At 31.7% G+C, this 105,361-nt stretch overlaps 2 protein-coding genes across 2 annotated transcripts; both read right to left on the reverse strand.

The window, feature by feature from the left end:
• Positions 1–1,379: 1,379 nt before the first annotated feature.
• Positions 1,380–71,569, reverse strand: LOC134716399 (adhesion G protein-coupled receptor A3-like). Its single transcript, XM_063579382.1, has 17 exons — positions 70,797–71,569; positions 68,839–68,910; positions 54,664–54,735; positions 51,876–51,947; positions 49,637–49,708; positions 46,066–46,229; positions 41,942–42,489; positions 41,585–41,722; positions 37,718–37,812; positions 35,597–35,804; positions 15,669–15,855; positions 14,021–14,122; positions 11,768–11,871; positions 10,564–10,691; positions 9,610–9,795; positions 7,184–7,363; positions 1,380–6,659 (listed from the first exon to the last, which is right to left on the reverse strand). The coding sequence occupies exons 1-17, from the start codon at positions 71,030–71,032 to the stop codon at positions 4,385–4,387; spliced, it is 4,839 nt and encodes a 1,612-aa protein (XP_063435452.1). The 5' UTR covers positions 71,033–71,569; the 3' UTR covers positions 1,380–4,384.
• A 17,545-nt stretch (positions 71,570–89,114) lies between these two features.
• LOC134716923 (zinc finger protein Gfi-1b-like) lies at positions 89,115–90,977 on the reverse strand. The gene is made up of 2 exons (XM_063579942.1): positions 90,624–90,977; positions 89,115–90,164 (listed from the first exon to the last, which is right to left on the reverse strand). The coding sequence occupies exons 1-2, from the start codon at positions 90,975–90,977 to the stop codon at positions 89,115–89,117; spliced, it is 1,404 nt and encodes a 467-aa protein (XP_063436012.1).
• Between the last annotated feature and the right edge of the window lie 14,384 nt (positions 90,978–105,361).

Genomic DNA, 105,361 nt, shown 5'->3' on the forward strand with positions numbered 1-105,361 from the left:
CCAAGAAACAACATTATATTTGGTGAGATAATGCCAATAGTTAATATAAAGCTTTTGTTTAATTATTTTGTTGTTTCTCGGCTGCACAGGATGTTTCCACAACGGAAACAAAGTCAGAAATCTGCATAAATTCTGTATTTTTCATCGTTTTTGTAAAAATAGTACATATTATGACGTAATTGTGACGTCATCAGATAAAAATCTTAATGTATTTCATTTATATTTCTTGACCCTATGCATTTCTACACGTTATGTGCCAATTTCAAATAGTTATCAAACATTTCATTTTCTTGGGCCAAAACTAGGGCTTAATGCCCCTACTCCTTTATCTATTTTGTAAAAAAAATCCGTTCTCCATTACTGTATACCCTACAACAAAATTTTGTCTTTTACCTCATTTTGTGCAAGTTATGGTTGTATTTCTGAAATTGTTTAACATCTCACCCCTTTTTGATTGAGATAAGCCATTTCAATTGATATTGTATAGTCATTCTTTCTTTGTTGTGATGGTACGCTCTTTTTTCAAGGTTCGGGTGAAGGTTTGGTACCTATAGCTATCAAAACATTTAATTTTATTTGCACCTGTCCTAAGTCAGGAGCGTTATGTTTTTCTCGTTTTTCTATATAAAATAGACTCTTGGTTTTCCCGTTTGAATGGTTTCACACTAGTCTTTTTGGGGGCTTTTTAAAGCTTGCTGTTGGATGTGTGCCAAGTCTCCATGTTGAATACCTTACTTTGACCTATAATGGTTTACTTTTACAAATTTTAACTTGTATCTATTGAGGTCTCTAGCAATGCAATTTTTCATATATTTTATCCTAAGGGAACTCATCATGTAAAATTTGTTCTTCTATACTGTACTCTTTCAATGACATCTTGGTATAAATCTTGGATAGAATTAAATTGTATAAAAAAAAGAGTATAAAAAATGTACAAGTAGGAGTACATACAAGACTGGACATAGACCTCCAGTATTTCCCTTTCCTTAATTGTGTTGCTGATAAGATTTATCAATTTAATGATTTGAACCGCATTACTATACATGTATAATATTTAAGTTATTTACTTTGACACTTTAACAAAAATGTAAAAATTTAAAAAAAATTGAACCAACTGTTTTGTCAGAAAAATTACACTGGTTATATAGCAATTTGACAAACACCAATTTTGATCATTGGGAAGCTTAATATTCCTTTTACAACACAATGTAATTAAAACGTTTAGCTGACTTTACAGAGTTATCTCCCTGAAGTGTTAGGTACCACCTTAAACTATTTATACATTGTGACTTTGATGGAGAGTTCTCTGATTGGCAATCATACCACATCTTATTAATATTATGAATGTATGAAGGGCATATAATTCTAATACAATGAAATTCACAGGTATAGCACCATTTAATGTACATTTTATCTCTTTACAATTACATCAAATACATGTATGTACAATATATCACTAAAAATTATATCAATGATAACTTAAAATGTAGAAAATCTATTACACATGAGAAATAATACACACATTAGGTTCTTTTTTGCACCAAAGAAAAATAACTTAACATACTGTATACAATGTCAATGGTTTAAGTGAGATATATGTATTGATGAGATCTGAATTAAAGGAAGCAAGCACCTGTTGTAAAAATGTAACTTCTTTGGTTTCCTATGAAAAAGTGAAATAGGAAAGATTGAGGAGAGAAGATAAGAAAGGTATTAAGCAAGTTTTGTCAATTGTTGCCTCTTTCTATTCCTATAAAAAAGATGATTATATCAGCTTTTTACACATGTCATTATAAAGCCCATTTAAAATAAAGAATTATCCCCCCCCCCCCTCCTCTCCCACCGGTAAAGTTATAAATTCACCTGTTTCTCTAGGTTCACAAACTGCCATTATCTTTTGAGATTCAAATTGTTCAATATGCAAAATATGTATTGGGACCACATTTTTTCTCTCTCACTTTAACCTATGTTGATATTTTTTTAAAGACATTTTAAAACTTGACATATTATTGATTTTTTTCATTTTCAAGGAATTCATTAATAACATTTCACCTTAGACATGTTAAGAGTTAAAAATGAAATTTTCCCTATTGTAATTTTGATATCAGTCATGGTTGCACATATATTATCAAACCCATACAGGAAGAAACCATTTATTTTAAGGAAATAATAAAGTGTATATGATATGGCTTTTTCAATATCACACCCTTAACCAACCCAAAACCAATATTTTCCAAAAAGCACAGCTCTTAGGATTATAAGTATCTTGGGTTAATACAGGTTTGATTGAAGAAGATATATAACATTATATTTGTAGTAGATGCAATATAAAAGTATTACTGACATAGAATCATTGGTTTGTAACAATGGAACATATATATCAAAATTTGTCTGTGACTTTAAAAATAAATCCTCATCAACATGACTGAGCTGTGTGGATAGAAATCAACCTTATGCAAGTGCATGTATAAAACTCATGGATTTTGAAACATACGAAATTGAAAAAAAAGATAAGTTTTAATCTGTTTTGTCAGGCTTTTATGACAACTCATTTGACGACAAACACTTTCTTAAAAGAGACCTTGCATAGAGATTTGTTCAACTAGAAATAGGTTTAATGATGCCTTAATATTCATTTGCATAAGATTGATTTCTATTCAACACAGCTCACATATTGTTTTATTATATCGTGAAACATCACTGGTTTACTTAAACTGGTTTCTGAAAAACAGACTTAACACAAATGAACCAAATCTGGCTTGACATGTACAGCTACACATATAAAAAGAAAATAGTTTATATATATTCATGATAATAGTCCAATTCACATTTGCCATTGGGCATAACAAGCTGAAATCTTAAGTTAAAATATCTGTTTGTCATCTTGAAATGTTTGTTACCCATAACACTTGTTTTCTATATGTATATATATTTTGGTATTTTAATTACTATGGCACAAGTCCTGTTGATTATTCTGATGAATACATGATAGTTATACATATAAATTACAATAAAGATATCTAATGTTCATTGATTGTCATAGTTCCTCTACTACATTTACAAAATACAAGTTTAGTTATTTTTCGATATTGAAATCGTTTTTAATCAAAAGTCAGGAGTCCTTGTGGTGTAATCTTGCAGTGAAAACCATTATAGAAGTCAAATTAGTTCAACTATTTTAAATTTGTAGAGAGTCTTATAAAGAAATTTACTAATCCACATGTTTCTTTCATCAGGATCATATTTTAAATTTGTTATATTATCTACAGTGAATTACTTGAATGTAAATATACAGTTGTATCTGTTTCAAATGTTGCTTTTTGTTGAATTTTTTTGCTAGCCATGTCCGACATGTTTGAAGCTACTTTGTAAGTTGTAATATAAAATGGTTCTTAAACAAAGTTTAATTTTCTAAGATCTCGTTACTAAATTCACATCAAGCACCTAAAGTTCTGAGGGGTTTCTGTAAATTAAATGAGAATGAGGTCATTGCTACCTATTTTTAAAAAAAATATCTATTTACATGTTTTTAAAAGTATTTTGAGATAATAATGTTGACATTTTTAATCAAGAAAATGTTTATTTTTTTCATTCATTTAAAAGTAAAATAAAAATTGTTGTGAAATATGACAATCAATGAATTTACAACATGTTGTATAAAATAAATAAATAAAGTTCATAATCACAATAAACAATCACTACTTGTAGTCTTATGGTCAAAATACTGACCAATAAATGGGTTAGAAAATATTACAACCATATAGGATCACAATCAATATATATATTGCTATCATTTTACACAAAACAATGTCATTAAAAATGCATAAAATTTTCATAAAAAGTAAGAATGCTCCAGCATGAAAATAAATAATAAAAAAGTGCATAAAAAAGAAAGGTTAAAAACTTATGTAGTTTGGATAAAAAAAAAGAGAATAAAATTAACTGGTTTTCTTGTCTAATATTGAATAGTTAGTCAATATTTCAACATAAATTTAATGAAAAAAGCAGTATATAGAATGCTTTCAATTCCTTATCAAACCTTTTAATCGTATTTAGAAAAGTTAATATACATGTACAGTATCTTGCATTTTTACCATCTTGAAGAAAAGAACAAAATTTTGAAATTAATAATTAAAAACACTTTTGCAAATGTCTAAGAAACAGTCATGACATTGGACAAGAAATTTTGTAAAAACAGTTTTAAAATGCTATTCATCAAATGTTCAAAACAATTGAAATTGATGTTCATTGCAATAATATTCAGATATTTTAAAACTATTGTGTACCTGTCGGATTGTCTTAGTTTTATGAATTCATTTCTCTGAATTAACATAAAATTTTCATGATCATACAGAAAATTAATTGCTTTTAAAATAGATATATATTACACGCTGGTTTCTTTTTTGGACTTTTTAGACTTTGCCCCCTGTAATACCCATACATCATGCCCATAATAATCATTATCATCAGAACTTGTGGTAGAACTATCATCGTCTTCAATCATGGGACCGTACTCTGCATAACGATTAATACTGTTAGAAGATTTGGTTTGTCTATCTATTAGTCCTTTGGATATAAGTTTCTCCTTCACCCTTTCAGTGTAACTATGATTCACATAAACATAAGGTATTGCTTTATTATTTTTTGATTGATTTTTTTCCTCGTCCCAGTCAAGTGACCTTGGTTTAGGTAAACCTTTGTGCCGAGAATGTCTTTTGTGATGATGATCACGTCTGTGATGTCTCCGATAAGACGAGTGAGAAGCAGGCTCAGAATTATGATCCGAGTCATTTCCACGAAATTTTCTAAATTGTAATTGACTATCAGAGTCTGGTGAATGGATGATACCATTGAGAGGTTTAGTTTCTGTCGGAGATAACAAATCACCATTCGGAGTCTTAGTATGTATTTGTGTCGGAGATTGATAAATTGGAGGTGACACAGATTGGTAACCCTGTGGCGACAGAGATTGATACCCCGGGGGTGACAGAGATTTTTGCTTTGATGTTGGTTCATTAGGAATTCGTTGATGAACCTCCTGTATGAAATTGTCATGGTTACGATGATTACGTGCACTATGATCCGAACCTCCTGATAATGACCTACGAATACTAATTGGGTTCTGAACCTCGGCAATGTTATCATCAATTGCTCCATATTGTTTATAAGTACAATCTCTCGTTATCTTATTATTATTGCAGTTAAGATTATTCCCAGAAGGCATTGTTTTTTGTTCCTCACTCTGACATGACTCAGTTATCTGACTCTGTCCATCGAAGTCCCGCATGCGTTGGACGGATCCATTTCTCTGCATATCTGGCACAGGACTATATGGTTTAACACCCTTGCCTTGTTTGGGTAGTGTATTGTTTTTAGGGTGTACTGGAGTAAATGCACTAGGATGAGATTTAGTTCCTAATGAACATGAACTGGGACATCGATTAGTACTTGTGACTTGTGACTCAGGATATGACGTGACACTACAACACTGACTCCCAGGACCAGGGGAACTGTACCCTATATTTGATCCCACATTAGACCCTCCTACTGGAGGTATCTGATTCCTGTGTAATGGCAATAGTGAAAAGTAGGGAGCCTGATATGGCATGCCATTTGGTGGTTGAATAGGCTGACAATACATTCCTGGAGAAAAATTGATCGGTGATGTTGGTTTACTATTCAAACCATTCTTTGGTTGTATTTGAATTTCAATACTTAGATGTGTGTTTGTATCACTAATATTTCCATTACACATTTTGTTAGGCCTACCGGCCTCAGATCCTGAGAAATAATCAGTAGCACTTCCACTGAAGTTTTTAAACATATCTTTGGTTATTACTTTAGAATGGTGCCTTTTTTCCCAGAAGCGTTTAGCAGCCCCGTTTTGCTTTGGGTTATAAAATACTTGTGGGTTCTCAGGAACACTTGTCACTGATCCATCAGTCACTGAATTAACGGGCACCAAACTGATGAGAGATTTATCCTTGAATGTCTTATCATTCTCTTCCTGAGTGATGTTATAATGATGATTTATAGGGACAGACGATTCACCCGTCCCTTTAGATACACTTCCATTAGGAACATCTAACTGATTAGGCACATGAAAATCCATGTCATATACTAAAGGCTGATCACACAGGAAGAATCGCTTCCAACTAGAGCATGAATCTTTACGAGACAAACAAAAATAGGACAACATAAAAATCCCAAATAGGGCACAAGTAAATGCATATAAATAACTGAATATATCTTCTTGATAAGGAATCCATAATTTAAATGGTTCTGCGACAGCAATGGCACCACAAACCCAGAATAACATATATAACAGAAGTATTCCAACCACAGAATATAATTGGGATTTAGGTAGTTTCTCTTGGTCCATTACACTTGATACTGTTGACTGGGTATCAGACATATCCTTTGTTTGTGCCAGTCTAATTGGTGTTAAAGCTTCAATCTCAGTGGTGATCTCATCTGTATTGTGATTTAATTCTATGTGATGAGTGTCATCAATATCTGTTGTGATCACATTAATTGTTTCTGGTTTGATATCTTGTACAACACATGCTATACGTAAAAAGAACACAACATCGAAAAGCACCAATAAAGCTACTGGACCATAAAAAGCACCCAAACTAGGATCCCATTGTAGGAAACAGCTGCAATGGAAATGAAATATTGTTTATAAGAAATATCATATCAGCTATTCTACATCTTATATAAACATGTTCAGTTTTATAATACTGTAATAATACTCCATGTATTTATGAACTGTCGATATACACAGATACTTTGTAAATAGATTTTTAAGTTAAAAGATTTCATAATTTGAGCCATTAAACTTGAAATACTGAAAAAATAATATCTTTCATTATTTGAGATATTTTTTTTCTTCCCAATTTTAAAGGAAAAAGATAATCACTAAAGGGAGATAATCATTGATAAAACGATATTTAGAATTTTTTAGGTTATTTTTATCTCATCTATATACATATATAGCCTAGTTTTTTTCTTGTTCCATTCATGATGCCAATCATGTGTAGATTTTTCCCATAAAGTTTCAGATGACCGTGTTAACTTGATGCTTATTCCAGTAATTTTAACACCTACCAATGTGATAATTTTTTTTTTGAAAGATGTTATTTCCATGGTTCTAGTTGAATTGACTTGTTTATATACTTACTAATTAGAGTCTGCATAATGATCTAAACTGATAGCGGCTGTAATGCCACATACAATGATGGGTACACCGTAGCCAAGGAGGTAGAAGCGTAACATAGGCTGAGGAGGTAACGGCATGTTAACTGGGTCAGGAGGAGGCGCTGGTGGCTTGTCAGATTTGGTAAACTTCTTTAACAGATTGCTGAAAAATAATGATTAAAACAAAAATACAAAATCTATATGTAAAAGTGATGAAACAAAAATACAAAATCTATATGTAAAAGTGATGATATTATACAAGTACAGCCTTTGTATGAGGTCGATACAAGTCATACAAGGATATATTGACCTCATACAAAGGCTATATTTGTTATATTATCAATTTCCGACCATATTTGTATCAAAATCGTCATTTAGGATTATTGGAATTTTATAGATATTACATTGTCTCCTTGACAGTAACAACATATTTGTTGTTATTTCATTTTTTTTTTTTTTTTTTACATCTTATGTTTTTAAAGATTTTTTGTCAAATAATCGATGACAGATATCATGTGTTATAAAACATTAAACAATATCTTGAAATTCATTACATGACGTCACACAGTATATCGGTTTTTAGATATTCTAAAAATAACTGTGCGATATGCCTTGCTGGTCAATATGCTTTTTGCTATCTGCCGTTTTCTCTCTACCTTCGAAAATATAGTTTAACATGTGACTATCTCTAAACGAATCAAATTTGTTAAAATATACGAATTAATAATATTAACAAATACACTGACTGCAGAATAAGTGTTTTTGATAAATCTAAACTTCTTGATAGCTTTTAACCAGCAAACACATGTTTTGCAAAGTTAGTTTTTGGCAATTCTTTCTATTTCTTTTAATCAAAGGTTTAAAATGATATTTCTCTAAAGTTCTTTATCTAAAATAAAAAAATAAAAACCATAAATATACAGACAGTAAATCACTAATTCATGTTGAATATGACAATCGTTAGTTATTTATTTATGTATAAATATGTATAACACATTTGTAACAGCTATCACATTAAACCAATAACTCCCATATGTATAAATCTTTGATATTCATGTGATAGCTGTTACAAATGTGTTAAGCATTTATAACCCTTTTAGAATATTTGTGGTGAAGTTTATTTTAATGCATTATGATATAAAGGTTGTTATTATCCAAAACATAACATTTTTTTTCATTGGAACAAAATATTCATAATACATGTATGATGGTCCAATACCAAGTTCCAAATTTTGATAAAATGCTTCACTGAGCGCAGCCTGATACAACCGCAGTGGTTGAACCATGAACAGTAAGGGGCAAATTTGGATACAATATTCAAGCTCAACACTCTGAATTTTGATTGTGATCATATTTTGAAAGTTTTCTGACACAAAATAATTGAAATCAAAGATCTTACAAATCTATTGTGCAAGATTTGAAATTTGTTACAAAAAATGAGAACAGTCCGCCTCCCCCCATAATTTTATTAAGAATTTACCCCAAGACTCAATCCCATCCTTCCCTTTGAAGTATTGAACCTTGTAGTACAATTTCAGAGAGATCCATACACTTAAACATAAGTTTTTGTCTGGAAACTGGAAAAATGTTTGTTTTTTGCCTTTTTTTGGCCCCTAATTCCTGCAAGTTTGGAGCAATTATCCCCAAACTCAATCCCAGCCTTCCTTTTGTGATAAGGAATCTTGTGGTACAATGTTGTTTTTTACCCCTCTTTGGCCCTTTATTTCAAAACTGTTGGCCCCGTAACTTGTGGTATTTCAAATAATTGTACATTTGTACAATTTCAGATCAATCAAAATACTTATACACAAGTTATAATCCTGAAACTAGGAAAATGCTTGTTTTTGGCACTTTACAGTTGGGACCATCATCCACAAAGTCAATCTCAACCTTCCTTTTGCGGTATTGAACCTTCTTGAAAAAAATTCATAGAGATACATTCACTTAAACTAATGTTATTGTCCGGAAACCAATGTGTCTTCAGACGACGACATCATACCATTATACGATCCCAAATTTTTGTTTGCGGTCGTACAAAAACAGTATCTTGTGGTTGCAGTGAGAAAAGAAGATTTATCCTTAATCCTGGCATGGTTGTTGGTTTTGAAATCAACTGTTCATATTTCTAAACATCTAAAGGCATGACTGATCAAATGTTTAGATCACCAACATTAACTGACTTTCCTATTGATGATTGCATAATATAATTAATATTTCCAGAAAGGTTTTTATATTATTTGATGGTGATCTATATAAAAATTTCAAATGTTAAAGTAAGATTCGTATAAATATATTAATTGTTAAAGAAGCCAATTCTATAGATTTTGGCTTTCACATATTTTAGCATCAAGCATCACTAAAGATGCATACAATCCATTCCTTTATTTAAATGTTGATGTATATACTTACTAAGCTGTTATAGTCACCCAGAACATGGCACATAGCGTTAAGTAATGTATAAATATTCCAACAATCTGGCAGGCTAGATAATGGTCCATTCTTTTAACACCCATTGTAAAAGTTATAATCAGAAGTAATGAACTAATGCAAATATTAATCACTGAATGCTTCATTTTCTTTGGCACATTTATAAATCTGAAAAAAAAGATAATAATATTATTAAGCATCATTTAAGAATTAATTAATTATTTTTTGTGAAAGGCTAAGATAGAAAACTCAATCATATATGTCATATACAAATTCAACTAATTACACATTATTTTCAAACATAATTTATTTACGAATTGAGTTAACAAGTTTGTTTTTACCTTTTTTCTAGATCACGTTTGATTTTTTTCAATTTCTTTAGTTGCAACTCCAGACAATTACTCAGATAAAATTTATAGAAGCTTGATATGACTATATATTCACCAATTCTTTTACCACCTTTCCCATATCAAACATTTCTGGCTAATATGTGTTTTTTATTAGATTTGTCACAAGCTTTGTTCTTATTTGAGGAACACAATAAGTGCCATATGTGGAGCAGGATTTGTCTACCATTCATAAGCACACAAAATGAATCCAAGTTTTGGTGGGGTTTGTGTTGCTCAGTTTTCTATGTTGTGCCTTGTTTACTATTGTTTGTCTTTTAATCATTTTTCATTTTAAGTCTTGGCATTGACAATTCTTTTTCAACTAGTGAGTTTAAATATATACCCCTATGGTATCTTTGACACTCTTTTGTACTACATTGGTGATTTTTTCAATCACAGTTTTTCCTATGCATTCAAAAAATGTTTTAATGCTGGTTTTTTTAAAATGTTTATTTTTCATCCATGTTTGATTCTTCACCCTTTTCTGTGAATTCAAAGACAGCAGGTAATACCTACCAAAAACATGATATATATGTGCAGTACCTACCTGAAACATGATACATATGTAACAATGACTGCCATTAGACAGAGAATACACACACAGCTTCCAACATATACTGCTGGCTTCATTAAATGTAACATTTTAAGTAAACCCAAATCATCAGCAACGTGTTCCTGAAAGTAAATAATCAACTTTAGTATTGTAATCTACAAAAGGCAGTGATCAAAACAAGATACTATTTATAAAGCTTTATAAATTTACCAGTCAATATATCTTTACTTCAATATTATAAATTTTTTGTACAATGTTATATTCTTGTAGATGAAATTCTGTTTTCAATTTTGATCATCACTTGCTAGTTTGTTTGTTAACCTATATTTATTTGAAATCTAATTAAAGGTATATTGATCCGAGAAGTTATGCATATTTGTGCTGTCAAACATGAAACATATATAGTGCAGTGACATGTTGAGAGTTTTCTGTGACATAAATCAATATAATTATGTTCATGCCGTTGACATTCATTAAAGGATACTATTATATTGTGTTGACTCTTAATTTTACAATATCTGTATATAAGAATTGTGTGATGGCTACTTTTTCTCTGTCCAAGCCAAACTGATATCTTGTTGAAATAAAATAGTATGCAATGAATTCTTTAAGCTGAACTGGATTGGTGAATAATGGATTTCTCTGGTGTAACGCAGTCATGAGTGTCCCAAGTTTATTCTAATCAAAGCACAGACTGAATTGAGTTACAAGATTTTTCATTGTAATCCAAGTATTTGATAGAAATTATCCATGAAAATGTGAGAATTTATAATAACTGTTTGGAACACACTCTATTTATTATGATAGCCAAGTCCATGTGTATCTATCTACCCTGTCAACCTATGGATTTTAGCTATCTGTCTACCCTATGTACTTGTTGATCCTGTTAAACTGATCTTTATTATTACCGCGACACATCAAATGATGACCATAACAAAATTTTAAAAAAAATCAATATGTGTTTCAATAATTCTTACAGAAACTAATTGTTCCCACTTCCTACTTGGATCATTAATTGGACATCAGAAATTGTAAAATTGATAATACATATTCACATTTGTAAACCCCTCTTGCAAAAAAACAAATATAATGATACTCTCATTCTTTCAATAATACGTTACTCTGGAACTCTACAAGTACAAAAATATTCAAAAAGTATGAGAACCCTCCCCCTTTTCTCCCAATATTTAAAACGTACCTCCAGAATTACAAAGCTTGACAGGTGGTAGCAGTGTACAACAGCTGACCCATTGGTAATACTGTGTAGAAGGCACCCGTCTGTATTCCATTCTCCTAAGCCATCTACAGTAATAGTACATGTATAATGTTATGCAAATATATTAATACATAAATATTAAATGGAAATTTTGACATAGAACAAATGCAGCTGTCATTTAAACAAAGGATCTGGAGGGGAAACCTCATTACTTATTGTATATAGGTATTATAACATATCAACACAAATCAACTTGTTCAGAACAAGGCTAAATATACACAGACATTGATTCATTCATAAAAGGTAACTGTCATACTATATTTAAATACTTACAAGGCCGTAACTACCCTTGAGGCAAGTGAGGCAATTGCCTCACTAAAATTTCGACACTGATTATTTTTTTATACAAATATATAAATATAATAGTCATTTGTTGTTCTGTCTCAACCTTAATTTCTATAACTTGTCATCATTCCTTTTAAACTACAATGTATTCTTTCTGGATATAACTCAGCATAGCAACGGGTGATGTTTCTCGATTACATTGACCAAGTAACGATAATCATCATGGATCTCTAGTTATAAATGGGCTATTGCAGAAAAAGGAAAAGCGACACTGAAGGTAAAGAAGGAATAATTCTAGTAGACTTTTTTTGTGAACAGAGTCTGAGTATTGCATATAACTTCATTAGAACAATCAAAAAACGATAAGTAGACTGACAAATCAAGTACTGGTCATCGGAAGGGGACAGTCATGTCTGCGTATTCATTTCTCCGTATCACCAACTTTTGACAAATCAAGAACTGGGCATCGCAAGGGGACAGTCCTGTCTGCGTATTCATTTCACGAACTTTAATCTTTCTCTTTACAGGCGGGTCACAGACAAATAAAATATAAATAATATGAAACATGCATGGATTAGTTTTATCCATGTTTTTTTAACCTTAAAAATTGAAAGAATATCCCATATTCCAATTTAATACTATTGAGGAATGGTAGAAACTTTAACACACGATTTCGTCTTTTCTTATTCGGGACTACGGAATTTCGCTTCTTTATATTCGGGGTTTCGGAATCGGACAACCCCTAACCACTTAATTTATAGATTCTGGAACTAAAATACCACCAACTATTTCCAGATATACTTGAAAATTACGGACCTACTTGTAAACGTCAAAAACTCCATTCCAATTTCCCCTGTACCCATATCAGATTTATTACTATATAGATCGATAGAATCATTATACTTGTATCTTATCTCATTCTATTCCTAGTTTGTCTATTCTTTGTCAGCATAAAAGCGAGTTTAATGTTTTGTAACTGCGATTGTATGATGGTGCTTACAGGAAATCGTAATTCCCTTTTGCAAACAATACTGTTACTACAGATGCTGCTACGGAATTGCTGATGGAGAAGGAATTGGAAGAAAACATTTGTCATTGTGTTGATGATAATGTGCTACCTTTAGAAACACAGACTGCCCTGAAATGACTGAAAACTTGGAAAAGAGCATACATGAGTGGAGAGATTGTGCGGTCTTGTCATGCTCCATGCAATAAGGATATCAGCAGACCAAATTATAATTCTGAAACAATATGACTGAACCGCCGTAGAAAAATTTGGCAAACTCTACTGAATCGATGTTTGTTCTATGTTCTGGCAGCAGACTCAAATCAGTGATATTTGGATGATTATCTTACATATAAATTTAAATAAAGTTGTTAAAACTTTGGTGTTAGTAAAAGTCTTAAAATGTGAAAAATTTATATAAAAAGAGTCAAAATTCAAAACATTAACAAACTCTCTAAAAATGCCTAGAATGCAGGATTTTGCACCATTCATTTCATACCCTCAAAAAAAAATTTTCGCCTCGCTTCGCTCGGCTCAATTATTTTGCCTCACTAAAATAAGATGCCTAGTTACGGCCTTGACTTATTAAGGAAACTTGTATTAGTTGAATTAGAGCAAATCGCTTTTAATTTCAATTATTGGTTTTTTAAAAGTATAAATTTTAGAAGTATATCGCCATCTATTCTATTTTTTCTATAGGTTTGTATGCCTGCATGCATTCTTAAGCACAATCATAAAGTCAAATATTAATCCATGAAAAAACAAATGATACCACATTGCACTTAATATCACTTTGACTTATGTATTTTTTGCAGGTCAAACAGGTAAAAGAAAGATTTCATGGTTATCTTCATTGACTATGATAAGTAAACTATTAATTTTACCATTAGCCTCAAAGTTCCAGTAAGCTGAATATAACTGTTTTGACTTGGCTCTGATCTTAAAGGTCAGCACAATAGGTTCTGTCAAGTTGTAGATGGGGGTGGCTATAAATATAAAATGGTGAAGATAAAAATATGAATACGACAGAGAATAACAGGAAAGGTATTCAGATCTCTAATATAATTGATATACAGTTTAGGGGGAGGGTTGGGATCCCGCTAACATGTTTAAATTGCCACATTATTTATGTATGTGCCTGTCCCAAGTCAGGAGCCTGTAATTCAGAGGTCGTTTGTTTAGGTGTTACCTATTTGTTTTTCGTTCATTTTTTTACATAAATAAGGTCGTTAGTTTTCTCGTTTGAATTGTTTTACATTGTCTTATTGGGGCCTTTTATAGCCCATAGTATGGGCTTTGCTGATTGTTGAAGACCGTACGGTGACCCATAGTTGTTTTAAATGTCTGTGTCAATTTGGTCTTTTGTGTATAGTTGTTTCATTGGCAATTATACCACATCTTCTTTTTTATATTTATTTGTTATTCAATATTTAAATAAAACACCAGTATCCTCTTATAAATATAACATTTGTTTTATTGCTGAATTATGTAAAAACCTAACCATGTCAGTAAGAAATGTCTGCCCCTGCCTGAAGTCTTATCACAAGAAGTCAATGAACTAGCAAAAAAAAGCAAACTCTATCTTTAACTGATCATTATATATTAATGTACCAAAAAACATTTCCAGATCTGCAGGCATTACAAAGAGAAAAGTACAGACAAGTACTATTTCATAAAATTTTCAATGTTCAAAGGCTGTACCGGTAATTCTGTGAAAAATCAGTTAACCTTAACCAATCAAACTCTCCACTTGTAATTCATTGTTAATAAAAGTAATATTTAGCCATACGTCAGGTCAACTGTTCAATTTCAGAAAAAGTAAAGTGTGCATTGCATAAAAAATAGTTCATGTCAAGTTATAAAACGTATATACAGGCTAAAAACAAAGAAACAATGTCATTGAACTTGGGACTAAAACTTTAGCTACTTCAAAACAGGGGCAAATATAAAAAAAAAGATTTGGTTGATTGCCAATGAGACAAATGTCCACAAGAGACCAAAATGACACGGACATTTAAAACAACTATAGGTCACTGTACGGCCTTCAACATTGAGCAAAGCCCATATCGCATAGTCAGTACAAAATATAAGTACAGTGTCAGTTGTTTTGTTAAAACTAAACCGTAAAAAGTAATTTAAGAGGCATTAAACAGAAGCAAGTATAAATGTTATATATCATCATCATCTCTAAATTATAAAGACAACTTGTTACTCATAAAAAATGTCAAAACTTTAATGGATCTTGTCATAATGAAAGACATAAATCAAAACTAGAATGAATGTTGGTGGTCACATAGATATATATAGTTTTAAAAAGTTCTATAAATAAGGAATTATTTTAATCTGGAATAATATCATGGTTATTACACTAAAGTTAAGTTAGTTTTCATCAAACATTTCTGATCAATTTTTCAAAATCAGAATTATTCCCGATTCAAACAATTCCTTGCTTTTGGTGCAATGTAATATGACATCAAATATAGGTTCTGGTATCATAATCATAGTATAACCCTTAAAGAAGTAGCTACTCACAGATATTAACAGTCAGTACTGGTGACACAGCAGTCAGAACTTTCCCCTGCAATAAAGGATCCTTTGGAGAGACGGTAATGGGAAACAATGAAGGCTCCTTGTAAGCCACAAAGTGGAAGGTAACAGAATCATCTAATGCTATGTCGGTGTTGTTCCTTATTAATGATTTTGGCAAGTAGACAAACCCCTGAAAAAAAGAAAAGGCATATGTTGTTACTGACTGGTTTACCAAAGGTTTGATTGATCTGATTGAGTTACCCACAGCTCTTTACTGACTGATTAATCTAAAGCTTGTAACTAAATAAGCAACTTAAGGTTAATAACTGAATGAGCAACTACAGGTTAGTAACCAAATGAGTAACTTAGGTTTAAATAACTAAATGTGTAACTTAAGGTAAGTAACTGAATGTGTAACTTATAGTAAGTACCTGAACGAGTTACTCATGGTAAGTATCTAAATGAGTTACTCATGGTAAGTAACTAAATGAGTTACTCATGGTAAGTAACTAAATGAGTTACTCATGGTAAGTAACTGAGTATGTTACTCATGGTAAGTAACTGAGTATGTTACTCAGGGTAAGGAACTGAATGAGTTACTCATGGTAAGGAACTGAATAAGTTACTCATGGTAAGTATCTGAATGGGTTTCTCATGGTAAGGAACTGAATGAGTTACTCATGGTATGGAACTGAATAAGTTACTCATGGTAAGTATCTGAATGGGTTTCTCATGGTAAGGAACTGAATGAGTTACTCATGGTATGGAACTGAATGAGTTACTCAGGGTAAGCATCTGAATGGGTTTCTCATGGTAAGGAACTGAATGAGTTACTCATGGTAAGTATCTGAATGAGTTACTCATGATATGTAACTAAATGAGTTACTCATTGTAAGTAACTGAATGAGTTACTCATTGTAAGTGACTGAATAAGTTACTCATGGTAAGTAACTGAATGAGCAACCTACAAAGTTGTAACTAACAGAGAAGCATACGGTTTATAATTGAACCATCCAACAAATTAATTAGGCAAGACATTTAGTTGATTGACATCACAGTTACTGAGTGCACTTTTATCCAATCTTTCTCTCTCTCTTTTTACAAAATATAGTTTTGATCAATCTATTCACAATGAAAAGATGTACATTATGTTTTTTACTTATTTGCTCTGACAAGGCACTTCTCACTGGACAGAGGCCAACAAATCACAGAAAACTACATTAATTTACATAGAGTAGTTTTGTCATAAAACTTTTAACATGCTTCAATTTTAAATAAGCAAAGTTCTATAATCTTAAAAGTTATCTTATCTGGTAAATAAACTACAATTGACAAATGGAAAAGATAAAGAAACTTAAACAATAACTCAATTAAATGTTGGCAGAAAACTCTCATTGCTGTAGAAATCTTGACAGATTTTTGTATTTCTTGTACGAATGTTATAAATCTGTGTTTATTTTGTTAGATAAAATCAACTGTGTAATGAATTACTGATGTAACATAACTGATTCCAAATTATCAACATTTCCTTCCTACTTAACAATGCATTAGATATTTCATTTCTCACGATTAAAATTCATTATACTTTCAAGAGGAAAGATTATATTTATAATAAATATTTTCAGACTTGTACCTAAAACAGATTCTTCAAAAGACTTCTTTAGACACATGTAAAACTTTTAATAATAGATGAGCCTGTATCCTTTTCAAACCAATTGTGATAAAAAATTCTAGGCAAAAATTAACCCAACCCCTTCCTATCCAAATAATACCCGTTTTAGATCTAGGCAGACAAACAGGTTGGTATTCTAAACACAATTATTGTGCAGCAGATCACTTAAACGTCAGACATTTTTCTATTTTATTATAAATTGCCACTTAAATTCAACTTTAGGCTTCAAAGTCAAACTTATGATTTTAATCAAGCTTGCATTGACTTTATGTAAATAACAAAATTCACAATTTTAATCAATTAAAGGTAGAAAGAGAAATGATTTGACCAACTTACTTCAATGATATGATCCTACCAGTAGGACACCTCAAAGGTAAAGATGACAAAAACTAACTGCTATCAATATTAGATGCAAAGATATGCATGTTAGATTGTGATCATCATGTCATGTTGACTTAAACGATTTGAACAATGGGCTTATTGGTGATTATGTTTGTTCAACCTCAAAATTGTAATGTTAATTTCCAATCTCCTTCCTGACTCTTTGATGTTCACCATCTATACTGGGACGATTTTGATTAGAGAGAAGAAAATAGGTTAACAACTGAATATTTAAAATAATATTTTTGAGATATTATCTTACCTTTAGGTCGAGGAAGACTTATATTTAAATATAATTTTTAAATTTTCCTCACTAAAGCATCCATTTCACTATTTTCAAAATTTGTTATTTTTATGAGTAAGATAACAAAACTTTGCTCTTCTGTATTGTATATCATTCATACCATCAGGCAATTAATTAATCTTCTAATGAGATGACTATCCAAATAGTCCAATTCTGGATTAACCTGAATAATGTCAGTCGTTATATTCAGCTGATTTCCGTCTAATCTCCGATTGCTAGCCCTCAATAGGCCAATATAAGGCTGCTAGAGGGCGCAGAATTATTTGAGTTAATTCTGGATGTAAGTAGATATAGGAAGATGTGGTGTGAGTGTAAGTGCCTTTTTATAGCTTACTTTGCAGCATGGGTTTTGCTCATAGTTGAAGGCTGTAGTTACCTATCCTGTGGTCCATAGATAGTAATCATTCGCAATCATACCACATTTCTTTATTTATAAGTCAACAACAACATGATTGTTCTTTCCAAGCATCCTTCACTTACTGCAGAAGATGATTATAAATTAACTCAATGATCAAAATATAAAACAACCCTTGGAACACTATATTATTCTTTCAATAGTATGTTCCTGTACAAACTAAGTAAAGCAGTTAAACTGTAAAAATAAAAAAATAAAACAATTTGAATAACCTTTAATATCAAACCTTACTACAACTTCACAATTTTGGTTTGAACAGCCTAACAATATTTAAGATTAAGATATCACTTTCCAATTTCCCCCTCGTTATATCATTAAGTGGTAAATGATCTATACCATTCATAGGAAGACATGCAAAATTAACCATGTTTGAATGGATCATTACTGACATTGTAAGCAGATAAGATCTGGTGGTTACAAATACAACTAAATTAAAATGGTTGGTACCCGTACACCAGTACTGCAGCATGGTACTACTAACTACCAATTCACAATAAATCCTTGTATAAAAATTGACACCAAATTCTCTATGGGAACATTCTTTTTATTAGATTTGATTTTTGACTTAGCCTACAAGGTTATAAATTATTTCTATAGTTCAAGGATTAAGAGGTTCATAGGACACTGAAATATGATGTCATTTAAATAGTCATAGCTAAATTTCTTTTCATCAAATGACATGTATATAATTTATTTTCTTATAATACTGTGTGGGTCCCTTGTGACATTGAACTGATGTCCAGTTGCAGATATTACATGTACACACAACATATATTGAAATCATCAATTTTTTGGGGTGTATATATTAAGTCCCTCTTTGGGATTACTACTGTTCAGGACTACTCAGTGTATAAATTAAAAGGATGTGCATAAACATAAGAAAGTTTATAGTAAAAGGGGCTAAAAGTTCTTTTAAATGTTAGTTAATTTAAAGACCCAGATCATGAAAGAAAGAAAATTGGCTGAGTTTTGACTAACACTGGAAACAATGTGCCCATGATGAGGTATGAAATTTACTCTTGAAAAAATGCATCTAAGGAAAAGGGTACTTCATAACCGATACAAGTTAATTGTGTCTGTGAAGTTAATTTCTAGCTGACAATAATAATATAATTAACAGTGGCGGATCCAGAACTTTTCCTAAGGGGGGGGCCCGCTGACTGACCTAAGAGGGGGCCCGCTCCAGTCATGCTTCAATGATTCCCTATATAATCAACAAAATTTTTCCCACGAAAGGGGGGGCCCGGGCCCCCTGGATCCGCCCAATGTAATACACGTATAATATTGCAGAGTAAAAATCAACTTTTAAACTCAAAATTTATAATTTTATCATGAATGTTATTTTAAACGCTAATGGTCATCAAGGTAAAAATACATTCCAGAAATAGAATTATAATGCTTTTCATCGCAGGTAATAATGTGTATTATTTAAGTGTGAGATCATATGATCCCTGAGGCTTCCAAGGTGACATGATTGTTTATAGTTATGTCAATGAAATTTAACTCCCAGTTATTATTCTGAACTGTAAATAATAATCATATTGTTTAATGTTGCAGAAAAAGGACCTTAAGAAAAGAAAGAATGTCACAATTCAAAAAGATGTACACCTTTAAGTTTCCAAAACAACCAAGGTGTACTCACAATCAACACTATTTTTTTTTTTAAATTTCTACTCAGCAAGAAGTTCAAAGTTGCATACTTAGTTGAAATTTTCAAGAGTGTGTAAGAATAGACACACATAATTCAAAGGTTCATATCAACAAATGTATTCAAAGGTGTATTTTTAGTCACCATCACTCAAGAAATTCAAAAGTGCACCCTCTGTCAGTAACTTAAAATGAGGCTGTTTGAGGTGTACAATTGGTTGATAACTTTGAACCAAAGAGTAGTCTCAGCACTTTATCATGCATAGATATACAAACCCTGTCAGCCACACTAATACCAACCATTGCATATGAGTACAGTTAGAGACCACCAAATTCAATGTTGTATGCAGATGAGCACTCTGACACATAAACATACAAAGGAATACAGTAAGTAAACAAGAATTTAAAAGGTGTTCATTCAGCAAACAAGACAAGTAGCATCCAACCACAAAGAAGTTTGAAGTTGCACACACAACTAAACATACAAGTTGCATCCTAGCCATCAAGACTGTTAAGGAGTTAGCCGAGTTAGCTCATTCATTGAGTCATTTAAAGGTGAAAACTAATTCAAATTGGAACTGCAGTATGACTTAGATGTAAACAATAGTAGTAAGGGACAAAGTGTGAAGGTGTACATTCAGTAACACAGATTTAAATGCTTTGGCTTGGCAACCAAGTTGTAGATGTAAGTATACCCTTAGTCACCTAGATTTTTTTAGGTGTCTACTTATCTACTAGGAACTTTAAAGTCATAAATAGGAAATAAGAAGCTTAGATATCCCAAAGAATTCAATAAAAGTGAACACTAAGTCACCATGCAGATCAATAGTATAAAGTCTTTTGAGAATAAGCTCAGTATACAAGAAGTTTAAAGGTGTCACAGACTACAACTGAATATCTACCAGTAGTATACTCATCTACATGGTATTTCCTACAGACTTGTATCTAATTCATGCAATCCTGTTGTTACGTAATACAGAGCTTGATCTCATACCAGTTGTCAACTGAATATCTACCAGTAGTATACACATCTACATGGTATTTCCTACAGACTTGTATCTAATTCAAGCAATCCTGTTGTTACGTAATACAGAGCTTGTTCTCATACCAGTTGTCAACTGAATATCTACTAGTAGTATACACATCTACATGGTATTTCCTACAGACTTGTATCTAATTCAAGCAATCTTGTTGTTACGTAATACAGAGCTTGTTCTCATGCCAGTTGTCAACTGAATATCTACTAGTAGTATACACATCTACATGGTATTTCCTACAGACTTGTATCTAATTCAAGCAATCCTGTTGTTACGTAATACAGAGCTTGTTCTCATGCCAGTTGTCAACTGAATATCTACTAGTAGTATACACATCTACATGGTATTTCCTACAGACTTGTATCTAATTCAAGCAATCCTGTTGTTACGTAATACAGAGCTTGTTCTCATGCCAGTTGTCAACTGAATATCTACTAGTAGTATACACATCTACATGGTATTTCCTACAAACTTGTATCTAATTCAAGCAATCCTGTTGTTACGTAATACAGAGCTTGTTCTCATACCAGTTGTCAACTGAATATCTACTAGTAGTATACACATCTACATGGTATTTCCTACAAACTTGTATCTAATTCAAGCAATCCTGTTGTTACGTAATACAGAGCTTGTTCTCATACCAGTTGTCAACTGAATATCTACCAGTAGTATACACATCTACATGGTATTTCCTACAGACTTGTATCTAATTCAAGCAATCTTGTTGTTACGTAATACAGAGCTTGTTCTCATGCAAGTTGTCAACTGAATATCTACCAGTAGTATACACATCTACATGGTATTTCCTACAGACTTGTATCTAATTCATGCAATCCTGTTGTTACGTAACACAGAGCTTGTTCTCATGCCAGTTGTCAACTGAATATCTACCAGTAGTATACACATCTACATGGTATTTCCTACAGACTTGTATCTAATTCAAGCAATCTTGTTGTTACGTAACACAGAGCTTGTTCTCATGCCAGTTGTCAACTGAATATCTACCAGTAGTATACACATCTACATGGTATTTCCTACAGACTTGTATCTAATTCAAGCAATCTTGTTGTTACGTAATACAGAGCTTGTTCTCATGCCAGTTGTCAACTGAATATCTACCAGTAGTATACACATCTACATGGTATTTCCTACAGACTTGTATCTAATTCATGCAATCCTGTTGTTACGTAACACAGAGCTTGTTCTCATGCCAGTTGTCAACTGAATATCTACCAGTAGTATACACATCTACATGGTATTTCCTACAAACTTGTATCTAATTCAAGCAATCTTGTTGTTACGTAATACAGAGCTTGTTCTCATGCCAGTTGTCAACTGAATATCTACTAGTAGTATACACATCTACATGGTATTTCCTACAGACTTGTATCTAATTCAAGCAATCCTGTTGTTACGTAATACAGAGCTTGTTCTCATGCCAGTTGTCAACTGAATATCTACTAGTAGTATACACATCTACATGGTATTTCCTACAGACTTGTATCTAATTCAAGCAATCCTGTTGTTACGTAATACAGAGCTTGTTCTCATGCCAGTTGTCAACTGAATATCTACTAGTAGTATACACATCTACATGGTATTTCCTACAAACTTGTATCTAATTCAAGCAATCCTGTTGTTACGTAATACAGAGCTTGTTCTCATACCAGTTGTCAACTGAATATCTACTAGTAGTATACACATCTACATGGTATTTCCTACAGACTTGTATCTAATTCAAGCAATCTTGTTGTTACGTAATACAGAGCTTGTTCTCATACCAGTTGTCAACTGAATATCTACTAGTAGTATACAAATCTACATGGTATTTCCTACAGACTTGTATCTAATTCATGCAATCCTGTTGTTACGTAATACAGAGCTTGTTCTCATGCCAGTTGTCAACTGAATATCTACCAGTAGTATACACATCTACATGGTATTTCCTACAGACTTGTATCTAATTCATGCAATCCTGTTGTTACGTAATACAGAGCTTGTTCTCCTGCCAGTTGTCAACTGAATATCTACCAGTAGTATACACATCTACATGGTATTTCCTACAGACTTGTATCTAATTCATGCAATCTTGTTGTTACGTAATACAGAGCTTGTTCTCCTGCCAGTTGTCAACTGAATATCTACCAGTAGTATACACATCTACATGGTATTTCCTACAGACTTGTATCTAATTCATGCAATCCTGTTGTTACGTAATACAGAGCTTGTTCTCCTGCCAGTTGTCAACTGAATATCTACCAGTAGTATACACATCTACATGGTATTTCCTACAGACTTGTATCTAATTCATGCAATCCTGTTGTTACGTAATACAGAGCTTGTTCTCCTGCCAGTTGTCAACTGAATATCTACCAGTAGTATACACATCTACATGGTATTTCCTACAGACTTGTATCTAATTCATGCAATCTTGTTGTTACGTAATACAGAGCTTGTTCTCCTGCCAGTTGTCAACTGAATATCTACCAGTAGTATACACATCTACATGGTATTTCCTACAGACTTGTATCTAATTCATGCAATCTTGTTGTTACGTAATACAGAGCTTGTTCTCCTGCCAGTTGTCAACTGAATATCTACCAGTAGTATACACATCTACATGGTATTTCCTACAGACTTGTATCTAATTCATGCAATCCTGTTGTTACGTAATACAGAGCTTGTTCTCCTGCCAGTTGTCAACTGAATATCTACCAGTAGTATACACATCTACATGGTATTTCCTACAGACTTGTATCTAATTCATGCAATCCTGTTGTTACGTAATACAGAGCTTGTTCTCATGCCAGTTGTCAACTGAATATCTACCAGTAGTATACACATCTACATGGTATTTCCTACAGACTTGTATCTAATTCATGCAATCTTGTTGTTACGTAATACAGAGCTTGTTCTCCTGCCAGTTGTCAACTGAATATCTACCAGTAGTATACACATCTACATGGTATTTCCTACAGACTTGTATCTAATTCATACAATCTTGTTGTTACGTAATACAGAGCTTGTTCTCCTGCCAGTTGTCAACTGAATATCTACCAGTAGTATACACATCTACATGGTATTTCCTACAGACTTGTATCTAATTCATGCAATCCTGTTGTTACGTAATACAGAGCTTGTTCTCATGCCAGTTGTCAAGTGTCACAACTGACAGTATATAGATCTCCATAGTAAACTTAACTTTTTATTAATAATATATAGGATGATTCCTCCCATCAGTACAATAAAGACACTAATTTGTTTTTCCCACAGCCGGGAGGAGATACTTTATATTTACATCACACAGCTAATGTACCAATCTACCAGTGTTTACTCACATGGGAGGCAGTTAACCTTCAACTACAGGTAATCATTTTCAATTACAAAAAAATTGAATACAAAATAATTGCAGACTTTGTAATCCTTTTGACATAAATTATCTCCCCTTACAGATATAATAACAAACATTATCCTGCTGTGACTTTTATGTTAAAACCCTTAAAACTAGGATGTCTGCCAGTCTTTCTCTCACACAGTAAATTAACGGGGATCTTCTACTTCTCAATACTAGTCATTAACTTTAATTCTTCTAACTTTATAAACTGACTATTTATTTGTTTTACTGTAGATTTTCCCAGGTTTTCTATCATAAATTAATCTAGTATTGGAGACAGAAATATATTTATGATATGCTTTTCAGTTTTTCTGATTAGTCATGTTTTCCATTATGTAATTCATGGGTTCATGTTTGCATATAAGTAATATATTGTAAATGTGAACCTGATGGGACTTCTTCATGGGAGTACTTGCTTAAGGCTGTCTCATAAACTGTCAAGTGAAAAAGTTTAGAAGTAGTCATGCTGTATATATGCTATAGAAGGCTGTCTCATAAACTGTCAAGTGAAAAAGTTTAAAAGCAGTCATGCTATATATATGCTAAAGAAGGCTGTCCGAAGAAGCTGGTTTCAGTGAGAGGTTTTACAATCATAATTTAAAACAAACTGACAACACCATAGCTAAAAAAAGAAAAAGATAAATAGACATACAATAGTACAGAAAATACAATATAGAAAAAAAAAGATTGAGCAACACCAACCCAACAAAAAACTAGGGGTGAAATCAGATGCTCTGAATCTTAAGATGTGCCTACTGTTTCTAAATACTGTCCAGGAAAAAACTATCATTGATATTAATGAGCCTTTTTTTTTTCAGATCAAATTTATTTCATCCTGATAGTCAACACTGATTTCAAATGGACATGTTTCAATGAGATTCATGCATAGCTATTGTTTGTAACAAATTTTACTTAAGCAGGTAAATGGCAGAACACAAATTTATGTAATATACATGTACATGATGAAGTTTTGGGTGGGGTTGTGTGTTAGTCAATTCCCTACAAGTTTATAATGCTATATCCATCTCATTTTCAGATCCTCTGGTTAAAATAGAACCTGCCAATTTGTAATTTAATGTTTGGTACAAAAATTTGATGGACAAAATCACATATGCATTTAAATTAATACTGATTTTATATCTCAATATCTAACATTTGTAAATTACAAAGTTATATTTTCTCCGTTGGAAATCTAAAGAAAGTGTAAAAAAGTCTAAATAATGAAAGAAAAACTTTGTGAGAAAAGTTTCTTAATCCTTCGATGTAGTCCCATGACAAAAAGTAAACTTGCACAGTCCCACAATTATAAATATTGAACTTACCTTTTGACAATAATATCCAACGTACAATTCAAATGTCGTTATTATTAAATATGGTTATATCCATACCACTACATGTCAAAAATTAATCACATTTCTATATAGATAATCCTGCTATTGAACAAGACCAACACGGATCAAAAACATAAATCAAAATTTGAATTTCTGTCACTTCACTTTCAATTGATTATCAAAATTGTTAAACGAGAGAAAAATTTGTTATTCATGAAAGATTATGTAAATGAATTGTGTGGAAAATCACAAATAACTTATCTATAAGCCAACTTTCACTCCCCAATCATTTAAAACCATGCACAACTTTTTATATCTATAGATGCATCCATGTTATAAAATGTCCAACACCTGTCCTACCAGTGAGAAATAATTCTGGCATTTATAAATCACATTGTGTCCTTGTGGGATCTTATTAATAAGATTTGTCACAGGTGAAAATATTCACAATGTCCAAAGTCAGAAGAAAAACATAATTCCAGTTGATTATCTAAATTAAATCTCCGGCTATTTTTACCTCTTCTGTCGACTTTTTGATCCATTGTTTGGCTTGATCAAACTCATTCTATCTTTAACTATAGGGGTATTATTAAAAGTGAACTTTTTCTTGTTCCTTTATGAAAATATTAAACTACAACAAAAATCATATAAAGAACTTGTCTATAATAGACGTTGAAATTTAATACACAGTCTCTTGACTTATAATTACATGTGATTGGCAGTAATTTGGGTAACGTTTTTTTCAACATTGTAGAAAATTACAATACTTATGGCACTTAAAAAACTACTACAGACAAGTGGCTTTCTTGTGTGAAGTTTGACAATCCATATCAGATGTGAAGTGTGGATTACTGAATATATATTAGTAGATACATCATGTATCCAACCCTGACCTTAATGTTACTGAATATATATTGGTAAGTACATCATATATCCAACCTTGACCTTCAAGCTAAAGACACAGTTCAACAGAATCTAATGGCCACTTATCAGCTAGATTCTAGTGTTGCATGGAGGCAAATACAAGATGCTCTAGTGAATCTTCCTTAAAAATGGATCTTAGCAATATGTTCGAATGCAAGCATCTACAGATGATAACCATTGTATGTTAGGTGAGCTTGTGAGGGAGCTAACACACCCCACTCCCCCACATAACAAATATGTGTTAATTACACAAATTCCATGCATAATATACACATTCAAATTAATGATCAAACTCTTCCAAGATTTTGATGAGTGGAGTTTGTAGAGGATGTGATAGCTAACAAATGAAGGTACTATCCAGGTGACAAGAATAATTTGGGATGTTTTTACAATTTAAGAAATAATTCCTTCGTGTCATGCTCTATGCTCATTTTAACATGGGTAGGCATTATATTTGTCGATATTTTACACTGAGCGTTAGCGAGGTGTAAAATGTGGTCAAATATAATGCCTAACCATGTTAAAACGAGCATAGAGCATGACACAAAGGAATTATTTCGATTCTAATAGGACATATACAGTAATTGTATAGGTCGAAGCGTACGAAAATACCGTAAAAATGTTCAAGCTTTTCCCGCTTTTTTTCCTGAGAAGTCTGTGCATTATATTTCATATTTGATAAGTTTAAAAACTATAAGCAGGGTAAATATATGTTGTTTTATAAAAAATATATAATAAAAGTTTATTCCTGCTGCTTAAATGTATACATTTTAAAGGATAGCGATGGGAATAACGTTTTAATACACAGCAAGTTCGTGCGCATGTGTCAAATATATTTTTTATGCTCATTAGAACACGGCTTTGTTTACAAAGCGTAATAAGGACGTCATATTAGAATCTGGATCCTCTTCACAATTTCTCATATGTATGCAAGACAACAACATTCATACACCAATTAAACTGCTAATAAAATAGATCTATCTTTGTAAAACATTGATCTAGGACAAATTCCTCTGTTAATAGAAAAAAAATACAGATATTAAAGTAATAAGTTAAGATGAAGGGCTCCTCATTCTTTATAAGACCACCTGGCTTTATGTTTGTAAATGTTACACTGATATACATGAAGCAGAAACATTTAAACTTGGCAAAAACAAAAGCACAGTTGCCAAATGACTAAATCCCTCCCCCATTCATAACATCTGGTCATCTGGTAGATATAAGGCTTTATGAATGAAGGAAAAGAGGGGGAGGGGTAAACATCATCTGGTGAAATTAAGTCTTTATGAATGATGGAAAAGAGGGGATGATAAACATTCTCTAGACACCAAACCAACATCACATACCCCTCAAAAACAAAGTAATGACACCATCACTATTTTCTATTATAGGATTGCAACTACTGTTTCTGCGATGAATTGGAGGTCCAAGTATCATAAAGCCAAAAATTTATAGTATAATATGAATAGGTTTTGTCAAAGCAATGTTTTTTTGTAAATGCATACACAGTATACAGAGTCTGATGTTGATCTAACAAAAGTTGTTTTGTATGTTACAGACATAAACTATTACCTTGGTCAGTTCAGTTTAAACAAGTAAATACTATAGAACAGGGGCAGATCCAGGGGGGGGGGGGGGGGGGGGGTGTTCCAGGGGTTGGAATGCGGACATGTAATTGGAAACCCCCCCTTTTGTCCTGGGTTAGGAATCCCCCCTTATTAAAGTGGCTGGATCCGCGCCTGCTATAAATTACATGTTTAAGATCAAACGAATTTCATGCAATGATGGTCTTATATTATAGGATGAAAAATTATAACTCACATAAAAAAAATGCTGAAACATACAGTGGTAAATAATAGAACTACGTATCAATGTATATTGATGAAGGTTAAGTATTTTACACTATACACTTCTACCTTTCTTTAAGATGTTTGTATGCAAAAAGCAAAGCTAACAGAAAGATGAAGACTACTTTGTATCATAATACATTATCGGACTGTAGTTTATTTGGTTTTTATTTAAGCACTGCAGTAGCTGGAGTTTCCAGATAATTTTGTTTCATAATATTTTGTCTCATAATAATGTAAATGAACACTTTTCCAAATACAACTTTTGATTTGTTACAATAATTACATCTACATCTTTACGTACATAACTTGCAAGTAATTATTTTACTCTCGTCTGATCAAGTGGCAGTTTCTTACCGAAAGATTATAAATTCCTACCTCCTTGATGGAAAATATCAAAATTCATTTTGTCCTTCTATATTATATCCCATGTAAACATCGTAGTATCCTACGGTATATGAATGGCTGTGAACAAAGCAACATTTATCTATTTACCACTGACATATGATCTTTACCTGTATAGTACAGGTATTTCTCATTAATTAAACGTGTCAATTATCAAACCACCTGGAAAACTGACCATGAAATATTTGACACAGGTCATGTAACTGTATGATAACTATTGTTAATAACAGCTTTTTAAAGTCATCATTGAATAGGTCACTGTCCAAATTTTTGTTTGGAATTTGTGACAATTAAAATATTTGGTCGTTTGTTAATTTGTCTTCTATTTAAACTGGACAAGACAGAAACAAGTTACTTACAAGGAAAATAATTTAGAAACATTATTCAGGCTATCCTATAGATATTTAAAAGGCAAATATCCTTTAGCTGCTACATGGAAGTTTCTGTCCTGTACAATTGATACGTAACCAAAAAGACATATTTCACATAACTATTTTCCTAACACCACTCAATTTGTAAATGACCATAATATTGTTAAACAGTGGTGAATCCAAGGGGGTGTCCAGGTTGGAACTTCCCTTTTTTGGATGATCAATGAATTTGAATGGTGACATGTTGTTTGAACCCCCCTTTTTTTGGATGATGAATACATTTGAATGGTGACATGTGGTTTGAACCCTCCTTTTCCTGGGTTGGGAACACCTCCCCCTTTTAAAAATGGCTGGACCGGCCCCTGTTAATGTATATTAGTACATTATGAATCCTTTCATAAAATTGTAAAGTTGTAAGACCCTTACGTGGGATGAAAAATAAATTATTAAATTATTACTGAAATATCACTGTATATTATAATAGAAATGATCGAGTTTCATCAACATCAAGGTAATGGTATTACTACAAGTCAAATTCTTAAATAAGAAGCAAGAGATACCCTTCTTGATGTAGTAGGAAGAGATACCCCCTGCTTGTTGCATAGAAAGGGAATACATATGCTGATCACTGTAGCACACTTCAAGGAAAATTCTCTTAATCTGATCCTATCTCAAAAGTGCAAACCCATTAATATATTATACTGTTGAGGTATACACTCCTGACAGCCTCACAGTGAGAACTTCTGAATAGCAAGATTAATGAATTATCATATTCAGCTTTCTTTTTTTTACATTCTGCACCATTATAGATAAGACGTTTTATTTATTTCATTCATTACATTAATCAACATAATCATAGATTGATAAACATTTCTCACATTTACATTTCCAGGGTTATAACCCACCTTAAAAATATTAAATTCAACAGCTGGCAACAGAAAACAAATCCCCCTTTCTCTAATGTTACATACTGTATGGTTTATATTTTGAATGGTCAAACTGGCTATTGTACATCCTTAAGGTGGTACCTAACACTACAGGGAGATAACTCTGTAAAGTCAGCTTAACGTTTTAATTACCATGTGGTATTAAGGGAGTATTAAGCTCCTCAATGATCAAAATTAGTGTTTGTCAAATTGCTATATAACCAGTGTAATATTTCTGACAAAATGGTTGGTTTATTTTTTTTAAAATTTTTCACATTTTTGTCAAAGGGTCAAAGTAAATACTTTGTCAAACTTTTATGAAAATTAAACGAGCCAAATTATTTTTAGTGAAAGTGTTGGGTACCACCTTAAAGGAGGATATATCATTATAGTAAGTAGAGGTACAATATGCAATCAGCCATTACATTCTGTCTACTATATCCAATGTCAATGAAAAATCATGTCATTATACAGAATAATTCTGGAACTATCTTTTTGATCAAATTGAGCTTCCAGCTGATCAGCTCTACCTGTTACCAGAGTTCTAATCAAAGTTGAGAATTCATGACAGGCTGAATAGTTATATAAAGAATTTCAGACCTCAGGTTCTCCTCAAAAGAAGAGTTGAATTTTGAAGAGGGGATTAAATATCAAGGTTTTTCATTTTTTACCAATTTCTAATTTAAGATTATTCTATGATAGCATGAGGCTAGCATATTCTACCCAAATAAACTGGTGAGCCCTAAATGTTCTGAATGCTTTGACAGCCATACCTCTAGAGTCAGTGAACCAGGTGATTCAAAACTAATCTAAAATAGCTAAAAATAGTGAGAGAAAAAACTGTGCAGAATATAAAGATTTAAATGAAGGAGAACATGGAGCTTTGTTTTTTTACAAATCTGTCAGAGAAAGAAAAGATCAATCAATTAATTCATAAACTATTGCAAAAAAACATTGTGATCAGAGAAGAAGCAGATGTGAATAAACAAATCTGTTTTATATAAAAACAAAAAAACAAAATTGATTTAAGTTGTCAGAGGTACAACAACCAGGAGAAAAGATTAAACAGGACATCAAAAGAAACTGTTTTCTTTGAAATTTTGCTACATTTTTCAGTATTACAACTTGGGGCATAGATTTCAAGTGAAGGAAAAAACAAAACAATGGCTTCAGAGAAGAGATGAAATATGTTACATATAGGTCTAAAAGAAAGTAAAAGTTAACTAATAGGTCTTCATCAGAAATAAATGATTTCCAGCTGTTAAGAGTACACAAAGGTGAAGAAACCATGAGATGAATGAACAATCTAACTTTTGTGATAGATAATAAACATGTTATTTGACACACTTTCAATCGACTTTACCTTACCTTCTTGTTTCATTTGTTTAAAAAGCAAGTTTAAGTGCACTTCTTTTTCCCCAATGTACTACTTTCAGAGTTAGCACCCAGTTACTTTCATGTATCAAATGAGAGACGGTATACAACTTGAAAAATTTATTGGTGGTTACTTAATGTCCAGTGACAAATATTTCATGCTTTTTCAGTATGGTAAAACTTTAATAAAACAAAAGAAATAATTATGCTTTTGTTGTATTCATGTATCAGCTATTGCTTCACCCATTTCTACCCTCTTGACAAGTTTTATTTCTTTCAGTTTGAATACAGAGGATACTATACTTTGTCATGGATTTTGAAGTTTAAAACCGCTTATACTTTTAAATCTATTCAAGTAAAAGTTGTTTTTTATAAACTTTCCTTGTAATAAAGTTTGGTACCATTTTAAGAATCAAGCTATCTTGACGGGCAAATAAATCTTTCACCCAATATTGTCCACTTTTTGCCTAGTATTCGATTGAGGCCGTATGTAAATTCTTTATTAATAAACCAGAAATAAACTTTTACACCTGGGAAAATGACTCATACTGATGATGTATGGAGAAGATGCCGAGCTTTCTTATCTAACTTATAATAAAAATAGAAACATCTTTATAAATATGTAATATCTGAGGCTAATTAATCTCTTCACATGCATCCAAAGTGCATCAAATTCTCTAAATGATATGATGCAGAAACATGATTAAATTGGATTCAAATTTATTATTATATTCCATATATTTTTCTGACATTTTACTGAATGGGTAAATATATATAACATATATTAATAATAAAAATATAGGTCATATTCATTGTTTTTGAGAATTATGGGGTATACAATTTAATATAGTTTGCAGGTGTGAAAATTATTCTTTGGCAAATAAAACAAGATATTAGTTTTCTCATTTGAATTGTTTTACATTGTCATTTCAGGGCCTTTTATAGCTGACTATGCAGTATGGGCTTTGTTCATTATTGAAGGCTGTATGGTGACCTATAGTTGTTAATTTCTGTGTCATTTTGGTCTCTTGTGGACAGTTGTCTCATTGGCAACCATTCCACATCTTTTTTATAAGATACTAGAACACACATGTGATATCGCGGGTTTGTGACTGAATTAAAGTATATAACTATGCAAATGCCTTATTTTAGTATTGGTATTCTCATCTGATAAAGTCATGCCGATTATTTTACAGTTTTCTCTGCTTTCAAAATCTTTGTTTCAACCTGTCGACCTGGAACCTATCAATTATTAGGAATATTAATTATTTGAAAAACAAAAGTTCCTGGAATGGAGTATTCTTTTATCAACAGCATTGTCCTGTATTAGTTATAAATAAAGATGAATTCTTTGACTGCTAAATTACGTCATGCAGGCTAACAAATTGAAAACTGTACCTATACGCCTTATATTAAGTCCAGATGTGACAATAATTGTATTTAGTAGTGTCAACCCTGTAATTATGACCTGTGTATCAGCAAAATCCTAAATACACCGTTTGGTGGTGTGTCTGTCAGATGTGGAACGTACAGATAAGGTAATAGGTAATAGGTGAATATACTGTTGGTAGGAATCGGACTCGACCCGGAACTTGTTAATTATTGGCAATATTAATTATGTGGAAAACAAAAGGGTCTGGAGTGGTGTAACACCATTGTCCTATATTAGCTATATATAAAGTATATTTCTTTGATTTGTCGTTTTTACCCCATGACTGCTGATAAATTGGACCTCGTTATTTTTTGTATTATAGATGTTTTTAAATAGGTGTTTTTTAGGAGGACATTATTTTGTACATTATTTTGAACAATTCCTTTCAATAACAAAAAGAGGGGGATTGTCTATTTCTCCTTTATAAAATAAATTGTAGTGAGAAATTGACTGATTCCTAATAAAGTTTAATTACTCTGCTTAATTTTAATAATTGTTCTAAGAAGGAGATGAGTTGTTTCAAGCAATGAACTTCCAAAACAATTACAACTTACTTTTAGCTATAAGGTAAAATTTACAAATCTTAAATCAGATTTATAAAACAAGTAACATAACCATGATAGCAAAAATTGCATACAACAGAAATGTTCAGTTCCTTAAATTTGTATTTCAAGACTGAACGGGGATGTAAAAATTGCCTACTTGCTTCAACTAAACATTAGGCAGCTGAAGTGCTGTAATAAATCATTCCCTTCAAGTTCAATAAATAAGAGCCAAGAAAAATTTGACAAAAAATTTCCAAGCATAATGAGGTTTGTAAAATTTAAACTATTGGCAAACAGGAGGAAATGGCTGCACAGTTTGGATTTGAAACACGGTAAAATATGTGATGCTCAATTTACCTTGTTTAGACAGAGATACAGTTTGTCCTACCATGGGGTTGTTTAGAATTGAAAGAAATCTAAAATTTAATTGATTTCTTTGTTGATGAAGATAATCATGGATAGCTACTTAATAGTCAGTTCCAAGTAACATAAGTAAAATGAATATGCTGGACAGGATATTGTAAATTTGATATGAGTTTTAAACCCTGCTTGGTACTTGACCAACACGCTGAGCTAAGTTTTTAAACGTGCGGTTTCAGCCACTAGCACCAGACCATCAAGTTGGTTTCTAAAGAAGGAGAGTAAGTCAATATTTGTTTAATGAACAATTGTTAAACTTTTGATGGATTCTTGTTTATTGTTAAAGACAATTTATTTAATTTTAAAGATCTAGATGACCTCGTCCTTTCTTTGATAAGTTACGTTGGTGGCTTGCTGTCTTAATCAATGTATTGCCACAGTTTCATTCTGATCTAAAGACATCGGCTCAGTGCTAGTGACTAATGTTGCAGTCTGTCTTAACCCCATCCAACTCAAAAGAGTTCCAAACATCAGCATCTATGACTCAGTATGGTATCAAACATTAAACCCTTTTAACAAACCAACATTAAACTGTTAAGAGTCTGTCCAAGTAAATATCAGACAAAACCTATGATATGGGTGGCACAACATAATTTTTTTCCCACTGAATTTTTGGTTCCAATGCAATGTTTATATCTTACTAAAGGATATATATGTCAAAGATATTTTTGAATCAACAGTGGATGGCGCAGAAAATGATTTTAAAGTTCACTAACAATGCAACAAAATTTTGTACAAAATGAAGAGTTATCTCCCCCTTTCAATGAATTTTCAGTGCTTTTAGTATATTTTTTTCTCTTTATTTGTTGCAGTTAATAAAAAAACAAAATTTGACTTTGAGAAAAAATGAATTTGTGATATGAAGTAGATGAAAAAATTTTAAAAACAAAATTTGTCATGTGCCATCCACTGCCTGGTTTTTCCATGGACACCCTCTTAATAATAGGAATAGAGTGGTGTAAGGCACATGTGACATTAATTTCTTAACATGGTGGAAAATAACCATAAATTAATCATAGTCTTTGTGGGCACTGAGGGTTAAAACTTATTTACATTTTGCTTTGGTAACTATAAAAGAAACAGTATTCTGAGTTGAGTTATTTCCCTTTATCCACACACATTGTTGATAGATTCATTCTGAGCAATTTGTAAAACTTAATTTAAATGTATTCTTGATAGGTATAGTAATATACACATAATTTTGTCAATTGAATATTTGAATATATATCATTGCCTGTAATGGGTAGGATCAAAAGAATGGTTAACTTACAGTGACAAATGCTTTGTGTTTACTCAAAGATAAAGAAGTGGTTAAAGTTAGCCATCAAATGTTGAAGGGGATTGACATAAAAAATTAAAGCTATTCTTTGTATTAAATGATCCTTTTTAGTAAATCATACAAAAAGAGAACTAAACTAATTCCTATATTCCCTCAACCATTCACCGGAAATATAACTACATCTTTGTTTTTCTGTGGGATAATAATTATAATTAATTGTTACTTACAATTTTGGCAAAGAAGTTCTTGTCTGTGAAATTTTCAAAGCTTTGTTGACACCAGACATTAGTACTGAAACTGGATGCCACATTACATTTTATCCCAGTGAACTGACTGGCCTCCACCTCCATGATATAGATACCAATATTCTGTGAGGACAAAGCCTGAGGTCTCGTAGTGACCTGGTTTGGGATAGATTCCACTACTTGTACCAATCTATAAATAGAAATTTGTATCATTGATTCTTTTCAGTACATTTTTTATGCATGGTTTTTGTTACAAGTAATAAAATTAACGGTACCAGTTTTCTTGCACCAGATGCGCATTGGGACAATACATGTCTCCTCAGTGATGCTCGTGGCCAAAATATTTGAAATCCAAAGCTTATATAAAAGATGAAGAGCTATAATCCAAAAGGTCCAAAATGAATAGCCAAAGTTTCTATGTGGTTTGTATAAACATGAGAGTATATACAGCTATCAGAATCTGTAGCCCTTTTAACAAAAAATCTTTCGTGTTAAATTTATCATATGTCTAAAATATGCCTTATCAATTCAACTAAATATTTTTATCTTAAGACTTATTTTACACTTAAAATTTTTTGTGACTTCTGCCAAAGATGAATTTTTATGTATTTCACATGTTAAGTTTTATTTGTCAAAATAACCACAGTATATGTAGTTCATGTAGTAAAAAAATGTGCCTATAAATCTGTGTTTCCCATTCTAGGCTCATATTCCTTATTGATGATTGTTCTCCATATCTATAGTGTAAGGGAATGTCATACGTATGGCTGTTAATGATTCTACAGCTGTTATTTCAATAGTTTTGATTACATATACAGAAGCATAGAGACATTCATGGTTGATCCCATCATTTTCAGTTTATTGCAACAACTTGATTTTTATTTTCAGTACTGAATAAAAATTCATCAAAAGACACAGGATTTTTACTCATAAAAGTTTATCAATTGAGTGAAATCACCAAATAATTGCATACTTGGCATAAAACTGTATATTGAAATTTTATAACTTTACAACTTTTAAAGTGTTTAACTTATAACAAGATATTATTTCAACCATGAACTATTTTTAATTAGGGAATTTGCATAATATCTTGTGTGTGTACTTTTTTTTTAATAAATTCTATGTTTATTCTGTATAAAAAGTGTTGTGTGCTGCACAGAACATTAATTTAATACAAATTTCAAGCAAAAGAAATAATGCAAATTCCATAACTGAAAATAATTCTAAGTTGAAATAATGCCATGTTTAATCTTTTTCGGGGGCAACCTCCAGCATTAACAAACATTGCTCGGTAATTCCTCCCCTCTTATTATATTTTTAATTTGTCCTCCAATTCTTTTCTTAATCAATGAAAGAACAATTAACAGTCTCGGTAATACAAAACATAGATGTTTCAGATAAAAGTAAAATCACAAAAATACTGAACTCAGAGGAAAATCAATTTGGAAAGTCCATAATCACATGGCAAAATCAAAAAACAAAACGCATCAAAAACGAATGGACAAGAACTGTCATATTCCTGACTTGGTACAGGCATTTTCAAATGTAGAAAATGGTGGATTAAACCTGGTTCTATAGCGCTAACCCTCTCACTTTAATAACAGTCTCATCAAATTCCGTTACATTTACATGATGCGTTAAATAAACAGTCACAATCAATAAAATAGTCAAAATATGGGAACATCAGTCATCATCGTATAACAATTTAACAGGACACAACAACATCTACTATCTACGAACACTATAAAGCTAAAGTTACTTCCCTTTTTATGCAGTGAAGTCCTCTAGAGTTACTTCCCTTCCCTTAATTTGTTGGAAATTATTATTATTTTCTTTTTTCTAGCTTGAATGCAAGTAAAGGACAATATACAAAGGATTGAATTTCTATACACATCAAGCCATGTTTAAACAATAAACAACTTAATGAATTTAATGCTTTTAAAAATTGCCAAATGTGTAAATAATAAGTATCAGGAAACAAATATGATTGTTTTGCTGCTAAAATTAACAACCAAAACTATAGTATATAGATTTGATGGTTAGCTGGGAAAAAAATTCAAGATATCTAATTTCAATTTGATATTTCTATTGAATTGTACCAACCTTGAACAAGCTTGATCATTGACCTGTCCATGTTTCAATACTGTTTTACTACTGTTCATCATACCACTCACTATCTTCAGAACCCTTTCTGCTATCTGTAAATACAGTAAGGTACAAGATTATAAATCAAAGGAACAAACTCAATGCAATATTTCCATAAGTAACCATTTTTGACATTCTGTACTTGAGATTTTCAATTAACAATAGAATTTATAAAATATATGCATATATATTTCTATTGCTTTTAAATCCCAACATCTCAATAAAACTTTTTTTATTACCATCAATGTTTAAGGATTTTTTTCAGGTTAGAACTCTCAAAGACAAATATGTATCGTTTTCTCAACATTCTCTCTTTATTCAAAGTATCATAAAAACAGGATCGGACCAAAAAGAGCATTATAACACAGCCACCCATTTATTATTCTTAACACTCCCCTAAGCAAGGCCAAAATTATGTCCCTCAACAATACAAGATCAAAGTCAACCTAATCTAGACAGATTGTAAGTTTAGTGATTTAATGGAGACTATCAAAGATTTGTCGACAATATCATGTTATTTATATAAAAAATACACCTCAAAAAGACCACCACAACCACAAAATTCATTGAAAGGCACATTACACATGGTGAAGTTTTAGTGTTGTTTTTGGTAATGTTATTTACTGTAGCTGTTTTATTTGTAGGTTTTGAAAGAGATTGTGACTTGTACTATTTTGTGTTGTTCTTTTAGCTACTGTAAGTTGTGGGTCTTTATTGTTTTACTGAACATTTGCCTATCCTTTAGGTGGCATCATTTTCTGATGTATAATTTGTTATCTTTTTCACATAAATTCTTTATCAAGCAGGTCTGCTTTTTAATTATTTCAAATGGAAGATCATTCTCAACTGAAGATGTCTGTACATAATAAAACTTTAACAAGCTACATAATTCATTAAATACTACATGTACTACTATGTACTTTATTATTTTGAAAATATAAAAGATAAATTTATTGCATAAAAACAGCCCTAACATTATACCCAGTCAATAAATCTATTTTACACTTATCCCTTTAACAAACTTTCACAGTTAATATTTTACAGATTTTGTTTTCAGTTTAGATCTTCTTTTGACATTTAGTGATGAAAATATTGACAAAGTTAAATCTGTAATAAACATAAGCCTCTTTTGAGGTAAATAATAGATTTATAATATTTATTGATCAGATAATATCCCTTTGATGTTTTAAATAAATTGAACTGTTACAAATTTTCATAGTAGATTAATGGTTTGCTATTGATAAAAAAAGTGTCCCTTGCTTTCTATATAAAATATCATTGATTTTTTTAATGAAATCCTTCTGAATTGGGTGAAATAGAACACAAATCTTAAATAAGATACTATGTGAACCCCCAATATATGCAACAATACAGTTATATTTTCTGTGGATATAAATACCATTTTACAAATATCTCGGTCAATGGAACTTTAATAGAAGTGAGCTTGATCATTTTAGTTAGTTGAATCTGTATATTGATGCAGAGTAAGCGAAAAGTGGTGGTCCTCAGAATTTTACCACCAAAATTTTGCATAGGACTGACACAAATTTAGAATTTTTCAACAGAATTGATATTGAGGACCAGTAGATTTTCTTCAATGACCACAAAGGAAAAAAAGATTTCGCGATGTATATCAAATCTGTGCATAAAGTAGTTGTTTTTTGTTGATGTGGTTCATAACTGTTTCTCATTTCTTGTTTTTTTATATAGATAAGACCATTTGGGTTTCCCATTTGAATGATTTTACATCACTAATTTTTTGGGTCCCTTTATAGCTTGCTGTTCTGTGTGAGCCAAGGCTCCGTGTTGAGAGCATCCTTTGACCTAAAATGGTTTACTTTTATAATTAGTGACTTGGATGGAGAGTTGTCTCATTGGCACTCATACCTCATCTTCTTAAATCTATTTAAGTGAGATATGCATCTTAACAATTAATAGTTTGTAGGATCTGAGTTACAATGTAATAGGTTCCCACCTTTAAGAATAATAATATTGAACATTTTGGAAAAATCTGCATAAATTCATGCATGGTGTTGAACTTAAACAAAACATAGTTTTTTCAGAAATCATAGACAAAAACATGGTGAAGCTGTCAAAAGACCACATGACTTGATCCAAATAAAACGGTAATCCCAAAAGTTTATAAGATCACCATAAACAATTCTGGGGATGTACAAGCAAATACCAACAAAACATTATGAGAATGAATCCCCTTTAGCATATATGTGGGTAGTTCAATGTAAAGTATATTATTGTAAACTTGGTGCTTGAAACACACAAATGTAATGTATTTGGTTGCTGTAATGTTGGTTTTCTCAACAGGTCTTCTCATGTTAAAAGAGTTTTAATTTGGTATTTTTAACATTTAAAGTGTTTTTTAAATATGACTTGGTACAAAAGTTCTGGATCAGTTGAAGAGCTCGTGTAGGAAATGCACACAACTAATGAAGTTAAGTTTCAAAGTTATGTCTAGTTCATATCAATGTCCTTTGTGAACCAACATGTCTATACGACTTTAAAGACACAAATATTGACACAATTAAATGTCAGTTACTGCTTAATATCTAATTCTCCACAGGAAGTAAACAAAATGATTTATAATATGTTTATCTATCTGATTACCTCCCTTTTATCTGATTTAAATTATTCAACATATGTCGTATTGAGTAATGTTTACATAATTAAGATAATTATGAGTGACTTATTTTCTTTATCGAATTTAGTTTTGAAAATCATCAATACATATCTTTTAACTTTTGCTTATGACATTTTCTGATTGATTTTTAACTGATGATGTTTTTTCCAGATATCTTTAGGGGTTTCAAAGTAAATATAAATATCTATTCACAGACAATTTACATTTTTTATAGTGATAATATTAATGGTTTATTACAAGCAATTATTAATGCATCTGTAGAAACTTCTGCTTTATAATTTTATCATAATAATTGCATAAATTACACTAGCAGATCCAGATTAAAAAAAAAAATGGAGAATGTGTCCCCTTAAACAGATGATGCCCCTGCTTGCATTGAACTTTATAAAGGAACATAGCTCAAATACAATACAAGTGACGCTACCAAACATTTGTACTTGATCTGAGTTTTGTGCTGTGTATAGTAATGTGTATAGGTTGCTTAACGTTTGGTTGGTGCAAACTTAAGTTACAGAAAGGAAACTAAAAATTTTGCAATTATCGATTTATAAAGTGGCATAACTCGAGAATGGTTAAAGTGACCCCACCAAATTTCAGTATTTTGTGGAATTGAGCATTGTGTATAAGTTTCATATCATTTGGTTGAGGCAAACTTAAGTTAGAGGACAGAAACCAATTTTGAGACGTACAGACGTACAGACTTACAAACTGACGTAAGGACATAAAGATGGACAAGGGTAAGACTTAATACCCCCTCTGCTACGACAGGGGCATAAAAAGAAGCTTAGTGGATCCTCTGTAATATAGGATGGCCTTAAACTCTTCATGGGTGGTACCATATTTTCTATTCCCATTCTGACACACTGTAAATTCAGAAATTATTGTGTGCATTTATCATTACGATTTTGTCATTTTAATCATTTTAATTTTTACGATTTTTAGAAAAGTCCTGTTTAATTCAGATAAAATATTACAAAATGCGAGTTTTAATTATTGGGTTTACAACTCTGTCACATTATTCACAATAATAAAAACCTAACAATAATTTCTGAATTTACAGTTTTCCCCGTTTTGTATATTTTGACAGAAAGTAAGATTGACCTTTGATATTGTTAAGTACATTTGCTGTAATGTGATGTAAAACTTTATTAACCTGTAGATTTCCTTACCTCTTGTCTGCTTGGTATAAAAGCAGCCAGACTTTCTATAGCTCCAGTAGCCACTTCAAAGTAAGGTGACCTGTTCAGACTAGGGTCAGAGGTCAAGGTCTCTAACTGTCTTGCTAGATCATCAGCATTTCCATCAAACTAACAAAAGAAATATATAATAGATGACTCTTTATTTCATTGACTCAAACTTACAATCCCCTAGCTTGTATTCATACATATGTTAATATTTTTTTGGAAGATGTTAAAGCTTTAAATTGAGTATGGAAATGGAGAATGTGTCAAAGAGACAACAACGCAACGTAAGAGCAAATAATTTCTAAAAACAATATTTCCAGATTAAAAGTCAAAGAACAATACCTTTTGCCCTGATGATTTTAATCCACGTAACTTTTCATCTGTATATTCACAGGCCTCTACATTGAGATTTTCCCACAGACCAGCTGGAGAACAGAAATGTGAAGCCAGTTTATCCACACCTATTTTACATGCCAGTTCACTGTGGACTCCAGCTACAGTCTTCGGCCATTTGTATACACCTTTATTTGTTGTTGTTGTGAAGGATGGACAGAATTTGGCTGTTGTTGGCATGACAACGATACTGATGTTATTGGTGACATTTCCCTGTGGGGAGGTAACTCTACACTGCCAGATACCCGAATCATTCTTAGACAACTCCTCCAGTACAAGATGATGAATCATGATCGACTGATCACGTGAGTTGGACGTGTGCACAATTATTCCTTTCTTTCTATTTGTTTCCACAATCTCCTCTTTCCGAATCCACACCATTTTTGTATTCCTGTCTATGACTGATGCTCTGCATTCAAATGGAAGCTTATCCCCTTCAAATACAACCTGACTGGTGCTGGGGGAAATCTCAAACAGTGGAAGTTCTAATGGTCGATCTGAAATGGATCATACATAACATGTTAAACATTCCAATACAGAAGTCACTTGAATTCGTGAAAATATTTTTTTAAAAAGCAACACAAATTTTTAAATATTCATTTGAATCATAACCCTAAAAACACAGAAGGGGGTTTATCATATAAACTACATACAGTCATGTTTGATGGTGCTAAGCTTACGAACAAATTTGAATAGAAAGCAACAATAAAATTTCATTCAGACTACAAATCAGTTCTAACATAATTTAACCGAAAGAAACATTTAGACTAAAGAAATAAAGATAAAACAAAATTGATGTTCATTCTATTTACTGAAACATTACAACTTATATCTAATAGCTATTTTCAGAGTATTATATTATTGTGAAATTTTACCACAACATTAAAATCATCAATTTATTAGTTTCTGTAATTCATTTTCTGTATTTTAAGTCAGCAATATACATCTTAACAAAGAATGGCTTTTCAATCAGCAAGTTACATGAAAAACAAACATTTCTAGCCATAAAAATAGCTATAAATAAATAACTTAATATTACTGAAATGTACTTTATGCCATAAAAATACAGATTTATAAGTTACTACATAAATATTCAGCAAAAGGAAATTGACGATAGTGTAAAGGAAATCAATCTGCAGACAATCTGTCCATTAACCACAAGGAACATTCTCATCACTGATGTAGGGAGATAATGTATTTCAATAAAAAATAATGTTTTCTTTTATATTTCACACTTCTAGTCAATATCAACAGAATTGTTTTAAAACCATATATATGATCAATGATGACTCAAGGATTTCCAGTAAGTGAAATAACCTTAACCATAAAAACAAGAATGTGTCCAAAGTACATGGATGCCCCACTCACACTATCATTTTCCATGTTCAATGGACCGTGAAATTGGGTAAAAATTCTAACTTGGCTATAAAATTAGAAAGATCATATAAGGTACATGTGTACTGTTTTTCATAAGGAACATGTGTACTAAGTTTAAAGTTGATTGGTCTTCTGCTTCATCAAAAACTACCTTGACCAAAAACTTTAACCTGAAACTTGCACTTTCATTTTCTATGTTCAGTGGACCGTGAAATTGGGGTCAAAAGTCTAATTTGGCTATAAAATTAGAAAGATCATATCATAAGGAACATGTGTACTAAGTTTAAAGTTGATTAATCTACAGCTTCATCAAAAACTACCTTGACCAAAAACTTACCTGAAGCGTGACAGACGGATGGGCGAATGGACAGAGGGATGAAGGGACCCACAGACCAGAAAACATAATGCCCCTCTACTATCGTAGGTGGGGCATAAACAAAATTGAGAATGGAAATTTGGGAATGTGTCAAAGCGACAACAACCTATATTTCAGGGACTTTAATAGCTGACTATGCTGTATGAACTTTGCTCATTGCTGAAGGCCATACAGTGACCTATAGTAAATATAACACATGCTTGTCACAGGATAGCTAGAGACTTATAATACCATATGTGCTAAAAATGAAAAAAATTGAAGGAAAAAAATATACAACCACATTAAGGTTCATTTTAACAATGTCAAGTGGACAAAAATGAGTGTGTTTAAACCTAGAAAGTTAGAGAACAGAAAAATATGTGCAGTTGGTAAAGTTTCCTAGCTTTTCCACAAGATATATCAAAGTTAAATGCATCTAGTGATCTTAAGGTCAACATATATAGTCTTTAACAAAATACAGGTGTCTATACAACACATAGAGCTCTAAATCTCCGGTACATTTTGAGTATATGTACCAATTCACACATGCTGCTATCCTATCACATCAGTTAGGCCAAATATAAAAAAAAGTTTTCAAGATAAAGATTGTTTTGTAATCCTACAATTTGACAGCTAAGCGAACTTCTTATCCCCAAAGTAATAATTGTATTGCTATACTACCTGCTAATGTAATTTTATATAAAAAAGACAAGAACCAACTGACAAAATTTTTCTTACACAATCCTTTTTTTTCTTTCAACTTTTCCAATTAAAAATTAAGAGAAACAACCAAAAAGGTATTTCAGTCTAAGAGATTTGTAATTGTAAAAAATATTCTCAATCCCTTTTTGTTTTGACAAAGTCCCAAACTCTACAAAATTGTAAGGGGGAAGGAAAAACTAAAGGATACATCATGAAAAACCCTTTAGAAGTTGGGGAAACAATTTTTGCTGAGCCTTGCCCAACCTGTGGAGACTTATCATCATCTGTGAATCCACCTGCTACAGTTGACCTTTGCTAAGGTCAATTGATTGACTGATTTTTCCTAAAGACTAAACACAGATTTGTTTAATGTTTTGAACAGTTGTTTTTTCCTGTTGTAAGCCTGTTAGAAGAATTTTCCACCTCATTAGGTTTATATCTCGATCACAGCTTGAATAATCATATGTTCCATCTTTTATCTTGTTCCTCATATAAACTATTTCATATTTAATCAAAAACCTCATTTCTTTTCAATCATAAATATTGCAAATCCATATGGAACTCACAAGATTTTTTTATCCTCCCTTTCACCCTTAAAAAACAGACGTTGACTAATATAATACCTTTTTTTTTATGGTTAACCTATTTATTTCCCAAAAATCAACACAAAATTTCAATTAATGACACTGTGACCAACCTGAACTCACTGTTTTATATCAAACTCTTCCCCTCTTTTGGTCAAATTATACATGTAGGTGTGATATAAATTTTCTAATGTGACATACATCCAAACCGAATATATGAACACTATATAGCTTCCATAAGGTTAAATATAGATTTGACCATTACATCCATATCATCTGTGACTTTAAATTCAAAACTCAAGGTTTTTCCATAGTTTTAGTAACAGAAAAATCAATTAGTGTTAGTGAACAGATGTTATACAAAAAATATAATATATGTCATATTATTGAATACGAATGATTTTTGAATGATTGTTTAAAGGTGATATAGTGTTGTTCATTTCTGTGAATCAACAAATATGTTGATGTTTTAATGACATTTTCAAGAGTTACCTGCTGTCATGACAGTGAATCAGAAAATATCAAATAAATTTGATGATATAGTTCCAATTCCTCATATCAAGTTCTTAGAGACATCAAAACATACACAGTTAATATAAAACAGAACCATTGTTTTGAGAAGGCTAATCAAAGATATAAAGAAAACAAAATCCATGCTGTATCTATACACTTATTGTTATTTCAAAAATAAAATATGCAGATGTGAAGAGCATTCGCTTCTTCCCTCCCACACACACTTTTTGGCTGTTGTTTAATTAAGGAATGACTGTAATATTTTTTCTGTCTATGAAGAAATAACATAAAATATTTGGTGCACACTGAATAACGCGCATATTATTTCGAATAGACAGAATAATATTACAGTCATTTCTGATAATTTAATTTTAAATTCCTGTTTAAACCGTAGAAAACCATGAAAAAACGTTGAAAAATTATGTCTATGGGCTCATAACAAAATAAAGTCAGCCAATCAGAAGACGCTTTACATCCAAAAATAAATTCTTTTCTGATATCACCAATATGCCATATGTAAAGCAATAACTATAATATCTTACTACAATGTAGATCCTCTGCCTTTAACTTCCTCAGAGGTCTAGATTTCAGTTCACTTGGGACAGCACAAGTTGTAGAGGATTGAATCTTTACATTCTTCTCACGAGACCATTTTACAATCCATTGAAGGTGACAGTCACATCTCAAGTAATCTGATATAAATTCTCTGTAAAATATAAATACATCAGTTTACTACATATTATCTGATATAATATTGTGATAAACAGGCCCTGTCACATGTTTCTATGAAGTTTGAAGGCATAAAACAAATAATTAAGCTCAAACAAATGCTCAATGTTGATGTTTTCATTTTGACTTGATAGGACAATTTCGCCTTTGGTTATATATATGTGGTTTTGTTGAGTGTGTGTAGGGTTTATTTTGAATTTTTACACCATTTCTGCACTATCTGATCTGTATCTGAGACAATGCTGTGACCATCAAAAAGATTTATTATAAAATTTTACAATACTAATCATAATGTTGCTGTGTACTGCTGGTTAAAGCATACATAAGTGTTGCTTTTAAACTCTGCCCAGGCTATACAAAAAAGCCAAAAAAATGAAATTGTTATCTGCTATAGCTTGAGCAATAACAATGCTTCTCTAATTATTGTGCTATTTTCACATTTCCTGACCGTGTAAGAAAAATATTTCTCCTCACTAGTGAAAAACTCTCGACAGTTAAATTTTATTATTTAAAGGGCTCGGCAAGCCTCGAGCTTTAAATAATAAAATTTAACTGTCTCGAGTGGAGAAATATCCTAATACACTTGTTGCAGTGTAAGAATCTATATTTCCCTTACATTTTTCTCCCCTTGCCTCTTTTTCTTGAATATGTGTTTGCTATAAGTGATTTGTACTGAATAATATAAAGAGTAATAAATCAACAAATTATAACACCTTCCCATGATTCTGCATGTTGTTACATACAAATCTTGTCGTCTTATCAAAAATGTGCTGTATCAAAATATCTTTATACTGCAGAACAAGATGATTGAAACAGCATTTGTAGGTTTTTTTAAATTAACAGGTCAATATTATTGAAGAACTCAAAGTATGAGAGTTATTACAAAATTGAAATGAAAGACAGATATTTTTTCATATGCAGATTGTTTATTCTACTCTGAACATTTAGAGAAACAAGCAAAATTAAGGAAAACTTCCACCAGATATGTTCTCAAACAGAAAAAAAAGTTTACAAAAATTGCAGCTCATAACTGATTGCCATGATCAGAAAATTCATTGGAATTGCTATCTTCTAAGAACTTTGAAAAGAATCTTTCCCATTATATTCCCTTGTATCTTTAAAAACTATTTAATGGTCTATTATCTATAGAGATTTTTTATCAAAAATATTCATGTATATTAGTATAACATAAACATCTGCTTGTTAAAGTTATTATTTTCCCCACTTCTGAAAAAATAATCCATAAAAATTATTATGTTAAAGCTTTATCATATTGATGGAATGTACGTCCATGTTTTATCAGGATTGCTCATCCATGGGTAACTCATGCTATTGTAGGTAGTCTTAATATATAAATACAGAATAAATTGAGATTAGTCTTGGAAGTATCAATTTCATCACTTAAGGACTCTTTTAAAGTTTTTTAATTTTGATTTATGAACTTGTTTTATAAGTTGCATCCCTCCACCTACCCAAGTTATTTCTGTGGTTCATGATCAATTTGCTCATCTGATGTTTACATATTTAACACATACACATTTCTAGGTTAGGCTTTGCTCATTGTTGAAGGACGTACAGTGACCTAAATTTCTAATGTCTGTGTCTTTTGGTCTCTTGTGAAGAGTTGTCTCACTGGCAATCATACCACACCTTCTTTTTATATTTAGTGTTTGGGTAGATTCTCAGGACTGAAAATAACCGTTTCCTGTTTGAATTGTTTTAAACCAGTTATTTTTGGGCTCTTTATAGCTTACTGGTCACTGTGAGATAAAGCTCCGCGTTGAAGACCATATTTTTTATACATTGTGACTTGGATAGAGAGATGTCTCATTGGCACTCATACCACATCTTCTTATATCTATTTAGGACCGATTTTGAATTTGTACATCATATAGTAGTCAGAGTCTAATAATATTGTAGACCACAACTTCTGCATTAGAAACTCTGGAGTAACTATGGAAATCAGTTGAATACACAGTCTTTGATGACAAGATATAAATGTAGATATTCTGGAATAAATCCAGCAGGCATATTCTCTGACAAATCCCTGCTTCACTGCCAATCTCGGCTCTCTTGTTTGATGTAACTTTAATCGTTTCTTATTTCAATTTTGACAGATGATAAACAAATTTATGATACAAGTTTCAAAATGACAAACGAAGATCAATCAGAAAAAAAACCTAACGTTTCCTATTTGTAATAATTCCAGATGTTTATTTCTGTAGCAATTAATCATCTTACATATCAGAACAAATTGAAAAGCAAATAGATAAAGATTTTCACAAATTTCTACAGACATATTGCATTTCTGGTATAAAGCATTTGATTCTTTGAACAGATAGCGTCTGTTGTCATTTCTATCATACTTCTAATTATGGGTAAATCTAGATCTCAATTCTGAGGGAAAGTACATTCATACTCATATGGTGTAATTTTTCTTCAATCATCTTTTATTGTAATAATTTGTTTTTTATTTTGATTAAAAACTTATATAGCTCTTATAAAATAAGTCCATATTGATAAAGACTGCTTGAGGATGTGTACTATATTTGATCATGCTTCCCTACACCTATGTTAGACGGCTCAGTTGCTCAGTAATTCTCTTATTACATCTTTGATTTGAGATGTTAGCAGACATTATCGCTTGTTACTTTTCCTCACCAAAATGGTTCATATTGAAACTTGTTGGTGATATTTTACCATATCAATGTGAAGAAAACCTGACTATCCATATATGTATAGCAGCCTGTTGGTTGGTGTGATCTATTGGACCTGTCCAATGTTTTTATTATTCTAGTTATTCATTTTATGTCAGACTTCACTTAAAATTGTCTCAATAAAGAATTAATATAAATGTAGAAACAATTGGAAATATTGTTGATGCATTTTCAATACACTAATCTTTTATCCTTCACATTCAAAGCAATATGAAATAAGATGTGTATTGATGCTACCAGAGTTTTTTTAATATATTTAAACATCTGCAGAAACATAAACAGTCTTTTGTTTGATCTAAACACAGTTTAATTAAACAGTTTTTTATTGCCAATGAAACTTCTGAGCAGTGTTTTATAAAGGTAAAAGATATTTATGCACCTGCTGAAAACAGCTTTTGTTTATAAAACAACACTTGTCAAAACCATTAAAATTTAGTGTCTTGAATTCTAATAAGACATCATTTTCTCATGTGCCTAAATTTTTTTCTGTCTTTTCGATTAACCTTAAAACTGGAACAATCAAAGCATAGTTTCAGCGTGATTATCTGATAACATGTAATTTTTTGAATTTTTACACAAATGCTCTCACTATAAAGTTTTTATTTTATCCTACAGTAGAGTTTTGCAGACAAACAACCTCTAGACAGCAACCTGACAACACACTTACATTTTCCTGAGAGAAATCAATGGATTAAATGTCCCCTCTGGTATAGTGTTAAACTTGTTGGAAGAGAGAATCCTGAAAAATATAAAAGTTAGTTTAAGACTTTGTATCTTCAATTTTGGCATAAAATATGTTTACAATACCATTTTAGTTTCTTAAAATGTCCCATGCATGTCATATTAGTAAAAACAAAGGTGCTTACTATTTACTCTTTTTTATATAGGAAACATATGAGTCTTATTACATGTATTATCATCTAAAATATAAATAAAACTTTTTAGATCTTTGGATCAGTGTTTGAAAAAAGAATCTTCCATCTTGTGGTTTTCAATCCTACCTTCCATTCTTGCCAAAATTTTATAATGATTTTTTAGACTGAAGTAAAAGCTATTTCATGGAAACCAATTGATGTACAATCATAACATTACACTATCAAACCATTAAGATTGTTATAAGAAGAGAAGACAGTTTCCCAGGATATATATCTGTATGTACCTTTCTATTCAGGAAATAAGCAACTTTATAATTTGTAGGGTTAACAGCTAAACGATTCATTTTCTGGTACACAAAGCTATTTCTTTTGATTGATAATAACATTACAGAAAACTGAATCATATTCAGAAACTGCAAAAGTGAAAGATTCTGCAAAGTTAGTATTTTCCAATTAGTGCTGAAAGGTGCCATAAATATTTGATAGGATTCTTTTAACACTTGTGGGTTAATATGTCTCTGTTTGATAATTTGTAAAATATATGACTTTCAGGCAAGAACACTTCTGATCTTGTTTTTAACTTTCCATAATTGCAATTGTAATTTTGTCATCTCAGTTAGGCTTAATTATCCTTTTTCATATTTACTTTCAGAATGTTTACAATTTCCACACCCCACTTTGAGGTGGGAGTATATGCTATGGTAAATATTCCAGTTTTCAACACAAATTATTGGATGAACTGTCTGCAAATATTCTGTTTCAATAGAAACTGTGGTGTATAAATTACAGCTTATTAAGATGCCGCATTAAAAATGGAGGATTTTAGCTAAAACTCCAACTTTGTGGTCCAACTGTTTACTGGTACTGATCATATGTAGGTAAATGAGGTAATGTGATGGAACTCTTACTTTTTTATAATAAAAAAAAAATCACAAACTAACCAACAAATTGACAAAGCTATATAAATGAAATACACACTTGAAAAAAAATAATTGCTTTAAAAGTTACTTCTAATTCAAATTTTGCCCAGTTGATATGCATAGGCGGATACAGCCCCCCACCCCCTTTCGTGGGAAAAATTTGGTTGATTATACTCATGTATAAGTAATCACTGAAGCATGACTGGAGTTGGCCCCCACCCTTATGAAAAGTTCTCGATCTGCCACTGCTATGTGCATATTTACAAAGACATCAAAAGCAGTGGCTGTTGGAACTATATTTCTGTGTAAATAGATTAAGTGGATGTGTTCTGGTTGGTTATGCTGATGCATTGGAAAAGAAATTGAACAATATACAAAATCTTTAAAATAAAGCATAGGTGGATCCAGGGGGGCCTGGGTCCGCGCTTTCGTGGAAAAAATTTGGTTACTTTTATAGGGAATCACTGAAGCATGGCTGGAGTTGGAACCCCACCTTTTTTTTGGAAGATCAATGCATTTGAATGGGGACATATAGGTGGACACCCCCCCCCCCCCTTTGTCCTGGGATAGGAACCCCCTTTTTAAAATGGCTGGATCCGCCCCTTATGAAAAGTTCTGGATCTGCCACTGTAAAGTCTTCCACTAAAGTCTTCCACATAGCTATTTAGCAAGAAAAGGTACAATAAGACATCAAAGACTTAACCTCAAGTTCCTTGTTATAGACTAGTACATAAAGTATACAGGGAGGTTAAACATTCTTTTGAGTACTGACTTTTCCGGTTATCCATCTGCATGTAGTTGACAGGTACAAGTCATCATTATAATTCATTATACTAGGGTCTTCTTGTGTGTTCTTACACGTTGATCAATATAAAAATAAAGGCAAACATTTCTCTCAATTTTCTTATTGTGTTATATAATTTTGGACTTAAGTTTTGCAACCCCTGAATACTGTTGAAGACTGTATGTTCCCAAAAAAAAACAGCTTTCTTCTGGTTATTGTTGTTGTGTTGCTGTCTCATTGATGTACACCTAACATAATGATATTCCTTTATTTGAGTTAATCTAGATTGGCATGATGTTATTACAATCCATAGAAGTGGTAACTTACAATTTCTGTAATTTAGGTAGGCCTGTAAATATAGAACTGTTGATACTTCCAATCTTGTTGTTAGACATGTCCCTGAAAATACAAGTTAATTTGTTACACACAATTTCTGAAAAAAAGTAGAAATGTTCATCCGAATCCATAAACATTTATCACATACATGCTAGTCTTTTTATAATAAAAAGGGTGAATTAATTATTTTGAGTGCCTCCCGTCATCCCCAACTACAAACTGCAATCCTTTTTTGGGATAAATTCTTAGTATTTTTATATCCTAACTCTGCAAAGGTGATTTTTTGTTATTTTTGAGGACTTATTCCAGAATCTTTCCAATTGCAAGCACCAGGTGTATGTCCTTGATATACAACATTTTTTTAAAGACTTATCCCTCCTATGGCCTCTTCAATGTTGCTATTTAACTTTTTCTGGTTGCTTTTGTACAAACACTTTTTATATCAATAGGATCAATTGTTTAAAAGGAACCCAATATGATGAATTCACTCAAAAAATCAATTAGGACGTTATCAAACAATCAGCTCATTAACACTAGCATGACATTAGCCAGCCATTTGAATTCCCTCTGTTTACAATTAGAACTGCACAACAAATCCCCAGTGTTGAACCAATAACATAGGGTTTTTATTAAAGACATGAGAACTGATTAGAAGTTTTTTTTCAGAGTACTACATTTTTCATTAATTCATAATTGCTAACATCACAATCAGACTGCTTATTCATCTTATCTTCTAATGAACACAGAAAATATTCTCCAGGAAGAATTAAATATAGAGATACTTCATGTTTTATATTTACAAATGATATATTCTAACAGCTATAAAATGTTCACATCAAAAATAAACAATATTTGCTGCTAAAAACATTTTCTGGTTTTAAAAGAAAAATAAAATGACTGAGATAAGAGGAGTTTTGAGATATAAGAATTTTAGAAAATGAGATTCAACAGTATTGAGGGGGATTGGACCTTTATCATGGCTCTGGGATCAGGGAATTATTTTTTGGAATCTCTGGACCTCTGGATTTTGTGTTTTTGAGCACAGGATTTCAGGATTAAGTATTTTTAAGCACAGGATTTTGGGAACAGGACCCTTCCTACCCTCCCTCAGTATTGATATTATGGTTGTAGTTTTTCATACTTTTAAAGAAACAGTTGTGAAAATATGTAAATTACCAAAATATAGTAACTGCACCTTTAAAAAATTTGTCATAACGGTTTTTTTTATAAATATTCAAGTATAAATCTACATTTTGTTGTACCATATCCTGAAGTTATGGTTGTAAAATCTCATAAAGTGAAAGTCTACCCTAAATAGTAAATTTTGGTAATATTCATGACTATTTTACTGTAAAAAGATCAAAAGCAAATATTTGTAATGAAAAAGTAAATATTTGTAATGAAGTTGTTTCAGAAAAGAGTTAAGGTTAAAACCATTGACATTTATCTTTGCCTTCCATTTTTTGCTTCAATGTTTTTGTGAGAATAAATAACTTAACCATGTTAACTGACAATTGAACTATGAACAGTTGTTCTCACAACTGGGAATAAATTACAAACAAATTGGACCTATTAGAGTAAATTATCATCAGATTTAAATTGGCCAAATCACACCTAATAATACTTTTATTCAAGTATGAAGTTAAAATGTTTCTGGAGCATTTTCATAAGACTTCTTCTAAAGTAGTTTTAGCAGTAGTTAATTAAATGGTCATTATGATTGTGGTATGACAAAGCACACAGGAGCCTCGCTATTAAAACTTTAACCCAACAGTTCATTTTAAATCTCTCACTAACAAGGTTTTCTCTTAAAAGTGAATAAAGATGGCACAGATTACTTTGTATGCGATTTAATTTTTCTTTAAGGGAATTTGTCATTGTAATAAAAGTTAATCAGATTGACGGGACACCACACGACGACAAGCTATATATATTCATTTCTCCTCGCTCAGTGAAATCATCTCATAAAATTTAATATGTTACCTATGGTATATTACTAGTAGTATTTTTTACCTATGGTATTAACTTATTTATCGACCTACTTTTTTCCATCTATTTATGACAAACTAAGTATTATTACCCGATGATGATTACCTATGAAATTAACTTTTTATTCTCCTCTGCTTTTTTCCATTTTATTTTTATAATTAGAGAATATAGACAATGAAAAGAGATATTTTAAAATATTACTCTGCATAATATATGTTTCAGATTTGATCTATTTATTTATCAGTAATGTTGATCAACTCAATATTTCATTATGATCAATGTTTACATATTGAATATTTGAGGGATCAATTCATTTTCTCTAAAAGATTGTTAGAAATATAGCCCTGGAAAAATTGGAACTGAAATTGTAAAGATTTTGTAATAGGTCTTTTTTTGTGCTGACCTCAACTTCTTACATATAAAATATAAAATTTTACATAATTAGTCTAACAACAATTAACTATAGAATCTTCTATATATTCTAAAGACCAACATGACATACATAAATTATGAATATTATGTATGTTTTTAATAACATCATTAATGTTACATCTATATCCTGTTAAAAAAACTTTGCATTTTTTCAAAAAACTAAGGATTTTCTTATCCCAGGCATAGATTACCTTAGCCGTATTTGGCACAACTTTTGGGAATTTTGGATCCCCAATGCTCTTCAATTTTCTACTTGTTTGGCTTTATAAATATTTTGATATGAGCGTCACTGATGAGTCTTATGTAGACGAAACACACATCTGGGGTACTTTTGATAACTATCTATAATGGTACTTACAGTTTCTCCAGATTCTGGAGTCCTTCAAATACATTGGGTTCTATCAGAGTTATTTGGTTGTTACTTAAATTTCTGAAATGAGAAAAAAATATAAACAGTTGAATTGATTGCACACCTATAGATGTATCCCTATCATCAAAAATGTTTAATAAGTACATCTGGTATTTTGATCTTGTTGTCAAGATGGATTTATAAAACAAACTAAATGTGGGATAATGACACAAATGCTTTGGTCTCTAGATATGTAGTACAAGACTAAAAATAAAAAAAAAAATTTGGTTGGCCTGTATGTTCATGTATGAATCCTACAATTAGATATAGAAAGATGTGGTGTGAGTGCCAATGAGACAACTCTCCATCCAAATAATAATTTAAAAAAGTTAACAATTATAGGTCAATGTACGGCCTTCAACACAGAGCCTTGGCTCACACCGAACAACAAGATATAAAGGACACCAAAATTACTAGTGTAATACCATTCAAACGGGAAAACCAACAGTATTAGTATGTAAAGAGACAGAGAGTGTTGTAAATGTGAAGATTTTAGATTGAACTAACTTTAGCAGATACAAACTTTTTAACTATATATAATCGTTAACTTTTTTATATATTGTGGTTGGATGGATGGAGAGTCTTGTAATTGGCACTCATACCACATCTTCTTATTTATTTATACTGTAGTTATTGATTGTAGTTACCCAAATTTTAACAGAAACAGGTAATTAACCTGTAGATCTATAGTTAATTGAACATAACTTTGATGCAGTGGTATAAATTTTACACCCAATACCCACACAATCTCTTATAATGCAATTCAATTTCACATTCTAAAGACTTTTAGAGCATTAAATATTCCAAATGCTTTTGAGATATTGATTTGAAGACTTATTTCCTCAGATTGACAAGTGCATCTTGTTTGATTAAATTTCAAACAATTATATAATCCTGTTCAATACCTTAATCATTATATCCTGGAACAGGGCTTCAGTTGTTTGTATAATTAGGCCAATTATTAACAATTCTTGGTTTAAAGTGTGTGGAGTACCATATCCATGAGACAACAACCCACCAACCCTAATCATTATATCCTGGAACAGGACTTCAGTTGTTTGTATAATTAGGCCAATTATTAACAATTCTTGGTTTAAAGTGTGTGGAGTACCATATCCATGAGACAACAACCCACCAACCCTAATCATTACATCCTAGAACAGGGCTTCAGTTGTTTGTATAATTAGGCCAATTATTAACAATTCTTGGTTTAAAGTGTGTGGAGTACCATATCAGTGAGACGACAACTCACCAACCCTAATCATTATATCCTGGAACAGGACTTCAGTTGTTTGTATAATTAGGCCAATTATTTACAATTCTTGGTTTAAAGTGTGTGGAGTACCATATCCATGAGACAACAACCCACCAACCCTAATCATTATATCCTGGAAAAGGACTTCAGTTGTTTGTATAATTAGGCCAATTATTAACAATTCTTGGTTTAAAGTGTGTGGAGTACCATATCCATGAGACAACAACCCACCAACCCTAATCATTATATCCTAGAACAGGGCTTCAGTTGTTTGTGTAATTAGGCCAATTATTAACAATTCTTGGTTTACAGTGTGTGGAGTACCATATCAGTGAGACAACAACCCACCAACCCTAATCATTATATCCTAGAACAGGGCTTCAGTTATTTGTATAATTAGGCCAATTATTGACAATTCTTGGTTTAAAGTGTGTGGAGTACCATATCCATGAGACGACAACCCACCAACCCTAATCATTACATCCTAGAACAGGGCTTCAGTTGTTTGTATAATTAGGCCAATTATTGACAATTCTTGGTTTAAAGTGTGTTGAGTACCATATCAGTGAGACAACAACCCACCAACCCTAATCATTATATCCTGGAACAGGACTTCAGTTGTTTGTATAATTAGGCCAATTATTAACAATTCTTGGTTTAAAGTGTGTGGAGTACCATATCCATGAGACAACAACCCACCAACCCTAATCATTACATCCTAGAACAGGGCTTCAGTTGTTTGTATAATTAGGCCAATTATTGACAATTCTTGGTTTAAAGTGTGAGGAGTACCATATCCATGAGACAACAACCCACCAACCCTAATCATTACATCCTAGAACAGGGCTTCAGTTGTTTGTATAATTAGACCAATTATTGACAATTCTTGGTTTAAAGTGTGTGGAGTACCATATCCATGAGACAACAACCCACCAACCCTAATCATTATATCCTCGAACAGGACTTCAGTTGTTTGTATAATTAGACCAATTATTAACAATTCTTGGTTTAAAGTGTGTTGGGTACCATATCAGTGAGACGACAACCCACCAACCTTAATCATTATATCTTGGAACAGGACTTCAGTTGTTTGTATAATTAGGCCAATTATTGACAATTCTTGGTTTAAAGTGTGTGGAGTACCATATCAATGAGACGACAACCCAACAACACAAATAACTGAAACACTTCAAGGAGTCCACATACAGTACCCCAAAAAATACAATATGTCACGGTCTAACTCATCTGAAGCCTTAAATTGGGACAAGACAGGCCGCAGCCATCAGATTCAGATCAAAATTTAAAATAAAATATATAATGATCAACTTTGTGAGAAAAATGTGAATATTTGATTTCTTGCTGCATATAAAATATATTCTTATTTTTTTTACTAAGGGAAGGGGGCAATCTCTATGAACTTGTTACTCTTATGAAAATACAAAATTTGTAATTCTAATCCTTTTTGGAACACCCATGATGCATCTACAACTTCCATCTTACTATTTCTGTAGTTTAAGCAATGCTCTGTATATACATGATGTATGTGCGATTTGACATTTTAAGTACACATATACACTTTTGAGATATTTCTGGGCAAGTTCACATCCAGATTTACTTTTTAATTCATAATTTAAAATAAACACAGTGCATACATGTTGGATTTTTTTCTTTTTGGCCTTAAACGCTGAAGAATTAGAATACATTTTTTCAATAAAGTTATTTCCCAAGCTGAATAACAATTTAATAATTGATGGGTGATCTTCTGGTATAACACACTCAGTGTAAAGAGAAATCTGACTGAGGCATCTCTTGGTTAAATCATTGAATCTTAGCACCCTAATTGTGACCCTCAACCTATTAAACTTGTCAAGAGAATCAATATCTAAAACCTATTTATTGATTATACAGATAAATGTATTCAATTTGCATCACAAAACAAAAACTTTTTTCTGCCAAAGCTAATAACCTGAATTCATTAAACAGAATCAAGCAGATTTATTTAAATGTACAATGGAGATTTTAAATAATATTTTTAATCATGTTTGGCTATGATCAGCTTAATCACACTTATGTTTTGTGATTTAACAATAATTTACATTTTATATAAATTGCATTAGTAAGTGATTTTGACTCATCATCTGTTGTGATATCAGTGGGAACCATCGTATTGCAGAACACTTCAAATAAATCTAATTCTTCCTTGAAAATGCTTGTTATTTATTAACCATGTTAACAATAGAGCTAAGCCTTTCCACAGTGATACATGCTATTATTCTAGACAGCCGCCCTTCAACTCTGATAGCTATCATAATGCCAAACATTATCCGACTGCAGACTTCAGAATACAGCTCAAAGCCTCTATTAGTCTACTGGCTTCCCTTCAACCTGGCTTTCACAAAGCCAGCTAATACTTGGCTATTGATCATGACTTCATAATAAAATTAGACATACTCAGATCTCAAAAAGCTACATGTAGTTTAAGTGATTTCACATAAATCTAAAGCTAATGCTCAACCTTCATCCAGTCAGCCTTTATCAAGCTTGACAAAATCTATCTATTGTCTTGATTTTAAAGATCAGCCTACACAATATCCCCCCCCCTTTTTTTCACACAACCTGCCAGTTTATGGCCATAGTTACTAACTTAATAATATTTAGCTCATTTAACCAGACTGTCACTGTCTTCTTACTTTCTCCATTATAAAACTCTATAGAACCCCATGAATAATAAGGAATCAACATACTGTAAATTCAGAAAGTATTGCATGCATTTATTATTGTGATTTTGTCATAATCTAGACTTAAATGCAATTTTAATTTATGATTTTGAGAAAAATCCTGTTTAATTCATATGATATATTTAGAAATGCAAGTTTAAATTATTGCATTTACAACTCTGTTGCATTTTTCCAATAACAAAAAACTCACAATAATTTCTGAATTTCAATTTACAGCAATTTTTTGTCTACTACTTAATAATTTCCTGTTTTTAGCAGATAGCCATTTGTTTTTGGTAAGAACCATGGTGTAGCAAAATACGACACAAGCCTAATATGGGTCCAGGTGCAATCGAAAGTAATTATTAGGGATCTAGAAGGATTATAATTCATGTATATCTTGCTACCTTATGCCAACTTTTTACAATCTAAAGTGGATTTCATATTTAAATAACACCTGTCATACTAAATATAGTCAATTTATTACTTTAAGTCTGCAATAACTTCAATAACAGTTGTTTTTTTCTCCCAATGAATTGTACAATTTTCATTGATAATCTGTCCTATAACCAATATAAACCTGTTAGGACACCTAGTGAAGGTGTAATGTGATGATCTTTATTGTAAACTGTAATATGCATACCAACAGAACAATCAGAGGAGGAAGAAAGAAAAGTAGTTTTATTAAAGTAGCTTTTCTTAATTGACTGCCAAAGCACTGCAAATCATGTAATTGGGATCCCACATAAATGTGCATACCATGCCATTGTCATGGTTGTGTATTCTGAATACAGAGAAGGATTTAGAGGGTTACCAGCCACACACACACCTTCTCTTTTTTTAGGTAAAAAAAAATAATTTAGGGAATCACTGAAGCCTACCACCTCTTAGACAGTTGGGTGGGACACCCTATTGAAAATCTCTGGATCTGCCACTGGAATCCAAAGTGTATACAAAGTAACTTTACATTAGGGATTCAACAAGTCTGAGCAATTGATATCTCTACATCCCATACATGTCATGCATGTATAGCTGCACAGTGGGCATGCCAGGCCCATTTTATTATTACATAATTCACATATTTGAATCCCTATAAAGTAAGGTCAAACAGTTACAATGTGCACCAGTTCATATGTATTGAACTGTTCTGAAGAGCTATTCACATGTATGATTGTCTTTACACAACAATCAGTCAATAAAAGATGAAAGAGAGGTAAATATTTACACCTGTCCTGCATATAAATATCTGTCTTGTTAGAGACCATAAAACAGACAAACTAATGGCTTGATATCCTGTTTGTGAGGAGGTATGGTATATAACTGACTCAATGAAGGTGTATCATTTGATCTGTTCAGTTTTACTGTGAAGTACCTCTTGGCATAGAAAGACTTTAATTGGTGTGTACATAGGGAGTGTAGTTTTTTATATGATACCAGAATATGTAGAGTACAAGCAGGATAACGGAAGGTTAAAAGATTACTGATTTATACACACAAGCTATTTTTATATTCATGTTTATGACATTTCCAATCAAACATATTTTCTTTTCACTTTTTTGTATAGGCTCCAATATATATTTGTAAAATTGAGAAAGGAAATGGGGAATGTGTCAAAGCGACAACAACCCGACCATAGACAGACAACAGCCGAAGGCTACCAATGGGTCTTCAATGTAGTGAGAAACTCCCGCACCCCCGTAGGCGTCCTTCAGCTGGCCCCTTAAAAAATGTATACTGGTACAGTGATAATGGACCTCATTCTACACTCCAAATGTGTTTGTTACTATGTATGTTTTTATTACTCCACTTTTGAAACTTTTAGACCAAGAACTACAGCTGAAAGGGCCATTGCCTCCCAACCTAATTTTCCAAAACAGTTATAGTCCCTCAAACAATTAAACAAGTATACATGATAAAAGGAAGGATCCTGTTATATAAGTATTCTCTAAAAATGCACCCTTCACATTTGTGTCCCTCCCCAAACTAAGTAAATATTCTCACATCATTCTGTTTTTCATCAGTATATATACACCTGAATTCAAAGTATTGACAAATATTTATAAGATAGATCGCATGCTAATTAGTCCACTGCTTCAGGAAACACAGATCCTATCTCTCCCTATAAAACACAATCAGATTGTATTTACTGGCTATACCACACACATAAACTATTTTCATAATTTTATCTGCTAAAGATCTTTTAACTTTACACTGAAATGCAATCCTCTTTGCATAAACACCTAGGATTTCATTCTACTTGTGAAAATAAACAAAAAGATGTTTGAATAGAGCCCAAATATTTCAAGCTTTTTTCTAATTAGTGGCAGAATAAATGATTTAAGCAGTCAAGAAACCTACATATATTTGATCAAAATGAGTATTTGTATGGAACACAGATGCCCTAGATCAAAATCATGTCAGTAAAAGAATAGGGTTAAACAGAAGTAAAATTGAGAATGGAAATGAGGAATGTATCAAAGAGACAACAACCCGACCATAGAAAAAAACAACAGCGGGTTACAGCAGAAGGTCACCAACAGGTCTTGTATTCTTTAATCTTTAATTAAGTTTGAAATAAAAGAAAATTTTAATAAATTAATTCAATACTTGTGCTTTGCGTGCATCAAATGCCGAATATAGATACAGTTAATGACCCTTATATTAAAAGAGACATATAAAACAGTATGGTTTTTGAAGATTTTTATTTACCATTTTTCAAAGGAATAAAGAAATAGTTACTTTGTCTGCTTCATATCAATTTTGATATATATCTAAATGATTCTTTAACGTGGATCTTGTGTTTTTATTTTGATCATACATGTACTAGCTATAGATGTTCCCATTGAATGGGGACTTCAACAGACCTGTATATATATTTTTAAGTATATGCAGATCAGAATATACATAATACACGTACCGGTAGTCTAAAGATAAAGGTCTCTGAATCCAAATACTATATTTCTATTTTAAGAAAGTTATTTGACAGCTTATAATGTAGCCAAGTTTAACGTCAAGCCTCACACATACATGTACTTTTGTATAATGAATTGTCTGAATCCTATAACAATGTAATGTCTATCATTGTGATTTAAACCAGTTCTATATCCAGGTCCACTACAGACAGGGCATTCATTATTGCTCTCAAATCTAGGAACTCCAATTTTGGTTTTGTGGAACCACCTTTGCCTAAGCCTCAAATGTGTCTTATTATGGCTTGTCCCCTTAAAAAAATTGGGATTCAGAAATAGGAGCAAAGACAAGTTGACTCATAGAAAAAGTAAGGAAACATCAATTCCTGTGAATTGCTACCATGCATATGAAATCAAAAATATGACTTAAAGTTGACAGGAATTAAAAAAGGTACTGTCTTCATATACTATATAACAAGTTATTGCTATAAAGTTTGATGGTATTATACTGGACATTCAGTATCCTTCTCACCAGGGCATGTCTAATGGCAGTGCAGCTCTTCATCTTATTTAAAGCCTCGGTCAAAACTTTTTTAAGTTGAATAGTGCATCGATCTTTATACAAATTGAACAAGAAGTTAAAACCCTACTTCATTTTGTGCCAATCACATTATCATTTTCTATTTGAATTGTGAATTTTGAATGTGGCATGGTTGGCATCTACAACCTTCTTTTTTAACAAACAAATGGAATAGAAGATTTGTAAACGTCAATGCTGGTACATGTATTTAAAAAAACAAAGTTTTAACAAAATCCATGAGATCTTTCATATTTTAAATACATAATTACATAAAGTTTATCTTTAAATCTCAAATTTTGACACTCATTAAACATTGTAATATAAACTACTTTTTTGTCATTTTTTAAGTTATCATGAAGGTATGAAAATAGTTTGATTTCATGCACCACTGATTCTATTCATAATGTCATGAACTACAAATAATAAGAATTAATATCACTATTACTGAAACCACAGAAAAGTAAAAATTCTACAACTAAATTCTCTATTTTGTCCTTCCTATTTCTGTTAATTGATTCTAAACAAGAGGTGAATGGGGGCATACATTTCAAATCAGAACGATGTGGACATATTCAATTAAAGTAACAGCGTAAAAAAATTGAGGCATAAGAAATTGTATATTGAAAACTTCAGATTTACAGCAGCTGTCAGAACTACAAGTACCCTTTTATGAGGGAGCAAATCTAAAAATAAATGTATATATAGCTTTTTTTAATAAAATATTTCGTATTTCATATAGTATACTGGATTTTAGCACAAACATCTTAAATACCACAGAACATATGTGGCAGTTAATTATAAGAAAATAAACAAGAGCAAAAAATCAAACTTAAAAAAAAGGTACATATATATATATGTTTATGTAATGATTTGGTACAGTGGGTTTCATTTGAGTCTAAAGCATGACATTGGATTGACCAAAGGTCAAATTATTTAAAAGAGTGAAACTTGAAACAGTCCGGCAGGTCACATAAAATTATACCCCCAGTACAATGTAATATCTCAAAAAAGACTACATATTCCCAAACTTTAGAAAGCCTCAGATAAAATGCTTTGGAAGGAAAACTTGTATATAAATAAAGCCAGATGCGGTTATAAATCAAGACAGCAACCAAATAACAAGAAATCTACAGGACAACATACAACTTAAGACAGCTGTCTTCATAATATCTCAAGTTCTAAACCATACTGTCCCTAGTTTTTAAAAGATGTGCTTATCCTGGTCATCAATCTACTTGTTTATACAAATGATCTTTTAACCAGATCTTTTTATTTTCCCCCAAAAACACCAATAATGCACACCTGGTTCCAGTATAAAACAGATATACCTCCTGATGTAAATATACACACATTTTATGACAAAAATCTACTGCTTTTCTCATTGACAGTAATGTAGATTACTTTGAACCAAGAACTCTTAAAACATCAAACAGATTTCCACCAAGATATGTAAATCTGCTATAGCAGTCATTTAATAAGCATTAAGTATGTAGCAAAGTCTGCTTAAATATGACTTATATTGTACAATGTGGAAAAAGCAGAAGATTGTTTCTATGGAAACACCTGAAATTTGTTATGAATGGAAGATTCATCTGTATTATATTTGTGAAACAAGGAATCTACAGGTGTATCAAAGAGATAGTAAATAAAGAGTTTATAGATACTAATCGTGGACTAATTATATAGTAAACAATATTTTATAGATCCATATCATGTACTAATTATTCATTATTTCTGTGAGAAATCAAATCACTAACTGTTGAAAATTATTACACAAAGAATGTTTGAACTGTATGTTTGAACATTGCACATGATGTACATGTGTGTGTTTGATTTAACAATCGTCTGCTAAAACAATTTGATAAATTCATATTTTGAACATTATTCCTATACTACTGTAACTATCATGACTATATGATAGTATCAAAGTCCTCCATCACAATCAACATCACAGTCATACATGTACATGTATATGTTGATGTGATTTTGAATAGATTTTGAACCCCCTTTAACTTCCATCTTATTGTTTCACTTCACATTGAGTTGACTATTATAATTTTAAAAATCAAATAACAAATTAGAAACAAACAAAAACAAAACACCACAAGAACAAAGAACAAATATTTGAAGATCTAAACATTCTTTGGTATGCATATAATATATCTATATGCGTGTGCCCAGGAGAGACTAGAATAAATTGACAGAGAAAAAATATTACTAGAATCAAGATTCAGATGAGAAAAAGTTATTCCTCATTGTTTTTGACATGATTGATTACTTAGCATACAGTGGAGAATATGTCAGCCATGTTCAGGACAGGTTTTTATATGAGTTTTTTCAAGTCTATATATCCATACAACAAATAAGCTATAAACAAATTTGGATGGATGATTTTTTATCTTATCAACATTTAGTTGTAAATATGTTCACAATCACATTATTCAACATTGAAAAAAATGCAACTGTCATGACTGTTTTTTCTACGTACACAGTCACATCAATGTATATGCACATGTACAAAATGTACCATTCATTCTCAATTTAAAGGTTTCTTATCTAAAACAGCAGATCAACCTCTAAACAAGTAATACACAGAGAACTGTTTATAGGAAACATTGTTTTTATCATGGGAAATCTGTCCATGTACATAATCCTTGAGTTTAAAAGGTCTAACATTATCAAGATAAAGAGAGAGTCCCAATGAAGATACATGTCTCCAGTATAACTGTAAAATCATTACTATCTGATGTGTCAGCTAGAAAACAAAGCCCTGGCTTTAGGAAAAGATCCTTTTTTAACTTGTATAAGGACTCAAGTAAAGAAGGAGATCCAATTGCATTCTACACAGGAAATCTAAGGAGATTAAAACAAATACAATGTAAAGTGATAGAGACCATAGTACAAATCAATTATTCATATTCTAATTTTATAAAGATTAACTTTGGCTTTTGTTTTTACACTAATAAAAACACACAATATATATTGAAAGTGCTTTGATAACAAAAAATTCCAACCCTAGTCCCCTAGTCCCCTAGACGTACATTTGTACATGTCTATCATTTGTCTATAACAATCATCTGACAAAACAGATCAAACTTAAATGAACTTCAAAAAGTGGCAGAAACTCTAACATTGTCTAAGGCAAGTATTCCTGCAAGGGTGGGAGATGTTTTTCTTTTAAACATGTTAAATAATAAAACCTCCATTTTGATAAAAAAAAAAAAAAAGAAAAAAAAAGGATATTATAAAAACTTTAAATATCAACTTCTTTGACCATCCAGGGTTGGTGATATCTATACTAGAACTTGAAAATCGCTGTATGAATGTACATGTACATGTATTATGCAATGGCAGCTCAGATAATCATTAGAAATGCATTTTTAAAATGCACTAGATATTTACACACATGGTGCCTTTAATGTTAGTATGGTATATCTTTATAGTCTGTTTATTTATGATGTATTATCATTAATGTTAAGATTGACAATTAGAGCCTCATTTGCATTCATTGTGTGCATGTTTAATTTCAAATTATAACTATTCCTTTAGAGCTTAATAAATATGTCTATATATATAAAACATGTAACATACATTATATCAACTTTGTAGATATATAACATATGGATATATTTATTTTGTATAATGAGCTGTTTTACTTTACAAATAACATGAATAAAATGGATGTAACACCATTGCATTGAAAAGCTAATATTGCTGAAGACATTTCTCACGATTAATTCATGTCCCTTAGCTGGTCCATGTTCAAATGATGTTCAAGCCATATGATTTTCTATTGAAAAGTTTACATACACATTGCTTATATACATGTACGTCATGTATATATTGGTAGCTCAAGCTGGTTTGTTTAAAGCTAAACCAATAGCTACTGCAACAAAATTTACAGTGCAAAACCAAAATATGATAATTTTTGTCAAATTCAAACATTTATTTGAAAAAACATTTTAATGTCTACTTATATATACAGACGAAAGAATGGCAAGAGTGAGATACTATATCAAAATCAATTAAAGACAAGAGCGGAGCGAGGCGAAAAAATTTTGGGACCCTAATATGCAGAAAAATCGGTTTTCGGTCATAGGACGGTTAAAAAAGGAGCTATATGTAAATAAAAATTTAGGAATGTAAAACTATAAATCTTTTGAATAGAGTAATACATAAGCAACACATATATGTGATGCATAATTTACTCAAAATTGTCCAAAATCTGCTCTTCGGGTCTGGACAGAAACAAACTTCTCTATTTCTTTGTCAATATTCACACTGAAATCCCGATGAATATGCAGTTAAATGTAACTGTCGTTGTTCATTGTTGAACGTACATTAAATTTGTTTTCAATAACATTCGTAGAACCGTGACTGATAGATCTCAATCATAGATATAGTAGCACTCGTGAGATGTTATAAACCAGCGTACGTGTTGGGCATTGAATTCGTCAAATTTACATGCCAGGTTAGTTTCGTATGTTTCAGACAATATTGAGATTTGTTCGTTTGGGATATTTCCTACAAGTTAACCCGATGAAGCAGCTACAGCGCAAAGAAGCGATTTTCTGATAATACTTGATGCGACTCCACTCACCAGTTCCCTTATCATATGGTCTATGAACGCAAAAGATAATGAGACTTTCCAATACTGTTTTGGCGTGGTTGCATGTTGATTGGCACCGGTAGCCTGTCGATTACACAGCCTCGGCATATTTTTAACGATATCGACGGGATCTAATAATTCTAATGCCGATTGGTAAATTTCATTCCAAACTGATGAACTGTACACTAATTTAAAACGTGCTTCAAAACTACATGTCTTAGACTGAGTATTACAAATTCAAGTCCTGTAAAAGATACAAGTTACCTTCCGATTTTGCCACAATCGCAAAAAAAATATATATTTTGAAACCAAATGTCGTTAGTTATTTAATGATATGTCATCAATTAAAAAATTGAGAACATAGGTGTGTCCTTTAACATTCAATTTATAAATTTTTTAATAGCCATTTAATTTCTTTCATGCCGAATCAATGTGCAGGCAGAAGCGTGTTAGTGTATAAGGAGCTACGATCTTTTTCTGCAGGACTCGAACACTTAAATTGTAACTAGGTTGTAAACTAATATCCGGAATGGATGAAAAGACACAAACAGTCTCCGAACTTTAATCAAATATCGTAATCATCATAGTCTTAGATAATACATGCATCACACTGTCCAATTCCGATGGACCAACTCATCTCTCTCTCTTCTCTCTCTTCTTTTTTTTTTTTTTTTTTTTTTTTGAAAACGACGTGGAAGCACGTGCTGTCGTGCTTCCCGGGTTGCTACGCCCCTGACAATGTACGTACACTTTATTGTTTAGAATGCCAGTAAAGCCAGGTGTTGGATTTTCTTCCTGTGTTCAAGTCGAAGACCTATTGGTGGCCTTGGACTGTTTCTAATCTTTGGTCAGTTTTTTTATGTCTCTTTGACACATTCTCCATTTCCATTGGATTCTCGATTTTATGTACAGTGTAACCTTTGTAATTCAACACACTTGGGACGGAAAAAAATCTCGGAATAAGCAGGGTGTACTTAAGAATACTGAGTTTTTTTCTGCAAGGAAAGGCATATTTTGGGACCAGAAAAATGTGTCTGTTAAAGCAGGATGTTTGAATACTGAGGTTTCAGATTATGCCGGTTACACTGTATATCTCATTCAAATATCCACACATGTACAATGTATATCATATTGTATATATACATGTACACCAAACTGGTACAAGTTGTAGAACCCCCTTTGCCAACAAATGAAACTTAAAACAGGTTTCTTAACCAGAGCAGAAAATATGATCTGGATGAATGAAAAAAACACTGAAGAAAAACATTTCCCCAGAAGACATTGTTACGTTCCCTGGGGGTGATGCCTTCAGCTAATCATCTACAATACAAGTTATAGACAGATGTTTTAGAGCTTCATCCTGATGTCTACTGAAGGATGCAAATATTTCCTCAGTAGCAACATATAATAATGATCTATCTAGAACATCAATGCTTGTTTTCTTAATTATAAATTATCTCATATACACAACACAGAATAACAAACACTGAAATGAAGGCATGTGTGAAGATTAGGGTATAGAGCTGTGAAAGGAGTCGAGTACACCTCTAATTGGTTACTTTCATCTATAAATGTCTTCATAATTGTTTTAAAATCAAAACTTCTTTATGAAGATTGCATTGTTTGTTACATGTAATTGAAACATTTATGTGAGGCTCAGAAAAGGTATTTCTCCTGTCATACTAAGACTTTTGGAATAGCTAGTAAATAAATCAATTTTCAACACAAACATTAATTAAATGTATGCATATAAAATGTATACATTTTTTTGTAGTTCTCCAATTATTAATTAGTACAAGCAAAAGGTGGCAAAAAAAAACCTTTATTTAACATGAAAATGTACCATTATGCATGTGCACTGTACATTTTACAATGCTACTCACATTATACTGAATAATAGTGGCCATGGGTCTCTTCATTCTAACATTTTGGGGTAATAGTTGCCTTTCTAGGCAATCATGCTAAATGTATTTGTACATCTCTTTATTCTTATAGACTACCAAACTTGTGTACAAATAATTGTACAAATATAATTATACTTATGATATACTTACAGTCTTTTGAGTCCAGATAATTTATTAAATTCTCCTCTGTGTAATATTGTAATCGTATTCCTACTTAAATCCCTGAAATTATACAAATATATATCACAAGTTTATAAAGACCAGATATAAACATTTAACAAAGTACCATGATACAGTATACAGACCATGTACTGGTACATATTTGTACAAGGGTGGCATCATAAACATGTACAGTGTATGTACATGTGGTCGCATGTATTAATATATTTTTTACTATTAATTTGCACTAGTGATCTTCAATGGTCTGGAGACAATAAAATGTTCAGAAATAAAACATGAGGTTTGTGATCATTTTATATACATATATACATATATATGTATATTTAAAAATATTGTCCACATTCAGATTACAGACATATTGTATAACTTGAATTAGATAAGTTTTTTATAGTCAGTGGTCCTGATGCTGGAATCTGTTTCTGCCATGATTTTATACAAAAGCATACATGTACATGTTATTGAATGACCTGCAAGAAAATATGCTCTTTTATGGTTTTACATTTTAACAAATTACATGCATGTACAAGTAAGAAAAGCATAACTGAATCGGCACTCAAGAATCTGAAACTAAAAGTAAAAACACATATTTGTTAAATATTTTGGTCTTATTGGCACATTCACATGTATCATGTATGTATTAATTTGTAATACATCATGTACATGTACATTGTAGTTGATGTAAAATGTACATGATATACATTGTACATGTACAAAAGTACAATGTACATGTACAAAAGTACAGTGTACTTGTACAATATACATAATACACTTCCTTTTTTTAATATTGTACATACATGTACATGTACACATTGTACATTTGTCTATATATTCATGATATTAGTGTATTAGTGTTATGTTCAGTTGAAAATAAATTTCAATATGTTGTCAGATTAATTCAAATAAAGGAAATTTACTTTTTGGTGATACATTTGTACAATAGGAAAACAAAGGTTTACATACAATTACATAAATTTACATAATAATGTAAATAAATGTCACATGGAATTGACAGTTAACCATTCCATATTGTATGATGATGAAATGTCATGATTAATGAAATCTAAATCTGTATCTCAATAATGATTTAAATAACACATACATGTACATATAGAATTTGTAAGAAAGTAGCCACCCAGCAGACTTTAACTGTATATCAGGTATTACCATAAAGGTACAAAATGTATACATGTTCATGATCTTGTGTATGGAAATAACACTACATTTGTACATGTAAATACATATATGCATGTGTAAAGTTTCAATTTACAAAAATGTAACATATCTGATAATGCCATACATACATGTACGTATAGTACTAGCTTGCATGACTGAATATAAACTTTGTATTTACAAATTTGTATAACATGTACAATGCATCAATTACTGCATTGAATGACTAAATCCTCATGTACATGTATCCCGCTTTTGAATTAGAAATTGAAATAAAAGTAAATCATTTTGTACATAATGCATGTATGTTATTGTACAATGTAGATGTATAGTGCTTAATAGGTTTTATATTTATTTGAAGCAAAGCAAAAATCGCAATATCGTTTAACAAGGTTTTTTTGCTGTGAAGTATTTTTCTTGTCACTGACATTGACAATAATTCTTATATGTATTGTAAATGTGCAAATGTGTGTTACAATTTTTATTTTGCTTAGGATGATTAGTAAAAAATAAACCCCTTTAAAAATGTGACTCTAGTAGTTTATATATAAAATATTAAGTTTTGCATTTTCTCTGGGACATCGTAAATGTTAATTAACTACATGTAAGTGTACATGTGCAGTACTAAAGCTCTATATTTGAAACTGAAAGAAAAATAGAAAAACATACAAGATATATCCAATGACCATGGATATTGTCTTTAAATGGTATAGACAATGATAGATCTGTGCAAAGGATCTTTTAAGAAACATACTTACAAAATTACAGTGTCTAGCGGTAGATTTCTTATTTCTGCCACAGATGAGATTTGTATATAGTCCCCTGAACAGATGACTTTTTTCCCCTGACCAACTCTCGGTGTCTCCACAATATCTTTGTCAGCCTTGTTCTTTATAGATGTGCATGTGCACCTTGGTGGGCAAGCCCCACATGTCGTAGGGTGTAAAATAAACAAACTCCATACCAAAGTGCCCAAGAAGAGAAAGATCTTCATTGGATCTAGGCTTTGTGTAATTCATTTATAACTTATTTACTCCATTATTTACATGATATTCACCCTCAAATAAATAAAATCAGGTGTATACACACTCTACATCACATCATAATACACAAATAAATGTAGTCATTCCACAGTTGTTACTGAACTAAGTCATCAGGTGCATAGAAATATTTGTAACAAAAGAGAAAATAGTCGTTATTAATTATCGTTAATAATTCACTATTGTATCCAACATGAAAATGATTTGAAATAATGAACGTAAAAAGCTGCACAATCTGACATCACAATAAAAGAAACTGATGCCTCACACCTTGGCTTTGTATTCAGAATCCGATTTCAATGTTTTGTATTTTTTATTCAGTCCATTGATTTTATATAACAGGATTAAATTGATTACATGAAAAATAAAACCTTCTATCCTAATCAAATTAATATTGATAAAACAAATTTCAAAAGAAATGTCGGTACACTATATAAACAAAAAATAATCCACACACAAACATTCTGTACCTCCGTAGGCCATCTTGGAAGAACCAGTGCTTGTGACGTCACATAAGATTATTTTCGTTTCAAATGAGGTTCGCAAGGGAAAATCTTAACAAACGAGTTCCCATATTAGTATCTAGAAATTTTTCATTTTGATTTCAAGTTGCAGTCGATAATAAAAGACGCTTTCAAAGTGGCCAGATTGGCAGTAATTCGGTAAGCAGAACTAATTAAATAAACAAAGTACTGTCGTTCTGTTGGCACTATATTTTTAATACAAATAAAAAAAAAAATTACTATTCCGAGACACAAATTCATTTACAATAAATTAGACCTATTGGCAACTACATACTATTATCAACAGGTAGAATTAAAAGTTACTTACTAAATAATATATCATTTTATACTGTCATGATTTAGACACTGAGTCTAATATGGAAGACGGTTTTAATATATATATATATAAGTAAAACTGATATATTTTCTACAACAAAACAAATCTCAGCAGTGTAAATGTTATGCTGAATTTTAAATATATATAAATTTCATTTCCTTTCTAATATTTCTCCTTCAAGTTGATGAATTTCTATTTCACGTACATTATATCAAGAAATGTTGTTCATCTTCCCGTTGAATGGCCATTATTACAGAAAGGAATGTATTCGGGCTTTCTTCTCTTGTGATATTAAGATGTCTTTATCTTAGACCTCCATTATTAAAGAATGTACAGTTAAAAAGTATGTTGCATATTATTTCTCTGTCATTTAACTATATCAACATACAATGGTTATTAACCCATTGAGTAGACTTAAGACCGTTGGTTTTCCCGTTTGAATGGTTTTACACTATTAATTTTGGGGCCCTTTATAGCTTGTTGTTCGGTGTGAGCCAAGGCTCCGTGTTGAAGGCCGTACTTTAACCTATAATGGTTTACTAGTTTAAATTGTTACTTGGATGGAGAGTTGTCTCATTGGCACTCACACCACATCTTCCTATATCTATTTATATTACTAATTAGGAAAGAAAAAAGTTAAATCACGAAAATACTGGACTCCGAGAAAAATTAAAACGGGAAATCCTTAAACAAATGTCAAATTCAAATGATAAAACACATGAAACGAATGGAAAACAACTGTCATATTCCTAACTTGGTACAGGCATTTTCAAATGTAGAAAATCAGTGGTGGATTGAACCTGTTTTTTATAGCGCTAAACCTCTCACTTGTAGGGCAGTTGCACCAAATTCTGGTGCAACTGTCCTACAAGTGAGAGGTTAAGCGCTATAAAACTAAGGGGTACAAAAGAGGGACGAAATATACCAAAGGGACAGTCAAACTCATTAATCGAAAATAGACTGACAACGCCATGGCTAAAATTGAACCAGATGCTCCACAGGGCGCATCTTTATACGACCGCAGAGGTCGAACCCTGACCGATTGGGGCTAGTATGGACACAAAATTCAAACTGGATAGAGCTCTGAATTTGGATTGTGATTAAATAGTTGACACAGCATAGGTTTCTGACACAGAATGAATGTGGTCTAATGAACTTAAAATGTTTGTTGTTTTTTTTTGCTTTTGAGCAATTCACTATGCTGTTGAATATTAATCCTTTGATATTTGAAGAAATTTTCTTTTTCATTTCTGAAATCTGAAATAAGAAAAATTGAACCCGACCATTTTTTTTCACCTCCCCCTTTCCCTATTTCCAAAAATGATCTCAATTGAAATTTCTTATGGAATTTTCAACAAATATTATAAGTACTCATTTAAATACATCATAAAATATAAAATGTCATACAGTCATGATTTAAGTTGATTTAACTACTATTCTGGACAAAGAAAGATAACTCCAATGCAACATTTTATATTGGCTAGTTTCCAATTAACTCGAATAATTCAGCGCCCTCTATCGGTCATTGTCCTCCAGTTAATGGAGTGATCGAAGTGATCGTAATATAACGACTGGATTATTCGGGTTAGTTTCCAATGAAGTTCATTAAACTAATGTTTTTGGCAAATTTCCAATGGAATTTATTAATATAAAGTTTTTGGCAAATTTCCAATATACATAATTTAAGAGCAGTTTAGGTGGGATATGAAAATGAGTTTCAATTACCAACCTTACACTGCTTTTTAAATTATGTTTTGTACTGAAGTAATTGTCCATTACCCTGCCCCCCCCCTTTTGCACCTTATTCCTTTACGGTTTGAGTCATCACTCCCAAAGACAATTCTTACCATCCCTTTGTGGTATTCCAATATTGAAAATCTAAATACATGGTTAGATTCATCATATCAAAGAATTCAATGTTTTATGAAATCAAATAAAGTTCAATTTTGGACCCTTTAGACTTCAATGTGGACCAATTTGAAAACCAGTCCTTAATATTCAAAATCTAAATATATGGTTAGATTCAGCATATTGAAGAACCCAATATATTGAATTTTTGTTGAAATCAAACAAAGTTTAATTTTGGACCCCGATTTGAACCAACTTGAAAACTGGGCTCATAATAAAAAAAAACTAAGTACATGTTTATATTCAGCATATTAAAGAACCCCAAGAATTAAATTTTTGTTAAAATCAAACTAAGTTTAATTTTGGACCCTTTGGACCTTAATGTAGACCAATTTTAAAACGGGACCAAACATATCAAAGAACCTCAGTAGTTCAATTTTTGATGAAATCAAACAAAGTTTAATTTTGGACCCTTTTGATCCCTAATTCGTTGTGAACCAAAACTCCCAAAATCAATCCAAACTTTCCTTTTGTGGTCATAAACCTTGTGTTAAAATTTCATTGATTTATATTAACTTATACTAACGTTATTGTGCAAAAACCAAGATAAATGCTTATGTTGGGACCAGTTTTTGGCCCCTAATTCCTAAAATGTTGTGACTTAAACTCCCAAAATCAATCACAACCTTCCTTTTGTGGTCATAGACCTTATGTTAACAGGCGCGTAGCTCCATATACGCCAACACGCAGTTGCGTGCACATCGGTTCGGCATGCAAAATATTTTTTTGCAAAATTAAAACTTTATAAATCAAATTTTAAAGGAAACACACATGATGTCACTTTTTTGATTGATGAAATGTCATTAAATAACGGCATTTGGTTTCAAAATAGAAGTTTTATTGGAGATCATGCATGACAAAATCGGACGCTGTAACTTGTATCTTTTACACGATTTGAATTTGTTATACTCAGTCTAATACCTGTAGTTTCGGAGCACATTTTACAGAGTACAGTTTATCTGTTTGGAATGGGATGTACCAATCGGCATTAGCTTTAAACCCTTCGATATCGTTGAAATTATGCCACGGCGATGTGTTCGAGGGACTATCAGAGCCTCTCATCCTGCAAACACGCAAAACATTATTGGAAAGTCTCATTTTATTTTGCGTTTATAGACCATATGATAATGGAACTGGAGAGTGGAGTCGCGTCTGGTATTATCAGAAAATCGCTTCTTTGTGCCGTATCTGCTTCCTCGTGTTGTAGGAAATATAACAAACGAACAAATCTCAACATTGTCTGAGACATACGAAACTGACCTGGTATGTAATTTTGACGAATTCAATTGGGAGGTCGCTCGATGGCAAACACGTACACTGGTTTATAACATCTCGCGAGTGCTACCGTGGTGGTCTATCAGTGTACTACGTCTGTTGAAATCAAATGTACGATCAACAATGAACAATGACAGGTTATCATCGCTAGCATTACTGCATATTCAACGAGATTTCAGTGTGAATATTGACAAATAAATAGAGAAGCTCGTTTCTGCCTAGACCCGAAGAGCAGATTTTGGACAATTTTGAGTAAATTCTGTATCAGAAAAATGTGTAGTTTATGTTTTCAATTAACCATGATTTACTTTATTCAGAAGCTTCATGAATAGTTTTACAATCATAAATTTTATAAGTCCTATCTACATGTAGCTCCTCTTTCAACTGTCCTATGACCGAAAACCGAAAAAAAAAACCATTTTCCTGCATAAAAGGGTCCCAAAATTTTTTCGCCTCGCTCCGCTCGGCGGTAGGTGCTTGCACATCGTTTCTTTCTAGCTACGCCCCTGGTTAAAATATCTTAGGATTCTGTTTACGTATACTAAAGTTAATTGTGCGAAAACCAAGAAAAATGCTTATTTGGGCCCTTTTTGGCCCCTAATTCCTAAACTGTTAGAATCAAAAGTAAAATCACAAAAATACTGAACTCAGAGGAAAATCAATTTGGAAAGTCCATAATCACATGGCAAAATCAAAAAACAAAACGCATCAAAAACGAATGGACAAGAACTGTCATATTCCTGACTTGGTAAAGGCATTTTCAAATGTAGAAAATGGTGGATTAAACCTGGTTCTATAGCGCTAACCCTCTCACTTTAATAACAGTCTCATCAAATTCCGTTACATTTACATGATGCGTTAAATAAACAGTCACAATCAATAAAATAGTCAAAATATGGGAACATCAGTCATCATCGTATAACAATTTAACAGGACACAACAACATCTACTATATATATCTACGAACACATGGATTGATTTGAGTGTCTGACGTCAGAAAAATTATATACGTCACATAAATTTGTCGTTCAATGTGCATACAATAGTTATCAAAAGTACCTGGATTATAAACAATTTTAAATTTTACATAGGCAATGAGCGCAGACAGGGTTAAAAAATCAAAAGTATGTAAGAATAAATTACAGAAATCAAACTAGTCCAAAAGTTATACATAGAATTTATGAGAATCCAAAACTTTTAAAAGGAACAATTTTATTTAACAGGACACAAAAACCTATCCACGATCACATGGATCTACTTGAGTGTCCGACGTCAGAAAAATTATATACGTCACATAAATTTGTCGTTCAATGTGCATACAAACAATTTTAAAATTTACATAGGCAATGTACGCATACAGGGTTAAAAAATCAAAAGTATGTAAGAATAAATTACAGAAATAGACCGAGATTCAAACTAGTCCAAAAATTATACATAGAATATATGAGAATCCAAAACTTTTTAAAGGGAACAATTTAACAGGGCACAATAACATCTACTGTCTAAGAACACATGGATAGATTTGAGTGTCTGACGTTAGAAAAATTATATACGTCACATAAATTTGTTGTTCAATGTGCATACAAACAATTTTAAAATTTTTTCCTAGGCAATGTACGCATACAGAGTTAAAAAATCAAAAGTATGTAAGAATAAATTACAGAAATAGACCGAGATTCAAACTAGTTCAAAAGTTATACATAGAATTTATGAGAATCCAAAAATTGTCAATTCCACTACGCCATTGATTGATTTTGACGTTTGTGGTTCAACGTATATAGTAATCCATAATAGAAATATATCATAATGACATATTATAGACAAATATCATACTGACGGGATCTTTTAAAGTACAGAGTCACGTTATAAGCACAAAAGAAATACAAAGAGTCACATATACAAAACAAATCACCAAAAAAATGAAAGCCAATACAAACACATTGACGAGATGTTTAAGTACCGAGCCACGTCAAACGGATATCACATAAAACCATTCAACAGTAAAAGTAATCTTAATTATAGAACAAAAACAAATAAAAGAACAATAAAACATGTTGTTAAGATGATACACAACATCAGTACGCAGAATCTATACATCAAGACCATCGTGTATTATTTGAGAAGTTGATACGGAATATTTATCAACAAGGTCTTGGTACCTTCCGATGAACTTTTTTTAGAAAAAGGACGAGACGTTCTTTGACATACCCCTGGTTCATCAACTTTCTACTCAGACACTGATGACGTTTTACAAAGTCTGAGTAGGAGCTGCAAGCTCTTGAATATCGAATAAGTTGGGAAATATATATCCCATATGCAGGTGAAGTTGGTATATTGCTACTAAGGTGGGGGAAATTTATAATTTCGAAATTAAAATCGTCTCGTTTGTCATAGATTCTGGTACTGAGATGACTGTGTAAGTCAAATTCGAGATATAAGTCTAAAAATGAGGCGGAGGAAGCCGTGTCTGTTGTTTCTTTAATCTCGAGTTCTGGGGGATATATTAATGGAACCCAATCAGAAAAGTTCGGATTGTTTAAGGAAAGAACATCATCAATATATCTGAAAGTGAAATTAAATAATCTGGCTTCTTTGATCCTCTTGTTTTTGACAAGTGTCTGGAGGAACTCCGATTCATATGAAAATAAGAAGAGGTCGGCAAGAAGAGGCGCACAGTTTGTTCCCATAGGAATGCCGACAACTTGTTGGAAAAGTCTACCTCCAAACTAAATATGTTGTCGATAAGAAACTCCAGCATACTGACTACTTGTTCTTCTGTGTAGCATGATTTACCTTTTTGGTTGTCACTATTAACGAAATATGCTTTATGAAATCCCAAAGTAATAAATTTATAGCGTATGCTACCATTTTTATGTTGAAAGGCATTGTGGATAATTTCTTTTAGGCGATTTTTCAATTTTACATGGGGAATGGTGGTATACAGGGTTGAAAAATCAAAAGTTTAAAACACCCAAAATCAATCCCAACCTTCCTTTTTTGGTCATAAACCTTGTGTTTAAATTTCATAGATTTCTGTTTACTTTTACTAAAGTTAGAGTGCGAAAACCAAATGTCTTCGTGTCGCCAACGTGATACCAATATACGACCAAACCAGATGCTTCGCAGGGCGTAGCTTTATACGACCGCAGATGTTGAACCCTGAACGGTTGGGGCAAGTATGGACACAACATTCAAGCTGGATTCAGCTCTAAATTTGGATTGTGATTAAATAGTTGACACAGCATCGGTTTCTGACACAGAATGAATGTGTTCTAATGAACTTAAAATTTTTGTTTTCTCTTAGAGCAATTCACTATGCTGTTCAATATTAATCCTCTCAAAATAATTTTTGAAGAAATTTTCTTTTTATTTATGAAATTTCAAATGTGAAAAATTGAACCCAATTTTTTAATCACATCCCCCTTTCCCTTATTCCAAAACTAATCTCAATTAAAATATTCTAATGGAGTTTGCAACAATAACTACTCATTTAAATACATCATAAAATATTAAGATGTAAAAAAACTGCTTGTTATCACTGAATGGTAAAGATTATTTAAATTTATCAGTTGGTAGTAAAAAGTGAATATACATTGTATATTGTATATAACAAAGATTTAAGTTGATTCTGGACAAAGAAAGATAACTCCAATTAAAAAAAAATCTTGCAATAAGATATTTCTTGCTTACTATTTTGGACAAAGAAAGATAACTCTAATTAAAAATAAATTTGCTATTTCACAATATTGTGAAATTAGATATTTCTTGCCATTGCACAATACTGTGCAATTGAAAAGACTTGCTATTGCACAATACTTAATATAATAATTTTAGATCCTGATTTGGACCAACTTGAAAACTGGGCCCATAATCAAAAATCTAAGTACATGTTTAGATTCAGCTTATCAAAGAGGCCCAAGAATTTAATTTTTGTTAAAACCAAACTTAGTTTAATTTTGGACTCTTTGGACCTTAATGGAGGCCAATTTGAAAACGGGACCAAACATGAAGAATCTACATACACAGTTAGATTTGGCATATCAAAGAAACCCATTTATTCAATTTTTGATGAAATCAAAAAAGTTTAATTTTGGACCCCGATTTGGGCCAACTTGAAAACTGGGCCAATAATAAAAAATCTAAGTTCATTTTTAGATTCAGCATATCAAAGAACCCCAAGGATTCAATTTTTGTTAAAATCAAACTAAGTTTAATTTTGGACCCTTTGGACCTTACTTAATGTAGACCAATTTGAAAACGGGACCAAAAGTTAAGAATCTACATACACAGTTAGATTCGGCATATCAAAGAACCCCAATTATTCAATTTTGATGAAATCAAACAAAGTTTAATTTTGGACCCTTTGGGCCCCTTTTTCCTAAACTGTTGGGACCAAAACTCCCAAAATCAATACCAACTTTCCTTTTATGGTCATTAACCTTGTGTTTAAATTTCATAGATTTCTATTTACTTATACTAACGTTATGGTGCGAAAACCAAGAAAAATGCTTATTTGGGTCCCTTTTTGGCCCCTAATTCCTAAACTGTTTGGATCTAAACTCCCAAAATCAATACCAATCTTCCTTTTGTGGTCATAAACATTATATTTAAATTTCATTGATTTCTATTTACTTAAACTAAAGTTATTGTGCGAAAACCCAGAATAATGCTTATTTGGGCCCTTTTCTGGCCCCTAATTCCTAAACTGTTAAAACCAAAACTCCCAAAATCAATCCCAACCTTTCTTTTGTGGTCATCAACCTTGTGTCAAAATTTCATAGATTTCTATTAACTTAAACTAAAGTTATAGTGCGAAAACCAAGAAAATGCTTATTTGGGCCCTTTTTGGCCCCTTATTCCTAAAATGTTGGGACCAAAACTCCCAAAATCAATACCAACCTTTCTTTTATGGTCATAAACCTTGTGTTAAAATTTCATAGATTTCTATTCACTTTTACTAAAGTTAGAGTGCGAAAACTAAAAGTATTCGGACGACGACGACGACGACGCAGACGACGACGCCAACGTGATAGCAATATACGACGAAATTTTTTTTCAAAATTTGCGGTCGTATAAAAAAATCAATTTTTGTGGTCGTATAAGAAGTCAAACAATAGTACACATGACACAACATAGAAAACTAAAGAATAAACAACACGAACGGCCAACCCCACCAAAACTAGGGGTGATCTCAGGTGCAACAGTCATCACTGTGTAACAATCTCAATTTTCTTTTGCAATTAGAAGCACAAAAAGCATCTATCAAATTTAACAACCATTCATTCACAGTGTACAAGCGGACAGTGACACAAAACGGAAGTTGCTGATCTGTCCGACGGCGATCGGCTCGTTGTTTTTCCAAAAAATATAGAATATCAACACAAAGTGTCCCATAATGGATTGTTCAGCAGGTCAAGGTAAGTGAATAACTACAATGATGTATTTTTGACCATTTAAAGCTTATTTTATGCTTTTAGCATCAACCGTCTTTTTAAAATAACTCCTGATCATGAAGAGGGGTCAAAATTTTGCGATTTTTCGAGTCATAAATCTTAACAAAACTCCGAAAATTCAAACATTTTCAAGATTTTTAATCGATACATAGTTGAATAATCATATTCCGCATACACACACAAAAGTTTGGTTCATTTTTTTTTATTATATTGTCACAATTGAATCTTTTCAATTCAAAGTGTACTGTCCGCCTCGTTGCCACCGTATGTTTTCATACTGTCCGATTCGTTGGTCATATTCATGATCGATATCTTAAGCAAAAGTAAGATTGAAACATGCAATTTATCCACATTTAAACTTTATTCAACACAGATACTGTCTATGATTATATATGGAAAATATTTATAGATTATATATTCAGCTTGGATCTCATGTCAATTAAAGGGGGACATTGGTCACTCTTCCAGAACCTTTACTCATGTCTGCTGCTCGTATTCATCGTTTGCGGACCTTGTTGTTAGATTCTCTACCGATATAATATTCTAATAAATGCATGGTGAATTCAGTACACATGTTTCCTATGACATGATCTTTCTAATTTAATGCAAAATTAGAGTTTTGATCCAATTTTACGGCCTAATGAACATAGAAAACGATAGTGCGAGTGGGGCATCCGTGTACTATGGTCACATTCTTGTTTAAAAGTTATTTTAAAACAACAGTAGATGATAGTGAGTGATGCAGCGCACTTAAGAACATCAATTAAATAATGTTTTGCTTATATTTTCAGATATACATGATGAGTACTAGTAATCCTTATAGTTGTACAACATGCTTGTTTTCGTGCAAAATATTTTCCGAAATAATAGACCACAATATAATTCGCCATCCGGAACAAACATAGATTTAGCCAGATATAGAAAGATGTGGTATGAGTGCCAATGAGACAACTCTCCATCCAAATAACAATTTATAAAATATAATTGATGTTCTTAAGTGCGCTGCATCACTCACTATCATCTACTGTTGTTTTAAAATAACTTTTAAACAAGAATGTGACCATAGTACACGGATGCCCCACTCGCACTATCGTTTTCTATGTTCATTAGGCCGTAAAATTGGATCAAAACTCTAATTTTGCATTAAATTAGAAAGATCATGTCATAGGGAACATGTGTACTGAATTCACCATGCATTTATTAGAATATTATATCGGTAGAGAATCTAACAACAAGGTCCGCAAACGATGAATACGAGCAGCAGACATGAGTAAAGGTTCTGGAAGAGTGACCAATGTCCCCCTTTAATTGACACGAGATCCAAGCTGAATATATAATCTATAAATATTTTCCATATATAATCATAGACAGTATCTGTGTTGAATAAAGTTTAAATGTGGATAAATTGCATGTTTCAATCTTACTTTTGCTTAAGATATCGATCATGAATATGACCAACGAATCGGACAGTATGAAAACATACGGTGGCAACGAGGCGGACAGTACACTTTGAATAGAAAAGATTCAATTGTGACAATATAATAAAAAAAAATGAACCAAACTTTTGTGTGTGTATGCGGAATATGATTATTCAACTATGTATCGATTAAAAATCTTGAAAATGTTTGAATTTTCGGAGTTTTGTGAAGATTTATGACTCGAAAAATCGCAAAATTTTGACCCCTCTTCATGATCAGGAGTTATTTTAAAAAGACGGTTGATGCTAAAAGCATAAAATAAGCTTTAAATGGTCAAAAATACATCATTGTAGTTATTCACTTACCTTGAGCTGCTGAACAATCCATTATGGGACACTTTGTGTTGATATTCTATATTTCTTTGAAAAACAACGAGCCGATCGCCGTCGGACAGATCAGCAACTTCCGTTTTGTGTCACTGTCCGCTTGTACACTGTGTCATTGCTTACTTAAATATGTATTTCAAATAAACCCATCAAGGATTTAAATATTTGAAGTCTTGTGACTGCATTCACATCAACTCATCAACCAGGCTCAGTTTAAAAGATTCCTGTATGTTCCCATTTTCATTTACACAAGTTTAAAATTTTAAAGATATGTTGAATAATTATAGATTATCGTTGATCATCTCAGTGAGATCAAGTTGATTTTCTCGCTTGAGAAAAGCAATCGAGTTGAGATGACCAATGACTTCGCCACCTAAATCCAAACTTGATGTGTCTTTTGTGGTAATACGCATTTTGTATGAGGTTTAAAACATTTGCTTATGGCAAACTAAAATTTGAGGACGGAAACGAACAATTCAGCAATTTTTCCATTTGTACAAAGTCTCAGCCTGAGAACCGTTAAAATAACCACCAAAATGAAAACTTGGTCGGCGTTTTGTGGTGATAAGAATTGTGTTTAAGTTTCATAACATTTGGTTGAGGCAAACTAAAGTTAAACCAGATGCTCCGCAGGGCGCAGCTTTATACGACCGCAGAGGTTGAACCCTGAACGGTTGGGGCAAGTATGGACAAAACATTCAAGCTGGATACAGCTCTAAATTTGGATTTTGATTAAATAGATGACACAGCATAGGTTTCTGACACAGAACGAATGTGGTCTAATGAACTTAAAATTTTTGTTTTGCCTTTGAGCAATTCACTATGCTGTTGAATATTAATCCTCTCAAAAAAATTGTTTTTTTTTTTTTTTTTATTTATGAAATTTCAAATGAAAAAAATTGAATCCCCCCCCCCCCAATTTTTTTTCACATCCCCCTGTCATTTATTCCAAAACTAATCACAATTCAAATTTCTAATGGAGTTTGCATCAATAATTACTCATTTAAATACATCATAAAATATTAAAATGTAAAAATGTGCTTGTTATCACTGAATGGTAAAGATTGTCTTAATTTATCAGTTGGAAGTAAAAATGAATATACATTGTATATTGTATAAAACAATGATTTTAGTTGATTCAACTACCTATTCTTGACAAAGAAAGATAACTCCAATTGAAATTCTTGCTACTGCACAATATTGTGCAATTAGATATTTCTTGCTATTGCGCAATACTGTGCAATTGAAAATACTTGCTATTGCACAATACTGTGCAATTGAAGATTTCTTGCTATTGCGCAATACTGTGCAATTGGAAATTTCTTGTTATTGCTGAGTACTGTGCAATTGAAAATTTCTTGCTATTGCACAATACTTAATATAATAATTTTAGATCCTGATTTGGACCAACTTGAAAACTGGGCCCATAATCAAAAATCTAAGTACATGTTTGGATTCAGCATATCAAAGAACCCCAAGAATTCAATTTTTGTTAAAATCAAACTAAGTTTAATTTTGGACCCTTTGGACTTTAATGTAGACCAATTTGAAAACAGGACCAAAAATCAAGAATCCACATACACAGTTAGATTTGGCATATCAAAGAACCCCATTTATTCAATTTTTGATAAACAAAGTTTGATTTTGGACCCTTATTTGGACTAACTTGAAAACTGGGCCAATAATCAAAAATCTAAGTTCATTTTCAGATTCAGCATATCAAAGAACCCCAAGAATTCATTTTTTGTTAAAATCAAACTAAGTTTAATTTTGGACCCTTTGGACTTTAATGTACACCAATTTGAAAACGAGACCAAAAACTAAGAATCTACATACATAGTTAAATTTGGCATATCAAAGAACCCCAATTATTCATTTTTTGATGAAATCAAACAAAGTGTAATTTTGGACCCTTTGGGCCCTTATTCCAAAACTGTTAGGACCAAAACTCCACAAATCAATACCAACCTTCCTTTTATGGTCATAAACCTTGTGTTTAAATTTCATAGATTTCTATTTACTTATACTAAAGTTATGGCACGAAAACCAAAAAAAAACTTATTTGGACCCATTTTTGGCCCCTAATTCCTAAACTGTATGGACCAAAACTCCCAAAATCAATACCAATATTCCTTTTGTGGTCATACACCTTCTGATTAAATTTCATAGATTTCCATTCACTAATACTAAAGTTATGGTGCAAAAAAGTTGATTCAACTACTATTCTATACAAAGAAAGATAACTCCAATTGATTTCTATTTACTTAAAAACTAAGAAAAATGCTTATTTGGACCCCTTTTTGGCCCCTAATTTCTAAACTGTTAGAACCAAAACTCCCAAAATCAATCAAAACCTTCCTTTTGTGGTTATAAACCTTGTGTCAAAATTTCATATATTTCTATTTACTTAAACTAAAGTTACTGTGTGAAAAAAAAAGAATATGCTTATTTGGGCCTTTTTTGGCCCCTTATTCCTAAAATATTGGGATCAAAACTCCCAATACGACGCCAACGTGATAGCAATATACGACGAAAATTTTTCAAATTTTGCGGTCGTTTAAAAACGGAAACGAAAAATTCAATATTTTTCCCACTTTTAAAGGGGCATAACTCTAGAACAACTAAAGTGACGCCACTTAAATTCAGATTGATCTGTGTTCCGTGTTAACAAACATTTTGTTTAAGTTTCACAACATGTGTTTGTGTCTAACTTGAATTAGAGAATGGAAACAAAAAATCAAGCAATTTTTCCATTTGTAAAGAAAAAAGAAACACAACTCACACATAACTCTAGAACCTTTAATGTGACACCACCAGTATTCAAACTTGATCTGTGTTTTGTGTTAATAAGCATATTGTATAAGTTTCATTGTTCGCGGCAAACTAAGCTAGAGAACGGAAATCAACTTTGGGACGTACGGACGGACGGACAAGGCTGAATGCTCCCTACGTAAGATATAATAAATGGTATTTTAATAATACAAAAGACACGACGAGACAATCCCTCAAGGATTAAAGGAAATTCTTAATAGATATAAGTAGATGCAGTATGAGTGACAATGAGAAAACTCTCCATCCAAGTTACAATTTGTAAAACTAAACCATTATAGATCAAAGTACGGTTTCAACACGGAGCCTTGGCTCACAACGAACAGCAAGTTATAATGTCATTTACAAGTGCATATATGATAATTTGTTTTTGCATTCATAACGTCATATCTATTAACATGTTTGAATCTAAGATAACATGCACGCACAAGTGTTTGTCATTATCAAAAATTTTTAAAATTTTGATAATGATAAGCATTTACTTTGCCCCTCGTATTGTGTTTTTAATTTCTTTACTGTCATAAAATATCAGTGTACATGTGACTTAAATCTAAAACAACTCAACGAAACACAACATATAGCCGAAGCCTTTTATGTCAGATATAAAACGAGTAGATGTGGTTTGTTTGTCAATGAAACAACTAACAGCACTCCTCTATCAAATAAACCATGAAAGGAAATACAAGCCCGGGAATATCGTATCAATTGAGAGATAAATACTTAGTATGCAGTCGCTGCTGGAATGTTGCTACATAGAAATGGAAAGTTCACAATTGGGAAGCTGTGATCATCTATTTTGTCGTAAAGTTTTGTTTTCAACCGACCCTCATTGCCAATTTCTTGATGTTAGTCAAGATATGAAGCCGACTTAACTGTATCTGTTGTATCCCTTATCTCTAGTTCGATGGGATAGATTCGTTCAACATAGTCACCAAATTGTGTATCATTTAGTGAGAGAACATCATCTATATAGCAGAACGTATATTGATAACTTCTTATCTTTCTTCCTAAGAAGTTCCTGTATGAAGTCAGTGTCATAATAATAAGAAACAAGTCGGCAAGAAAAGGGGCACACTTGGTTCCCATTAGAATTCCGACAGTCTGTTGACTGAATCATGTCCCATTATCGTAACAAATATGTTGTCAATCAAGAAATCAAGCATTTTGATAATATCAATTTCAGAGATTTTTTTGTTTAAATCAGAGATGAGAGAGTCTTAGAGTGTATGTACTCTAAAATATGCTACCTTTTGGATTATAGCTCTTCATCTTTTATATACGCTTTGGGTTTCAAATATTTTGGCTACAAGCATCACCGAAGAGACATGTATTATCGAAATGCGCATTTTATGCAGGAAAATTGGAACTGTAATTTTATTATGTAGTTAAGGTATCCAATACAGTGATGGAAGATCCAGGTCTTCATCTTTGGTTGAAATTCCAAAGGAACATTGAACAGACCTGTGATTATCCAGGATTTCCTCTTGGTAAAAGACGAGCCATGTCAAAATGTGAAATAATGTTCCCGATTTAGAGATTGAGAGGGGAAGGTACAAAAATCTGACAGTGTCAGAATATATCTGTAAATTGTGTGGTACTGAAGTTGAGGATGAAATTCATTTTCTTCTTCAGTGCCACAAACTTTCAAATATTCGTTTCAAATTTTTAAATGAAATAAAACAACGGTTTAAAAATGTTAGTTGTTTAGATATTAAATCACAATTTATTTGGCTAATGTCCTCTGAAGATACTTTCATACTCCAGAAACTAGGAAAATTATTGGAAAATTTATCCTCATATAGGAAAGTTTCCTTAAATGATATATAGACATTGAAATGCCTGGAGTGAACCCCCTTATATTATTAAACACTGTGTTTGTTGTATTCTTGTACTTGTCTTAATAAATATTTTTTGGTTTGATTTTTTTTATAACATTGTGTCTTAATCATATTGAATCACTTGTAATCATTTGTATGTGATTAATGTTGATTTTTCTGCTTCTTGTGGGCGCTTTGATTAGCAATAAAATATACTGACACACATAGATCCCCTTAAATAACGTATTTTTACTAAGGAAGATGTTATATACAAGTACATATTAATTTAGTTAAATCAGCATTTTCAAATAACCAGATGATTTTGGTTTGACTGCTCATATGATTAGAATAAGAATTTCATTTGAAATTGCTAGCTAACATACAATTTCTATCATCCTCAAATTTGTTGCAATCAAATAGAAAATGAGCCTCTTCTTCGATGGTATTGGAAGAACATATATTACATTTTCTGCTAATTCGGGGAATACCCTGATGTCTACCTAATTCTATTTGTAACTTATGAGAAGATACACGTAACTGAGTAAAACTTCTTCTTAGTTCAAAATTCTTGATCAATGTTACATATTTTTCAAAACAAAATTTGTTTGGTTTTCAGTTTTCTGTCTGAAATTTATCTATTTTTTTTCCAACAGCTAATACATAATATTCATAGCTTGGTTTGTATATAGTTCTTAAATTTGTCTAAGGATTCACAAAATGGAGTATTCATAACATTTGCATAGTCAATACCAACATGATAATTCATTCATCTGATGTAGTGCCTTTGATCGTGTATATGCAGTTTTAATAGAGGGAAATTATTACCTCAATTCTCTTATCAGTCAGTCTAAGATAGACAACTCAAAAAAATATAGACTACATGAATGTTCCATCCTGTAAATCTGGAATTAACGATGCTACTTTTGATTAATATTTGTGAAAACGTCATCGATAAAACAATAGCTGCCTCCCCTCAAGACCCAATTGTATCAGTCTGATATGTGAGGGGAGGGAGCTTTTATTTCTAAATTCTAGAAATTTAAAAAACAAACATTTTTGAATTTTTCTTTTTTCGTTGTCAGTTTCGGCACGTGACAGCTGCGTTCGCCTACAAACTAAATTGATTATCATTTTCAGTTTTCCGATGATAGTTCTTTTTTAACAATCCGGATTCGTCAACCAAAAAAAACTGACCGCCACTATAGGACAATAGTGCATAGAGTGGTCACGGTTTAATACCAATCAACCAGCAAAGTGTTTTGCTGTTTTTAAATCCTCAATATGAAGTAAGTTATGTAAACTTTAGTCCTAGCTCAAGGTCTTGTATTGCTCCGACTGTTAGTGACCTTCTTACGCTAAATCAGATGGATGTGTACTAATTGATACTTTAATTTGGTAGATTATAATGGATGATTTTGTCTTTGGCATTTATGTAGATTTTTTGTGTGTGGTTTGAGTGTATCTGATTTTAGCCTTGCATTGCTGAATACACAGTATGGGTATTGCTTAATGTTTGTGGTCGAACACTCACGAACAGTGACCTGTAGTCAAGTTGCAAACATCCACATCATCGAAACCTTATTCTTTATAAATACTTATTTAAAACCTGATACGTTGGTGTTTTTTTCAGTACATATAAATTGTTTTGTACTTCGTTAGTTTTTGTTGAAAAGTTGAATTGGTTATCTGGTTATTGATGCCAGCTCTTTGTATTTTTGTAGCTAATTATAGATTACTACATGACATTTTCCATATTGGCCTTGGTATCGTCCCAGAGGGCTTTAGCTGGCTGATACCAAGTAAACATGGTAAATATATGATAAAACCTCAATGTCTTCTGACAAAACTCAAAATACTTCACCATGCAAAATCATAATCTTTTATTTTTTTCAAATCAACTTGTCGCAAAACATGATTAATACAGATTCAAATTGCACAGCAGAACCGTTCGTTTTTGTTTGGTTTGTCCATTTTAAATATTTTTCGTAAAATTGGTTCGCTAAACCGAGACGAACACAATAAATGTATTTTGGGTTTCTTGGTCAGCCATCATTCATTTCCGTGCAGTTCTTGTATTTTTCTCAGCGTTAAATGTAACGACCTCTGGTATCTAAATACTTTCACGCCACTTATGTATTTTCATATGAGTTTTTAGAGTCAAATGTTTGAGAAACAGTTTTCCACAGACGGGACATTCAGACTGATATGAACTTTTATGTCTCTTGCGATGAGATTGTAAACGATAGTTCTCGGGAAACTTCTTTCCACAATCTTGACATTGATAAGCCTTATTACCTGAATGCATCCTCGTATGTCTGTCTAAGTCGTACTTCCGTATAAACCTACTTAAACATGTCGAACAGTTATAGGGACGGTCTAGATAATTCCTAAGACTAGACAGCTTCTTGCCTTTATTACATTCACTTGAATCAGTGTCGGCTTGACATTTGGAATGTACATCACGACGACCACTATTAGATGATACAGTTGTATTACAATTAATACCAGAAGTTGGCTGTGTCATGTTGCAACCAACACAAGTTGGTCTCGGTTTAATATTTGGTCGACGTGGTTTGGCACTAAGATGAGTTGACGATGAGTATATATTTGAGCCAAATGAATGACGTGTAGAATGATGTTTTTGGTTTACATTGGAAGAAACTGATGACTGAGTGTTGACATTAGATGATGCTCGTGGATTATTTAAGCCACCAGAGTTTGATAGTGAGTCTGACATGTTTTTAAGGTCAACAGGAGGTACATAATGTGTTGTTTCGTGGTTGACAAAGTTTTCCGGAGTTGTTGGCATGACTTTTGAGTCTAATAAAGGTAAACACTTTGTTGTCTTGTGGTCGACAAAGTTTTCCAGAGTTGTTGGCATGATTTCAGAGTCTAATAAAGGTAAACACTGCGTTATTTCTTGGTCAAATAAGTTTTTCGGAGTTAGACTTGATCCGACTGTCGTATTTGCAATGCTAGAAGACCTTTGTATCGTGTTGGCGATAACACCAGTTGACGGAAGTGTTGTTTTAGGAACGATAGAACACATTTGTTGAGTTGCACTTGTTGTGATAGAAGTTGATGGAAGCGTCAGTATGTTATCACCATTGGTTGATGATTTAACGTTTTGACACCACTCATGTATTTTCAAGTGGGCACACTAATTTGAATCATGAGAAAACTGTTTTTCGCACATAGAACATTTATATGATTGGGTACTCTTAATCATGGTAGTATCTGAAGAAACACTGTTGGTACGTGTTTTGTTTTCACTACATTTATGCTGAAGTCGCATATGATTCTTGAACGATGCTCTATATCTATACTCTTGTTCACATATTCTACATGAGTAAGGTTTATTTTCGTGCGTACGAAAATGATACTTTAAAGAACTTTTGTGTTGAAACTTCCTGTCACATATACTACATGTATAATAAGTTATTTCTTTTCTGTGTGTTTTCAAATGTTTTTCATAACGACATTTGGAACGGAATTTTTTATCACATTCAATGCATTGTTGTATTTTGTGACCGGTGTGGATTCTCTTATGAAATGACAAACTAGTTCTCCAGCTGTAACTCTTGTCACATAGGTTACAAGCATACGGTTTTTTATTTACGTGAATTTCGGGTTGCAAATGTGTTGCAGGTCTGTTATTTGTAAATAAACATCGCTGTAACTGATTTCTTCTTCGTTCCGTCTGCTTGGTATTTGAGGGAGTTGTTTGTTTAGTTATATTTTCTACACCACCTTTTGATTTTTCAGCTTGTGAAATTGATGGAAAATATTTAAAATTTTGTGCAGATTGAATCATGCATGTTTCTGTGTTACTGATGCTTCCGCTGTGATCGTTTAAGTCTTTGTTAACATTGTCATATTTATGACCTTTCACCACTATCTGTAAACCATCCAATTCATCCAACTCCAGACAATAGACATCACAGTCACGTGACTGGCAGATAATGTTTGCCATTTCCTTTGAATCACTGTATTTATGAATAGTACAGCTATCCCAAATATCTCAGAAACTGTTGTTTTTTTATGAATAGTACAGCTATCCCAAATATCTCAGAAACAGTTTTTTTTTTATCTGTAAAATAGAAAGACATAACTTTTTCTAACGTTGTCTAACTTGGCTTCGGTAACAACCTGATATCATCCTCTTAGCTATTTTTTTTATTTATATAATGACTCTCTGCTGCAGCGAGGGCATAACTATGATAGTGTTCTAAGAACTCATTTGTCATACTTCTAGTATATAAATAACACATAGCTGGGAAGGTAATTTAAAAAAAAAAAGCTTTCATGGCTTTGAAGATTATTTTTATCAAGAAGGAAATAGATATTTCTGGTAGGAAGTTATAGCTAATTTTTATTTCGTATTGTGCAAAAAATAAACAAATGAGGAATGTACGGAAGCCCATAAGGGCCATTAAAAAAAATTTATGTCGAAATGACGACATGCTTTGTCGTAATTTCGACATTTTTTTTTTTTGAATGGCCCTTATCGGCTTCCGTAGGAATGTGTCCATGGGACACAGATAATACACCATCTTGCATACAGTTATAAAGGATCATAAATCAAGAACAGGAAAAGTGACGCTATCCAAATGTGTTCCTGCTTTGAGTTTTGTGGTTCTAATAATTTTGTGTTTGGTTAATGCAAACTTAAGCAAGTCAACGGAAACGAAAAGTTCACGCAGCATTTTAATTTTTAACGGTAAATCTAGAACGGTAAAAGTGACGCCACCAAAATTTAAACTTGATATGTGCTATGTGGTTATAAGCATTGTGTATCAATTTCATAACATTTGGTTAAGATAAACTAAGGTAAGAGCACTGTGAAACATAAAAAAAATCAGATTTTTTTATATAAAAAGGGGCATCACTCTAGAACAGTAAAATGACACCATCAAAATTCAAGTGTGTCCTGTGTTAACTTATGTGGTGGTCATTAGCCTGGCATCCGGCCCAATCTAGCTGCGCGTCGCAAGTATATTGATAAGATTAGCTAGGATCCCAGGCTAGGTGGTAACCATTACTAGCTTTGTGTACACACTTGTCTTGTATTGTTCATATTCAATAAGAAGAAACAAATGGGGAGTGTGTTCATGGAACACATATGATGTACCACATTTCATATAGCGTTATAAAGGAAGATAAGTCCAGAACGGTAAGAGTGACGCTACCCTAATTCACACGTGAGGTAAAAAACATTGTTTATAAGATGTTTAACATTTAGTTGAGGCACCTTGAGTAATCGAACGAAAACGAAAAAGTCATGCATTCCAAACTAGATCTGTGTTTTGCGGAAACAAACATTGTGTATAGGTTTCATTACATTCATGACATTTGGTGGAGGCAAACTTAATTTATAAAAAGGAAACGAGAAATACAGAAATGTTTCCACTTGTAGCGTTACTCAAAAAGGGTAAATGAGAAAGCATCCAAATTTAAAGTTGATATGGGGTATTGTTTGTGTAAAAGATTAATAACATTTGGTTTATGCAAACTTAAGTTAGGGAACGAAAGATATAGCTTGTTTGCCTGTTTTACTTAGGAATTAGTAAACGTGTGATTCAAACATGATCTGCGTTCTCTCAAACTTATTGAGGAAACTAAAACTTTAAAACAGACTTAAATGTTAAAACCCCAATTAAAAAAAAGAAATATCAACTATTATCAAACTTTTATTGATGATAAAATAAATAACTTAAATGAAAATAATAAAATATACCTACATAAATTTCTTAAATCTAATATAAATAACCAAATGCAATACTACCTATCACACCCCAGTAAAGAGACAAGAAAAATGTTAACCAAATTTAGAATAAGCGATCATTGTCTCTTCATAGAAACTGGACGATATACCAAAATACCACGAAATGAAAGAAAATGTAAAATATGTAATATCTTAGACGATGAATTTCATTTTTTCTTCAACTGTAAAATAAATAAAAATATAAGAGAAATCTTTCTAAAATATTAAATACAAAAATATGTAAATTTTAATACACTTAATTTTACTGATAAACTCGTGATAATACTTAATCCATCAACACCAAATGATGTAAAAGCAGTTGTTTCTTTTATTAAAGAGTCATTAGAACAGAGGAAAGGAGAACAGTAACTGTTTTGATCATATTTCTTATAATATTGTCGAGTTTTCATTATGTTTCATTATGTTTGTTTGTCAATGTATTTGCCACAACCAAAATTGGTTTTTGTATGTTTTGCAAATAAAGATATATTATAATTAATACTTATTATAAGCGTTGTGTATAAGTTTAATAATATTATTAACGGTACTATTTTTCCTGCACCAGATGCGCATTTCGACAATACATGTCTCTTCAGGGATGCTCGTGGCCAAAATATTTAAAATCCAAAGCTTATATAAAAGATGAAGAGCTATAATCCAAAATCTCCAAAAAAGTATTGCCAAATCCGTGAAAGGAATGAGAGCTTTGCATGAGGGAGATAATTCCTTAATTTATAATAATTTCTAACATTTTGTTACAGCAAATACATTCGTTTGAGGCGAACTAAAGTTAGAGAACAGAAAACAATTTTGGGACGTACAGACGGACAAGTGTAACACTTATAATGCCTTCTTCACTACGACAGAGGCATAGTGATACAGATATCACTTTGCACCAAAATATATAAATTGAAATTGAAATTGATTTATTGTTATTGACTTAACACTACAGCTTTCATCTACTGCGAATTAACACTATAGCTTTCATCAACTGCGAATTCTCTAATTGCAATGCTTTGTGTCTTGTTTTTATGTTAGTTGCTTTTGTACCTTGTGTCTATTACGTGCCTGTCGTAAGTGATTAGAAACCTTATTTATCTTATCATTCAATGATGCTGTGACATAGTTATATAAGGTGTCTAAAGAAACCTTAAATCTCAGACTGTATCTTCCTAAATCATCATTGATACCAGGAATAACATCTGAACGCTTATTTGAAGACTTATTAGTGACGCTCGAAAAGATGTAAGGCCGAGATAAATAATAAGAAGAGTATTTAGGACCCACAATTTCGAAAGGTTTTGCAAAATACAGCTAAGGTTATCGATCCACGAAATCAACATTCCTTTAGCATTTAGAGAAAATCAAAGTTTTGTAAACAGTAAATTTATAATATCGTTAGTGCCAAAAAAAACCAACCCCAACCCTCCAACTTACAACACCAATTTGCCTGATCAATGATTTATCTTACTATTCTCTGATGTCATAACATAGAAGATACGTCTGTCAGTTAACAGGTTCTGTGAATATTTAACAAAAACGTTTACATTAAAAAAAATTATATCAAAAATATAATACTATATGAAGATATAAAAAAAATAAAAAGTTAAAAAGGCCAAATAAAGTACGAACTAAAGTTATATATTACTTGGGTAAAAAAAACTTAGATTTCGAAAATGTCAAAGTTTTTAACAGGACAGTGACTCAAAAACGTAAGCAAAAATGAAACAGATAGAGGCCAGAATATCGAAAATGATTACCGTGCTTGAAGGTCACATGTCAAGCTCTGACTGCCGTGTCCTAATTTTGAAGAGAAAAGGGAAAGTTCGAAATCACGAGTCGAGTGCAATTAATATTTATGCATGCACGTGGTATTTTTCACATGTATTCATTTCTGAAAGCAAAGAAGGTCTTCAATCCTGTTTAAATTCTCTAAAAACATACTGTGATAGATGGAAGCTAAATGTCAATTTAAATAAAACAAAAATTATGATCTTCAGTAAAGGTAAAGATTTTAAAAAATTTCATTTTTTTTATGATAACAAAGAAATTGAAATTGTTGAGAAATATAAATATCTGGTTATTATCATTTACTTTAATGGAAATTTTAAACATGCTGCAGCACACTTATACAAACAAAGCCTAAAGGCACTTTTTTCTCTGCATTCTAAGACATTTGGATTCAATACTATAGATCATAAACTAAAATTAAAACTTTTTGATACTCTTATAAAACCCATATATATATCTTTATTCTCAATAAACCATCATTTTGACAAGGTATAGAGAAATACACAATATTATGTACATTATTTACAATATATACAATATTCAATAAATACATTTAGTAAAAGACATGTTACAAAAATAATTAATAGGGTGGCGTCACACTAGATAAAGCCAGGAGTTCACACAGATTTATTTATAATTTTGATAAATTTGCAGAGTTTACTCAACTTAACCTTCTTTTTTGATGACATTGATAATTTATATTTTAAAATATTTGGCTTTGTGTAGCTATACTTTTCAATGTAATTTTTCCTCTCCTGTTCAAAAAATTTGCATTCCAAAATAAAGTGAAATTCATCCCCGAGTTCATTGTTTTTACACAGAGTACAGTTTCTATTTTGTCTGCTGGTGTTTAGCCATCTACCAGCTTCAATGGGTAATTTATGATTAGTCGTTCTAAATCTGCAAAATTCTACAAGATTTTTGTTATCTAAAATATCTAAATAAGCTTCAGAACTAAAACTATCTTTAAATACTTTGTATTTATAGCTTTTGGTGATTCTTCTGACAGTAAGTGCCAATTCTGTTCAAATTGATCTTTAAGGTTTCTACTAACTGTAAGACGTAGCCAATTCAAATTAATAAAAGTTTGTGAATTCCAAATATATGTTAGGCCACATTCATTCAAAATATTTTTTATGTTATCTAACCATAAAAATTTATCTCCATTTACAAATGACAATTGAAAACATAAGTTATAGACAACTTTTGACAATTTTGACTCCTTTCCAGAAAGAATTTTACCCCAGAATGATATCATTCTATTTTTTATGTCAATTTCTAGAGGATATCTTCCAAGTGCGCCATATATCATATACGATGGTGTAGAAGATTTTAAATAAAAGAGCAATTTGCAAAATTTTAGGTGGACTTTTTCGATTATTTCATTATTATAAGTACTTATGGATCTGAAATATGGATTAGTGACTACAATATAAAAGACTCAAATATTGATAAATTACCTTTTGAAAAAATTCATAATAAATTTTGTAAAAATATTTTAGGAGTTCACAAGAGAAGTTCAAATATGGCAGTGAAGTGTGAATTAGGAAGACAACCTACTTTGAATCATATACTAACCCTAGCCCTTAAATATTATGATCGACTTAAACAGCTTCCATCTTACAGATTGCTTAGTGAAACATATAAATTAGATCATTCATTATATACTGATGGACACAGATCTTGGCACAAATTTATCTCTAACTCTATTGAAAAATATAATTTAACAGACAATAATCTCAATTTAAAGAACTTAAAGGAAAATATTAATAACCAACATTCTAATAACACTTTGCATAATCTAGAAAAATTACGTTCAATTGAACAAGACAATAAATTACATTTCTATGCCAATATTTATTCAGAAGAATTTATATTGCAAAATTATCTATCTTATAAATGTTCTCCTAATATAACAAGAAATCTTACAAAATTAAGAATTTGTTCCCACCCTCTTTTGATTGAAAAGGGTAGATATTTCAGACCAAAAATTAAGAGAGAAAACAGAATATGCTCTAAATGCAATCAAATAGAAGATGAAAAACATTTCCTTATTTATTGCAAAAAAATTGAAAATTATAGAAAACAACTATTTAATAAACTTAATTTTAATTCACAAGATCTGTGCCCTGAAAAAGTTATGGAAACCATTATTAGTTTACTTAACCCACAAAATATTGATGATACAAAAAATATATGCCATTACATACAATTATGCTTTGAATCTTTGTAATTTTATTCATTTAACCTTGATTTGATATTTTGTCATACATAATATATATTTATTCATGTGATGTAATATCATGTTAATGTGGGGGAAGACATCATTATACTTGTATTGATTTTCCTGATTTAATAAAAACTTGAAAAACTTGAAACATTTCTGGTCAGTCATCTAAAATATTGTGGTAATCAGAAGATAACCTGCTGTGGAGACACATAAACAAGTGTTTGAATAAATTATTTAACAATATAAACTGTTTAACTGTTTAGTCTTTTGCCTAATGTTCTAAATTTCTCTTTAGTATCAAACCCTTTGACCTTTTAATTACCAATTGGGGATGCTGGCATAATGTATTTATATGACTTAATCTCCCAAATAGTGGTCAATAACATGTGAACTAAACAAATAACTAATTTCAGAACTACCGCCAAGTTGTTACCACTAAATTCTGGCCATGCTAATTCTTATCTTTATAAATTCTAATCATTGAAATAAGAATGTATATGTCACTGTTACAATTTACAGGGCATTTTTCTATTCTACACAGCTTATTTTTCATAGGTACTATTTCTGTACTAAAAATGTGTAGTACTTTCCTTTCAATAATTTGTACTATTTCTTTACTTTAAAATTATTGCAATATTTAGGTACCTATATTTTACAGTGATTGATTTGTATCGAAAGTTTTATTACAGAATTAATACCAACAATATTCCATGTTTGCAAATAAACTTTAAAAAAATTAGAAATAGTAAAACTTTCCAAACGGTGTTATCAAAAACCTGTAGTACTTAAATTGCAAGTACAAACAAAGAACTGTAAAATACTAATTAAATAGTTGACATAACATAGGTTTCTGACACAGAATGAATGTGGTCTAAGAACTTAAACTTAAAAAAATTAAATTGGACATTTACCTATTATGGTCCAATATCCAAAATCTAAATACATGGTTAGATTCAGCGTATCGTAGAATCCCAAAAATTCAATTTTTTATGACATCAAATAATGGTCAATTTTATACCCTTTAGACCTCAATGTGGACCAATTTGATAACCGGGCCCAAATATTAAAAATCTAAATACATGGTTAGATTCAGCATATTGAAAATGGAACTCCATATATTCATTTTTTGTTGAAATAAACAAAGTTTAATTTTTGACCCATTGGACCTAAATGTAGATCAATTTGAAAACGGAACAATACTGTGCAATTGAATATTTCTTGCTATTGCGCAAAACCGTGAAATTGAAAATTTCCTGCTTTTGCACAATATTGTGCAATTACATATTTATTGCTATTGCGCAATACTGTACAATTGAAGATTTCTTGCTATTGCACAATACTGTGCAATTGAAAATTTCTTGTTATTGCACAATACTGTGCAATTGAAGATTTCTTGTTATTGCACAATACTGTGCAATTGAAAATTTCTTGCTATTGCCCAATACTACACAGCAATTGAAGATTTCTTGCTATTGCGGAATATTGTGCAATTGAAAATTTCTTGCTATTGCACAATACTTAATATGATAATTTTGGACCAACTTGAAAACTGGGCACATAATCAAAAATCTAAGTACATGTTAAGATTCAGCATATCAAAGAACTCCAAGAATTCAATTTTTGTTAAAATCAAGCTAAGTTTAATTTTGGACACTTTGGACTTGAATGTAGACCAATTTGAAAACTGGACAAAAAATTAAGAATCTGAATACACCGTTAGATTTGGCATATCAAAGAACCCAAATAATTAATTTTTTGATGAAATCAAGCAAAGTTTAATTTTGGACCCTTTTGGCCCCTAATTCGTTGGGACCAAACTCCCAAAACCAATCCAAATCTTTCTTGTGTGGTCATAAACCTTGTGTTAAAATTTCATAGATTTCTATTAACTCAAACTAAAGTTATTGTTTAACCAGATGCTCCGCAGGGCGTAGCTTTATACGACCGCAGAGGTTGAACTCTGAACGGTTGGGGCAAGTATGGACACAACATTCAAGCTGGATTCAGCTCTAAATTTGGATTGTGATTAAATAGTTGACACAGCATAGGTTTCTGACACAGAATGAATTTGTTCTAATGAACTTAATTTTTTTTGTTTTCTCTTAGAGCAATTCACTATGCTGTTGAATATTAATCCTCTCAAAAAAATGTTTGAAGAAATTTTCTTTTTATTTATGAAATTTCAAATGAGAAAAATTGAACCCAATTTTTTAATCACATCCCCCTTTCCCTTATTCCAAAACTAATCTCAATTAAAATATTCTAATGGAGTTTGCAACAATAACTACTCATTTAAATACATCATAAAATATTAAGATGTAAAAAAACTGCTTGTTATCACTGAATGGTAAAGATTATTTAAATTTATCAGTTGGTAGTAAAAAGTGAATATACATTGTATATTGTATATAACAAAGATTTAAGTTGATTCTGGACAAAGAAAGATAACTCCAATTAAAAAAAAATCTTGCAATAAGATATTTCTTGCATTCTATTCTGGACAAAGAAAGATAACTCTAATTAAAAAAAAAAATTGCTATTTCACAATATTGTGAAATTAGATATTTCTTGCCATTGCACAATACTGTGCAATTGAAAAGACTTGCTATTGCACAATACTTAATATAATAATTTTAGATTCTGATTTGGACCAACTTGAAAACTGGGCCCATAATCAAAAATCTAAGTACACGTTTAGATTCAGCATATCAAAGAGGCCCAAGAATTTATTTTTTGTTAAAATCAAACTTAGTTTCATTTTGGACCCTTTGGACCTTCATGTAGGCCAATTTGAAAACGGGACCAAAAATGAAGAATCTACATACACAGTTAGATTTGGCATATCAAAGAACCCCATTTATTCAATATTTGATGAAATCAAATAAAGTTTAATTTTGGACCCAGATTTGGACCAACTTGAAAACTGGGCCAATAATCAAGAATCTAAGTACATTTTTAGATTCAACATATCAAATAACACAACCGATTCATTTTTTGTCAAAATCAAACTAAGTTTAATTTTGGACCCTTTGGACCTTAATGTAGACCAATTTGAAACATGACCAAAAGTTAAGAATCTACATACACAGTTAGATTCGGCATATCAAAGAACCCCAATTATTCAATTTTGATGAAATCAAACAAAGTTTAATTTTGGACCCTTTGGGCCCCTTTTTCCTAAACTGTTGGGACCAAAACTCCCAAAATCAATACCAACCTTCCTTTTATGGTCATAAACCTTGTGTTTAAATTTCATAGACTTCTATTTACTTATACTAACGTTATGGTGCAAAAACCAAGAAAAATGCTTATTTGGGTCCCTTTTTGGCCCCTAATTTCTAAACTGTTGGGACCTAAACTCCCAAAATCAATACCAATCTTCCTTTTGTGGTCATTAACATTGTGTTTAAATTTCATTGATTTTTATTTACTTAAACTAAAGTTATTGTGCGAAAACCAAGAATAATGCTTATTTGGGCCCTTTTTTGGGCCCTAATTCCTAAACTGTTGAAACAAAAACTCCCAAAATCAATCCCAACCTTTCTTTTGAGGTCATAAACCTTGTGTCAAAATTTCATAGATTTCTATTAACTTAAACTAAAGTTATAGTGCGAAAACCAAGAAAATGCTTATTTGGACCCTTTTTGGCCCCTAATTCCTAAAATGTTGGGACCAAAACTCCCAAAATCAATACCAACCTTCCTTTTATGGTCATAAACCTTGTGTTAAAATTTCATAGATTTCTATTCACTTTTACTAAAGTTAGAGTGCGAAAACTAAAAGTATTCGGACGACGACGACGACGACGACAACGACGACGACAACGACGACGCAGACGACGACGCCAACGTGATAGCAATATACGACGAAAATTTTTTCAAAATTTGCGGTCGTATAAAAACCAAGAAAAATGCTTATTTGAGACCTGTTTTTGGCCCCTGATTCCTAAACTGTTGAGAGTAAAACTCTCAAAATCAATCCCAACCTTCCTTTTGTGGTCATATACCTTATTTTAAAATTTCATAGATTTCTGTTTACTTATACTAAAGTTATTGTGCATAAAACCACGAAAAATGCTTACTAGTATTTTTTTACCCCTAGTTCCTGAACTGTTGGGACCAAAACACCAAAAATCAATCCCAATTTCCTTTTATGGACACAAACCTTGTGTTTAAATTTCATAGGTTTCTATTATTTTTTACTAAAGTTAGAGTGCGAAAACCAAATGTCTTCGGACGACGACGTCGACGTGATACCATTATACGACCAAAAAAATTTCACAGATGAGTGTGGATAGTATGTTTGGATGTTTGACAGTGTCTTATGACAAAAGGAGTTCTATGTTTTTCCTATATGGTGTTATTAACTGTGTTGCACGATGACAACCAATCTGAGCATTAGGAGTGTTATTTGTTAATTTTTTATGTTCAAGACGGGCATGGAGGAGACAGTAATTACATTAGTTACCAAATGATTATGATAGAATATGTTCTACATCTTTGATTTTGGATACATTTTGTAGCTAGGAGAGCAACACATAATAGGTTCCTTTTTCACGGTGTTTTTTCTTAATGGGAGATAAAATATGGCCATTAGTTTTCTCGTTTGAATTAATTTATATTGTCATTTCGGGGCCTTTTATAGCTGATTTTGCGGTATTGGCTTTGCTCATTGTTTATGGCCGTACGGTGACCTATAGTTGTTAATTTCTGTGTCGATTGGGTCTCTTGTGGATAATTGTCTCATATTGGCAATCATACCACCTCTTTTTTTATATGTATTTGCTACTTTTGGTATGGTTCTATTTATATTACTTTGTGGTGGATTGTCAGTATCATTAGTTAAATATTTTTTGTTAAAATGTCGAATTATTCCTCAGATTAGAATACATTTTTTGGTTTTAAGTAATGACAATGCCTGACATGATGTGTGGGGATAGATGACTAGGAGGTAAACTTCTGTGCTGATTTATATCAATTCTTTGATTATATCTCATCCAAAGTTGGTTTAAGCAAAGAAAAAATTTGACCAATATGAAAATGATTTCACCAAACGAACCTTTGTGAGCATGCTTCAAAGACTCATAACTGCTCCAAAAGTGATCTGATAGAATTTCAAGCATGTCCAGCCAATATTATCAACATCTACTTAATAAGTCTTAATATGTCTAAATATCTAAAACGTCATAGTATTCAAAAGGTAATGCAAAATTATTCCTTTTCATTTTTTTTGGATTATATGGATACAAATATAAGTGATTTATGTACCAATACAATATTTGTTGTGGTATATATGAAAGTGTAGAAATTAACATTATCTGTAACAATAAACAGTTAACACAGATTAAGGTTCTGATACATAATGAATGTGGTCTAATGAACTTAAAGTATTTGTTTTGCTTTGGAGCAATTCACTATGCTGTTGAATATTAAAATCCTTTCAAAAAAAAATGTTTAAAGAAATTTTTCTTTTTAATTTCTGGAATGAGAAAAATTGACCCCTCCACCATTTTTTTCACCTACTCCTTTCCCTTATTCTAAAATGATCTTATAATAAAATGAAATATTAAAAAAAGTTCAGACAGGTATTATCTTCATTCTATAAAAATCATAAACATTTAATTCCAGACAAGATCAGAACCATAAAATCATTATAATTATCAATAATTGTTATTACATACATTACATAACTTTTCGTCTAACTTCTAGACATGTTATAATATAGCTCCCTAAATTTTTTTTAAGTACAGACAGATTTTCATTAGTAAACAACCTCATTTGAAAGATGTATAAAATTAGGACAAATACAGTTTATCTCCTTGAAAAATATCTCCCTATCATTTTTGTATGCTGGACAACTGGTTATAAAATATAAATGTATAAGATGTTATAACCAGATGCTCCGCAGGTCGCAGCTTTATACGACCGCAGAGGTTGAACCCTGAACGGTTGGGACAAGTATGGACACAACATTCAAGCTGACTTCATCTCTAAATTTGGATTGTGATTAAATAGTTGACACAGCATAGGTTTTTCACACAGAATGAATGTGCTCTAATGAACTTAAAAGTTTTGTTTTGCCTTTGAGCAATTCACTATGCTGTTGAATATTTATCCTCTCCTAAAAATGTTTGAAGAAATTTTCTTTTTATTTATGAAATTTCTAATGAGAAAAATTGACCCCCCCCCCCCAATTTTGTTTCTTCACATCCCCCTATCCTTTGTTCCAAAACTGATCTCATTTCAAATTTCTAATGGAGTCTGCAACAATAATTACTCATTTAAATACATCATAAAATATTAAAATGTAAAAAAGTGCTTGTTATCACTCAATGGTAAAGATTGTTTTAATTCATCAGTTGGAAGTTAAAGTGAATATACATTGTATATTGTATAAAACAATGATTTAAGTTGATTCAACTACCTATTCTGGACAAAGAAAGATAACTCCAATTGAAATTTCTTGCTATTGCACAATATTGTGCAATTAGATATTTCTTGCTATTGCGCAATACTGTGCAATTGAAAATACTTGCTATTGCACAATACTGTGCAATAGAAGATTTCTTGTTATTGCTGAGTACTGTACAATTGAAAATTTCTTGCTATTGCACAATACTTAATATACAAATTTTAGATCCTGATTTGGACCAACGTGAAAACTGGGCCTATAATCAAAAATTTAAGTACATGTTTGGATTCAGCATATCAAAGAACCCAAAGAATTCAATTTTTGTTAAAATCAAACTAAGTTTAATTTTGGACCCTTTCGACTTTAATGTAGACCAATTTGAAAACTGGACAAAAAACCAAGAATCTACATACACAGTTAGATTTGGCATATCAAAGAACCCCATTTATTCATTTTTTTGTGAAATCAAACAAAGTTTGATTTTGGACCCCGATTTGGACCAACTTGAAAACTGGGCCAATAATCAAAAATCTAAGTACATTCATAGATTCAGCATATCAAAGAACCACAAGGATTCAATTTTTGTCAAAATCAAACTAAGTTTAATTTTGGACCCTTTGGACCTTAATGTAGACCAATTTACAAACGGGACCAAAAATTAAGAATCTTCATACACAGTTAGATTCGGCATATCAAAGAACCCCAATTATTCAATTTTTGATGAAATCAAACAAAGTTTAATTTTGGACCCTTTGGGCCCCTTTTTCCTAAACTGTTGGGACCAAAACTCCCAAAATCAATACCAACCTTCCTTTTATGGTCATAAACCTTGTGTTTAAATTTCATAGATTTCTATTTACTTATACTAACGTTATGGTGCAAAAACCAAGAAAAATGCTTATTTGGGTCCCTTTTTGGCCCCTAATTTCTAAACTGTTGGGACCTAAACTCCCAAAATCAATACCAATCTTCCTTTTGTGGTCATTAACATTGTGTTTAAATTTCATTGATTTTTATTCACTTAAACTAAAGTTATTGTGCGAAAACCAAGAATAATGCTTATTTGGGCCCTTTTTTGGGCCCTAATTCCTAAACTGTTGAAACAAAAACTCCCAAAATCAATCCCAACCTTTCTTTTGAGGTCATAAACCTTGTGTCAAAATTTCATAGATTTCTATTAACTTAAACTAAAGTTATAGTGCGAAAACCAAGAAAATGCTTATTTGGACCCTTTTTGGCCCCTAATTCCTAAAATGTTGGGACCAAAACTCCCAAAATCGATACCAACCTTCCTTTTATGGTCATAAACCTTGTGTTAAAATTTCATAGATTTCTATTCACTTTTACTAAAGTTAGAGTGCGAAAACTAAAAGCATTCGGACGACGACGACGACGACGACAACGTCGACGACAACGACGACGCAGACGACGACGCCAACGTGATAGCAATATACGACGAAAATTTTTTCAAAATTTGCAGTCGTATAAAAATTAAGAATCTGAATACACCGTTAGATTTGGCATATCAAAGAACCCAAATAATTCATTTTTTGATGAAATCAAGCAAAGTTTAATTTTGGACCCTTTTGGCCCCTAATTCGTTGGGACCAAACTCCCAAAACCAATCCAAATCTTTCTTGTGTGGTCATAAACCTTGTGTTAAAATTTCATAGATTTCTATTAACTCATACTAAAGTTATTGTTTAAAAACCAAGAATAATGCTTATTTGAGACCTGTTTTTGGCCCCTAATTCCTAAACTGTTGAGAGTAAAACTCTCAAAATCAATCCCAACCTTCCTTTTGTGGTCATATACCTTATTTTAAAATTTCATAGATTTCTGTTTACTTATACTAAAGTTATTGTGCATAAAACCACGAAAAATGCTTACTAGTATTTTTTGACCCCTAGTTCCTGAACTGTAGGGACCAAAACACCAAAAATCAATCCCAATTTCCTTTTATGGACATACCTTGTGTTTAAATTTCATAGGTTTCTATTATCTTTTACTAAAGTTAGAGTGCGAAAACCAAATGTCTTCGGACGACGACGACGACGACGACGACGTGATACCAATATACGACCAAAAAAAATTCAATTTTGCGGTCGTATAAAAATAGCTGTGTACGTTCATTTCGATAAGAAGATTTATTTTTCTGATT

This window comes from Mytilus trossulus, chromosome 4 (genome assembly GCF_036588685.1).
Source record: "Mytilus trossulus isolate FHL-02 chromosome 4, PNRI_Mtr1.1.1.hap1, whole genome shotgun sequence".
In the NCBI taxonomy this organism is placed as follows: domain Eukaryota; kingdom Metazoa; phylum Mollusca; class Bivalvia; order Mytilida; family Mytilidae; genus Mytilus; species Mytilus trossulus.

Coding starts and splice junctions, on each gene's coding strand:
- LOC134716923 (XM_063579942.1), bottom strand. CDS start 90,977: ATGGCAAACATTATCTGCCAGTCACGTGACTGTGATGTCTATTGTCTG. Junction 90,165..90,623: donor ATTTGCAACCCGAAATTCAC/GTAAATAAAAAA, acceptor GATTCAAATTAG/TGTGCCCACTTGAAAATACA.
- LOC134716399 (XM_063579382.1), bottom strand. CDS start 71,032: ATGAAGATCTTTCTCTTCTTGGGCACTTTGGTATGGAGTTTGTTTATT. Junction 46,230..49,636: donor TTGATTTCTCTCAGGAAAAT/GTAAGTGTGTTG, acceptor TATATTTTACAG/AGAATTTATATCAGATTACT. Junction 6,660..7,183: donor CATTATGCAGACTCTAATTA/GTAAGTATATAA, acceptor TTTCCATTGCAG/CTGTTTCCTACAATGGGATC.